This window comes from Colletotrichum spaethianum, assembly GCF_022836535.1.
Source record: "Colletotrichum spaethianum MAFF 239500 DNA, contig34, whole genome shotgun sequence".
Taxonomy (NCBI): domain Eukaryota; kingdom Fungi; phylum Ascomycota; class Sordariomycetes; order Glomerellales; family Glomerellaceae; genus Colletotrichum; species Colletotrichum spaethianum.
In genome coordinates, this window is record NW_026054804.1 from 166,680 (window position 1) to 283,503 (window position 116,824).

Consider the following 116,824-nt stretch of genomic DNA (forward strand, 5'->3'; position numbering starts at 1 on the left):
GCATAAGTCATGATCAGAGCCCTAGTAGGCTGCTAAGTGAGGTGACCGCTCCCAAAAATCCTGTATTATCACGATCAGGCCGTAAATCGTCACGAAAGGTTCTGTGTAGTTCGGCCGAAGATGCAAGGTTGTTGATTGATCAAATCAATCTCGCTCGCCCACGCTCTATCTAGTCCGTAACCCTGGTCAAGCCGGCTTATCTAATCGCAAGAGTGTAGAAGTCAAAGAAAAACAGCCATCACAATGTGGTCCTGATCACCCCACCCCATTCCAATTTCTATTATATCCGGACTTCTAGATGAGTTTTGATCGAAACGTAGTAGTGACAAGCCGACAAACTTGTAAACCATAAGTAGTAGAGCTGTTCGATGCTCTGTCGACTTTCCTTGACGAGAGAATAAGTAGTGGCGCAAAGACGAACGACGCTCTTAGGCACTATCGTTCTCTAAGTCTTGTGTCAGGTGGTTTTGTTCGTTGCTTAGAGACACTTCGCAAAAGGGGCTGAGAAAAGCCGCCCAAGTGGCTCAGAGACCGTCGATATCGTGCCGATTAGCCGAACTCCCACAACCAACAATCAGAGCTGTTAGCCTCTTAGGCTCACTCGTCTGAATTAGGCAGGTGCAATTGCTGCGCCTCAGGAACCATGCAGGGATCCACTGGGTGCAATTGGTTATGTATAAATTTGGTTAACTGCAAATAATTCAACCACCGGTCTCGGTAGACTTCACCTGTGCTGTGGCTAATGTTTCCTTTTTTTCGTGACTATCGTGGAAAGCATAAAAAGTGAAAATGGCACACTCGTACTTGGAGTACGCGCGACTTAAGGCGATCATAACGGCTCTCCGATTCTTTGATGGAGAAAAGCCAGCAACACCAAGCCCGGACGACTCTTTCAAGTACGTTTCCCGTGATAGCAAACGCGAGTTAAAGGTCAATGTTTGTAAGTTGGTCCTAATTTGATATGTTCTCCCGTGTTGCGACACGCATGGAACATGGAAACTAAAAGCCCCAAGACCGCTCCAAGATTGCTTCCAACCCAACCCCAGTCCTGGTGAACTGGAACGGTGGCGCATTCGTGTTTGATGGCCACGGCTCCGACGAGCCATTCTGCCGACACATCGCCGATAAAACGGCGTACGCCGTACTCGACGCTAGCTACGCGTTGGCGCCGGAGTACCCGTTCCCCTCAGCGCTAGAGGACGTGGAAGATCTGGTATTGAAGGTCTTTGAGCAGCCGGCCGAGTACGACGTGAGAAACGTTGTTCTCTCTGGATTCAGCTCGGGCGGAAATCTCGCGCTTGCCGCAGCTGCCAATCTGAAAAAGGAAGCCAAGCTGGGAATCAACTCTGTCCGAGGAGTCTCAGTCTTCTACCCGCCTACTAACATGGCGATTCCTCCCGCCGAAAAAAGGCATTTGGACGGATCTCTACCTGATATCCCCGCACTGCTCGGAGTCCTCATGAACACTTTTAGGTCTGCGTATCTGCCGCCTGGAGTAGACCCCGTCGACCCCCGCATCTCCGTCCTCGAAGCGGATCCGGTTGCGTTCCCCGAGAATATTCTGATCATCGCTGCCGAGAAGGATAGACTTGCACCGGAAGCCCGAGAACTGGCTGGCAAATTGGAGCATGCTGGTAAGAATGTTTTATTTAAGATTTTCGACGGCGTTAGGCATGGTTGGGATAAGACGAAGGATGAAGCTTCCAACGAAGCGAGAGTGCGAGATGAAGCTTACAGCTTAGTGGTCAACTTCTTGTCGTCGATGGTGGGCGTTGAAGATCCTGATAAAAGAACATAACTCTAGCTCATTCTGAGCAACACGCACAATGTTAGCTGGCTGTCCATCCACATTACTTACTTTCAGACTGTTCAGAGTGATGCACTATCGATCCAAAGATGTGGACCTAATGCAAGCAGGGGGTCCAACCTCGGCCATTACTAGCCTGGATAACAGCTATAAAATGAGCAATATCAACCAGGGCGGATAGGGAAGTATGATTTGGCAGCTTTTCGTCACCTTGTTGTCAGACCAACATTGTGCTCGCTGCATCCATCTTACTGTTTAATGTGCTTGATTGCACTCTGCCTTGCTAATACAATTCAAATATTCTTGGCCCGCTGACTTCCTACAGATGGGTGGATGCCTAAACTAAAATATCCATGACGAGGTGCGTAGTAAGCTAGCTTATGGAAAGCATGTGTCTGGACCTAGAGTACATTTAAATGTACACCATAACTTTGACTTGGAACTTGCACAACACGTTCGGCTTCTCAGATTCAGCACTGCGATCTTAACCTCCCCAAGGACCGCAAAACGCAAGTATGCCTTACCACAGTCTTCAACCCTCACCAATCACTCAATCACCCAAGCATCTGAGCCTTGTCTGACGATACAGGGGTCAAAGGGTGGGCTGCATTTTGTAACCATCCCAAGGACCTCGAGAGCTACCACCGCATCACGCCGCAATCAACACACAACGAGAACCCAAGCAATGCACTTGCACTTCTCCTGTTTTTCCCGGCAGCCCAATGTCTCTGCCATCTTCGTCCTTTGTGGTTGTCTCCCATTTCTAGGCAGTTCCTCGCCATTTTCAAAATTCGACAGGTGACGACCCTTGCAAAGTGATCTTACAACTGCGTGCCACCCACCTCCCAGGAGGTTTTACCACACTGTGGTCCGCATACAAAGCCCGCACAAAGATATCCCTGGCAAACACATGTACCACGCCGAGCATTCAGAAAGACACTACAGGAAGCCAGCCACATCATGAGCGTTGTGGTCATCGCAAACCTACCTCACGCCCACTACGCGTCTCACGACTTACCAATCAGTTCGGGCGGAAACTTCGTGGCTTTCCATTGCACTTTTAACCTCCCCCGAGCGCTGCAAAGTAAGGCGGACGTATCGCCTCCAACCCAGCGAAAGCGCCAAGAACCGGTAGGCTAATGCGGCTTACATGCCTAATAGGTAGCTAGCGTGTATCTATGCACGATAGCCTGCCCACCCTCCGTTACACGGTTGGTTACACTGCAATTTATCCCCCCCCCAAGGGGATGTTCTACGCTCTTCTTTGCCCACATGCAGCAACGACATATCCCATCAACAGTCTTCGACCCGCAGCCTGAAGAGAAACCCTCGTTCCGCGGTCTCCGAGGCGCCTTGCTCCACACACTACCAAACACATAGAATCGCATAGCTTCACTGAGACATCCTATAGAACCAGTTCAAGTTCACGGAATTTTACTTCTAGGTATCTATTAAGAGGAGCAATAGAAAAAGAGGGAGGTGATTACTCTCTAAAGAGCCCCTTCTGGGGGGCAAACTTAGTACACGGATCATACCAATCCGCCGTGCAAATCGGAAACAATAAACAACAGCCTCGGATCACATTGATCTGTCAAAGGCCACAAAACGTCCCCTTACAAGGTTTGCACCCGAGCTTGCCTCTCTAAATAGCTCGTTCATTACACACATATGGCACTATGTTCGATTTCATTTTTCTCTTCATTCCTTTCTCATCCTCTCGTATCGGGAATCAAAACTTTTGTTGCGTGACCGGCCGCTTATTCGGTCTTCTTCTTGCCAAATAGGCCACCCTTCTTCGGCACTCTCGCCAGCCAGTACAGACCCAAGGCGGCGAAAATGTTAATGATGATGTAGACCCAGGCAATGCCAAAGTTCCTCCAGCGGTCGGCGTAGTCGCTCTTGACGCTGGCCAGGAACACGTTGGTGTCCTGGACCGTGCAGAACTGGCAGTCGGTAGTAGCGTTGTTGTCCAAGAGATATCCACCTGCTTGCTGCATGTAACTGTTCATGAACTGGAAGCAGGTCTCCCCAGAAGGAGGATCGAAGTGCAGGAATTCATTGGAAGCACAGTAGACCTGAGTGTTGGCAACTGCCGTTGACAGCATGCCTGACACTATGTATGTGAATGGTGATACACGATACATGAAGATCCAGAAGCGGGGGATGGAGTCGGGGTTGGCGAGGACACCGCAGAAGATGAGGCAGAGCATGAAGAGCAAGTTGGCAATGTTACCACCAGCCTCCGCGGTCTCGAAACCGGCAATGATGAAGTCGGTAAAGGTCGAGGTGAAGAGCATGAAGACGAGGAGGTAGAGGAACATTAGCGCGCCACGCTCGGCGACCTGGTCGGCGGGGATGGCGTTCTGGTAGAGACCAACAGGGTAGTACCAGCAGAAGTACATGATGGCAGCCATTAGCGTGTTCCACGGGAGTTCGACAATGATCTGACTGAGCATGAAGACCTTCCATCCGTACACCTTGGACGGGCGCTCTCGCACCTCATACAGGGATCGCTGAATGACGAAATGGGGCATGGTTTGCTGGACAAGCTGGCCAAAAACGGTGAGCAGGTTGAAAATGGCGAACATCTGATTCTGAAGACCCTGTTGGGTGTTGGGAGCCTTGAAGAAGACGAAACCAATGAAAGCGGCGACGAGCGTGCAAAGGGCAGTCTTGGCGTAGATGTACGAAGGGGTTCTCCAGTATTGTTGGAAGACGCGGTGGGTAACCTCCTTGAGCTGGCCGAAGAAGGGGGCAGCAAATTCGTTGTAGCTGGTCTTGTCCACAGTGGGGGGCTGCTGCTCACCACGCTCGTCCTTGAGTCTCTGGAGTTCGGCCTGAACGTCCTGGTACTCCTTGGAGTTGCGCCACGCCTGGTGCCAGTCGATGTCGGTGTGGGAGCCCGGAGCGGCACCAATGACCTCCAACATCCATTCGGCGGGGTTGGCATCGTGGGGGCAGGGGAAGCCGCCGTTCTGCTCAAAGTAGGAAGTCATGACCTTGGAGTTCTCGCCAATGTCACCAAAGTAAACAGTGCGACCACCCTTGGCGAGGAAGAGAAGACGATCGAACCGCTGGAAGAGCATTGCGGAAGGCTGATGGATGGTGCAGAGAATGGCTTGCCCGCTCTTGGTCAACTTCTCCAAGAGGTCGAGAATGGCCCAGGAAGTTTGCGAGTCGAGACCAGAAGTAGGCTCATCGACGAAGAGCAGCAGGGGAGGCTTGGCGACAAGCTCGACACCAATAGTCAGACGCTTGCGCTGTTCGACATTGAGACCTTCACCTGGAACACCGACAACGGCGTCGGCGTACTCCTCCATATCAAGCAGCTTGATGACCTCCTCGACGTAATCGAGCTTCTCCTGCTTCGGGACATGGGCGGGCTGACGAAGAAGGGCGCTGAAGTTCAGTGCCTCGCGGACGGTTGTGGTCTGCAAGTGCAGATCCTGCTGCTGGACATAGCCGGTCTTGCGCTGGAAGGATGTGTCACGTTGCCAACCGTCGACCAACATCTCGCCAGTGATGACACCCATGGAAATACGGTCAGCCAAACAGTCCAGAAGCGTGGTCTTGCCGGCACCAGAGACACCCATAAGAGCAGTCAAGGTACCAGGCTTGACCCAACCGTCGACGTTATCCAGAATGCGTCTCGTTTCGTTCTTGATCTGGACTTCGTAGCAGACGTTGTTCCAGTGGAAGGTAGACTTCTGCTCCTCGATGAGACCATCGTTCTTCTCGTTGACGCGGTTGCGGTCGGCAGTGGTGACGGGTCCAACACGGATGTCTTCGGGATCATCGGTGTGCTTCTCGTTGAGGGCAGCAGGCTTGTGTCCACGACGGAATACGAGGACCTCACCCTTGGACTTCTTCTCCGAGACCAACTCGGCGGTGATCATGTACGTCATCAGGAAGAAGAGCATAAAGGCAATAAGGATCCCGAAATTGCGCCAGCGGTGGGCATACTCGTAACGGAAACCAGAGCCGACGTAGTTATCGCCGTTGACAAAGTCAAGACCGGCAACAGAGCCGACGGCGCTGCAGACACGCTGAGAAGAGGGCAGGTTCTCGTATCCAGGGATGTCGGGGTTGGGCACGAAACTGCTCCTCGAACAGGAGAAGTTGCGGTCGTGGAACTCATTGACAATGAGGGCCTCGAAGGCGTAGGCCAGGGGATCGAGGTAATTCAACCAACGGCACCAGCCCAGCATGTAGTCGATGGGAATGACAAAGCCGGTGAAAATGACAAGGTCCAAGATGAGAATGGCAGCGGGAACCATGGCTTGCGACAGGGTTCGGGACGACGAAGCAATGGTTCTAAAGATCATGGACATCGTAAGGACGGTGAAGAACGAGATCAGGAGGAAGAAGAAGAATGCTCCAGGCTCGCGGCGCAGGTTCGTCATGAAGTAGAGAACCAGGTTGAAGACGATGGTGTTCATAATCTTGTATGGCATGTCGCACAGCATGGACGCAACGGCTTCGGCAGACGGGTGGTACAGGGCGTAGCGAGCGTGCTTCTCGACAATTGGACGTTGGGCGTAGAGCGTGAGAATCTGGGAACGGTTAGCAGGGCTGGCGCATTGAAGGCAGAGTGGACGCATACCTCGAGGGCACTGGAGAAGGCGTTCATGAGCAGGGCGAAGAAGAGGAGGGCACCGCGCTGGAAGAAACTCTCGGTGGTCATTTGCAGGTTGTAGAAGACACTTCCGATGATGAGACCCATGCCGACGTTTCCGATGAGAGAACCGACAGTAATGCTGGGATCACCGATCAGGCGTCGGAATCCACGCCACAAGCAAAGCTGGATCTGTTGGAGATAGGACAGCGTGAAGGGAGACTTGGCGCGCTGTCCCTTGGCCTGCTGGGCCTTCTTCGAGGCACGGAAAGCCTCGGCATCAGGGCCGTTGAGGGGGTGAGACTGCTTGTACTCTTCGATCTCGGCCTGCAAGGCCTTATAGTTGGGGCTGTTCTTCCATGCCGTGGCGAACTCGTCGGGTGTGCGAGGGGCTCTGCCTTCCCAGCCCGGACGGACGTGACGCTCCTGGGGACTCGTCATGGAAGTGAGGAAATCGGGGGTAGTGGCACGAGCGGGGCAGTCGTAGCCAAGGTCGACAAAGTACTGCTTGGCATCGGTGGCCTTGCCGAAGAAGATCTGGCGACCCTCGTACAAGACGGCCACCTTATCGAACAGGTCGTAGGCGCTCTGGGGGCCTGGTAGATGGACACGCAGGCGGTGTTGTCAAAGAGCTCGGTTTGCAGACGGAGCGTCTTGCAGAACTCGATGGCGTTGGCGGAATCCAGACCACGGGTGCTGTTGTCCCAGCACTGGAGAGGGGCGCCAGAAAGGGCGGCCTCGGCGATGGTGACACGCTTGCGCTCACCACCGGAAACACCACGGATGTACTCGTTACCAACGCGGGTGTTGATGGTGTGAGAAATGCCGAAAAGGGCCATGACCACGTCCCTCAAGTGCTGGGCGAAGGTGTTCTTGTCGAGACCCTCGGGAAGCTGGCGGGGCTGACGAGCGCGAGCAGCAAAGGTCAAGGTGTCGCCGACAGACAGCTGGGGGAAATGGACATCCACCTCGGCCGTGTAGATAGCCTCACCACGATGATGGGTGTGCATCTCCTGGGCGGTCATTCCTGGGTTATGTCAGCACTGGAGAATTCACGTATCGTTAGACAAGGCGTGGGGGTTCCGTGTCCTGCAGGCCAGAGGTCACAACGCCGGCCACACATTGAACCCCACGCACCTCGCTTTAGAGCGTTTGCGCTGCTTACCCTGGTAATTGAAGTAGGAATCGTCATCAGTGTAGAGACCGTTGGTCTCACCAGCGATGGTCTTGAGGAAAGTCGAGCAACCGGAACCGGGGGGGCCCAGGACGACCAACATCTCGCCCTTGCGGACCAGACCATCGAAGTTGCGGAGAATATCGATTCTCGTCTTTCCACCGCCAGTGATCTTGCGTGCCAGACCGGCGACACTCAACCAGATGTTTCCGACATCCTTCTGGTAGTCGGTGGCCTGGCCGAAACCAAAGACATTCAGGTTCTGGAAAGCGACACCCGAGGTGCGGAACGACGCGCCGTTCTGCGAGACGAGATCGACAATGGCGCGGGCCCAGGCGCGGCCGTTGAAGTTGGGCGAGTTGGGGTTCAGAGGCGAGGTCTCGTCGGCGAAGAAGGGGTTCCCCCGACGGAGCCAGTGGCCGAGGCGTGGGAGTACTTGCGGGCGAGCGACTGCACCATGGAGTGGCGGCGCTCCATCTCGGAATCCTCATCGCCCTCGGCGGAGATCTTGTCGCTGTCCTGGGGGTCAAGGGCTTCTTGTGTGTCGAGTCGCTAGCCGCGACCTCGGTGACGGACGTCGCGGCGGTGTCGATGGTTTTTTGGCTTGCGGGAGCAATCTCCTCCTCCTCGTGGTGATTATTGCGGCCAGAGCTGATTGGGACGCCAGACGTCTGCGCCGTGCTGTCATAATTAGGGACGGAAGCCATCCCGGCGAAAGCCATGGTAGATCGTGGGGGCGGGTGTTGCCACGAACCCAAAGATTAGGAGTGTTGCGCTTGTCAGACGGGAAGCCGTTGGATCGCTGGGTGTACAAGGACCACCCGCTCGGCACAGCTCGTGTGTGTGAATGCCTGTTTCTCGCTCGAGCGTCGGTTCTCGAAGAGGCGGGCTACTCCAATCGTCTTCGGTATTAGTTACTAAGAGCCCAAAAAAGGGACTTGAAGTGGGGTATGATTAAAGGACCGACGCGAAAAGAAGAGATTGGGGGAGGACGAGACGGAGGAAGAGAAGGGGAGGGAGGAGGTTGAAGATAATGGACGGAAAGGGAAGGGTATATGAAGCAACCGGATGGAGTTGGTGGTCAGAGAAATAATAAAGATGATCCCGGTACTTCGGGGTTACCAGGATGCAGGTGCGGCGTGTGTCGAGGGGCAAGTCAGAAAAAAAATAAAAAAGATGGGACGAGATGGAGCTGGACCGGGCTGGGTTGCAGGGGCAGGCAAATGAGAGAGGGAGTGGTCCGAAGGCGGGACAGAAAGGACTAGGTGCTCGGAATAAACACAATAAAACAACAAAGCAAAGAAAGCAACGCAGATGCTAGCGTCCATACCTAGCTACGCAGGCAGTCCAGTCCTCTGCCCCAACTTGGCAAATACCAGAACCGAAACTTCGAATCATCCCCGAAGTAGATGCCCACCCTGTTGTGGCATAAGGTAGGTACTGGTAGGTATGGAGGAAGGTACAGCAAGGTACGTACCCGTCCTCTTGGCTGACCACAGAGCCAAGAGAAAGAGCAACGAGGTAGGCACGTCCGCACGAGGCATCGACTCAAGATACGCCGCCTGCAGCACGACAGCGGTACGTATATGCTGGGCCTCCCAGTGCAGTACCTACCGTACACGTACATATGGATGCCGACACGGTAAGCTACCTGGGTATAGCACTACCACATGGAAGACCAGAATAGGTAGTGTAAACGATGACGCGCCCGACGGGGCCCACTGAGTGCCCCGAACCCCTAGCTCCACTCCAGCGCCCCTCTGCCAATTGTTCACCCGCCAGGGAAAGGCCCTCCGCGCCACGAAAACGACGGGTCGCACCATGTGGGAGACGGCACAAGGGCCATGTGAGAATGCTGCACTTGCGGACTTTGGGTCAGAGATCATCACAGCAGCCTTGGCGTCACGAGCGAGAGTCCAAACTCCGCAACACCAGCGGGGGGGCAGAGGATGCAGTGCGCGCGCCCCGTGGGAATTGCACCACTGCCACGTGGAGTCGCTCGCGAGAAGGAGAGCCGAAACTCTGATAATCAGAGAGAGAGAGAGAGAGAGAGAGACGTGCGTTCAACGTCTGCCGATGGGAGCCAGGGACCGGCCTGCGAAGAGGGAGAATGTACGTGACGAACTCTGTTGACACGGTTCACCCGATATGCGGGGTGCATCTCCAGAGAAAAAGTCAGAAGATAATTAACCATAACCGCAATGGTCCGCCCCCAAGCTTTACACTACGTCTCTTCTCATCCCACCGGGGCGAGTGAGACGCTGAGATGTCTTTACTCCGGAGGGCATCGGGGGTTGCGAGAGAGCCATCACGTCCGCACGAGTACGGAGCACTAGCGTTCGTTATGATGGGCAGTACGTAGCCGTACCTTTTGGAAATAATCCTGCCGGTCTAAGCCGGATGTAGCACTGAGCTAATTACAGCAAAGAAACCACAGGGTCGTCGTCGCAGTGCTCCATCCCACCGACCCCGAAGAACACCACCCGTGGTCGGTGATCCAGCCCACCGTTCGATGAGCCGCAGCTTGCAAGGGCCCGGAACAACGCCCTGCGCAGCTCATTCGATCCTGTCGGCATCTTGTCAATTCCCGAGCCCACAAATCCCAGCAGCCCAAGGAATCCCATCTGGTAAGTGGTGCTGCTGTGCGAGGGAGGCAGAGAGCGCCCAACAGTCTTCGAACACTAGATACCCGTCGTACGTGCTGCAGCGTGGCCTCCCATATCAGACAGCAAGGCCGGCACAGTGAGTTGTAGGTGGAACACTGCCAAGCAACGCGGACCCGTGCATCATCTCACATCATCAGCCACACACAGCGCAGAGCACACAGCATGTTCATGGTGTATGTACGCATCGTGTATCGCAAAGCATGATTTGTGGGCGCCACTATGGGTTCGCTCATCAGCATCAGGCTCCGACGCTGCGTGTAAGACGGCCAACCCTGCCGACGTGAGCTCTTTCGTGGCAGTAACGTGTAACCATCTCGCCGCGCCCCGTCACTCACGAGCCTGTTCTGCTCCTGACATTGCGGAAGCACAATGTCTACGCCCCTGGGTTGCTCCCTCGACAAGCACCGTTTGGGCGGAATGGCGCATCCGACAACGACCCAACGGCGCGGCTCGGTACATGGCATTCCCAACATAGCAGAAGCCAGCCGTCGCGAATGAACGTCCCTCCAACAGGTGGGATGGCGTGTGAGACTGGCGGGCAGAACCCTGCTGTCGGGTGCAATCAAGTGTCCTATTGCCCAATAGGCATGTACCGGTATGCTACGGGGTACGTACTGCGTATCGTCGGTAGGTAGTACAGGAACGTGCTTCTCGTCGAACAGAGGCAAGTGCGTTTGGTTGGCTGGTGGCTTCGATTTACGGATTTTCACACGGGCTGGGCACGAGATGGACCACCCAAGACGAAGGGGGGAAGGAAGGACTTTGATTGTTACTTAGTACACGTATTCAGTTGCACACAGTCCACCCTTCCTCATCCATCCATCCATCCATCCTCCTCCAATCTGGCTCCAGAAAATTCCGCTGTCGTTGCCATGCCATGCCGTCGCCTATTGGATCGCTCCTCCCTCTCAATCAGAGTTCGCAAGGTTCACAAGTTCCCGCTCCCTCGGGCGGCCCCACCATCCTGGGTGGAGGTCAAATCCCTTCCCCCACCAAAGAAGCAGCAGGCACCCCCATCTGACCCAATGGGAAACTCGTCACGGACCCTCGAAGCTGGGAACCGATACGTACATCTCGCTTGACACCAAATAGGGGAGCACGCTATCAGACGCTAAGCCGCCACAAGCGAGCTGCCTGCCTGCCTCGGGCTCTTCGAGCACCCCGACAACCCGCATCTTTCATCCCCGATCGGATCCACATCTGCGCCTGCCGGTGCTGCTCCACGTCCCGTCCTCCCGTCACCGAAGGGGATGGATGAATCGAGAGAAACGAGCGTCTCTGCGTGGAATCGTTCCGAACGACGCCTTGTTAATGGCCCCTTGCACTTTGTCCGGCTTCGTCCCCAGCTAATCACAATCACGGCCGCCCCAACGCCAATCCGCCTGAGTCACAACCGACTTTCCAATCCTCGTCCGCCCTGTTCCTCCTCCGATTCTCGCTGGGGCAATCTTACACACGCCGGACCTTGGCCGGCCGCTGATGTGTACAGGACAGGACAGACACGCACTCTCCCACCTGATGGCAGGCCTCCGAGCCTGGGCTAAGACTTCGTGTCGTGTCCGTTGCCAGACAATGGTAGATCTTGCACACCCGACTGCTTGCAGCTACGGGCATCCGTATTGGCGAACGAGGAGCCGGGGGCTGACTTACTCGACCATACTGTGTGCTGTGCTGTGTAGGACAGAGGCTTCAGTTTCACCTCGCAGACACTAGCAATTCAACGACAGCGTAGTTCTTTTCGGGTTCTCGGGAAACCAGCACTGCGTGGCATGGCATGACACACTAGGTATACTGACCAAGTTGCACCAGTTTTCAACTTGGCGATCACCGCTGCCGATATACGACGATCTACGATAAATGCACAGCCCCTGACCATTTCCACCTGCTACCATGCCCACCAGCCCAATGGGTAGTCATGTTGTCCCTGATGACTGTGCACAGCTGGCACTGTGTCTCACACAGAAACTGGTTGTCTTGATCCGGCTGCTTCGTCCGAGATCTGTTTCCCCGTCCCGACTCTTGATCGACCCCGAGGCTCCGATACCGATGGAACTCGTCGGGCGGGTTGCTCTCAATGCCCCGACAATCACAGGGCATTCATCCCCGCCGTTATTGTTCGTCTGCTGAGTCACGCGATTTAGCAGGGCCGCCAAACCCCCAACAGCCGCCGTCACTGAGTCGCCAGTGAGAAAGAGGCCTTGGCGCACAGGCTCACCATTGCATCGGTGAATGACAGGGCCTTCCTTTCTCCGACTCCCTCGCCGTCTGCACTGTGCCTCGTCCCAGCCCACTCACAAACTTCGTCCTAATCACCGGTTGACGGCATGCATCCTCGAGAGCCAATTTCAATCAGGATTTTGCCGCGTTTCCACGACACCAGACGGCCAAGAAAGGCAACCAGGGAGCGACTTTGAGTTCACTGCACAAGGGACGGTTGTCAACGACCAAGATTCCACCATCGAAGACAAGCCCCGACCCTGACCTCGTCATTCGCCAACGCAGTCATTCGCCCCAGATCATGGGCATCATCACAAGGCAGTCCCCCGCGCGCAATAAGCGCCCTTCGTTCCGCGGTATCCCCAGTGCAGCCACCTGTTGAAACGTTTGTCGAACCGCTTCTTCATCATACAGCTGCTGGGTGATGATCAAGATCAACCACGACAGTCTTGGGTCACGATCGACCGAGGCTCTTGAAATGCGTTCCATTCCATCCTCCGCTTTGCCCAGGGACCGCTCGGTACCGTACCGGTATTCCGGATCTTTGTCGCCACAGGCCGCCATGCCTCCCTCAAGGTCGGCGCAGGCGCCAAACCTAGTGCAACATGGCACCAGTGTTACCATCTCGCCTGCAGCTGCTTCTAGTCGCCCGCCGCAAGGAACAACATGGAAGCATGGAAGCATGGGGCCAGGCCGCCCTGTGCTTCGGTCACTTCCGTTCGGTCGTCGCACTCGCAAAGCACTGTCAAGCATTGGCCTTCGAGATGCGGCCCTACCCTCAGATTGACGAAGGAAGCAACAGTATCCTATCCCGCGCTTTCGACGCGATCAGGGTTCACCGGCAAAAGTCATACTGACGCTGGCAGCCGATTTACTTTGACCTCGCATACCTATGGCTTTGCGGACGCTAGTCTGCACCCCGGCGGATCTGCCCTTCCCCAATACGAACCCGAACTCGAGGTCCAAAGCTTATGGAGCTTAATTAGCCAGCCAAGATGTCTCCAAGTTCACTATACCGCAATAGGCATCATGTCGAAAAGATCCCCACCAGTCATTTCACGTACCGCTGCGCAGCTAAGCGAAGCAAGCTGTACGATTACTAACGACCAACAACGATGCACCTTTCGTAAACTGCCATGGCCCAGCCAATCATTTCCCAGTGCCGTCCCTTGCCCCTCCGGATGGGCAAGCCACCGCCTAAGCCGTATCCATCCGTTTGCCAATGAGGTCCCATTTACACCAGACAATGCAGGAATACTGCATCTCTCACGAATCAAATCTACGTGAGTTGATTTATGTGGCAGGCAGAGCAGCAAAGCCTTATCGAGGGTTTTAGATGATCTCCTCACCGCACTTATTTTGTTTGAGCCTCTCTTCGATGTTCGTACCGAAATCTTCGAGGACAACTTGTCAAAGGCGTGTGCGCAAGTATATGGTATCAAAGAGTCTTGTCTCTCAGTTGTGGCTTACTGAATCGACCATCTGGCCATGACAATCAGGAGAGTGCTGTTCGTTTGCGTTCGTTTCAACTTTGTTTGCGCGGCTGGGGCCCCTCGTATCGGCCCTCGTATCAACATGTCGCGTAACTGATCACAAAACCGGCCGTGTACCTAAGCGGAGATGCCGGCGCCGGTTGTGATGTTCTCCTTCCGTGTGCCGGGGCCGCAGAAGACGAAGAAGCCGCGGTCGCAGCGTGATTGTCTCAATAGCATCAGTGAATCTGCCTGAGACAATAGAGCGGCCTAGGATTGGCAATGGCATAAGAAATGACATCCACAAGGCAGTTTGTTGAAAGCTTCTCATACCTAGGTAGTCTCCACTTCTACGTCCAATACCGGTAAGGAACTCGGGCATCTAGCTGATGCAAAACTATAGCTACATGTATCAGCAAATCCAGTTCTCTGGGCGAGTAGTGAACCTGCTTGTGGCCCCCGGTATCTTGCATCATTGAAAACTGCGAAGCAACTCGTTACTATCCGTGTCAACTGCTTGAGTCTAACCGGCGTTTGTTCCAGTGGGTAAGTCTGTTCCACATGACAATTGCCAAACTGACAGGAATCGTAACACGAAATGAGAACCCGACCGAACAGCGGAATACACCAATGCCCAGACCGCAAACGAGAACACATGAAAAAGTCCGCACAAACATGGGGATTACAAGAGGCCGGCTAGGATGTTGACCGTTTTGTGCCCTGCCAGTGGAACCCTTCAAAATAGGCATACTCGGCCTGAGTGCGACACTACACGCACCCTGCGATCTCGCGGAAGTTGCATCGGACTCAAGTATGAAACGGCGAGGCCATCCCAACGACAATGCGGGCTCCATCACTGGGTGAGTATTTTCCGACTCCGGATTCGTTTCACTCGTCAATAACGGTTCGAGTAGTGAGTAACGTATGCTTATCGGCTCGCTCCCAGTGGCCCGGCCTAGAATGGTCCTCCACGATCCCACATCTGCCTCGGCAAGAACTCACGCATCTTCATATGAAGTACATCAATCCATCATTCTATCTTTACTGATTTGACTCTCACTCGGACTCGAGAATTGCGCCGACTCTGCGTTCTTCCCCTCCACTACGCGCTTCGCCGATGCTCAAAGTTACCCGCTCCCCCGATTACCCCCGTGGCCAAGCACCGTCTCTACCTTGTCGTGAGCTGTCATGAGCTACATCCAGCATGTTCCACCTCCACTTCGAGATATGGTTCCATCCGGAATCGACTACATCGAATCCCGAACAACAATCAGACGACGTACTGCTCAACTGGGACTAACGCTTCCGTCAAAGGGTCCCGTCTCTCCCTCGGCCACGGCTGGAAAGATTCGCCGGCATCGAACAGGGTATGCACGGCGCGTCATTCCCGGCATGGCCTTAACACAAGCCCAATTAAGTTTCCGGTTTGTTTTGAAATGCAGATAACCGGTATCCAGGAGACTGACTTCACGTGAAGACTTTTCGGCATCGCAGTGTGAGGCCAAGGTTTCTGCAAAAATCACTCCTATCCCGTATTGCACACCACAGGCTTCGCTCAACAAACTCGCAAGATGAGTTTTTATTTTCCCGCATGAACCTTTTCGAGGTGTGAATGGATCGTGTCTCAGAACCAGTACAATGGATCATTGTGAGATTTCTACCCGGGCCAAAGATACGCACATGTTCCATCCGAACGACGCAGAGCCACGCCAATGTCGAGCTCTTCGGATGGGTCAATGCTCATGCTGTCCCGAAGCGGTAGCATGATCGCGTCAGGTGATGGCGCGCGGTGTCCGGGACCTTCGGTCTCTGGAATAACCTCGCAGCGAACATGTGTCGAGCGCCGTTGGGAGCCCGGTCTCCAACCCGACGAGAACGATAATGTTGGCTCTGTCATGCAAGCGCACTGCTGGCCCGCTCCGCGTCCGCGGGGCGAATCGTCGTGCTGGAACCAGTCTTGGCTACCGGCTGGGGAGCCGTTTGGCAAAGCTACTCATGCTTGAGTGATGCAAGAACCGTGTTATGCCCGAACTCCCCGGTTCGAAGTGGCGACTCGGTTCTCAACCTCAAGCCTGGTCACATGATCCAATCTCATCAGTGCCGATACTTGGTGTTACGGACAGTTTTCGAATCAGTTGATTCCTAAGATCCGGCTTGCGTTATATTATGCGAGCTGTTCCTCTTCTGATATGGTGCAGGGACAGTTATGCTGACGCTTCCATGACAAGGCCTTTTACCGTTCAATTCCATCAGCCGTTGCTAGTCTGCATGAGCCGACTTAGACCGTAAGGGTCAGAAGTGTTTGCCAAGAGACTTCCTATTCTTGACTTTTGACCTACAGTTTCGAGATTGACTTATATATCAAGCTAGTCTACCTTCATCTCCATGCTACCATCGACGTCATGTCCGAGTAGTACATCTGATTGTGGTACATATGTGGTTGCCGAAGCACTGCGATATCAATAGAGACACCGAATTTCTGAAATTTCTGCGTAGAAGCTACACAGGTACTCTTTCCCGAACGCATGTCTAGAACGGAGGGAGCTGCTTGGCAGCCTTCATCCGCTCCCAAGCCGTCTTGAATCCCTCCACGGTATCTATCTCCTCTATGAACCCAACTTCGCGAGACCGCGTCAAGTCAAACTCTCGGTCAAAGCCAACCTGAACGAGCATGAAATCCAGAAAACTCCAGTCAAAACTCTGAACAGCGTCCTTCTCCAGGCCGTGCTCGCTAGCCAGAGCGGCCCAGACCTCCTCGTGTCTTGTCACAAAGTCGGTAATCGGCGCCAAGCGAGGAGCCGGCCCCTGGCCCTTGAGTCCAAAGTACTTGCAGAGACGCGGCCACACCTGCGACCATGAGATAGTCTGCCCGTCCGCCGCGTTGAAGGCGCGGCCGTCACCGCATTTTGTGGGATTGACGGCCGCATGGATCTCCAGCTTGGACAGGATGTCTTGAAAGGTGTCACTGTGGGTTGTATAGTAGCTGTTGTCCGGCCCAGGGAACGGGACGCTGGCGCCGTCGCCGTGGACCGCCCGGTGGATCGTCAGGTAGATGCCGATTCCCTTGGCCAAGTTCATGGCATTCGATGTAGGGGCGAAGCCGATGATGGCGTCTGGACGAATCTCGGAAAAGGTCCACGACTTTCCCTCCGACAGCTTCTCGAGCGCGTCGTACTGGTTGTAGTAGAACACGTCATTGGCCCACGGCGATGGGATCCGAGGGAGATCTTCCTTCAAGGGGGGACAGATCTTGACTTCATTGGGGTGCGTGACGCCGTAACTGAATGTTCAGCCCTTGGTAACGTCGACGTGAATGTAACGGCAAGGAGTCCCTTACCTTTTGCCGCCTGTCTGCAGGATGACGACCTTGACATTCGGAGAGACCTTCTCGATCGCTTGCACTGCAACTGACAGCAAGCCCGTATTCAACTCTACCGTGTTTTCAGGACTTGTCCCCGTTGCGTATGCTACGTGCTGCTGAGTACCCCTATTTCGAGACCTGACTGGGATCGTGGGGATGTCACCGTACCTGTGTAAAAGACATGGGAGATGGTGTCTGCATCTGGGATTTTCTGCTTGAGCGACAGGGCAACTTCGTCCACGGACTTTGTGAAGTCGATTCCCGACGCAATGTGCAGGCGAGGATCGTTGGGTAACTGCGCCTTTTCCAACGTCAGAGGACGGTTTGTGGTACCGGTGATCCGTTTGAAAGTCGTTGGAGTAGGATAACTGCAAGCCTGGTTCAGGAGAGACCAGCCGGAGATTCCGGAGGCCCCGAGGATCAGCGCATGAGCCATGACAAGAGGAGAAATGTTTGATAGATTCTTGACTTCTAGTGCTCGGGGGCTATTCAATAGCAACAATTTATATGAACGACGACAATGGCAGGGTTGGCAGACCCTCTGGTCTCAGTCTGACTAAGATGCGGAATCTGGTTTCCGTCGATAACGTTATGGTTTGTCTGCAATCCGATCATTTTTCTTGAGTCCGTGGTATTATCAATCGTGCATCCACTGGAGAGCAGTTTAATGATCGCATACAGGTACTAACAGTTGTATGGACAATCGAGGCACATTAATTGAGGCTCTAGAAACCACAAGAGCTTACATGGGCTTTGCTCCTCACAGTTGGGCTTCAGGGATAATGTCACCATATTCACTTCTTAGCGAGTATAAAGATACTTGTAAAGAACATTACAAATCGAATCATTCCTTGGAGAAAGAGCAACTCACTGCTTTCTGTTGAGCCGCTCGCGAATTACCAAAACCCAACGACTGCCTTACGTAGAGGATCCTTGACGCCTTTGGTTGAAGTAAACAATGCTGTGAAGCTGCAGAAGCCCTTCCACAGGTCTGGTCAACGTCCTTGAACGTAGGAATAAAAGAAGAACATGCTGAATAAACCCAAGCCTGATGAAAATGCCTGACATGTCTGGCCAATCCTTTGAAAGGTTGACAATGCAATGGAGCTCCACCTTGGGCATGGCAGTGTCACACTGCATGCAACTATATCTATTGGCCCAAATTGTGGTTAGCTGGATTCCCGGAGGAGGTTTGACAATTCCCAGAAGCGAAGCCGCTACTACAGAGCATCTGCCAAACGAGCCCCGTCCTGGTCTTGGCTGTCCCTCGAGGGCTAAAGCCACTACGACCAGACGCCCAATTTTAAGCTTTATGTACTAGTGTCAGACATATTGGGCCTTGGTAGAGATAGGTATTTTGAGTAGAAGACCTCAGATAAGAATGGGTGAGAATGAGATCATGTGAACTAAGATATTTTCTAGTTGTAAGCCGTCAACAATAATACTTGTTTTCTTCTCAAGGTTGTAAAAAAGGTCGAGTTCAACACAAATGCTCGCTAAGAATGTATCCTGCGCTCATCAATTTCCTAGACAGGCAGGTCTTCGCCCACCAAAACATTACATGCAATAACTTGCATGTATTGAGAGCCAAGTAAACAAATTACTCTGCGGCGAGACAATTAAGTTGACCTTTCGAAGCTTTTCACGCTTCTTGGGCTGAGAATCCAACAACTAACGTGGATGGCTGCGACAATTTGCCTAGTCTTTCCTGCATGACTCCTCATAAGATGTCGGCAACTGGGTATGTTTCCCCTGATAAATGGGAACTAATTCTGAAGTAAGCGAATAGTGTCTTGGATTGACCCTTTGAAGTTGCGCGTATCGTTGGAACACAATGCCTGCATGGCGGTTGGTTGCGGCCTTATAAAACTCGTGCAAATACCCACTGCCTCCGTCTTGTTCTTCAGCTAAGAGTTGAGTGTGTGGTCAATAACAATGACAAAACTTCGAATAATAATAGCCATTTGGACTTGGGTAATGAACAACACTTGTATTTCGTCTCGAAGAGAAACTGAAACATCAGTCCTTCGCCCAACAACACTTTGGGGCAATATTCCTTGACGATGACACGGCTATTTCGGCTCATCTCTCACCAGAAAACCCGTAGTGTAAAGTCTTTTTCATTATAATGAATGAAGATAAGACTCATTGGGTTTGCCTTCTGAATCTTGCAGGTATTGATTTTAGCAATGGCTCGTTTCATGTGAGCATACCTTTCGGCTGTATTGGCAACAGCGCCACGCAGATACATACTCGAGATGACGCAACTTCCAACAACGGATACAGCGTTAACTGACTCGTTGCAATGTATAACAAGCGGGGTTTCAATGAATTTTTAATATGTAGAATAGCCGCTGCCTTGAAAGGCCAAGCAGCGGAAGCTGAAATACTCATTGCCAACGCGGTCTGGAGCTTTTACCAACGGCCGACTGATAGTAATAAAGCAGCCAGAGTAAATTGAGTATTTGGGTGACTTCATCGCATTCGAATCACCCAGTCTTCTCCCACTTCCTTGGGACGGTCGGCATTGTCATCATCTCCATCGTATCTCAACTGCCCGTACCACCTATTTCCCATCTTTTCATGGAACCTCTGTTTCTACCTGGTCAACCGATCACAGCTTCTTGGCATCTTAGTATCCATACAAGTTGACCTGCTCCGAAGTGGACGCCCGAATCCGTCGGTTCTCTCTGACGAGCAAGACACGGATCCACCACGCACAGCATATCGAGAGCAGTGAGAAGCCGGCTGAAGCACCAAAACCAATGGCATAGCGGGGCGAGTCGGTACTGGGCCACAGGTATGCGCCGTAGATGTAGCCAATCTGGAAATAGTATCAGCAACGTGGTATTGGGTGAATATAGCGTATTTGGAACATACCTGTCCTCCGACGTTCGTCATGGCGAGAACGACTGCCTTCTTCTCTTTGGTTTGCGACAGAGTTGATGAGGCCCAGCCAATGATAACCTATTGGAGCATCAGTTTCATGATCGAATGGCACCGGATAGGTGTGTGACAAGACTTACGCTATTCACCGAGTAGGCGCCCATAGCAAAGATAAAGCAGGCAATATATCTAGCCGCTGTGTTGAGCGTCGCGGAAGCCATGACAAATCCGACGACAGCGATGCCCAAGCCGGTGGTAATGTGCCATGTTCTCTCGTGAAGTCTACCGGAGCTCCAACCAAACAAGATGCCGGCAGCACCTGCGAAGATGAAGGGTGGGCAAGTCATCAAGAGAGTGACTGTGGTGTTAAAGCCGAGGGTTTTGACGACACTGTTCACTCATTTTAGCTTTTGTGTTTTTTAGACCATGAATGCTATGGTGATGCGGCTCAACTCACGTAGGGAAAAAGGAGTTGAACGAGCAAGCACTGAGATGAAAGTTCTGCATGAGACAGAACAACCAAGTGCGCTTGTCGCGGACGGCCTGCTTGAGGCCGTCCATGGCTGAGGCCTTGTTGTTGTCAGAGTCCGACAGCTTGTCCTTCTCCATGCGGGAGTGGGCAAGCTCGCGCTCCCGCTCGCTCAACCAACGCGTCGTCAGAGGCGTGTTGGGAAGGAGCCAGAAGCCAAAGATGGCGACGACACCGGTGGCGGCGCCTTCGACGATGAAGAGCCAGCGCCAGCCGGAGATGCCGCTAAGGCCGTCCATGCCGGCGAAGATGCCGGCTGCAATGAGAGAGGAGAGCCCGGTAGCGAGGATCTGGGCGCAGTAGAGAACAGCAATACGGGACGCGACCTCTGGGAGAAGTGTCAGCATGGCTTCGATGGAGGTTTGAAGGGGCGACTAGCGAACCTTTGCGGGTATAGAAGATTGAAAGCATGTAGGTGGCACCAGGGTAAAACTGATTCATATTAGTCGGAATTACAGCATACATGTCATACGTTGTTTGCCTTACAGGAGCTTCAGTGATGCCCAAGAAGAACCGGCATGCGACAAGACCTCCATAGTTCTGAACCAGAGCCGTGCAACCTATCATTCTGTGAGACTTTGACGCTATCTTGCACCGTAAAAGGAGATCATACCTGATACCACGGCCCATACAAGCATCCAGGCGCTCATGTACAAGCCAGGCTGAATTCTGGTAATCAACATGTTGGAAGGAATCTGCATTAGGACGTAGCCGACAAAGAGGCTGTGCAACTGTTAGTTTTCATTCTCCCATACGGGCTCGCGAAAAGATGCTCCATCTTGCGCTCGGTATGATGAGGACGGTGATTCAGAGTCTAGCCGACGCTCGCGGAAAATGAAGTTGAAAGAAAGTTCGGTGGCATGGGCTCTTACATCGAAACTGCAGTGTTGAACTGGGTGCCGGACATGCCCAAATCGTCCTCCAAATTATTGAGTCGAGCCTGAGCGATGGCATTGCGATCGACGTAGTCTGATTGGTCAGTTTAGGTGTCCTCAAGTGATGCGATGTCGAGCGGGGAGTCGTACTCAAGAAATACATGATGCAGAGTGTCGGCTGATGGGGAAAGGAGTGGTTAGTAATTTGCAAGGACGGGTTGCAGCTCTTGTCTTCAACTTACCATTATCCGCCAATCCAGCTTCCGCACAAGCTTAATCTCTTCAGGATCAGTCTTCTTCGCAGACCCGGTCCAGTCACGGTTCTCCTCATCCTGAGCAATGGGCTTCTCGTCGTGGAGCACGCTGTCAACATGGTTGATGGTATGCTCTCCGCGCTCCACCGATGGTGAACGCTTCTCGCTCGTTGTCATTTCGGAAGTTTTTGGTTGCTGTTTGTGCTCGAACCGAGTTGTGCGCTTTGCAAAAAGGGTTGGTGGTGTCCAAGAAGGATCGGCACGGTCAGGCTAACTATGCAGTGGAGAAAGTATGTGGTCCAAGAAAATAAGCATAAACCAGGATGGAACCTGCAGTATCAAACCGTGCAACAATGCAAAAACTCGAACACATCAATTTGCACAATCAGTAGGGTTCTGCTATTTATCATCATTTCCAGGGAACTCTATTCCTTTACCCCACGGAGAAGGCGTCAATTAGTGCTCCCCCAAATCCGGGGTAGCTGGATCTGCCGGGGCAACATTTGGGATCCGGCGCGTTGACCAAAGGTCTAGTGGGTGAAAAGGGTCAAACAATAGCATTTCAAGACGAGCTGGAGCCGCAGTCGGGGCAAGGAACGCGGGGTCCCCGGGGCCAGATTTGAGACCCGAGAGAAGAAAGAGGCGGTCGATGGAAAAGGGTGAGAGCAATGGGGCCGATGAGCCAAGCCTTACGGGGGATAAGCAGGCATACGGCAAGAGTCCAGACAAGAGTCATTCAAGCACCGCTACCATTAAGGAGGCCAGGGTTGGTCAGTCGCTGCAACTGGAGACCGCCCAGATTGGGGAAATGGGGTCATTGGAAACCCCGCGTGCCAAGACCCGAGGGAATGGAAACTGCTGGGGCTAGCATGGGGTTAGGGGCATTAGGACCTGTTGTGTTGGGTTCAGGAACGGGGGGAGGTGTCAGAGGGAGTGATCTGGTTCGTTCGGAAAACATGTCGTGTGGATCAGTCTTGCTTCCTGAGGAGGCCTGGGAGGCCCGATGCGACACAGAAGCGAGGATATCGGGTGAGAGGTGGATCTCTGGACATGGATGTTGTGAAGGCGGGGGGTCGATGCTGTGGTCATTGGTAAGATTCCAGCATGTTTCGGGCTTTGGAAAATGATCTTATTCCTACGTGATGCGATTTGGAAGATAGGAATATGGGTTTTGTCACTGACGACATTAGCACGTTACCAACTTGTTGAGCTGGTGATCGACAAGCCAAGCCTCACATTGATGACTTTGCTTAATCAGCGGGCGTACCTAGCCCCAGATACGACGGCCTGTAGAAACACAGAGCTTCTGGCATGCTGCTTATGTGAGCTCTGTGCATATGCGGACTACCCTATGAGTAGGTATCACGTTGAACATGGGCGGTATCGTGAACAGTGAGTTTAAGTGCCGGCCTCCAGCGATAGGGGAGCATTAACCACTGCCCTTGCAATGCTTGTTTATTGCACCAGGAACACATTCTTCAAGTTCAGGTCTAGCAGTCTAAGCATAAGGAAACTTCCCTTTCTGCGTCAAGGTTACCCATGCCGACAAGTATGTGACGAACGAGGAGGTGAGACTTGACCAGTGCGACCTCGGGTCTGAACTGGCGAACAATCAGGGTACTTTTGACTTGCACAAAGATATATGCTCCAATGCTATGCAGATGTTTTATCTAGACTGCAACTGAGTCCCCGGATTATACTTCAGGTTGTAAAGCTTTAGTGTATTAGGCTTGGGTATTGCACCAATTTAGCCCCATTTTCCCGCATAACATGTCGCCGATGTGGAAGTAGTGGACCCAGTGAAACTCACAGCCATCCACTGCTTCTCTAGAGAATTGTTCTAGAGATATTTCAGACTCGGTTCACAGCGAAGCTTCTGAGCACGTGCAATCCATCACATCGTCCTTACGCTCCGGCGCGCTGACGACACACTAATCCATCGGGTAGGGGGACCGCAAGGTGGTGAGCTGCGAGGTGCACATTCTTTCCCTGAGCGGAGCCCGAATATATGCTCGATGTTGAGTGGATTCTCTCTTCTTGAGAGAACCCAGTTGTACGATCGTACCTGGGTTAAAACGTGGGGTGAATCAAAGATGTATTTTCCGTGATTGTCTTTCTAACTACAAGACTTGGCTTTCGTGTACGAGATATATGATCTTGTACGTCCCTGAGTCAGTTCGGCATGAACATACTTTGATCCCATCATTGAATAACCGAGGGTTTCCAGTCTGTGCCCTCATCCATTGTATGTGTCCTTGAGTCGTGCATATCGTACGGTCAGGTAGTGTCGTTATTCCAACACTCGAGGTGATACCTTATAGAGACACTACGTCTATCGGAGTGCAAGCCTAAATAAATAAAAGCCCGTGCTTCTCAGGCGGTGGTATCGGGACGTAGGCAGATTATTTGGTAGGTACCAAAGTCTATTTGCTTGGTGTACTGTTGAGCATCAGTATTTAACTCGGCTTATCAAAGGAACGATTTTGGTCAAAGGAACGATTTTCGCTACATCTTGGGATACACTGAAAGATATTTAGACAGTTGATTCCTCTATTTGTTAATCGAGATCAGGGCGCATACCAGCACATACCGGTATCTGTGTATCTCTCCACGACAATGCCTACCCAACTTGTTCTTTCCTTTGTACCAGCCACAATGTCCATGCTGCCTTCTCAATTTTAGAAAAACCTTGGAAGGAAGATAAAGCTTATCTAGAAGATCCAAGGTGACTGGTTAGACGGTAAGTCTTTGCTTATTAGCCGTTGGCGGCAAAGTAGCCTGAGTGCGCATGACAGCAAGATTGGAAGCCCCGCCAATTGGAAGTGCAGCACTACAGCATGTTAGAGCTCTAAGTTAGAAGTTTCATCTAAATGGTGTGTGCTTACGGCACCGTCTTGCTGGAAACTTCCTCCGGGACAGCAAGATGAAGTGTAACCAGAGTTGGAGTTATCGGGTCTGAGACAACGCCACATGAGAGTTGGGTTATTGTTGCAGTAGGCAGCAGAAGTTAGACCGATCCAAATGCTCTGAAGTTGCCATGTTAGTTGGTCGATACGGCGGTTAACGCTCGGCGGTTCGGGGCTCTTACCAAGGCGAGGACTGCTGTGACGTCAAGGACCTTCATTGTTTCTCTTGTTGACGGCAATGACGAAATAAGTCAAGACTTGCAGTAAGAATTAACACTTGAAATTGGAGATGTAGTAGAGAAAACGCTGTTCTTATATCTTGGGGTGATTTTTTTCGAATAAGTAGTCACCCTAGGGTGGAGTGTCTATGTTCCTTGCTATGATGAATAAAGGTTTAGTGATCATCAAATTTTTCTGGTATTGCCCAGAAGGTTAATTATATGATATCTCTCAGGAGTTTCAAAATAGAGCAAGATCAAAATGCACATTGGTCTATGCAACAGAAACGGAATCTTCTACTCCGACTTATGAGGCAGCGGACGTGGTGCGAAGCGCCTTGTTTAACGACTGTAAGAGCGCCTTCGACGCACATCTGCGGCGAATTGCGCCCGTAAAATAGGAAAAGGTTCCAACATAGGTGCAGAGATTGTATTGGATACGGCTTTGACTGTGAAGGTGTGCGGGCGTTGTGCGGACATTGGCGCCAAGGAGTGGCATATATATGTTTTCCACTTAATGTCAATTACAGGGTCGCAAGGTGGACCGCTAATGGTGAGAAGGTAAACTGACTGTACTCTTGGCCGCTCGCTACCAGCTCTTAGAATTATAATCTCCCCGCAGCGTTGTAGATGAGTCCAGGTACGACCATGAATTTATCAGCTCAAAGAAGAGCATGTGGCACGAACTGAATCGCTCGTCGGCTACGAGCGTTCACGGATAAAATGTTATCGCATCAAGTCATAAATTTAACATTGTTCTCCTCGAGTCGCTCAAATGAGAACACGTGTAGCAGATCCGGTCCATGCTTGGTTCTCCATTTCTCATCCCGCATTCAAGTTAGTACCCTCAATCTAAAGCTGATCTTGAAACATAAAGAACATGCAATAAAGTTAGCTGAGAATCATGGTGTCTTTCTGTAAGGAAAGGGTCTTTTATATTATCACTATAGCTTTTCTGTCGAATTGAGGAAGAGAGGCAAAGACAGACATAGAACGGCGGCAAGGCCCCCGGATAGTTGTTCCATGATGCAGAAGTCGCCTTATGGAACATGCACGTTAATGATGTATTATACTCAGTAGTCCACTGCATGGAGCTTGGTCAGGAAGATCTGTCTGACTGGGTGATGACTTACGTAGTAAACTAGCAACATAAACCGGTCTTTCGGGGATCAATCTCCGCCCATTCCCCAACCAATATCATTCAGTTGTTCGCCGCCTCCTAAATGGACGAATATCCTGATTCTTTACGCCTGATATTTTGAGAATTGTTACAAATAAAGCTGATTGTCTTGCGTGTTGAAAAAATAAGCACCTAAATCTCTGTAATGCTTGTCTGTAGTTAATCCACACGAAGTCTCGCACTTTGAGGAGCAAAGCTTAGGATAGTCAACAAGGGTGCGTGGTTGATTCCAAGTTTTGTTTTGTTAAAGATAATTAAGTAATTAAAAACAGCTTAAAACTACACTAGTTTGGTGCGAACTGGTATGGAGACAGCAACTTTGTTCGTGAGGGTTCGCCCCAAATGGGATCAATGAGGGTGAACTCGCAGCTGTGGTGTGACTCGGTGTATTTCGGTGTGCTTCGGTGTAGTTGCCGAAACATCTGCCGGTTGAATGTTTAGCCCCGGAACTGAGCTCAAGCTCCTCAAGCGTTGCCGAACCCAATTGCCATGGGGAGCGGGCCACCCCACCTCGGCTTCGAGGATCAAGCTGGGGAAGTGAAGGGGATGAAGGGGAAGAGCTATTCTCCCCAAACTCTCAACTGGTACATCATTTAAGCTCCCCCCTGACCTCGGCGACATCGCTCATTTTTACCCGACTCTTTTTCGACCTGCTGCCGGCTGTTTTTTCTGGACGTTGTCTCTTTTTCTCTATTCAACAAGCTCAATCCTCCCTACAGCGTAATCATCTCGAGTCAATTGACGAGCGAAGCTCCAAAAACACACCGCAACCATGTCTGTTCCCAAAGGACTCTCGTCCGTGCTGAAGAAAGCACCCTCCGATGTCGTGATCCTCTCGTCGTTGCGAACAGCCATCTGTCGGTCGAACCGAGGACAGTTGAAAGACGCATACCCTGAAGAACTACTCTCGACCGTTCTTAAGGCCACGCTCGACGCCAACCCGAACCTTGACCCCGCCAAGATCGAAGATGTCGCCGTCGGCGTCGTCCTCTCAGAGCTCGGCGGCTCCAAGGCGGCGCGCATGGCCATGAACCACGTCGGCTACCCCAATGAAACCTCCCTGTACACCGTCAACCGCGCCTGCTCGTCATCGCTGCAGTCGATTTCGCTCATCGCGTCACAGATCCGGACCGAGACGATATCGGTGGGCATTGGTGCCGGAATGGAGAGCATGACTCGGAACTACGGCAGCCGTGCGATCCCCGTAGACGTGTGGCCCGCGTTGAAGGACTCGCCAGCCAAGGATGCGAGGGATTGCATCATGCCGATGGGCATCACCTCGGAGAACGTGGCGGAGCGCTACGGTGTCTCCAGGGCAGACCAGGATGCGTTTGCCGTGCGCAGTCATCAGAACGCCGCGAGAGCGAGGGAGGATGGCTCGTTCGCTCAGGAGATCGTCCCCGTCACAACAAGATACCAAGAGGTAGACAAGCAGGGCAACAAGGTTGGGGAAGAGCAGACCATCACAGTCGCCAAGGACGACGGTATCCGCGCCAACATTGGCATCGAGGCTCTACAGAAGCTGAAGCCGGCGTTCAAGCCGGATGGTGCCAGCACTGCAGGCAACTCGTCGCAAGTTTCCGACGGTGCCGCCGCCACACTGCTTATGCGCAGAAGCACCGCCACAGAGCTGGGTCTCACCGATAGCATCATCGGCAAGTTCATCGGAGCTACGACGGTGGGATGCGCGCCGGATGAGATGGGTATTGGCCCCGCTCTGGCGATCCCGAAGCTCCTCGGCCAGTTCGGCCTTGAGAACAAGGACGTGAACCGCTGGGAGATTAACGAGGCATTCGCTAGTCAAGCAATCTACTGCTTGAGGGCACTGGGTCTGGAGCAGGCTTATGAGGACGGCAAGGTGAACCCTGATGGTGGTGCAATTGCTTTGGGACACCCTCTTGGTGCTACTGGTGCGCGCATGACGAGCACTCTGTTGCACGGTCTGGGGAGATCTGGTGGTGAAGTTGGTGTTGTCAGCATGTGTGTCGGTACTGGTATGGGCATGGCCGGGCTGTTCGTGAGAGAGTAAAGATCAAGATTGTAATTATACCAATCAAGTCGCTTCGTTGACTAATCTTGGGCTATTTGAGGGTGTGCCTGGTAGGCATTTTGGTGCTTGCGCCACAGGATGCATCTCACCGTGCATGATGCAGCATGCTCGGCGTCCACCCTACGGCTATGATTGGTGTTTTTTACCGCTCATATGGTCGCGGAAGCCCACAGCAACAATCAGGCTGACACCATGCCCAAACCTGAACCTCTACAAACCTCTTCTTCGGACCCGATCCTACATGTCTTGTTGCAAAAGCGCATTGCCATAATCGCCTACCGCGAAAACTCTCTATCTCTGCGCTCCCCTGCGATGCAATGGAAGTGATAGGCGCGGTAGCAAGCTTTATCGCTATCGGCCAGGCTCTGATCGCTGGACGCCATGTCATCGATGTTCTTCGAGCAATCCCCGGCATCGGAAACGAGCTGGCCTGGCTCAACAACGAAGTCAGTATAGGCGCCAAGGTTCTTCTACTGGAACCAAAAACTGATCGCTATGGTCTTCCTTGTAGATTGAAACCCTTCGACTAGTGGTTGAAGAAGCAGATATGCGGGGAACGAGCACCGATCAATCCCTGCCTGAGACGCCGTTGCTGAAGAGAGCCAGGCTCCAGCTCGGTGAAATTGTCTCAGAGCTCGAGCAGGTCCACGAGAACTGTGTCCGAGCTGTCAAAGAGGATGGCAAGGTCAAGCCAAAGAAAACGAAGTGGTTTCTGCAACAAAATAGGCTATCTGAATGTCGCGAGAAGGCGCGTGATGCCCGCGCAAATCTCCTCGCTGCTTTACAAACATTGCAGCTCAGGGAAGCCAAAGAAACCAAGTATGAGGCGCAGGAGAAGAGACCGACGACATCATAACTGACATATTACAGACAGCTCGTCCTGCGCATCGAGAGCTTCGCGATTGAAACACACGGTGCAATGGCATTGATCTCTTCAAACCCGAAAGACTTCGAAGGACGCTCTCGCCACCTGCAAAGTCCACGGGTCTATGACATGAAAGCGCTAAACCAACCGCAGTATGAGAAGTCTGTTGGCCAAATGAACACCGACATACAACAGCTTGTTCTCTCGGGCAATCAATCGACGAAAACGACTGGGCTCTCATCCAAGGGTTCAGATAGTGTGATTATCAACGCTTCACTATCGGCGCTCGAAAGGTGCCCCCGGCCGTGCTGGTGTCGCTGTCATGGCTCGCGTCCTGTATCCTACAGATCCGCAGATTGGGTCCGAAATCTGATTGGGTCTTTTTCACTGACCTACGACCGACAATTTGCCTGCAGTGAGAGCGAAAAATGCGACTCGTCTACCTGCAGAGGCAGCGGGAAAGCATCTACTACTTTCAGCTATTCTTTTCCGGCATGGCTGTGCTCTCGCCTAATATATCTTCAGGCTTCAGTAAACGCTTCTAAAAGAATAAGCTTTTCGTTACGACCGGTTAGGATAATATCGCTTAATCATATTTTCTGGGGCTGCGTCGAACACCACTCGAGAAGAGAACTGAGCCAGCTGATGCAACATACCGGGATAATATACCCTGGTGATAGCGCCTCTAACGGGGACACAGCATTGCACGTGAGAGTTTATTCCCCAATGCTTTTGGTTTCCATGGTCATTATCGCTGACAACATTCTGTTTAATTTACGGTTCTAGTACGTTGTTTCTAGCGGAACAACAGATATCTTGTTGTATCTGGCACACTTTTGGGGAGACCAGCTGAACGATGATAGTTTTGACCAGTAAGTCTGATGTGCACAATCAGGTATAAACCAGGGATTTTCCTGAATAACATGTGGAAATCCTAGCAACTGGTTCTTCAAAGCAAACCGTTTGGTCGAAGACGAAGTTTCTCTGCCCTCAGAGAAGAAAGATGCATTACGCAATATGATTTCTCGCGGCGAAGCCAGAGTTGACGCCATACAGACGCCCTTGCACAGTGCTGTTAGACAAGGGGACATGTCTGAGATACAGCGAGCCGCCAAAAGTCAATCATGGGCCATGGACCAGCTTAATCACCGCGGCGAAACACCTTTACATGTAGCTGCCAGCTTGGGAAACATCGATGCTGTCAGGGAATTACTCAGGTTGGGTTGTGATGTTGATCAGAGAGACAGTTCCGGAGAAACTGTCCTCATCAGAGCCAGCGAAAAGGGCTATACCCTGATGGTACAATACTTACTCGATGCCGGTTGTAGCGTTGATGCGAAGAACAATCTCGGCCTCACAGCCCTGCACCGTGCTGCCGGGATGACAGGTGAAAGCTCTACGGAGATAATAAAATTACTGTTGCGGGCAGGAGCGTCACCGACGGCTGTCGATCCACATGGTCGTTCTGTTCTCCACTATCTTCTGGGAAGAGGTGTTAACAGAGATATCTTTAAAGAGAATCTGCGAATGCTTTTGGAAGCAGGTGCTGACTTAGAAGGACGCAACTATCTTGGATGGACGCCGCTGGAGGAAGCAATTCTACATCAGGAACAAGTTTGTCTTCAATACCTCATGGAAGCAGGCGCCAGAACAACACCTTCGAGTACTCTGGGCACTATTCTACATATGGCAGTGCATTGTGCGGATCATGGCATACTTTCATTTTTGGACAGCTTATCACTTTCCGAAATAAACACGGACATGGTCAATTGGGCAGGAAATACAGCATGGGATGAATTCATCTGGGTCTCTTACGCCAAGGGCTGGAAGCTGTCAGGTCTTCTAAGGCCGACAGCAGAAGAAAAGGAGGCATTCGTACGATTGTATATTGGGGTGAGAAACAGGAATCTGGAGAATGAAGTCGAAACCCTGCAGCGAATTCGTCAATATTTATTGCACGAGGATCAACGAGGGGCCGCAGCTGCGCTGGCCCCTCTGATCAAACAGAAGATGGAATGGGAACGATGGGATCTGGTACACACCTACAAGACGGTTGGGCTACAGATCCGAGAAGCGATGTGGGATGCAGCAATAGAGTCGGTGGACGAAAAAAGTGAGGTTTTACGGGAGGAGATGGGCAAGTCTCCATGGCAACACTCTTCTCGTTGGGATTGGTTACTCCACGACTACCCAGAAGAGACTGCGTCCGAGTCGGAGAATGGGTACGAAACAACCATAGGCTATTCTGAAGAAGAATACGAAGGAGAAGATGACGAAGATGAAGAAGAGGATGAGGAGGAGGAGTGGCAACTGTTCACAATTGAAGAGGAAGTTAACAGGCAGGGCCAAAATTAGAATGTATATGACAAACTACAGGGTTGAGTTAAAGCAAACAAGTGGTGTTTGATTATCTTAAGAATACATACAGAGACAAAAAGAAGAGTTTTGCAACTCTTTTTGAGCTGGTCTAGGATGGCAACGGGCTTTTGAGTGAAGGCTAGAGGAACTATGGAAAAATGGATGAAAAGTCAGACTTTCGTGGGTTGGCTGGGAATGAAGCGGAAGCTTATGGATACAATCACAACTTACAACACTACTCAACTCCTGAGCACATAAATAAAAGACGGAGCAACCAGCTGGCCGACTTGCAAAACCAAACAAAGGCAAATTTGACAGAGCCGTAATCGCAGGGTAATGGCGGGTCAACCAGACGAATGATACGGCAAAACTAGGCGCTTTAGCAAAGGAGACCTCATGGAATATTGGGTTTCGCGGAGTAGCCCTGCCGCTGCTTTCGGACGTCCCTGATTATCGGAGTTCTGTCCCTCCCGTTGCGCGTTGAAGCCCGGACTGGCTCGGCCAATCGGCCCCACTGGCGCCGCGACCGGAGACGCCGAAGTCAGCTGCGGCCAGCTCCCCACTTTTGAGCACCGATTCCCTGCACCTGGATTACCCCAGGGATCCGGGTCGTGGCCACTGAGGCCGGGGCACGCAAGGGCTACAGTAGCTTGATGCGACAGAACGGTGGCAGTGGCGACCTGGAGAGTTCGTCCGATCCTATGGGGGCTTAGCAGATCGTTCCGAAACACTTCCATCAGGACCGTTGACTTGAACCTAGCCAAGAATCCATTGGGAACGTGTACGTCGTACCGCCAACAAAGAGTTCATTTGCAGCATGCAAGCAAACAAGAGATGTCTAGTTTCCCGGGATAGAGACTCGTTGAACACAATGCCCTTGCCATTCGCCGCATCGGACCCGAGGAGCCGAATGCGAAAGGCGACTAATGGCGTCGCGTCATTGGTGGCTTGTTCCCCTCAGCTCCCGGTCTGTGGCTTGCTGACCCAGCAGGGCTGACAAGCTCACAAGGCACCCCGCGCAGTGACTGCGCCACGGTGAGAGTGACGAGTAGAGGTAGCTGAGCCGAGGGGCGCGGCAGGGCGCTCGCTGCTGTGCGCGGTGTGGATGTGGTGGATGTGACGGCGGGGAGATCCAATCCCCGTTAGGCGCGCTGCATGCATGTCGTGCCCCTCCTTGGCAATTTCCGCAAGCTCCGTTTCTGCTGCGTCTGACGGATAGCGTGAGCGCTCATGTCTGACGGCCTTTTAAGCTCCAGCTATCCCCTCTTCTTCAGCTGCGGTTCGTTTCATTTATCTGTCTGTCCGATCGATACAACGTTGTGTTATACATTCTCCAACATCTATCACAGTCTAATTCGACAACTTCCCTAGCCAACATGTCTGCGAACGATTACTACGGAGGTGGCGGCAGCGGCCACGGGCACAACCAGGGTCACGGCCAACATGGTTACAACCAGGGCGGAGGCTACGCACCTCAGCAGCCCAGTTATGCACAGGTACGCAAAGCCAGCCTTCGCAACTGTTGCAACAGCCAGGCCATCGCCATTATTCGGTCATACTGACGTCTCCAAAAGGGCCAACAGCAGCACGGTGGCTATCCCCCTCAGTCGCATTCCCCGTACCAGCAGGGAGGCGGCTACAACGCCCCTCCACAGCACGGATACGGCGGACCCCAGCAGCCAACATACGCTCAGGGCGGCTCGCAACATCAGCAGAGCTACGGCCACGACAACCGAGGCAGCTCTCCCTACCCTCCCCAGCAGCAGTACAACCAGCCCGGTCATGCGCCTCCCCACGGCGGACAGCCTCAGTACGGTGGCCAACCTCAGTACGGCGGCCAGCCTCAATACGGTGCGCCCGGTGGTCCCGGCGGCCCGGGTCAGGATGAGCGCGGTCTCGGTGCGACATTAGTCGGTGGCGGCGCTGCCGGATGGGCGGCACACAAGGCCGGTGGCGGTCTCCTCGGCACACTCGGCGGTGCGATTGCAGGAGCAGTTGGCGCGAACATGTTGGAGAACAAGTTTGAAAAGTGAGTTTTCTTCATCACGGTGATATCCGGACCAAGACTGACAAGAACGCAGGAAGCACAAGAAGGATAAGAAGCACAAGAAGGACAAGCACCGCAAGCGCAGCGGAAGCAGCAGCTCGAGCTCAAGCAGCGACTAAGAGTCTGACTGCACTATTGAGAACCTCGACCTGATATTAAATTAAACCCCTTCTGGTGCCCAATTTGGATGATACCCCGATTCAATCTCTGTCAAGCGCACCGGAAGAACGACTGCCGACGACTGCTTGGATGTTTTACGAACTGCATAAATAGAAATTAATGTCACTTGGTATGAATAAAAAAATCGTTTGAATAAGGCTCTCACGGATTGAAATTATCGTGTCGCATTACTTCTTCTATGGTATCTCTCACAAACACATGATATACAGTGATCTTACTCCATCTGCTTCAGGTCTTTGGCAACCTCGAACGTCGCGTCCGTCTTCGCGCGCACTTCCTCGACATCGACGCCGGGTGCGACCTCAGTCAACGTTAAGCCGCCGTTCTTGCGGTCAACTTGGAACACACACTGTGGCCGGCATTAGCAACACGTCCCTAACAACGTTTGGGGCGCAACTTACCAAGTCGGTGATGATGGTGCTGACGACGCGAGCGCCCGTCAGAGGCAGGCTGCAATCCTGCACGACCTTGGAGGAGCCGTCCTTGGCGACGTGCTCCGTCGCGACGACGATCTTGGTGTTGTCCGGGTTCGACACCAGGTCCATGGCGCCGCCCATGCCCTTGAACACCTTTCCGGGGATCATGTAGTTGGCCAGGTCGCCCGTGGCGCTGACCTGCAGCGCGCCGAGGATCGAGACGTCGACGTGGCCGCCGCGGATCATGCCAAAGGACTCGGTGCTGTCGAACGTGGAGGCGCCCGGGACGAGAGTCACGGTTTCCTTGCCGGCGTTGACGATGTCACTGTGGGAATGGGCTCTTAGTTGCTGGCCGACCGGTGTGGATGAGGATGTACTTACGCGTCAACTTCGTCCTTCGTCGGGTAAGGACCCATGCCCAAAATACCGTTCTCGGACTGGATCCAGACTTTACGCTCAGCAGGCAGGAAAGAGGGGGCCAGCGTTGGTATTCCTACGACTGTTAGAATATCTCCTTTCTCTTCACGCCGTTGCACTCGAGCAACTCACCAACACCGAGGTTCACATAGAACCCCTCTTTCAGCTCCTTTGCCGCACGCCTCGCAATGCGATCGCGGCGCTCCTGCGCGCTGTTCTTGGGCTTGGAGGCGTCCTCGCCGTCGGCTCCCTCCGATCTCGTCTTGAGGATCTCAATGTTCTTCTCGGCGGTGGAGGGGACGATGCGGTCGACGAAGATGCCGGGCAGGTCCACGTCGTTGGGGTCGATGGCACCAGCCTCGACAATGTTCTCCGCTTCGACAATGGTGACGGTGGCAGCCTTGGCCATAATGGGTCCGAAGGCCTTGGTGGTGTATCTGCGTTGAGCCGAGTTAGCGCGGTTCCGCAGTCAAAAGCAGTCAGACACGGAGGGTTCGGACGCACCTGAAGACACAGTTGCCGGCGGTGTCGACCTTCCATGCTCTCAGGATGGCAACGTCTCCGGTCAAGGCGGTTTCCATGAGATACGTCTTGCCGTTGAACTCTCTCGATTCTCTTTTGCGACCGCGCTCCTTCACCGCGCCGGAAGCGTCCAACCGTACGGGAATGTCACCGCTTTGCACCAACGAGTCTACAACAGTTAACGTGGCCCAATACTGCTTTGGATGATGTCACCTACGAGCTCCAGTGGGCGTAAAGAAGGCGGGAATGCCGGCGCCACCGGCGCGGATCCTCTCAGCGAGTGTTCCCTGCGGGCACAGCTCGATGGCGATCTCTCCCGTCAGGTACTTCTTTTCGAGAGCCTTGTTATTTCCGAGAAACGAAAGAATCAAACGATTCACCTGGCCGGCCTTGGTGAGGGTAGCCAGACCACCCTTGCCTTCTTGGCCGGCATTGTTTGACACTGCAGTCAGCGAGTGCAAGTTCTCGGGGCCTCTACGGTTGAGTGCACCAATGATCGTGTCTGTAAGAGACCATGTTAGTCAATTTCGATTCGCGCCAAAACCAGTCTCCCTGGGCTGCTCAGTGTTTACCTGCAACACCACAAAGTCCGAAGCCAGAACTCAAGATGGTTGATCCGCTCTTGATGTCGGCGACAGCCTCGTCCGCAGATGCGTACAGCTTCGATCCTCCCCTCTTTACGGCCGGCGCCTTCTGAGACCTGCGAATTGGCGTTGTGGTGATGCCGCGACAGCTTGCGACGCCGAGAACCTTTGCGCGGGGGAACCGTTGCGGTTGCGCGCAGACTGCAGGCAAAGCTGTGAAGGATGCCCGAATAAGCACCCGCGGGCGCAATTGGCGAGTAACTGAAGACATGTTCTACTTTGAAATTGTCACAAATCACAACCAAAGTGTTGAGCTCCTGCGACAAGGTCTGGGAACAGATAAGAACGAAGAAGATGAACACGAATCCGATTGTCAGTGACACCTTCGACTTCGGGTTAGGTGGGCGCGACGCATCTTTTCAACGGGTTTGTGGGCGGGCCTCATCGGTGGTTCTTTTGCACGCCGACGACATGATGACTGCGAACCAGCATGAACCCAGGTCCATTCTTCAAGAGGGTCACCTGGGTCCGTTCTCTGACGTCTTTGTAGGTACGGATGGCGGGGCACCGGGACTTGCGGGAACTAGGACGTTTTGTTGCAGTAGTTCTCGGCGGCCAGAACTGGACTCCGAACCAGCTTCCCGCCCCCAGGTTGACACACGGTAGACACCGGCCTCTCATTGGTGCGGACGGCTAGCGGCCAGCTTTGGTTGGGCAATCTGGGGATGGTGTAAGATACCACCCGCAGGCGACTCAAGCAACCCCGCAGATTTGGGGTCCGGGGAAGACGGGCTTCAAAACGGGAGAGGAACCCCCAAGTTTTTGCCTATGCTTGGCTCATTTCGACGAAAGGTCTCGTTGTTCTTGGTTGTAGTAGTCTTGCTTGTCACGCTGTCGCTTTGACAGAGTTCTTCTTGAGGTAGAAAGTGCCCAACTTGGTTCGAGCCCGCCATGACGACGAAAGACTTCGACATGGACCCCAAAGCCGAGCACGATGAGAATGAGTTGGCTGCTGACGTGGAGCGTCAGCGCCATCTCACAAAGACCCTGTTGTTCAAGGTCGACACCAGGTAAGCTCACATGAAGCCATTGATGATACTTTGGAGTGAGGGCACTAACACGACATGATTGACAGGGTCCTACCTCTGCTCGCACTCCTCTTTCTCTGTTCATTCCTCGACCGAACCAACGTCGGCAATGCAAAGATCATTGGCCTGGAGGAGGATCTTGGCATCGACAACAGCCAATACAACCAGGGCTTGGCCGTTTTCTATGCAACATACATCGCCAGGTACCATCCTCTTCAGCTGATCTTCAGCCTTTCAAGACCCCCCAAGGCCCATCATCCCATGTGTTTACCCCACACGTCCGGTCGCTAATGCACGCCCAGCGAGTTGCCAAGCAACCTCGTCCTGAAAAAGGTCTCACCCAGAATCTGGCTCCCGTTCCTCACTTGCGCGTGGGGCATCGTTACCATGTGCCTCGGCTTTGTCCGCAGCTACGGCAGCTTCGTCGCCGTTCGTGCGATCCTTGGCATGTGCGAGGGTGGACTGCTGCCGGGCATGGTGCTCTACCTCTCTGGGCTCTATACCCGCGGAGAGCTGGCGCTCCGGATCGGCATCTTTTACACGGCTGCATCCCTCTCCGGTGCGTTTGGAGGCCTTCTTGCGAGAGGTTTGTCGGCCATTGGCCCCAAGGGTGGCCTTGAGGGATGGAGATGGATCTTCATCATTGAGGGTCTCATCGTGAGTTTCTGTTGTTCAGATGCTCTGCCGTCAAGTTTCTGACATACTGTCGTAGACCGTCGTTTGCGGAATTATTGCCGCTATTGGTTTGCCCAACAACTTGGCGACCGCCAAGATACTGACCCCCGAAGAGCGCGAGTGGGCGTCGCTCAGACTCCAAACCAATATCGAGGGTCGATTCAAGTACGAATATCTCATTGAGCCACAGCGTATGAAAACAAGAGGCTGACACACTTGACAGTTCTGCTAGTGAAAGAGAGGAGAGATTCCGCTGGTCAGAAGTCGGGCGCGGCGTTCTCAACGTTCAAGTATGGCTCAGTGCGACCGCGTATTTTGCGATTCTGTCTGGCCTGTACTCTTTTGGTCTTTTCGTAAGTCTTGGTTGCCATGGATGCGTGCAGCCGAACACTGTTGGCTGACAGCACCACCTTAAAGCTCCCAACTATCATCAACGACATGCACATCGCATCCAACTCCAACCAGGTCCAGCTGTGGTCCGTTGTCCCATATGCCGTCGCAACCCCTGTCACAGGTAAGCACTCAATCACCAAGGCCCTATCGTGGCGTGACCCATCTAATACGACGAACAAGTTCTCGTGGCCTTCCTGTCGGATCGTCTTCGCCTTCGCGGTCTCCTCATGCTTTGCGTTCTTCCCATCTCCATAATTGGTTACGCTGTCATCGCCAACGTCACAGCGCCGCAAACGAGGTTCGCCATGACTTGCCTCATGGCCATCGGCATGTACAGCGCTGTTCCTTGCGTCTTGGTCTGGAACTCCAACAACTCGGCCGGCCACTACAAGCGAGCTACGACCTCTGCGCTGCAGCTTGCCATCGCCAACTGCGGAGGGTTCGTCGCGAGTAAGTCAAAGGCCTCATCCAGAAGAAAGCTTTCGCTAAACTGTGTCGCAGCCTTTATCTATCCCAGCAATGAAGGCCCATTTTACCACAAGGGCCACACTGTCATCTTGGGTTTGCTGTGTTATGCATGGGTAGCGTATGTCAACCATCACTAATGATCTAGCTCCCGCGTGCTGACATTTATGACAATAGAACTCTTCTGAATGTCCTCTGGTGCGCCAAGATCAACCGTGACAAGGCGGCAGGGAAGTACGATGAGTATGAGGGTACGGGCGATGATCGAGAGCCCGGTTTCAAGATGGTATTGTAAGCACCTAGCTGGGATCTACACGAATAGCAAATTATTAAAGAAAACGATGGATATGATGGATATGTTGAAGAGAGATGGTAGTGTCTCCTTTTCTCTCTCGTTCTGTTTGCAGGGATTCTTGGTTTCGGGTCGCGACTTGGAGGGTTTTCTTTTATTCCACGTAGACCTCCTTTTACGTCAAACTTCCATGTACATTGGCACTGAATCGGGCGGCGGCCAGGGACCACCGAGGGGTCCCTGGAGCGAGGGCTAGGGATCGCTGACAGGGCAACTGGGCTGCACTCATCGGATGGGACATCATTACACCGCCTTGATTGATTGATTGATTGATTGATTGATTTGTTCCTACACGGTTATGATGCCGCTTTTTATGCCAGCAGCTGACTTTTGCCCGCAACTGCGCCCAGTTGCAAAACCCTATATACGGGTAACTCTGTGATACCAACAATGACTTATAGCTGCATCCTCTAAGACGCGATCATCAGTATACGGTTTGATAAGACTAGTAATATTTCGAATATCAGCTTTACCACTCTTTTCAATAGACGTCCTACTGTGAGATTGACTTACCTAGAAATACTTTTGACAAGTTGAGGTGGTGCTACAAACCAGATTGTCACAATAGTCGTCCGAGTCGTCGCATGTGCCTCCTTCCTTTGTGCACTTGTCCTTATTCTTCTTCGTGCATGAGCTCTTCTTACACTTGGAGCCGGAGCCGGAATTTTTGCGGCCTAGAAGGAGGTCCATGGCGTCGCGGCTTCAACGTTAGCGGCTATATCCACAGAGTGAGGAACAGCGCTAACGGCAGTAGCCAAGTCGAAAAACAAGGCAGTAGTAAGATAGAACCGCATTGTTAGTATTATGAATAGGCCGGATACGTGTAAAACGTAGTACCTAAGTAAAAGTCGGTTGAGGTGCAGTTGGTCAAGGTGTTTTAAGGTTGAATGTCGAAATCATACTAAAAAGTAAAGAAGTAGGAGTCTATACACACAAGAGCTTTTATACACACTATTCCTCTGACTCTGTTTTACTAAATTCTAATTTTCGGTCAAATTATATGAATAAGTTTATTTGAGTTCTAAAACTCATTTCTACAAAGTTAGGTTCTCCTGGCGCAGATCACTTAGGGTAGGAGTCTATCACCTTGTATCATTAATGCATGGAGATAGTCTGCAGTTCATCTCGGTTCTTCCGCTAATAACCTTTCGGTCACATAACAACAGCAGCAGCTTACGTCAACATTGTTAAGGATTTGCCATATACGACTTTACCATGCTCTCAATGAGCACGATGTCACCGTCGGTAGTAAGCCCTACAGTGTATTGGTATGTCACTCAAGACGACGCCGTAAATTGCCGGCAGAAATTAGCGCCTTATATCTCGTTACATAGTACATCAACTCTTACTGACCAAAAATAGCAGCTCACCGGGTGTGGGCACTCAAATAATCCCGGGACGTCGATGACTGTCAGAGTGTTTTTGCTCTTCACATAGTGTCAGCCTATAAATAGAAAGAGAGAGAGATAGGCATCGAACAGCGTCAGGGCCGCTGATCTCGATCTTGAGGATATCCTGACTGAACACCCCAAGACCAACATCGTCGTCAGCTGCACTCATGCGGATGCCCATTGCCACATTGGCCTGGAATGAAGTTATCAGTGAGGAGAGAACTCAGCTGGCGGGGTTGAACAAAAGCAACGTCTCTGAGAATCTTGGTGAGGTCTTCATCGTAAAGGTTTGACAAGTGGCGCTTGAGTTGAAGAAGCTTGGCCTTATCTGTTTACTGTGCAAGCAACCTCATCACCCTGCTCGCGCGATCCTAGGGCGACTGGTGATCTGGACTTACCTGATACTCAGAGTGGCAGATTCCATTGCAATGAAACCATGTCCACAATGCCCAAAATTTCCCAGTCACCATCGCCAGTCTTCTGGTTCAAAGACTAGTGCTTTCTTGTAACTATCACATCATTGACGCTGCTTACTTGTGATTGAACGCATGCAATTAACCTCAACGAAGCAAAAACGACCAAAACGGAGACAGTACCATCTGAGTGCTGTGTCAAGTAAAGCAGCACTTCGTGGAGCAGCAGGAATAAGAACACTCGTCATATAGTGTATTTTACAACAACACGCCTTGGGTGACCCGGTTCTGAGCCCCGGTATTTACATTTCCTCCAGAGACGACAAGTACAACTCCTTCACTTCACTACAACTTTGACTCGCGTGCAGGTGCAAAGTTGGACCGCGATGCCCCGCCAATCGCCTCCGTGATGGTGTCGACCGACTTCAGGATCCACTCGCTGCCCTCGTCGCTCGCCAGCCACTGTGCGCCCTTGATGTCCTCCTGGTTATCAGCCTTGAACGTGCCATCCTCCAGGCCTTTCCTCAATCCGAAGACGTGCGATAGTACTTGTGGGCCGACGCCCGTTTGCGCTCTCAAACAAGAGATAGCGACGATGGACGTCAGCACTCTTCCTACGCTCGCCAGGCCCCCGCGCTCCTTGGGGTCCGATAACAACCCCGCGTAGTGGCTATTCAGGATGTGCACCGGCAGGTCGGGGTGCGACTGCGCCAGCTTCTCGTACAGCTTAACCTCGAAAGGCGCGTAGATCGAGTCCCAGAGCGCCTGACCGCGCGCGGTGATCTCGCCAATGTTCTGCGCGTTCGGTGCGCGCGTCGGCTTCGTCTCCAACTGAGCGGTCACCTCCTTGGGGAGGCCGGCGTAAAATGCGTTAAGGCAGTTGATGGTGCGCGGGATGCCGTTGAAGCTGATGCACTTGAGGCCGATCTCGCGGATGAACTCGGCCGTTTCGCGCTTGTCTGGACGGCCGGATGAAGATGCGACACTGTAGAGAGACTCGAGGGAGTCGGGAGAGTTTAGGGTGAACGTTGCTGCGGCCTGTGGCACGAGGCGTTAGTCACGGTTGCGCGAGGTGTTGTGGCGTCAACTCAATTCGAGTCAATCGGGCTCTACAATGGTGAGGAAGCTGGGCGCAAAAGGTTGCTTACCGAGATGGCCAGCCATGGCTTTGTACCAACGTTCTTTAATGTCGCATCGCGAGCGATCGACTGGTAAACGTCGCGGATGTGCGATGGCGCAGCGGTCTGGCCGGGACGCGCAAAGGGCGCATTGATGAGAGTCTTCAGCGACGGTGAGAGTTTCGACATGTTGTCCTCGGGTTTGTGATTACTACTGGACTTCTTCTGGTTCAATTGCTCCTCTGAAGGCGCGTCATCCATCGGAACAAGACCTGGTCACTTGAGTGGGATGCGGAAGTGGTTTTGTTTCCCCAATGGAAAGGGATCGGAGGGGTTCCGCAGTCGGAACACAGAAGAAGAGCCCCGTGCGAGGTCCTCGGAGTCAAAAAGAAGTGCCGACATGGTGAGTTCCATGTGACATCAGCGTGGGGAATCCTGGCTCGACTGCTCATCATTGCGCCGACCTGCCGAGTGCGCGGCGGGACTACTTTTAGAGGCCGAGGGATTGTGCGATATGCCTGAGGGACGGCGCGTATCACCGGTTCGGGGATGGATAAGGGGAGCAAGGGGGTCGATGAACGCAAAACAGCATTATTTATCAAAAGAGCACGTCCGCGGATCGTATTTCTCGAAACGGATTCTGAGGCTGCTTTTTGGACTCTTGTCGCAAATACCCACACTCAACATGGCTGGCGGTAACAAGCAAAAGGAACCTTTCTGGCTCGGGTATGTAGTAACGTCAAGCATTGTACACTGTGGCGCGCCTGTCGACTGACTTGTTGGCTGCAGAGGTGCCGCAGCATCAATGGCCGTCTGTTTTAGTAAGCTTCATGCTAGAGATCGGCCAAGTCTTAATGTTTGCCCACGATACTGACCACACAATGATAGCGCATCCACTGGATCAGACAAAATAGTATGTAAATCTTGCCCCTAGAACAAAAAGGAAACGATTACTGACCATCACAGTCGGATGCAGGTTTTAAAATCACGAGAGTCCATGTTTCGGGCCATGTACCGTTTCGCGGCACGAGACGGTATGCATATTCCGACATGTATGACGATCTTCCACTGACCCAAACAGGCTTTTTCTCCCTTTGGTCGGGGCTTTCGGCATCCATCTTTCGACAAACGACCTACTCCACTGCAAGATTCGGTCTCTATAACTACTTTGCGCAACAAGCTAAACAATGGACCGGCAAAGATAAGTTGACGACAGCGATGACGATATCATGCGCTGGGCTGGCGGGAGGTATGGCCGGGCTAGTGGGGAACCCTGCCGAGGTGAGTAATTGCTGGATACGTCCTCCTCTGCCGGCATGAGCTGACGAATTCTATCTAGGTTGTCCTCGTCCGAATGTGCGCCGATGGAGCTAAGAACGTCGGTGAACGTTTCGCGTACGCCAATGCGATCGAGGGGCTTTACAGAATAGGAAGGGAAGAAGGAATGGGCGCGTTCACTAGAGGCATCTCTGCCAACGTTGTTCGCAGCGTACTCATGAGTAAGTCGACAAATCTTGGAAAGGCCTGACACGTTCCAATTGAGGCTAACTGATAATGACAGATGTGGGACAAATCGCCACGTGAGTGCCAAAGGAGTGGACGACCACCAAGAGCGGTCTGAAGAAACAAGGAAGCTAAAGCACGAAACAGATACTCGACGGCAAAACGGATCCTCTTGCAAAAGACTGATATGAAAGACGATATCAAAACGCACGCCGTGGCCTCCCTCTTCGCCGGAACTGCAGCGACGACAGCCTGCGCGCCGGCCGATGTCCTGAAGAGCAGAATCCAGAGTGCCGCCGCGGGCGGCCCAGGGGCAAACGTGAGTAGTGACACAACCCACGTCCCAGGATTTGGCTATTAATGGTGCTGTAGTCTTTGCTTCGTATTGTGCAAAACGGTCTTCGCGAGGAGGGAGCGATATTTCTTATGAAGGGCTGGACCCCGGCGTGGTTGAGACTGACGTAAGCTGTGCTGAATAATGAGAATAACAATGTTGCTAATCTTTGCATACTGCAGGCCAAATACTGTCCTGACTTTTGTGTTTATGGAGCAGCTGCGACAACTGACCCAGTGGCAGTTCGCCGCTCCGGTTGAGACCATGAAGGCTTGATGTGTCTGTGCCTCCGAGGTAGGCATATCTCAACCGTCAAAACCCAAATTCTGTTAGATTAGGCCAGCTCAGCCAGTCAAAGTTATTCATATCCTCCCAGGACAAGCCTGCGAAGGAGGGGTCAAATTCATTACCGGGCTGATTAAGGACCTCGGCAATCTGGTCGTCGGACATGCTGGAGAATTGTAGGGTCTCGGGCCACAGTTGCGACTCCACGTAAGGTGGCTGTGATACCGGTGGTCCCATCGAGTTGATGGGAGGGGATGCTGCAACGGCCGAGGAGGGCGTCCCGAGTTGGCCGCTGCGAGGGACGGTCTGGTCGGGATGCATGTTCGCTTGAGGCTGCCCATCCGTAGCGGTGGCCGCCTTCTTGACGATGTGTCTTAGGTATTTCCCATATAGGGTCGACAGCCCATTCCTGTGCTTCGTAGCAGATCCAATACGTTCCAAGACATCCGCCGTTTCCTCAATGAGATTCCGAATGCTGGGTGCCAGATTCGAGCTTCCTGTGGCGTAGGCGCTCAGCGTCAGCGCGAAGCAGGCTGCAAACGAAACCATGATGGTAGTGTTATTGGGGATTGACTGGAGTTGCGACTCTCCTTGTATCACTGCGCGCATGACCGTCACAGCAGAGGAGAGTCCGGCAGTGCGGAAAAACTGTCGCACCTCCATTGGCGCTGTTGGGTGGTTGATGACGCCGCCGTAGGTTGAAAGTCGTGTGTGCGTGACGAGTATCTCAACGTACGGCGGGAGACGACGTTGGGGGCCTGTGCCAATGGAGAACCCCCACTCGGTAAGCCATTGGTCGAAGAATCTCTCAATGGCGCTTTCGATAGACTGGGCGATCAGCCCGCCATCTGTAGATATTCCTTGCGAGCCGTCGCATAGTGCGCGGACCGTGTTGAGGAGGCTGTCCAAGTCTCGGCGAAGAACAGCCATCGAAACAAGGTGGCCATCCATGGGGTCTGCGATGTTGGATCTGTGCCATTGATCGCAGTCTTTGATGACACGGGTCACAGGCACAGTATAAGGCCGACCGCGGGCCAGCGACATGCCTCGCTCGAGAACGAAGAGAGCAATCCAGCAGCGCTCACGGCGTCGCAGGAGACGCTGGCCGAGGTCAGAGGTATGCTCGATGTGGCTGAAGCCATCCATGGCAAGCGCTGTACGAGGGTCAAGACAGTCTCCGCGTGCTAGAGCAATGTGAGAGCCAGAGCCAAGGACTTCCATGGGTATCAGGAGCTTATGCAGAGACAAGTCAATGGCGATAGTAGCCGCCATATTCACGTACCAGCAAGTCTCGTCATCAGTGCTGTGCCGGCCAGGGAACATCCACGGGACGTTGACCATGAACGCAAGAACAATCTCTACGGACTTGTGCCGCTTGGCGATAACCCTGTGGGCAAGAGTCTTGCAGTGGTTGGACAATCTCTTGGACAAAGCGCCGGCGGATGGGAGAAAGAGGGCGGACGCGGCCATAATGGAGGTGCACAAGAAGGCAGACCGCGAACGGGTGAACGACGGAGTATAGATCTTCGGATCAAGACCCCAGCGGGTGTGAGCGAGCTTGCCATGGAAGCTGAAAAGTGAGTTAAGCGATACGCTCGTTGATGCCTGGCCGGTAGGTTGTCACTTACAAAGCGAAAAGAGATTCTGCTTCTTCCTCAGTCACGAGGCCCATGGCGATGGGATCAATGTCATCGCCGACGTCGAAATTGACGCGGACAGCGGTGAAAAAGGACTGCATCTCAGAGTCCTCGTCGGGCTGCTCGACGTGCTGCTTCTTGCGGCTGGCGCGAGGACCGGGCTGCTTCGGCGAGAGGCCGCTGATGGGCTTCGGCGAAAGCTGCAGGTTCGAGGCGCGTGCCAGCAGCTGGAGCGGGTTCTCGGCATCGTCGATGGCCAAACTCTCTTCATTGTGATGATGTAGACTCATGTACGTGTTGCTGTCTGGGGTGTTGTTCAAGTCATCATCATCGTCAGATGAGAGGTCGGGTTGGTCGGGGCTATCGAAATGCGACGAACCCCGCCTTAAGTGTGAGGAGGCGGTAGTTGACCGAGCAGTTCGAGAGCCCTCCAGGAGTGCCTGGAGATTGCCGATGGCCTTGTCATCTTCGGAGTTCTGCTCGCCGGTTCTTGCTCTCTTGATGGCCTGCTCTATTTGATATAGAGCTTTATCTAGACCCTTTCGCTTGCTATTGTGTGTAACCAATAATCAATATGGCTTCCGAGAGTGTGGGGGTTGTGCTACTGTGTTGGGGGGGTATGTCTCGGTTGTGGGTGCCAAAACCAACAGATCGGACGGCGCGGAGGGGGGGGATGGGTCGCCGTACTTTTTGATGCCCTTCTGCCTTCCAGCATGAAATGTAGGCCGAATGCACTCAGAATCGAGCTGAATGCACCTCTTGCATTTGTTCTCATGCGGAGAATAGTCGCACTTGATCTTACTTCGGCGGCAGACCAGACAGGCGGCCTGCTTTGGACGTAGCAATTGAGGATCCTCCATCCAGGTGAGGGGAAGGTCAGAGGAGCCGGGTGCACTATGGCGATCGCGGTGAAGGGCCCAAGCAAGCGGCAAACGGGGAGTTCAGAACACGCCTTTTGTTATTCTCGACGGTAGTGAGTGACTTTTGGTTACGTCGAGATGAGATCTTAATCCAATATCAGATATGGTCAGTTGACGATACGAACAAGCTGCCCCTAGAGCAGACAGCTCTGCTGAAGATGGAAGTGCTAAAACATTCAGACTCTCGGGTGACGAGATGTCGAATTACTTGAAGGGGCCTGGCGGCAGGGGAAGGTCCCCAGGTATGTGACTCGCGTGAAGCCGGAATCACTGGGGAAAGACGAATGAGGGCACGAATCAGCACTCGGCTACAGACCCGTCTGCCGATTGAAGGAGCTTAGTCATTGCAGACTCACTCTTGGCGGATGATTGAGATTACATAATTCTCTAGGTCACTGAAGCTGGGCATCCATCCTCACCTGTTTCTGCGCTGTGCTACAGTGTCTCTGATACTGATGAGCAGGAGTTCATTCATAGGGCCGGTCAACGCGCGCTTGGTGAACATAAGTTGAGGATTCCCACCGTGTTCTTCTGACAGTCGTCGATTTGGCAATGAGTATCCATGCATACACCAGAAACTTGACCGCAGCGAACCGGTGCGAGTTCAATCGGTTTGAAAAGCCCAAACCCAAAGCCTCCCCAGATGATCGAAAAGTGTCAGTGTCCAGTTGAGCATGCAGTACCGTTACCGGCATGTCTTGCAGCTGAAGTGCATGCGGATGGGACAATACCCGCCTAATCTGGAGGCTGAGTAACGGCCTCAGCCGTTAACCATGAATCTGTGTCTGGCCTCAATCACACACCACTCTAACTGGTATGAAGGCACCAGAGAGGATTAGTATGAAATCCCTTGAAGCCTTGATTTCATAATCATCCCTAAACCACCGACTCCCCTTTCGGAATATGTCTCCACCAGAGAGCAAGCTGCTCCCTCAGCTTACAGTGTTACGCGCTTGTGTTTGGCGCATTTTCTCCCCAAAACTCTCTCTCGCTTCCCGCAACCCTACACATCGCTCGTAAGAAGTTGAAGCCCTAGGCAACGAATCGTACCGGAACCGAGCCCCGCAATGGCCGGCTCGGTGTCCGTAGACCATGTCGTCCTCCGCAACGGCACGCCAAAGGAAGTAGCCCGTGTACTTTAAGCATATCCGTTCTAACACCATTGATTCGGTCGTTGTGACCTTTCACCTTCACGATGCTGCCGTCCAGGGTTCCATTTCACACAGCATCCTCTCCATATGTTTACCAATCGCCAACGATGCGCAGTCGATTATTCAAGGACTTAGGCAATCAGACAGTCTGTCCGAAAGGCACACAACCAATCAGGCGTTCATCAGGCCTTTCCGGCCATTGAAGGTAATGAACCCAGTATGGGATAGGGCTGGTGGCACTTGGGGTGTCGCAGGAGTAATTGCAGCGTCGATGAGATCAAGATGTTGTGCAATGATCTGGCCAAAAGGGCCTCACTCTACGGGTAAAGGTCGGAGAGGCGAATTACATAATTGAGCGCAATAATCAGCATCCTGATCGCCGATGCACCTCAGTCCAAGGACAACACAGATACAAAGCCACTTTTCTGTTACTACAAGCGGATACTGTTAGCTTGCTCAAAGGAAGAGTCGCAGAGCTTGAAGAAACTACGCGGAAGTGGACGAGCAATGTTCGGTCTCACTGCGAACTCACCCAACCTCTTACACAATGAACATTGTAGACTCCATCTTTTCCAATGAAGACCCCAAGAGCATGGAGATTGATGAGGACGCATGCATGCATAGGCTGCCGCCTCCAATTGAATTCAGGAACACTAAGGCGAAAGAAACCTGCTATCTCATCAGTTGATGATCCCAAGACACCGACGGAATGGCATCCGCATCAAGAAGCCACAGGGTTGAGCCTCAGTGATCCCAACAATACCATCCCAGCTACGATTTTGGACTAAAAGCTTTTCGAAAAATGGATGCACGCCAATGATACCCTGTTTTCAGAACCGAACTTTTGGCGGGCCAGCCTGAGCTATAACAAAGCAGCCTTAAGCTGTGGCTGAATCGCCCTGGCCGCAACTGCGTCTGTCTACGTACACACTGCGCCCCACGTTCCGACCACTGGTTCAGACTAAACCCACGTGATGATGATATGCATGGAGTCTGATTTATAATCAACCTCCTCCTGTCTGACATATAATCAATCTTCAGTTTGATCATTACGCGAGAGTTGATGAAGTTGCTGTAATTCGTCAATTGCCCCCTTGCAGGAATTTGTTTTATCAGCTCCCTCGAAATCGCTTAACCAGCGAAGCGATTAGGTCCACGCGTTGCTGCGTCTTCTGCTTAGACCCTTTAAATCCAACGCAACCTTCAAATACAAGCCATGGAATCACAAACAGGTTTCGGGGTCCGGCCAGGATTTAGAGAAGAGGAACGGCAAGTCGTTGTTAGGGTAAGTTAACCCAAGGACCTAATAACATCCCGCCTCTGCTGACACCTTGAGGAAAGGCCTGCGACATGTGCCGGAAGAAGAAGATCCGCTGTGACCCTACCACACAAGGGTGCGCTCAGTGCACCAAATATTCTACAGGTTGCCACTTTACGCCAATTGCAATGAAGAGGAGGCCTCGCAGACCAGCTGGGTTAGTCTGCTACTCTAGCTCACGAAGTTTGCCTCTATTAAACGTTCCGCAGCTTTAAATACATCGCACAGCTCGAGGAAAGACTATCAGAAGTTGAGACTTTGCTAGGAGATAGGGCTTTGAGGGAGCCACCTGTGTCTAAGAACAGTTCGCGTAAAGAGCAAACGACACGAGCAGTATCACGTGGCACAGCGGCATTGATCACATCGCCTAACGAAAGTAGCCTATGGATGCCAATGAGCGAATCACAACTTCCATCACCCTTAAAAATGAGCAACCTAGGGTTTCACCTCGAGGTTACACCCTGGGAACACGACCACGGCCAACCCGAATTGCCTACGCTTGGGGGTTATGTAACTGACCGTCTAGCTGGCAGTCCAAGGTCGCATCTCGCTGCAGAGCTACCGCCATTTGTTCGACCAGCGCGGCAGCAGCTTCCTACGAAGGCAGCCGCTCTAGAGCTGGTCAAGGAAACTTTCAGCAACTATAATAGGCACCTTCCACTTTTTGATGAAGAGGACTTCATGAGAGAGTTTCAACTCAAGTACTCGACTTCCAGCGCTGGAGACGCTGCTTGGTGGGCTTGTCTCAATGTCGTGCTGTCGATAGCTCATCGTCTCCGCGCCCTGCGCATATTGGACCCGACGCATGAGAATATCCTATCCTCTGGGTACATACAAAACGCCCTAGGTGTCGTCTCTGAGCTGAGCGTCTCTAACGGCAGCCTCTCTGCTGTCCAGGCTCTGGTGGGCATGGCTTGTATTCTTCAGGGAACACCGAATCCGGAGCCAGCCTCAGTCCTCGTAGCCGCTGCCCTACGCCTGGCACAAGCTATGAATCTGCACAGAGAATGTTCCAGCCTAGGCCTCACGGAACGACAAGCTGAGCAGCGGAGGCGTGTATTTTGGAAGATATATATTCTTGACAAGGATATCAGTCTACGGACGTGCAGACCCTTCAGCCAAGATGATGACGACATGGATGTCCGACTGCCATCAAATACAAGTTTTGAGCCATGTAACGTGGACCTTTTTAACTATCGCATAGGCCTTGCGGTTATTCAGGGGCAGGTGTACAAAAAGTTGTACTCGATCAAGGCTAGAAGACAAGCGGAAACACAAAGGGCGATTGCGGCACAAGAGCTGAGTTCTTTATTGTCGTACTGGAAGTCCAGTGCGCAGATGGAACCGCCAGAGGACTCATCCACGATGTTACCAGGATACCAAATCGCTGGCGAGATGGTCCACAAAGTGGTTCTTCGACTCACATACATTTATTGCCTGACAATGATTGATCGCCACTTGCCTCCGACGACACATTTTCTCTATAACCAGGAACTCAGCCGGCCTGAACTTTTGTTACCCTCAGGCAGTCTTTGCCTCGCCGAGTTACGCAAAGCGATCCGGCTCGTTGAAGCCATCCCTCAGGGAGACCACGCTTGTGTCTGGTAGATGATTCATTAAAACCACGGCCTCCCCGAATTCTTTCTGACTCAGTATAGGACTGTTCTTCACGCTTTCTTCGCCGCAGCTAGCAGCTTGCTCTATAATTTAACACAAAACCCTACATCGCCAAACGCAATTTCAGACCTTCATCTCGTCAAGCCGTTTCTGCGTCTACTGGAGAGGCTTGCCAGGGATCCAAGAGCACGCTCACTATCCGAAGAACTCGGGCGAATGCATAACACTTGCAACAGCTTAAACAATGAAGCAAAGAAGGCTGTTCAACTTTTCAGTTCAGGGTCTACGGCATCCGTGATGTAACTGTTTGAGCTTGATCATGTGGAAAATAAAACTGAATTGATTCTTTATCTCGTCCACGGTAACAGAACTTTTGCCTCTAGACAGGTTGCCTTGATCCCAAAAACGCTTTTACTTGGCTTCTAGCCGCAAGTCGGTTCTGCCGAATGTTCGAGATGGTTGGGCAGGCTTTCATGTGCCCTTGGCACTCAAAAGAACCGGGAAACTTTCTTAAGATTCAAAATATGCTGGGAAAAGAACACAGTGTCAGGGAATATTAGACAGGGTGTACAAGAAAGGAGTCTTTCAATCGCCATTCCGTTTCGGAACTTGATACATAAGTGGCCACTTCCTTGGTGTAGGCGTCAGCTTGACACCGTCACCCACAAAATACCCTCATATGCAAAAGACAAAAGATATGTGAAAAGCGAACGAAGCCTTCATAGAAACTTTTATGCCCAATAATAACAAGGGCCTGTCTTAATCTTGACCTAATTTCGCAGCAGTGGCTCATCTGTGGAAGACATTAAACCCCCTCCTGTTACAGTCAGATATCCGTCAGTGGTGTTTGCTGCTAACATGTAGCTGAGTTCGATACTTAATAACATTACCTAGTCCTTTGTTGGTAATCTTGCTGGTATCTGTTTGCACGGTTATCGGTCGTGCACTTTAGGCGTAGGTAGTTTGCACAATTTTACAACAGAAGGATAAACTAAGAGTCACCTACGAGAGAGTGAGTCACGAAGCTCATTGCTGAAGAGCTATTTGAGGTAATCTATCTATCTGGAATGTCGGTCCTGAGTCTAGGACCGCTTTTCGGCTATGAGCCCTTTCTGATCTTGACATAACCTTCCCTAGTTCTTCCGTTCCAAGGTGAGTCTTATGTATCCCCGTGTGGCCTGCATATATCCTGTCTTGTAACCGCGAGGTGTCCATGGGGCAACCCAGTTATGTTATGCTTTTTGGGTCGTAAAACTCCACCCATGATCCGCCACAGCCTATTTGGCTTCTTGGAGCTTCAGTACCTTCTTCACACTAGGACGCGCGAGCATGTTCTCAGACCACTTCTTGACATGCGGATAGTCGTCCTGGTTGAACTCTTCGTCTGGGATTCGTGGCGAGGCTGTGTTCTGCCACGTGAAGAACGCAATGTCCACGTAAGAGAGCCGGCTACCTAAGAACCAGATGTTGCCGTCCGCGTCAGGCTTTTGCTTCGCTAGGTGTCCTTCTAGTACGCCAGTAACGCGGTTGACCTCTTTGACGTAGCGCTCGCGCGCCTCGGGAAGTGGCTGATAAATGATAAACCACATCGCCTGTCCGTAATACGGTCCTTGGCCGGTGGTCTGGTAGAAGAGCCATTGACGAGCGTGGTAGGCTTCAGCTGTGCCCGGCACGAAGCTTAGCTTATGGTCCTTGTCGTATTTCTCTGTCAAGTACTCGATAATAGCGCCTGACTCCCACAGCGTGAGGTTTGTGTTTGGATCCTGGATAGACGGCAACCGCCCATTCGGGTTGATGGCGACGTACTTAGAGCTCTTAGTGTCGGTAAGCGGGATTGTTTCTGTCTCATATGACAGTCCTAGCTCCTCGCAAAGGAGGATGACCTTAGCAGCGTTGGGTCCGTGAACTCCCAACACTTTGATCGCCTTGATGTCCGCCATTTTGATAAAGATATGTTGAGTTGTCTGAAGTCAATTGTAGACGGAAAGCTGTGAAACTGGTTGATGATGAAAGATTCAGTAAGGATGAAGAGCGCAGAATGGACTTGGTTTCATAGACTTCTGATCTCCTATTTAAATACATCATCGCCTTCTTCCCGACAGTACAAAGCACATGGAACTTGACAATACTCTTCTTGAGAGCCACCTAACTCTTTTCCAATCATGAAAGGATAGCAAGCTGATAAATGTTGACATTCATTGGTCACAACATGCGTTGGTCATGCTGTATTCTAGTTCGGACCATCCGAAGGGTCCGGGTCCGTGATGACTTGCATCCCCAACAGGCCCTGCAGCAGGCCATCAGTTCTACCAATGCAAACCCGCGCTACGCCCCGAGACACCGCTACGCTAGGAATTCCACGTACCCCAGTTAGCGCAACGGAGTTTACTTACGATTGATTAGCTTACAAAAGTTAACCGCAAAACTCTCGCCGCTTCGAATCGCTTGACCAATTGAGTATTGCGGCTACCTGTCTCATTTTTGCCTCAATCAGAATATAAGTATATGTATAGGGCAGACGAACGCTTCCTGCTTTCTTACTCGACTACACCCAGTCTGGCTTCTCCGACACATCCCAAACCATGCCCGGAACATCTCCTGTCGTTCTTATCCTCGGTGCGGGGCCAAGAGTTGGCTTGTCAGTTGCGAGTGTCTTTGCTTCGAAAGGCTACAAGGTTGCAGTCGCAGCCCGGTCGCTGAAGGAGGCAGACAGCACAGACAATCAACTTAACATAAAAAGCGACTTCGCCAACCCCGATGAAGTTGTCAATGCCTTCGCAAAGGTTACGAAGGAGCTGGGAATCCCAAGCGTGGTCATTTACAACGGTAAGTCTTGACACCAGAAGACTCTGGCTGAACATCTTGCTAAAGGTTCGTAGCCGGAGCCGCAACATTCTCTCCTCCCAACGATCCGTTTGCGATCCCGTTGGATGCTTTCAAGCGAGACATGACTGTCAACACCACCAGTGTCTTTGTCGCTGCCCAACAAGCCGTGCTCGGCTTCGCAGAGCTCCCTGCCGATGCGCCCAGGACATTCTTGTTTACAGGGAACATCCTAAACGTTAGACCCCTCCCGCGGTTTCTAGAATCGGGCGCTGGCAAGTCAGCGTCTGCACACATGATGATGGCTGCTGCCTCTGAATACAAGGAGAAAGGATTCAAGTATGCCATCCCTACCGTCTTCTAACGATTGAGTAGATGTGCCTAACAATTTGTAGGTTTTATTATGTTGACGAACGGAAGGAGGACGGCTCGGCTGCTTTCAAGATCGATGGAGAGGCACATGCTAAGCTCTTCTGGGAGCTCGCAGAGACCAAGACGCAGGGTCCGTGGTTGCAGACCTTCGTCAAGGGCGTGGGATACAAGGACTTCGGCCCATATCGATTTTAGTGTTGTTAGCTGTTTTACTAATATCTTCTTTCTGCTGATAGTATCTTTATCAGTATGACATCATTGTGAAAAGAGTCTTGATATTAGAAGAAGCTTGTCAACTTGATATCGTGGTAGTTCGCCGCTGTACGAAGTGTGACAAAATAAGGCTCCCCAAAGCCCTCTTCCCCAGACTTTTGGTGAGAATCCTTGCGACAAGGTCTTCGATGCCAGTACTAGTGCTAGCGTGTTGAAAAGCTGCCTGCTTTTGCTGCCTCGAGTCTTAATAGTGAATCAAGCATATCTCTGGTATCTATGGAGCTTCCCTTTTGTGACTCCAACCAATGTAGAACATCTTCGTCTCACCCTGGCCTCACCAGATTATCGTGAAAGGAGCAAAAGCGGCGAGCCTGACCCAGCTTATCAGAGGCAGTTTTGTCATGAAGCGCTATGGTTGCACCAACTGCCTCACAGTCATGCACAAAACATCATCAATCTAGAGGTTGTTGATCCATCAGCCCGCATCAAACTTGACATGCTGCAGCAGTTTGCGCACGAAATTTCACACGCTCTCATCTGTAGTGGTGATTCCTCCTACACAGTGTTGCTGTTCAATAGCATAACCTGAACCATGGTTGACGAGAAGAGCCTTGAGGCACTGCATCGATGGAAGGCAACAACGCTGCCGGTTTTGCAAGGTATTCCCAGTCACATCACGGAGCTTCGGAGGCCGGCTTGTCACCACAATCCTAATCGGCAGCCACGAGAGCTGTCTAGTTCATTCCACTTGAAGCTCGTGATTCTGGCTGTTTCACTGGGACCTCGGTTCAAACAGACCTCTGTAGACAATGTTACGATACTTATCAAAGAGCTAGCAGAGATTACAGCACCGTACCACAAGAGCTGGGCCCATCTAAAATACCGAGTCTTGCATTATCGCGCTGATTGGAGGCCACGTCTTGTTCATCTCGCCCTTCTCTTGGAATCCCTAGAGAACATCCATGCCGAGTATCCAGCACTCCTAGATCATTTGCACGTAGACATGGCGAAGCAGTTGGTAGATCTTGCTCATGACCCGAAAAGAGAAAGTCATAGCCCGATTTAAGAAGATGCTTCACACCTGGGCCAAGTGTCTCGTCGAAGACTTTAGACATGGCATTAAAGAAACTCCGAGCAAACTTCAGTCTGGGTTTCCTAAAGAACGGTTCAAGACTGAGATAGATCTGGAATGGACGGATTTAGACTTAGACAAAATATCCAAATTGTTCATGCTAACTATGCAGGAAATGGTCCTTTGATCAACCGGGATTGAGGTAATAAATCAGGTCTGCTTCGTTTAGATGTGATGCTATATCGCCTCTTGTCTAGATTATACCGAGTCATACAAACTGTAACAAATCAAAAATTCTGATATTGTTGGGGCCAGACGGAAGCGTGACCTGCTGCAAAGTATTCTTTGAAACTTTAGAGGGCGCATTCACTTTGTAAGTTTACATCCCCCACCCAACCCGACAAGCTTCTTGGTCGCGCATGATAATGGTGGCCATATTTTTCTACTTACCATTGACCCCACGTTCAGGGTCAAGCCCGACCATTCGACTGCCCATGATGGCATGAGACCCGATGTTATCGACCCGTTATCGGTTAGCAGTGCCGATAAATCCTGTAAACTAAATCCTTCGTAAGGGTCTACGCTGACAGGGAGGTCTGATGCTACCGTACTACGTCATACATAGTTAGTGCAGCCGAAGCTTCATCTGAAGAAGCGACCATTCTTAGTTGCAATGTTACGTGTGGAGCCCTCCATACGGAACTCCGTTGTCAAGTCGGACCATCTAGCCATTTTCACTCCTTACGTCGACTTCAAGTGAGCCATCTACCACAGAGAGAGGCTAGATTGTTAAGTGGCGCACTTATTGATATATAACCCTATGGCTACTCAAAGCACCAACGGCAACTCGACCCAGTCCCAGGGTAGCGGGCCCAAGGTCGCAATCATCGGTGCGGGGTTGACCGGTCTGATCGCTGCGCATGGTCTCAGGCAGGTAACGCCACATATCGTACTCCGCATAATCATTCTGTCACTGACCAGAAATAGAAAGGCTTTGAGGTTGCGATCTTTGAGCGCGATGCCAGCATCGATTCACGTCCACGTGACTGGAGCATTCTCATTCACTGGGGCATGACGACTCTGAAAGAGATGCTACCGGAACATGTTCTGAAGAACTTTCCCAACAGCTTTTGCAATCCTCACCTGGAGTTCAACGAATGGGATGAAAGTGTTCCTGGCTATAGTGGCCTGACTGGCGAGGTCATATTCCGGAACCCAACTCCTGGCGCGAGGCGAATCAGTAGACTTCGCTTTAGAAAGATTCTGGCTGACGGAATCGACATTCAATGGGGAAAACATCTCGAACAAATGACCGCGGGCAGCAACTCTGTCGACCTCGTTTTCAGAGACGGTGAAAGATTCAACGCAGACTATGTCTTGGGGACGGACGGTGCGTCTTCCAAAGTTCGCGAATTGCTCATGGGTGTCGAAGCTGCCAAACCGGTGCCGTCTGGCTACTCAATTGCCAATTGCGTTTGCAAGTATGGCGATGCAGATAAAGTGAAAGCTATCGTGGACACGCACTCGGTTTGTGCACTGATGGTGGGCTCCAAGAACATGGCCGGCTGCGGCGGTAAGTAAAAATTCCTCATTGTTCGCATTATAATACGTGTCTGAACTCGGCCGATAGTCTGGTCTGTGGATGATCCTAGTGACTATTCCACCTGGGAAACGTTCTGGGTCAAGTTGTGGTGCGGCCATTCCGTCAGTCTCCAAGGCGAGGAAGCCATCAAGTATGCTACAAAAGACTTGGCGGGGATATGCGAGCCTTTCCGTTCAGCCTTAGAGTGGACTCCAAAGGACAGCCCGTGCTACCTCGACGAAATGAAATACTGGCTACCAAGCCCTTGGGACACATACGACGGTAGAGTCACACTTGCCGGAGATGCTGCTCATCCCATGTTACCTTGTGAGTCCTTCATGAGCAACCTCCATATCTCATGCCATTCAGTTGTCATTTGTTAACGATAAATCTTACAGTCCGAGGACAAGGACTACAGCATGCAATTATCGACGTCGACAAGTACATCACTGCGCTCACGCAGTTGAGAGCCGCCGGCAACACGATCAATCGGAATGAGACCATAACAGCATACGGAGCAGACGTGGTTGAAAGGGGTTCCACAGCAGTTGCGCAGGCGCTTAAAGAGGCCGAAAAAGCGTTGGATATGAACACCGTCGGCAACATGCTCATGGTCACTCAGGGCCATGGCAGATCCGTGTGAAGTCAATGGCTTATGTTTCGGGTGAGCAAATGGGTATTTGATCCTTCGGTTAAAACCTCCAGTTCGTTTTTACGGAACTGGCCATTGACTTAGCGCCGAAAACGAATTAGGAGACAAAATGTCTGTAGCCTCTTTTAACTGGTTGGAGCGTCGTTTATGTGACAGGCTCATGACCCCTTGAGGGAAGATTGCCGGCTTGACATTCGCTTAAGGTGTGCGTTGTCGTATGTGACGTGACTTGGTCGTCATCCTCAGCCATTCCCATCCCTTGCGATCTAACACACCTGTTATCCACACGCTTCAATGAATGACGATGTTTTTCGCTCAGATTAAAGTGACTGGTTCATAAAATGGCCAGCGCCCCACAAAGCGGTTGGCCTTTTCAGTCGAACCAACATACTGCCTATTCTACACGCCTTCAGAATGGCTGACGATCAATCCCAGACGCGTTCGCATACGCTAGCGGCGTCCGACTATGTTAATACGAACGGCGCCAAACTCAGCGAGGATCGATCGGTTTACGATTTAGGATGGAACAAGGACCCTGACCACGATGCTAGGCCCTGGATTCGTGGCATGCATAATGAGGACATTTGGGTTCTTGTGCGAAGACTCAACAAGGCAATTTGACCCTTGACGTTTAAAAAATCATTGGAGCTAATTATCAACAGTCTGTATATGAGGTCAAGAGGACAAGAGAAATACCCTATGGCGGTCTAGATCTCACCGTTGCAGAGGACTCAGAGAACTCTCCCAACAAACTCCGCAGCGAGATGGAAAGACTTTACATGGGGCTTGTAAGCATTTTTGGCCTAACCTTGTTACGATGGGAACTAATAAGATAAATCAGATGCTTGGGTTGTTCTCATTTGCAAAGACAGTGGCCCGGCTCCGTTCGTGGCGCGAGCCAAGAAGGACAGGTGCATTCTGCATTGTAAGCCTCCGCGCCAATGGAAAGCCCCTCTACTCTTCGTACATGATTCTGACAATACTAGGCTTACTTCGTGGCTTGGCTTTTAGACTACTTGACTCTGCTCTTCTTGGTTGTAGTTATCGCCTTGATTTTGTCGCCCAGAGCTCGTATCGCCCTCTTCCCGCCCGCACCACTGGCCATGGTCGACATCCGTGACGGCAGCCTTGCGAAGCCTATGGGTGGAACACTCGGCTCAACGGATGCCGCAACTGGCGCTCCGCAGAACCTGAAGGGCGAGAGTGTCGAGAATGAAGCTAGCAACTTCATCACCAGTGTCTCAGCTATCGCTACGAATTTGCTGACCGGCAAGGATCCTCACGGCGCTCCAAATGAAGTCGAGGGAGGGAGCAAACAAGGGTTCAAACCCCAGCTTGATGTAACAACTATGGCAGTTGTCAAGGACAAGGCCGAGGGGGTGGATAGACCGTCGCAAGACAAAACTAAGGCACCTATGGAGGAGAAAGTGTGGGAGCAAATGACGCCACTACTACACATGATCATCTTGATTTCCGACTTCTGGGAACGTCTATCAAAGTTGGTTCATCTTTTTCACCGTTTTGGTCGATACTGATTTTGTCAGCATTCTGGTGCCTACTCCTCCTTTTGACCAGCAGAACCACCAGAGACGACTTGCTGCCTACATTGTCCCTATAGCCGCGGCGTCAATTGTACTCTCTCAGGACATTGTCATCAGCGGCACGACGTTTGCTCTGGGTGTCGGTATCTTTGGCGATCCCTTACTGACTTGGTGCTATCATTACATGAATACCAATCGATGGACTGAGTCTATTCACCTCAACAAGTAACTCTTAAACCTATCCATAAACTAATGGCGGAGATAACTGACCTTGGTACAGCACATTGTTCAAAGGAGTGCCGACTAACAATCAGCTGGCGCTGACGCTTCTTCGGGTTGGCGAAGCCAATAGAGCCCCATTTCCACCACCAGCACAAGTCAAGCATGCTCCGCCAAACAAAGCCATTGATATTGATGAGGATGTTGTTGGTGCATCTATGGGTGATAATCCGTTGGGTGCATCGCAAGATCAACTCGAAAATGTTGCTGAGCGCGACGATGAGATGGCAGACCATGCTGGTGGCGAAGACACAGAAGTCCAGCAAGCTCTTGGGCATGGGAGTAAACGGGAGAAGATCTTTGGTCTCTTGAAGGGTGGCGCTAAGGAGGTTGCCAAAGCTACCAGCACGGTTGACAAAATCAGGGCCAAGGCTGGGTCTGAGAATGCAAAGACGCGCGTCGGAGCACTGCCGTCATCGAACGACGATGTGCAGACCATTGGACCCGTAGAATTCAGCGCCCGCTTCGAAGGGGAAAAGGGATTTGTTTACGTCAACGCGGCTGCCGGTTTCGTGGCGTTCAACAAGAATTCCATCACCGAGGAGAACCTTGATACAGTGTGGGCTGTCAACATTGACGGCATCACTCAACTCAGGAAGCATTCTGGTTATGGAATGAAAGCTAAGCTTGCTTCCGGATGGGCAACGGATGGACCGATTTACGATAGCCTGAGGATCGTTGATCAGGAGAACAAGCACTTTGTTGTGACGGCTCTTCCTTACAGGGACGCGCTTTTCAATCGACTATGCGCAATTGGCAAGCACACTAAGTGGGAGGTTTGGTAAACATGTTTTGTTAGCATGTGGGAGTCGCTTTATGCCGCAAACTAATTCGACTCTCACGTTTCAAGTCGTCGAAACGCACCAGTGCTTATGTTAAAGGCTAAGCATCAGTCCAATCTCACGTGTTCGTAGATTTAGTAGAGCACCAAGGAGCCAGCCCTTGTATCTGATTCTTGAAACATCATGTCGCATCGTAATAGTTTAACTAGAATACGCCTTTTTGATCTAAGAACATTCGCTGAGAGAAGGGTCGCTAGTTGCATGAGGATTGAATTGGACATTTTATATGCCACAAGCTGTTTACTATTACCCAAGAGGCGCATTTCAGCCAATCGGGTTTACTTATTGTTCGCAACTATGTCCCAGCCTTCACCCTATGCAAACCTAACACCATTTTTAAGTGTACCAATGTTGGTGATGCTGACTTCCATCTGGGTCCCAGGTGAAAGCCACCGCGGTGGGTTGAAACCGGCACCGACTCCTGCGAAAGTCCCCAGGTTAGTGGTGGTTTTTCAAGCGAACGTACGCCGTTGATATATCTTACCGCCTGGAGTTCCTGTCATAATGACCGTACCCTTTTTTAGCGTTGTCCCAGAGGAGAGATAAGAGATGATATAAGCACAGTCGAAGGCTAGATCATGAATTCCCTCTTTCTGCCTCACTTCACCATTGACTTTCGTCTGCAGTACAAGTGATTTGAGATCTCCGACAAGATCAGGTCGTACCAAACAGGGTCCCAGCGGTGCAAACGTGTCAAACCCCTTGGAGAAGCCCCATTGGGGTACGTTGCCCGCTAACGTAGGGTCGCGCTGCAGCTTTCTTGATGAGATGTCGTTGCCGCAGGTGTAAGCAGCGACATAATCCAGTGCTTCTGCCACCGAGACATCTTTGGCATTTTTTCCAATGACGATACACAGCTCGCCCTCGTAATCAGCCTGATCATCCTGACAGATCTTCGGAATGACTACGTCGGCGCCGTGATCAAAAACAGTTGTGTTTGGTTTGAAAAATAGGGATGGAAAAGGTGGCGGCTTCCGGCCAGCCTCTTTGACTGCGAAAGGTGTTAGCGAGTCATTGCAATCCGGTAGTCGTAGCTTACTATGAGTAGCATAGTTCAAGCCAATGCATCGTAGGATCGGTACGTCCTCTGGCGTCAACGGGCCAAGGAGCTTTTTCACCACCACAACTTCATCAGTAACCTTCGTTTTCCCAGATACGTCGTAGATGTCCGACCCGGCAATGACCTTTGCTTTCAACTTCGTTTCTTCCGTTGTATCTCCTAAGTCGAATTTATCATTCGGAAGGATGGGCTCTCCCCTAAGCACCCTTCCGTCAGTAGCAACAAACCGAATTAGTCTATTCCAGGCCACAGCCATTGCTATGAAATGAGACACGATAATGAGGAACTTGTCCGATTGAATTTTTGATAGCAAGCAAAGAGGCGACAACGCCAACTTTCTTGGTTTTGTTACAATGACCTTGCTGAGCTGATGCCGCCCCGCCTCTGCTTTGTCAAGAAACCACTTGCCGTCATGACAGCCGCGTGTGTTGGAACAGCCGCGGAGATAAAATGTAACTCCCCGAACTTATGTCTCCAACGGCACTTTGCTTTAGTGACACTAAGGTTAACCGTTGTGGTCCGTCTCCGACAGTTCCGAATTGGGAAACTTACGGCGCTACAGAGTGGGGAAGAGCGACGGAGGTCGGAGACCGGGGAGTTAAGACTGCTCGATGCGCAGGGGGCTCGAACAAGCTCAGCCGGTGGGCGGCAACGAATACGACAAACGCGGATCGCATCGTTCGGAATCAAACCGTTTGCGTATTTGCATAAGCCCGGAAAAGGTAAGAAGGTAGTCATTCCAGCTTTACTGGTCTTTCTTCCCACATTCCACTTTCTTTCCAGTTCAAGCGTCTGCAACATGCCTGCTGTTACACAGACGTGCGAGCCTGCCTCGCAGGGCCTGTTGATCACGTCTCACAACCCAGAGGCCGGGACTCTAGAGCCGATGGGGCAAGCCAGTGCGCAACACAATGAGAAGCAGAACGGACGCTCCAGCCACCAAAAATTATCCTCGACATCCTATCCGTCCAATAGTCTTAAGTTTCTTCACGCTGTAAATGCAAGCGAAAATGGAACAACGTCGAGAACGTCTCTGAAAGCAAATATTGCCCTTAACATATTGATTGTTGGGGCTGGCCTTGGCGGACTCGCAACGGCCGTCACGTTAGCAAAGAGCGGCCACAAAGTCACCGTTCTGGAACAAGCAATCCAACTATCCGAGGTAGATGCCCTTGGAATTGAGCGGTTTCTTTCAGATGCATTTGTTTTATCTTTCTTTTCAAGATAACTGACCAGTGTTGTTAGGTCGGAGCTGGTATCCAGATCCCTCCGAATTCGAGCAAGCTGCTTCAAAGATGGGGTGTCATGGACATCATGTCAGAGCAGGCTGTTCGGCCAGATGGCATCTCCATCCGTCGCTGGGAGAATGGCGAGCGGATCGGCTTCACCGACCTCTCAGAGTCCTTTGTTGATCTCTGCGGCGCTCCTTATTATGTTGCTCACCGTGCTCACCTTCACTCGGCTCTCTACCAGCGCGCGATAGACTTGGGGGTCACCGTCCATCTCGATAGTAAAGTATCCAAGTACGACCCTGAAATCCCTTGCGCTACTCTGGCCAGCGGTCAGAGTTATACAGCAGACCTAATTGTTGCCGCTGATGGTAAGTCAAAGAAGTTCCCATGATCGGCGTATGATCTTTATTAATCGCCCAAAAAAGGGGTCAAGTCTTCAGCGAGGAGCTTGCTTCCTTCAGGTCAGGTAGCCAATCCTAATTACACAGGGTTTGCTGTTTATCGAGCCACTTTAGACGTTAGCAAGATGAGAAAGATACCTGAGATTGCCTGGATTCTCGAAAAACCAGGTGTTCATATGTGGTAGGTTCTTATTTATCGGGTTATCCAAGTTAGCACAGTTCCCTGATACATGATTCAGGATTGGTGAAGACCGCCATGTCATGACTTACACGATTGCTGCTGGTCAATCTTTCAACATGGTACTCTCTCATAGAGATCACAGGGATCCTTCAATTTGGCAGCAGAAAACCCAAGCGGAGATACTTATTGAGATGAGAGCCGAGTTCCAGGGATGGGACTCACAGTGAGTAGCCCCCTTGACTTTTCCTATGACTGAATTAGTACTGAGTCGCTTGTGTTAGACTCACCAAAATCATTGAGTTGATCGACAATACGGTCAAGTGGCCTTTAATGGCAGGCGTCCCTCTGGAAAACTGGGTGGCAGAGTCTGGCCGTCTTGTGATTCTCGGGGATGCAGCACATGCTATGTTGCCCTACATGTCCCAGGGTGCAGCCATGGCAGTCGAGGATGGCGCTGCTCTGGCGGTGGCTCTTAACAACATCTCGAGTCGGGAGCAACTGGGCCTTGCGCTGGAGATTTTCCAAAAGGAACGAAAACAACGCACCTCCATGATGCAGGAGGCGAGCATGGTTAATGCTCTGCTGTTACACTTCAAAGATGGGCCTGAACAGCGAGCCAGAGATGCCGCAATGCGACCTGAAGTGGAGGGTCGCAAGTTTGCCACCAGTCCGAACCAGTGGTCTGATCCACTGACACAATCTTGGGCTTACGGCTATGACGCAGAGGACACGATGTTGGAAAAATGTAGGTGTGAGACAAGCCCCTTCATAGCCTGATTCAAAGCAATGAGAGCATTATTAGAAGCTGAAGATATAAACATAAGTCGCAATCAGCATATAGTTCCTTGGAACCGACAAATAAACATTTTCATGTCCTAGCAAACCAGTTTAATTACGACATCCTCAGCTTTAAATGTCATGAGATCTTCGCTTGTGGAGGTTGTACATAAGTGTTTCCCCTTAGAAATGAAGCCTAAATCCTTCTGAGCACGCTACTGAATAAAATAAACTTTAGGTCGTTAAGCGGCACCCAGATTACTGAGGTTTCTCGCATCTCTCAAGGCAATACGCTTAGGCTGGAACATGAAAACAAGTAATAACAACTCAATTTGTTTGGGAGGATAGTCGGACGTAATGATAGTTACGCTGTACAAGAGTCGCTTTCTTTCCTTCTCTCTCAAGCACGGAAATTCCATTTGTCCAAGAAGGCCTTCATGCAAGCTGCCGCTGTAGCGGCAGCATAGTCCTGCCACTTCTTATGCTTGTGACTATCAGCGTAGTCACAGACCCCCTTGATGATCACACATGAGAATTGTTCCCATGCCCCTGCGGCCTCCATTTCGAAGGCTATGACCCCTTCTTTCTCTGCGATTCTGTCTCGGTGCTCCCCTGATTTCATGACTTGATCTCCAGAAGCGACCAGGCCGAAGTGAACAATAGGTCGGACCACGAGCTGCTCGCTGGAAGCGACAGGCTTGAGTCGGACACGAGAAACTAGTCTGGTTTTGTCGCATTCGAGCTCCTCACAAGACAAGGTCCTGGCGTCTTCACAGACAGAGTTCTTGTTTTTCTCATCGTTACATACCGAGCAGCCGAAAGAACGACGGTGTTTGTGCTGGTAAGTTGCCTCGAAGAGTTGGTCTTCAGTGACACCTGGATAACGTATCTCATCTCCAAACTCGTCTGCCAGGATTTTAAGGTATTGATACGTTTTCTCATTTAGCAAATTTCGGTCGTGACGAGTCCGCAGTTTGGCAAGTTTAGATCGAATCACAGGAGGCGGTCTTCCCAGAATATCCATCATCCCAGTTTTTCTCAAGAAAACGTCGGCATATTGTCGTCCGAAGTCAAAAGGCACAACACCTTCGCTAATAATAACATCCCCTAGCACAATACCCGGGATGCCCTTTTCTGTAGCCGCTGGGACCCCGCCGCAGATGCCGACTAACAAGGCAAGTGCAATATCAGGGAAGCTAGCCTTGCAGCACGCTGCCGCCGTGGCTGCATAGCTCTTACCCATACCTGCCATATGAATGAGAACAACGTTATGGCGACCGATCTTACCCATTGAGTAGGAATTTATGTCTCCAGGGCCAACAAGGGTCGCTACGATATCATCATCCCAGTGGTCGTCAAAGAGAGCACGCACGGCATCTGCCTCCAATGTCAGGGCACATACAATAGCGACTGTAACGCTATAGCGACTATAACCACCTGCTGGAGAGGCAGTCTCGGATCTCGAGGAGTCTGGTTTTTGGGATGTTGCCGAAAGCTCGGTAGAAGTGGAGCTCACAAGCCTAAGTCGTCCTAAGTCGTCCCCAAAGCTTTGGTTTTCGACCAGTTTGTTGAATGAATTGGGATTGCTGTCAGAACTGAGGACTTGGTCTTGTGGGCGGTTTCGGAGCTGTATGTCATTTGATCGAAGTTGGTGGCCAGGATCGAATGTTTGAACATCAGATTCAGAACTGTTAATCCACGTGGGCGTCGTCAGTCTTATCTCAGCTTCCAACACTACAGGGATCATGCCTCACCTATGCCTAAAGTCCTCTCTTGTTGGTAGGTTCTGGCTATTTGACTTGTCCAAGACCTCAGTCACTAGTGGGGTTGACACTCTGCTTCTGATTTCTGAGGCAAGGTTTTGCTTCAACGATGCCAAGACTGTGGGACGAGGCAATTTCTTGAACTGGCCAACCGACATCATTGAGTCCTGAGTGATTTCCGGTATGTTGATTCGCCGAGACGATAAGAGCATGATTTTCAAGACAGATGTGTTTGAGTGAGACTGGAAATCGCGCACAAGACCATATAATTCCGTTGACAAACGATTGGCTGCGTCAGGGTCATGGTTGAGAGTTCCAAGATCTAGAACGATATGTGCCTGGGCGAGTTGAAATAAGATGAACCGCAAGACGTCGAGCCAGTCGCTGAGTGAGACCGCTGCTTGAAACCGCTCAATTACGCTGGCGAGAAATGAGATCGGCTTTGGCTTTGTGATCTTTTGTAAGGCCTGAATTGCAAGCTGCCGTAGAACTTGCTCTGGCTGCAGGTTCGCATATCCTTTGTTTTCCGCCGGCTTCATGAATGACTGGAGCACGAAAAGTGTTGGAGTATCAGTATACAGAAACATCGTGATTTCTAGACCAAATCGGTACAGCCTCTGTGTGGTCTGGTACTGCCCCTGAACGAGTAAAGTCCGGGAATCCCTGGAGGAGATCCAATCATCGAGAGGCTTTTGAGTCCAGACATCGTCCACACTACTCTTTGCGGGGTCTCGCGCTGCCCGGTTGGATTGAATGGCATTTGCACGACGAATCTGATCTTCCGGATCAATCAAATATGGCGTTGGCTCGGAGAAAGCAGGGACCTTCCATAGGAGAGAAGTGATGGGTATAATCGTATCGTCGCGGGCTTAATCGTTAATATCGAAAGAACTCGCCACCTTTCCGGGACCGAATTTTGCCTAATTCCAATGCTTACTATGAATTTGGTCGCGAAGAACCTCGAGAGCACCTTGGAAACCCGCTGGTTGCTGCTCAAGAATCACAAGCCCATCCATTCCCTGCAAGTCTTTTGTCGGGTTTGGCTTATCTCGAAAACTCTTACATAGTGCTATCTGACGGCTAATTTCTTGCTCAAGACAGTGCATGATGAAAACTCAACGCGGCGATGCCGATCGCGGTTGATGAAAGCCCTGGAAAGTTGGGGAGTGTCGAGGTGGAAGACATGCGCGGGCAAGAAGAGGTCTGGTTTTCCCTTCGATGTGCTGAACGAAAATTGTCTCGCAGCTCGATTACGAGGAAGTCTTGAAGAAGACAGGAAGAGGAGAACTAGGGCTGAAAACGTGGTGGCATTATAGAAGAGCTGCCTGATTGAGCGCCATCACACCCAGGTCCAAATTTCAAGCACCCCTGGGGTGTGCATAAATCAGGCTCCTCAAAAATAGTCGACAGGCATTGCGATCAATTGATTTTAGATTCTGCATATCGCCCAAGTCCTCCGAATCAATCGGTCCGGTTTCTTGGGTCGCGTTATCGACGATGGCGAGCCGCAAAACGCACCAGCTGCCCCGACGTCCCGCCGCGATAGCCCGGGAACGCTCGGACTCGGACCCGGACGAGCACTACGGTGGGCGCAAGCTTCGGCCTCCGCCTCTCAACAAGAAGCTCCCACATAAACGATTGCCATCGCAAAGCCCTCCAGCCACCGAACAGGGCGATGTCGAGAATCACAATGATGAAGGTCCGTCCGCAAGACGTCTCTAATAAATCAAGAGCTAACACCGGGACCTAGCAGTATCTTCTCGATCCCGGTCCCCATCGCCTGCACCGGCCAGATACCGCCCCATCGTCACGGTCGACTGGCGCAGCGAGCTCTGTCGCTTTCTTCATCTGTCGAACCAAACCTCCGACCACGAGATTTTCGACGCTCTCGAAGAAACGGAGGAGAAGCTGAGGGATGCAGAAAGACTCAAGTACCAGTACACGGCCGACCCGGGCCCCCCACGATCCCAGATCATGTACACCATAAACTGTCGAGACGATGAGAGAAGCAGGATATACCTAGACGAACCTTGGCCAGTCGAGAGTGGCCCTTATCATGCTCATCTCAGAGGTAGCCGACCAATTACCAACCTGGAGCTTTATCTTGAGCGCAACAAGAATATCAGTTTTCTTGTGTTCCGAGATTACGAATGCTGTTATCGCAAAACAAAATGGCAATTTACAAACGAAGCCGAGCAATCAACTGCTGTAGATCTTCAGCACTTTTTCAGCAGAGAGTACATCGACCTCGTTTCACTCGAATCGCAAACCGCGTTGACGGTATTGTCAGAAACTGCACTGGAAGGGTTACCTCATCCACCCTTTGACAGTGAGAATATTGGCAGTATTGCTTATCCGTACCTCTGGTGGTTCCATCGTCGCAACAAGATTGCCGCGGCGAAGGAGACAATGGATCTTGCCCTCCAGCAGCATATCGATATTGTTCAAGCATATATGGAAGATCGCTTACAACCAGAATGGGATACTGTTGACGAATTCACTGAAAAGGGGAAGATCACCGTGGACTTGTTAAGATATCTATTCGTAAGTCTTGCAAACGTTGTCTGACACCATTCTCGGGGACTCTGATGCCAACTGAGTATAGGTGCCAAACGACACTCTCATATCACAGGTTAAGGGAGAAAACATCTGCCAACTGAATGGCTTGACGGCCATAGGGTGGCTGCTAGTGGACAACGACACCACTGATGATGCTAGGTCTTTCAGGGCATCGATTCAAGTTGAATTCTGGGAGTTTGACGGTTCTTTCCATAACAAAACAACCAGGCAGGCACTGGAATACGTGCCTGTTGAATTACGGACCACGGAGTTCGACATCGTAAACCTTCCGATATACCCGGCCCGCTTTGCTGAGAAAAGCATCGTCGAAGGACTCCGAAGGCGTGGAGAGATGTTTTGGGCATGTCGCCATCAGAAATATGTCTCCTACGTCAAGGATACCCATGACATTGTACGATCTGCGGTATTTGTTGCCATGGCTATACCGCTACGTTACTGATTGATTCCAGAATACGTCAAGGTTCATGGTCGATTTAGAGACCTATAGGAAGATGCACCCACCTTCCCAGCCTCAACTAGAACAGAGGCCCATCAGGGAACGATCAAAACAAAGCGATCATTTGCTGGTGGATATGATGAGTGAAACGCCCCCCGCAAGAGACAGTTTTCTGATGTGTCTTCCCTCGACTCTGAAAGGATTCGATATGAATACAAAGACATGGAGTGAGTATCCTCATCAGGTTCGGTTTTGCCGGAATTTTTAAGTACTAAAGACATTAGGAACACTGGAGGTGGCTTTCATGCAAGAGGTGGTTTGGAATGTTGAAGCATTCGAAGACTTAGTCATCAACCCCGAAACCAAGGATCTGGTTAAAGCTGTGGTTACGAACCGATTAAAAGCCGAGGAAAACACAGACTTGATCCAGGGAAAGGGTAACGGACTGTTCATACTTCTGCACGGGTAAATATACCCAACACGCTTTGCTTGTCCTAATCAAATCAGAGATACTAATCTTCGATGCTTGTCAGGGGACCTGGCACCGGTAAAACGCTTACGGCGGAAAGGTGTGGAATTTCATACTAGTCACGACTCTAGGCTTGTTGCTGACTCTGTCCTTCAAGTGTAGCTGAGATAGCCGAAAAACCACTCTACAAAGTTACCTGTGGCGACGTTGGAACGAAACCTGAAGAAGTAGAAAAGGTGAGACTTGCTTTCACCATGTGTTGCGACTTACGCTAAGATCTACAGTATTTGGAAGTCGTAACGCTCCTTGGAAAGACATGGGGTTGTGGTGAGTTATGCTGTATTGCACAATCAACACCGGAAGCTAAGACCTTGTCAATTTAGTGGTTCTTCTGGATGAAGCGGACGTTTTCTTGGAGCAAAGATCACTCGCCAATCTTAAACGAAATGCACTCGTTTCAGGTATGATTGCTAAAGTACTTATCCGCTTAACCAGAAAATAAACTAATGAACGCTGGGTTTCACAGTATTTTTGAGGGTGCTGGAATACTATGATGGTAAATTCTCTCTTGTTCTGAAAGCAAGAAAGGGTGTATGTTAATCCAGTCACAGGAATTTTGATTCTAACGACCAATCGGGTTGGGACTTTCGACGAAGCTTTCAAGTCCAGGATTCAACTGAACTTGCGTTACGACAACCTGGATAAGGAGAGGCGACTAAAAATATGGAACAACTTCATAAACCGTCTTGAACTGAAGACCAAAGATACGGACAAGTCACCCTACGATTATGGGGTCAATTTGGAAAGCATCCGGCGTGAGCTCCCAAACCTTGCTGAGGAGAACCTTAACGGTCGAGAGATTCGAAATGCAATCTCAACGGCCCGACAACTCTCCTCATTCAAGTGCAAAGCTTTGGACTATGATCACTTAAAGAGTGTCATAAATGAGGCCAAGAAGTTTGAGAGTTATTTGATAAAGCTCCACCAGGGCCATTCTGCTGATGAGATCCAGTATGACCTGGAGGCAAGATAATGATGATCGGAAGTTTTCTTACCGGTACCTGGACCAATTAGATTGATCCAAAACCACAATTACGTATCTCATGACATGTATCGTTCCTACGCCGCAGCGTAAATTCCATTGGATACACGTGGTTGAATTTCAAATACTCCCCGGCAATTCCCCGACCAGCCTTGTCAGCACTGCCCCTCCTCTTAGGTCGCGGTATCTTCCTCCGTTACCTCAAACTTTTTTGATAAGCCTCAATAGAGAGTAACGTTGACTGATCGCCTCACATTTACTTGCTTCCTTCTTGGGCATCTATTTCTCAACACAATCAAGGCTGAACCGGTCCCGAACATAAACAGCCGGCTCTCTATCCCCCTTGCTTTTAGCAGGTAGCAGGGTCTGGCGGCTGGCTCATGGCTTCAACACGAGAGACTGAATTGCTGAGTGCTTTCCGCGCAAATCACGACCCAGGAAGAAGGAAAGAAATTCTTGAGGGGCTTTCCGCCGTCTTTATGCACCATACAATCTCGAGAGACGATACAGCTGGCGACTGCTCTCGACAGGACTGCCTCCTCGGAGAGTGGGGCCAGAAAACTCGATTGCAGCGACCGCATTTCTCTCGGACTGAGAAAGATGGTTCAGCAACTGCGATCTACAGACCATTTGGTGAAGGAACGGTACAGAGATACTTCTCTGATGACTTCCAGCACCCCGAATCACGCGCTTCCGTCGGCAATTTTGCACAATCATCTCACGAATCACATCGGATCTCAATACCAACAATTCCACATACGTACCAGGTGACCAACGACTTGTATGCTGAGGATGAAGATTACAGCCGATCGAGTTCTCCCGGTCACCGCCCTTCATCGGCCTATGAGAAGCCAAGGGTACCCCTTGTCGACGATTTCTACAACGAGCGGGGAGATGAAGAGTTCCGCAGACAGTCAAATGTTTTCTTTGGAGAGCCGCCTGCCTATCCAGCTCCCCCTTACGAGAAGCTGTCCCGACGAGAACCTGAGCCCCATTTTATAGCACTCAAGGCGAGGCAATCTCGAGAAGACAAAGAAAGAATTACAAAATCGCAAAGCAAACTTGAAGAGCGGCGTCTCAGCCACCATGACAACGAACACGGGGAAAGGGTGGGCGGGGGAGCTAACTTTGCACGCGCAGACGAGGTTTTCGCTGAGTTCATGCGCTCTGGTGCTGGCGGCGGAACGGACGACTTTGATGACATATTCCCTACATTTGGGGAGAACACCACCAGGGGCCTCCCACAATCCCGCTTCCCTTAGCTGTGTTGTGATGAAGCACGACTCTGAGGAACCCATCCAGTAGCCGCGTGTAGTATACATCGAATTGTTTACGTCTACCAGAATAGATCACCAGTAGAGAAATCATCCATCAACTCAGACATAGCATACGGCGCGCTAACCCCCGAGAAATCGTTGAAATTTGGTGGAAGATAATTCATCAAGTTGGAAAACGACTCGTCCATCCCGCCGTTGCTCGTCATATTCGTATTTTGATTCGCCCCATTCTCGTCAGTGACATTGGCTGAGCTGGACGACAGCATCCCTCCTCCACAGTTGGCGTCATCACGTCCTGGAACTACGAACCAACAATCAGTATGCGTCCAGGCTCTAGTACAACCTCTTAGACTTACTCATATGCAAGCTTTGGACCATAAAGATCAAGGTCGCGGTGAACTTTGCGCACTTTTCCACCATTGGGTTTTTGATGTCTAAACGCGCGATGCAGCTAACAGCACTTTTTAGAATTTCATCAAGCCTTGCTGCCGTTCCTACATAAGCTTGATCAAAGGGGCTAGAAACATAGCTATCCTCGATGAGCTTTATGGCGACAATCGTTAGGGAGGCATTGAAAGCTGTGGAGGAAGTCAGCAGTTGCTGTTTTGCAAGAAGGAATGCACTCACTGAAATATAGACTAAACCACCAAGCCCCAAGGAAAGAAAATGATGGTTGTGCATCGCTTGCCAGCTTGCAGGCCTCCACCAACCGAATAGTTGCTTCCGCGGCTCGAAGGCACATCGCTTTGCTCAGGTGCCAGGCCTGCTGTAGGGTGGCTGCTTCCTGTGGAGACTGAGCACTATTATCCAAGGCCTGTAAACAGCGGTCCAGAATAGGCCGCTGTAATAGGATCTGAAGGTTGTGATGCCTCAGTGTCAAGATCACTCGAAGCTTCAGCAGAATTAGCTTCGCATCAGGTTTGACCAACTCGCTTGGCTCAATCAACTGCATCGACAAAGGCAGGGAAGCTTGCCAATCGGCCAACTTTTGTCCGATGTGAATCACAGTCGATACTGTATTAGCAAGAGGAGTTGCTGTAGTAGACCCAATATTGCTCTCATATAGCTCGTCAATAACAGAGGCAGTGACTCCATAAAGGGTTCTAACCAGTTGACCATTAGCGAATGTCGGAAACGAAGTTGCTTGACTGATGGCATACATCGAAGCGTTCCAGAACAGCGTGCTGTCCTCCTCGTGGGACCATCTTGAGACGCCAGATACCCGAGGATACGAGATGAAATGCCTAGGCAGAGGCGTACGGATATAATGTTGCGGAATGATAGGGGGGCGGCCGAAGGTCATACTCAGCGTTCTGCAATCGTGTCAGAGAAGTGAGCGCGTAGGAACAGCTGAGTGCAAGTCAACAGACCTGTCTAATAAAATGCATCCATACCACGTGCGTATTCTGGTCTCACGTTCGAGTGGTTCGAATCTTTGAAGGGCTAACTCTGAGTGGAATCCCAACTCTAGCGCAGCCTTTACGGCAAGCCCATGGATAGCCCATGTCTGAACAGATCTCTGACTACCTTGCAGGTATTGTGACATCAAGAGCATAGCCTGTACTGTGTAAGAATTAGTATATGGCTTGTTACCAGCTTTAGCCTATGCCGCATGGTGTTGCAGCCTTCTTTTACATCACGGAAGATGTGTGAACAGCAATAATACCTGCTTCGACATTTGCTCCAGTCATCATCTCAGTCATCGAGAGGGACTTAGCCCGTCGGTAGTGAACCTCCGAGATAGCCTGTCTAGCGCCCAAACCAAGGTCGGACACGTTGGTGGTGCTAGTGGCGATCGCGAGAATCATGTTCAATAATGCAAGCCAAGAACGTCTTGCGTTGCGCATTCCGATGGAGCGAAAGTGCGCCAACGTCTTCCAGAAGCTCTCTTCATGTACGTAAGGAAAGAGGAGTCCTGTATCGCCGAAGAATTGGCGCACGAGACGGCTAACCTCATCTTCGTGTGGTAGGCGGCTTGCCTCGGAAGGCTTTTCTAGTTTCCTCGGATCGAACGAATCACTAACCGGTGACTGTGACCTAGAGACGGCAAGAATATGCTGTTTGGCATTTTGCCCTGGCGTAGAAGAAGTCACACCTCCTTCAGCTCGTTGAGCGCTATGGAGTAAACCATCCAATGTGCGGCGGATAATTCTTGTAAAAGCAATGTTGGAAGAGGGTCCTAAGCAGTGACACGATCAGCAAGTATTCCACGGGTGAAAGAAAGTATGCAGGTCGACTCAGGTGTCAACTGTATTGTCGTCGTACCAAAATATGCCCATGTCTCATCAGTGGTAAACTCAATGGTGCCCACACCATCGGTTGCGTCTGGAGTTATTCCTGTGATGCTTCCATCCTCGGCGTTCGAGGATCCCTCTGGTTGGGTGCTTTCAGAGTGATCGTCGGCGCGACAAGAATTGCTGCGCGGGAAGACGACGTGTTGCTTCTCATTGGAGAACGAGCTAGGCAAAAGTCGCCCAAGGCGACTTATTTCTTCTTCGACATCTGCCAAGCGGTGCTCCACTTGCTCGAGGTATCTAGCCGCATAGTCAGACACACCCTGAATGGACGATAAGACATCAAGAACCAACATACTGTTTCGGTACCAGCGCATTGCTTGCACCTGAGTTGGCAGCGTAGACACAGTCTATCCCTTGCTCAACGCAAGTGGAGCATTGTGGCCTAGCACCATCGCACTATTCATGCCAGTCGTATCAGTCTCCTGACATCATCCAGCTTTGAAAAGCCGGCTGACTGCTTCTCCCGAGGCGAGAACTTCCATATCCGACCCATACAGAGAACAAACAGGGGTCTGGCAACCTGGCACTCACCCTTGACTTCCGAACTCGACATGAACTGCATGCGATCGGGATGCGCTTCCGCTTCCGAGTTGTCGCGCCTGTTGACCCGGGGGTGCTGTTCTCCATCAGAAACTTTTTTGCCTGTCTACAGGTTGTGCGGACAAGACAGAGACTGGTAGTGGCGGGGATTTAGAGAGAAAGACGATCAAGTCCCCGGCGTAAAGTGAAAAGGAGGAAGCGGGGAATTAGGAGATTGGGCAAAACTTTGAAGGCGGTACAGCTAGCATGCAGAGGCTGTGCTCAATTAATTAGCGTGGTGATCACTGCGCTGGCCAGAGCCACTGCCTATGCCGTTTCGGTAAATGGCTTAACTCCCCGAAACGTATGAGCCCTTTGTAACCTCGCCAACCTGTCGACGAGATTGGTAAGTTTGCGTCCAATCTGTAACGGGATCGGAACTCGGTAAGCGGTAAGAACTGTGCGCGTCTTCATCAAGCCATAAACCGACCTTTACTACGTTGAATCGTCTCTGTCCACAAAATAGTACAGCTAGACTCTCTATTAATTCAGCCTTGAAATATCGAAGCGTTTTCATCCGCAAATCCCAACCGCAGCCATGTCTTCCACAACCGTTACCGAAACTCCCAACCACACCAAAACCATCGAAGATGAGACCTCGCAGATGTTGCGGGCCGCCGAGGCCAGCCACACGAAGCCTCTTTGGCTACAGATGAGCAGACTTAATCCACCTCTGCCCAACCCGCGATGCACGCCACATCTCTGGAGGTACTCGGAGATTCAGCCAACCCTTTTGCAAGCGGGTCAACTTGTTACCGAGCAACAGGCCGAGCGCAGGGTGTTAATGCTTGTCAATCCATCCAGGGGTGCGTTATGACTACCAAAGCTGAATTCTGAGGTGATCCTCTAACCAGAAATATCAGATGCACCTTTCACCACAGATACTTTGTACGCCGGGCTGCAGCTGGTTATGCCCAATGAGACGGCCAAAGCCCATCGGCATACCGCCTTTGCTATGCGCTTCATCATTGAAGGCAATGGCGGCTTCACTGCGGTTCATGGCAAGCGCATTCAGATGAATCGAGGAGATGTTATCTTAACCCCTACTTGGAACTGGCATGATCATGGAAAGGATGGAACCGGCCCGATGATCTGGCTCGATGCCTTAGATTTACCCAACTTTACCCATTTTCCTGTTCATTTTGTCGAGCACTTCTCGTCTCCGCGGTATCCCGCAGAGAATATCGATACGTCCCAGTCACCAATTGTCTTCCCTTGGGGCAGAATGAAGGCAGCGTTGGACTCCAAACAAGGCCATTATACTACGAGGAGATATTTGCACGCCGATGGATCTGAAGGTCTGTATCACATTATATATTGTCACATCCTCACATTGGCTGACTCTAGTGCACCTTTGTAGTCAGTAAGGTTCTAGGGGGCTGCGCAGCTCGCTTGGACCCTGGTACAAAATCGCCTCAAGTCCAGGAGACAGCATCATCCGTGTATCATGTGGTCGAGGGCTCTGGTCAGACTCAAATCGGAGATAAAGTCTTCGTTTGGAAGAAAGGAGACACATTTTGCATCCCTTCATGGTATCCTTACCAGCACTCAGCTGACGAAGGGCTTGATGCTGCTGCGTACTTGTACCGTTTTGACGACACACCAATGCTCAAGAGTTTGGGTTTCTATCGCTCGGCGGACATGGACGTAGAGAGCCTTGTGTCAGTTTAGCTGCAAGAATGATACTCGTTATAAATGCTTTGACCCCTGTTTTACACATACGTTACTCCATACATGCGTGGTGTTAAAGTGGTGTTGCCACTGACAAAATCATAGACTTTTGTTTTTCATGATTTTATTCTTGTTATAGGATAAAATAATCCAGCAGATTGTAAATATGGAACCGTTTGATCGCAGTATTGTCGGAACTCAGGTCTCATATCCGGATAACAAAGAAACAAGACGCTGGAATTCTTTTTAGTAGCAAACCACTCCTTTGTTGTCGCACTTCAGTCAGTAGTAGACGGCAATCATGCAATTTTCTATCTGAATCGGCCGTTTCCCTCTTGAAGGAGATGCAGAACTTCTAGCTTAAACTAGAACGGACGTCTTCCGAATGATCTTGTCACTAAAAAAGTAAATGGGAATAACCAGCAAGTAAGCAGCCCAAAGAATCCCCGCCATAGTACCAAATTGGGCGGCAGGGCCCACTTGCGCCATCCAGGTAGTGGCCGCGTAGGAAACGCCAAACGCAACAGAGTTCTTGATCAGATTAACCAGAACTCCGATATGGCTTGCACGCGACGGCATTGTGTCGACAGCATATGTGAGCAAGATATTGGCCGAGCAAGTCAATCCGGTGGTCAGCATTCCGTAGCCGACGCTGACTTGTGCCCACTTGTTTGGTGACTGGAGCCCATATCCAATCACCAAACACCCGGCGGGACTGATGAGGCCTCCAATGATCACAGCCGGAAGTCTCGTAGCGGGATCTGATATCCCGCCATTGAGTTGGGTAGCTCGGTTGAAAAGGTAATCGGCCAATGCTCCACCAACTGGTAGCCCAACCAAGAGGCCGACTAACGCCCCGACGCTGAGAAGCCCAATATCACGAGCGCCCCATAGCAATGGCGGTGGGCTGTAAACAACTGACAGTAATATGGATACAACGACAGTCCAGCCTATCGTAATCCCGAAGACCAGGGTCGTAACAAGCACCTGCGGGGCCACAAGAAGTTGTACTGGCCGTCCTATGTTGGAGGCAGCGAGTTTCCAATCCATGTCAACATATGCCATTGAAAACGATCGGAGTCTCCACTGCTTTCCCATTGAAGTGCCGCATGTAGCTCTTGGTTGTCGGTTACCGTTCTCGACTTCGTCATAAGTCGGACTTGAGGGCACGCCTTTAGGGCTGTCTTCGGTAGTTGGGCAGGGATCGATATGTGCGTCTTTGGGCGGCTCAATGCGTGTTTCCGGGAGCATGATGACTGAACCGAGAAAAGTGACAAATATCAGTATAGACAAGATGCGGAAATACCATCTCCAGTTATCGACCCCCTCGGCAACAACTCCTGCAATGATGGGACCAATTGCCGAGCCACCGGCCAGAAGTCCAACATATACAACCATTGCTCTGGCCAGTTGATGTTCCGGGAAGCTTTCGGCAACAAAACTTGGTCCCAATGCCTCGACGAGCCCGCCAGCGAGCCCACCAAGAATTCTTGACACCCTCAAGTCATTGAACGATGATGCTTCTGCTGACCACAGACAGAAGGCAAAGAAGAATATGAGAGATAGCAGAATCGTGTATCGTTTGCCGATGAGAGAGGAGGCGGGAAGGGCAAAGATATTCTGTAAATCTGTGTTAGCCACTGGTTTACGATTCGTTACTTGAGAGACAACAAGAATCTACAGGCTTGTCAATGTCTCACAAAACTGGAAGAACCTACCGAAAGACCCAAAGTCAAAAGAACATAGGTTGACAACTGAGATGCTTCATCTGAAGTGCAATCCAGTTCTTGCATGATGCGTGAAAACAGAGGAGGCACTCCCGCCGCAAAGGCATTCCCAAGAAGGTTATAGAAGCTGACGTTAAGAAGGATCCAGATCCTCCACCAAACCGGCCAAGACTATTGTGTTGACGAAAACGATCTGTTAGAACTCATGACGGGCGACTCCGAAGTTTTCGAGGCGGACATCATATCCGATAGTTTGGAAAGACTTACCATCACGGAAAACTCCATCGTGAGATCATTCGATGTGGACATAGCGGTTTGGTCTGAATATACGATATTTATTGACATAATTTGTGTAGCTTGATAACTAAAATGAATATTCTCGGATGTTCAGGCAAATCAAAGCTTAACACCGGCTCGAACCCGTCCTATCTATTCTCACCTCCCCCTGTAAAGACCATATCTGACAGAACTATAATAAGTTTAGAAACGAAGTATATCTCATGGGTTTTGCGTATAATCCGGGGAGATAAAACTGGGGTACGCGTCCGGGGAGAAGGTTCATAACCCCGGATGCTACCCCACGTCAGCCACGGCAGGTATCCACATTTGATGCTGGCCACTTTCCGCTGCTTCCTTGTTCTCGGGGTCCAGAGCGGGGAGAACGTATCACCAGTGACTCGATACAGATATAGCAGTCGAGAAACATATATTCGCGACCTGGCTTGCGTTGGACTGATAGTGTGACGGAGCTATCTACTATGCCACTTGTTTTGAATCAGGCGATGGACTCAATCGACTACATGCTTACTTCAATGAGAACAAAACTTGAGTGAGTCTTCCATATATGGCCAGCTTCTCGGGCAAAAGTTTGCTACATCGGAGAATGTTCAATAGATTCTCCTTATCTCTTCCCCTTCCCCCAAAGCTTGCCGAACTACTTTAGTACCTCCGAATTCCCACCATGATCCTAGAAGAGAAAGCTTTAGTGCAAACAAAGAATATGTGTGCTCAGAACTATGTCAGGGTAAAGTATGTAGAACGAGCGTATTGCCTTAAATACAAAGCTCTTCACAGTTCAATTACTTATCATCCAAAACCTCACTTAATGTAGTTATTGAGGAAGCCATCTTGTGCAAGCGCGGAGGCAAAGGTTGTCCAGTGTCAGTTTAGGCAGCAAGTATATAGGTCCTTTTGACGGTTTGGTTGTTTCCTTCTGACCGTGACATAAGATGAACTACAGAAGCTTCCTCAGCTATTTACCTAGGTTGGGCTAGTATACTTGTTGGAATAACAGCACCAGCTGGTTGTACGACACGCACGACTCAGGGACACACATCATGGCAGAGGGCACAGACTGGATATTCGGCTCTCGGTTATCCATTGAGGGGATCAAAAGTATATTCATGCCGAACTGACTCAGGGACGTACGAGATCATATATCTCGTGTACGAAAGCCAAGTCTTGTAGTTAGGAAGATAATCACGGAAAATATAACTTTGGTTCACCCTAACTTTTAACCCGAGTACGATCGTACAAACGGGTTCTCTCAGGAAGAGAGAATCCATTCAACAATACTATTGATTAAAGCCAGTGAGGATATTGTCTTCGGCATTACGCAGTACCATTGATGCCGGTTCTGTCTCAGTGAGCGCAACTAGAGGCTTTCTTACCACTATTCCGAGTCTCATCCGTCCACGAACATGAAGTACATAGCACCAATGTTTGAAATAAATTTTACGACCCCATAGCATTCATCTTTCAGCTGTAAGTTGCACTATCAAATTGTGCTATAACGTTTGATTAACTTGCATCGGATTGCTTATGTATGCATTCAGGATAAAATACTTCCCCCAGGACTTCACATTGGAGAACGGAGGCTAACGATAGACAAATGTTCCAGCGGGCAGTTTGATTCATAGGAACAAAAGTCCGATGCATGTTTCGGATTTTGCCGAGAGCAGTTCTTAATGATTTCTCCGGCTTCTCAATCAATTCTCTACCGAGTACAACTCCCTCACAATTCACGGTTGACCTCGAAGTAGCCATATTAGCGTTGCATGTACCCCAACACGAGAGCAGATGGTAAAGGGACGACCCTGTGTAAAGCAGGTGACCTTTGGGGAGGCGAGACTGTCGGACGCCATCATTGATGATACTTGTGTTTCACGGGGAGATTATTGCTTCTTGCAAAGTTCGTCGCCACTGAATTTGGGTTTTGTGCTGGACCAGACGCGAGCTTGATCTACTAAAAGAAGTCTATCGTAGTGCTGACCGAATGTCGAGGCTACAGAAAAGAAAGAAAAAAAGACAAAAGAGAAGAGCGATTGCTAGACCATTATTCTGGTCAGCAGTCTTCGTTGATGTTTGTCACGTAAGATGAACGTTCTCCTCCCTCAAGGATCTCCTGGTAGTAGCAAGCAACTTTGGCCACGGATGAAAATCTATGACGTTGGCATGAGATGGTTCTGACAAAGATATTGCAGATAGTCTGTAATTTGTTAACTGAATAGCATTTCGGAAAGGGTAGCCATCGCGTCATGAGATGAGACATCTTTCAACCATTTAAGCCAAGTGAATGGGCCGGCCACCTGCTTATGATCTGAACTGGAAGAACTTTTATGATTCTGGATGTTGATCGTACCAACAACTTTCAATTGGACATCAATGCCACCTAACTATGAACCAAAGTCGCCTCTGACTAGGTTATGCACCTCGCTTAATGACAATTAGACTCACAAAGTCACGAATGCGAAGCCCAGGATGCTCGGCTAATACAAGCAAACTTCGTCTCATAAACTTTATTTCAGATATCTTCATTAGATCCGGCTTGACCCAGATCCCCAAATGCTCATCTTTGGATCGATTCCCCACGTTGTGGTCCCTCTTCGTTGATCTCGCCGGAGTCCCAACATTGATCTGCTAGATAAGCCAACAAGTGACGGCAGCCCGGGACGAAGCTAATTAGGCGGGGTCCATCCGGTTTGAATATGATCGGCTAGCTTTGAGCAACTTTTTTTGCCTGCTACGCATGTAATTACCCATTCCTCATTATGCTGACCCTCTTCGTCATTATAAAAGACTTCCATGTGGATCCGGTGGCCTGGCAAAGTCCTCGGGACTGACTTTATACTTTTAAGCTGCAGCCAAAGGAATTTGCGGAGGACCAGTCACGTATATAAAACCTGCAGCCCTCTTCTGCGGAGATGTGGGAAGCATTTGTAAACAACTTTGTGGCAAACCGTCATTTGCCCAAAATGTCGATGCTGCTGTGTCCCAACATGAATGCCACTGTAGATGCAGCTGACGACAGCTTACTCTTCGCTACCATGATTCAGCGATGGCCCGTAGCTGCAATCGCCCTGTTCACTTGCACTGTTGCTTTCCTCTGGCATGCTGTGTTCAAGAGCGACCCCTGGGTAACATTTCCCTTAGTTGGAGCAGAATATGGAGGGCAAGAGAGCCGAAGGAAGACGTTCATGAACGGGGAAGCCTGGAACCTGTACTTGAGTGGATATCAAAAAGTAAGTTGACAATATCCGCAGGTTATTTCACGGTGAAAAAGTGGCCTTAGTTACCTACAGTTCAAAGAACAACCGTTTCGGATTACTACAACTAGGGGTAAGTGACTGTAAAGTGAGAGACGAATCCGAGGCCGCAGCTGAAATCCGGGAGTAGAATCGGAAACTATCGTTGTATCCCCCAGATATCTCAATGAGCTCAAAAGGCTTCCAGACGATGTGCTAAGCTCTAACATGGCTGTTGCAGAGGTAAGCTATAATCTATGGATACAAAAAACAGTATAGGATTAACTGGCCTCATAGTCAATGCAAGCGAAATATACTGGACTTGAAGCTGATGTTGGCTTATTACTTCCTCACACAGTCAAGACCGTTTTAACACCTTCTCTCAGTAGGTTGTGTCTTCTTTGGCCATGCTTTCTTTTGCTGATAAATGTTTAGATCGGCTGAACCCTATCATTTTTGAAGAGGTTACTGAGTCCATCCGGGCCGAGCTTCCCCAGTCTGGAGAATGGACTGCAGTTAACATGACAGAAAAGTTGATGAGAATAGTAGCTAAAACTTCAGGTCGCATCTTCATTGGCCCCGAACTTTGTCGCAGCGAAGACTACATAGAAGCTGTCGTAAATTACACCGTCCATTGCATCAATGCAGTACACGAAGTTGACGCTATTCCACTATATTTACGCCCCTTTCTAGCATCGAGGGGCCCTGCGGTCAGGAAACTTAACGAATGTTACGATAATGCAAACAAAATTCTACGGCCGGTTATCAAGGCAAGGCAGGAGGCTGCTGGAAACCCCGATTATCAGAAGCCAGATGACATGTTGCAGTGGATGATGGACTCAGAGATGTTTGTTCAGATAGACGACAGGGGGCTTGCCAAATATCAACTGACCATAAGCTTCGCTGCTATTCTCACTACGAGCATCACTATAACGAACGCGTAAGTATTCTCTTTGATTGAACACAGCTTTCCCATGGCATGTTTTATACTAAACACTGTACCTGAAGTATCTACACACTAGCAGCCATGCCCGAATTGGCACCGATTCTCCGTGAAGATGTGTTACAAGCCCTGTCTGCGACCAACGGTGTCATCACAGTCGGTGCAATGCAGAACATGAAAAAGGTCGATAGCTTCATAAAGGAGACTTTAAGATTCTACACACTATCACCCTGTATGTCTCCCGAATGGTTTAACTTGTTCTTCGCTGACAATACCTACAGCGTCCTTTATGCGGAAAGTTCTGAAAACCTTCACCCTGTCCAGTGGCCAAGTGGTTCCCGCAGGCTCCGTCATTGAACTATCTGCCATCGGCATTTATACCGATGAAGACTACTTCCAAGATGCAGAGAAGTTTGACGCTTTACGCTTCTACCGGATGCGTCAAACAAAGGCGGAACAGCAAACAGGATCTAAGAAGGCCGAAGTGGTCGCCAACTCCCAAGCCGTCAGCGTAGGCCTGACCAGCTTGACCTTTGGGTACGGACGCCACGCGTGTCCTGGCTGATTTTTCGCTGTCAATGAGATGAAGATGATCATGGCGACGCTGTTAGCGAATTACGAAATGCAGAACGCACAAGGCATCAAAGAGAGGTATCCTAATTTGATGGCCGGATCGATGGTGGGTATCTTTCTTCGAGAAAAGGCGCATGAGGACCGGACTGGCTGACTGTGTTTGCAGAAGTATCCTGATCCCAACAGAATGATCCTATTGAGGAAGTTGTAAGGGGCGCTAGGTGGCGGTTTGTGGCACACTACACGGTCGGAAATACAACCTAGGTGTGGAAAGTATATCAAACAGTATGAAAATGAGAGCCAACTTGTTGAATCGACTGCTAAGTGGGCTCAAACATGTTGTTATGAGAGCGACAGCATGGGGTGCAGCTTCATCGACGTTGAGCAGTAAACATAAACTTGCTTGACGAGGATCTCATGCTCAACATGATACAAGAAGGTTAGGGAAATGCTGGATTACAATTGTAAGCTCGGGGGGAAGGTGGTCCAGTAATGAGATTGCGTGTAAGTGGGTTGATTCGGTTGTTGTTGTTGAATGTGGTCGCAAACCTTTACTCGTATTCGGGGGCTTAGTTGACTGCTTTCGCGGTAATTCATCTAAGTTCTCGTCACAACATTTGTTTTCTACATGTTCCAACTTGTCTCAGACCCTGAGAGCCATACTGGGCACATCGGTTGCCATGCAGTCTCGGCCGACATTGGCCTCACCCCAACAGGTTTCGGATTTCAAATACAACATCCAATTGTAACAGCGTCGACCACCAATATTGAGATCAGAAGTCTTGCTTGGACATTTATGTATCTGACGGTCAGATTTAAGGGCTTGTTTTCCTTATGAGTAGTATTCTTGCATGCTAGACATAGGTTTGAAACGGTGGTATTTTTAAGCGATGGGAAAATCTCTAAAGCGTAAGCTCATCTCAGTAAAACCTACGTCGCGCAGCAAAATAACAGCAAAATAACCCACCGCATATTCAGTGGGTTGCAGACAGCGGCCCTTGTGACACGTGGTAGCCCCAGATAAGAGCAACCCCCCACGTTTCTCATCATTCGAATTTTTCTTACGTTTGGCTTCCGCTATGGCAGAGTTTTGCCGGGGACCCTCTCTCATGGCTTATCTCGGGTAACCGCTAACGTTAAGAAGAAGCGGGAGCTAACGAGCCCCGAAGCGGGGCCCGACCGTGTACGTTAAGCGGTCCCGAGATGCGGGGCCCCGGAGGTCGTGAGTCGTGACCGGCGTAATCACCGTGACCGTGTACGTTAGGAACAGCCGGGTTGCAATGAAAATTGTGCGCCAGGCGCAAACCTACCAGTCCACTAGATAACTCACTTTCTTCTACTTAAAAGAAGCATATCTGCCGCCTGACAGGTTAATTTAGTCTATAAGTAGGATGCCCCCTTCTCGAAGGGTTGTTTTTACTTTTTCTTCCTCTTTCATCTGGTATTCATCTTCAAGATAGACACCTTGAACAATCTCGACAACCGTACTTTCACCTACAACAGGCTTTGACAAACCCCTCAACTTCATTTACACTCACATCACTTTACCAGCCATGTTTAAATCAATACTCAAGATCGGGATCGAGAATCATTACTCGTCCAAGATCTATACCAGCGGCTCCCGCATCACAGGCGTCGTAGCCGTCTGTCCAGACACCGATCTCTCTTTTCATTGCATTCAGATCGTTCTCGTTGGCACCGCTTGCACAAGAGTCGACATGCTACCAGTCCCCAAGACAACCAACGATGTCTTTCTCAATCTGGATATGCCTATCACCAAGACATCCTACCCTCCAGGGCAGATCTTCATTGCCAGACAGAAACACGAAATTCCCTTCGACTTCACAGTGCCCCATATGCTTCACAAAGACTCTTGCGACACCATTTCAGGAGAGCATTCCCACGACCAGCATATGCGACTTCCCCCAACCATGGGAAGCTGGGAGAAGGACGACATGTCTCCAACCATGGCTAGAATCGAGTACAAGATAGTCGCCAGGGTGCTCCGCAAGCGTTCTTCCCTCTACAAAGGCACAATCGAGACCAGTCAGCTTATCAAGGTCCTCCCGGCATTTCCTGAAGATCCACCCTTGAGCATCAACAGTCGTGACGCGCGATATACCCTTTATAGTACCAAGGCGGTCCGGCGAAATCTACTCTCGGTCAAGAAGGATCGCATCATGATCAAAGCTTCCCAACCTCAGGCTCTTCATGTAAGCATTGGTGGATATCAACTCCCAAGCTCGCAATCCTCGGTTATACTGGACTTCATCTTCGAAGCATCTTCCGCCTTTTCTTTCCCGCCAGAAGTAACTCTCGGTCAAGTAAAGCTAGAAGCTCAGACGTGGTTCACTGGTACACCCATGAAAGTGGTTCCTGATCTGGGCAACCCGCGCGATATGGCAGGTCTCCGCCACGAGCTCAGGTACTCCACGAACGTCAAGCTCTCAACGACCGACACAGGAGTCATTCTATGGCACAAGGATGTCAGTGGGGAGGAACAGGGTTTGAGCACGTGGCGGTCGAAGACCAAGATCCCAATCCGGCTCCCTACCGCACACAAGATGTTCCTTCCGACATTCTACAACTGCTTCATCGCCCGGAGCTACATCCTCCACATGAGCTTCAACTCCAGTGGGTCAAAGACAAACCTATCCGTTCCCCTGCAGATTGCGTCGCAGTCGCTATACCCAAAGGCATCGGAGCCAGAGATTGAGGATCTGCCATCTTTTGAAGCATCTCTGACGTGGGGCTGACTCGGCATGATGCATGCTTCTTTTGGGTGATGAGTTGTTTGGATTGCTTTACTGCTGTGGTTTCGGTTTGAGCATGTTTTTTTTCATGATTTACGATTCGAGAAATGGTGGATTTCTGTGGAAGGTTATAACGGGTTATTAATTATTATACCGAACAGGGTGCTCGGTGAGTTCTGCTTCTAACTAGATGCGTTCGTATCGTTGAGGATTTTAGTATTGCTTCCTTAGTTAAAAGTGCGCCTTTCGTCAACAAATATGCTACTATTTCCCAACTTGAAACCATTGATCAAACGCGCCTGAAGGATCCCACTTTTTCTTTAGCTCTCTCAATCTTGACAGACTCGACCCATAAATTGCTTCGGCTGTCTCATCGCCATGAGCAAAGTTGACATACGTCGGATTCTTTGTCGCCGGCGAAGAGTAACTCCAGATGTCCCTTACTTTGCTCCCGAAATCCTGCGCCTCTGCATCCAACGCAGCGTCCGTGTACCACGGGATGACGATAGCCTGTGCGAAAGCGTCCCTCCTCAATGCCTCCTGCAGAGCTGCTGACCCCTTGGGGGCGCTCTGGGCCTTCGTCAGATTGTACCGTTCGATGAGGACAGCCGAGTTCGGCCCCTTCGCCTGGAACTCTGTATATAAGTTCCAGATCGCCGGCCAGGTCTCGGGCTTCATATGATTGATGGTCGTGCTAAACGCAGGCTTTCGGTCACCGCGCGTGCAAAAGTTGTCGTTCGCTGCGTTCCAGGCATCGTATGCGGCCACGCTGCTGCTGTTGGAGATCGGGCCGAGCGCGTACAGCGGGGCGAAGGCGGCGCGGCCGGCCTCTTCGGTCCCCTTTCTAAGGAAGCCGGTGACGAGAACGGCGGGTGCGTTGGACGGAGGCCCGGAGTTTGTGAGGACAAGATAGACAACCTGCTCGGGCTTCAGCGGCAGGTCTTGGATTGCCTGCGCGACTTGCTGGAGCTTTTCGGGCGCGAAGAACAGGTTCATGATCCATGCGGTGCGGTCTTGGGTTGACGTGGGCCAGGCTTTGACTGTGGCTGATGTGACGATACCAAAGTTGGGCCCAGCACCTCGAAGAGCCCAAAAAAGGTCTGGGCGGGAGGTAGGCGAGACAGTAAGGATATCTCCGCTTGCCACCACGACGCGCAGCGAGAGTGCGTTGTCGACTCCGAAGCCAACTTCACCCATGAGATTCCCTACAAGAGCGTGAGCCGGGTATCGATATAGAGCCGAGACATGGAGTTTGACATACCATAGCCACCGCCAAGGATGGCACCGAGGGCACCCACACAATTGCAGTTGCCGGTCTGGACCAAAACACCGGCAGCATCGGCCGCCTGGATCGCTTCACTGATGATCGCGCCACCGCCGATGGTTGCCTCTGTCTTGCTCTTGCTGAAAGTCACGGCGTTCAGACCAGCGAGATTGATGAGAACGCCATTCTTGCCAAGATTGAACGTCTTTCCCCAACCGTTACCGCCATTCTGAGCGGTGAAGGGGATGCTGCGCTTCGCGCAGTACTTGACCTGTAGCTCAGCGTCAGCAAAGGGGTTTTAAATGAGACTGGCCTCAGTAGAGCGGCTTACAACGGTGGCAACGTCCTTCTCTGTGGTCACGTTCACCACGATGGCCGGAGTCGGCGCGTTGAACATACTCCATCTCGCTCGAAGGTCAACGGTCACCGAGGTCGATGGTGATACGAGTGCCTTGAGATCGTCGGCGACGGCGGGTGCCCTCAGAGTGAGGGCAGAGACCGCTACGGCGAGCAGCTGCAGAGACAGGAGCAACTTCATCGTGCCTGAGGGATGGACAAGGACCTAAACGAAGGGAGTCACCAGTCTTGCCAACAGGCGGTATGCAATTATATGTAATGTCACGATGGCGCCATTGATGCTACCACCACCTGCAAGCCGTATGCAGTGCAATGGTACAGGATCAGGTTCACGAGTCATGGATCACATTAGGCAAGAAACCAACAGCCTATCTACCAAGTTAGATGGTGTTCCCAACAGGGGTTCATGAGCACTATTTAGTATGCCATGGGGCTGGACGGTGAAATACTGGGGAAAACGTTCAGAAGATGTGCCCTTGTTCGAGGAAGCGACAAGAAACCAGGTGACAAGTGGGAGAGGAGACGGAAGCAGGGGGACGGATATGTTACATCGTTCAAAGACGTCCAGGTAGCTGTAGTCTGGCACAACTGCCTATCGAGGAAGTGATGCCCTATCCCTGTATACTTATATGCGAAGCCCGTATACTCTAGCCGACCCAAAGACCGGGGTGTTACGGGAGATGTACATTATCCGCTGACTATGTATTAGAAACATCCTCAAAGCCCTGCAGAAATACTGCGATGTTTCCCTGCGCTGCGTCCCGAATAGTCTCCCGGAAATTGACAACCACATAGCCCAGCCCTGGCGGAACTAAGGAAAATTGTGGATAGGCAAGAAGCACCAGTAAAACTTCGACTTTGCACTTGTGCTAGTGGTCAATAAGACGGTCATGTGCCACGACGAGTGATGGTTAGGAGATGTTTGGACTCTGGAATTGGAGGATCTGTAGTATTCTGGTTGTACAAAGCGGCTTTTTGAGGCTGTGCCGTGTGCCAGCAAATAGACATTACGGGAAACGCGGGATATTGGATTTCTACAGGAAGTTAATGCCAACACCGACTTGCAATCCCTTGGTGCCCTGCTCGCCGCGTCTCAGTACCAACGGAAGACTAAAGTTAAGTTCGAAACGGGCCACGGGATGAGCGTAGACAAGGCCGACACCGGCGGCAGTTGATGGCAGACCGCTAGTCAGGTCGTTCAAGGCTCTCCAGGCACTGCTGGCAACGCCGCCAGCATCGAGGCTGGTTGATGAATTATCACCCTTGCCCTTGTTCTTCATTGCGACAAGTCTGCCACCGTTGGCAAAGACTTGGAAGCGGAGCGCAGAGTCGGGGCCCTTGTATGGCAGAGGGAAAAGCATGTTCACGCTACCGGCCGCGAAAACATCTCCGCCAACGGAGTCCTGTCCGTCGTGGGGTCCAAGACCACCATAGTGGAAACCGCGGACATCGGTGGGCCCACCGAGCTGGAACCGGTCATTGATGCGGCTGGGCTGGGCCTTGCCGCCGGAGGAAAATCCAAGAGGGAGAGGGTAGAGCATACCGAATCGGAAGCCTCCCCCTATGGATACGCCAGAGGGTCCCTCGACGCCGGGGATGGGGACGGGCACGGCGCCACCAACTTCCAGCTCGTTCTTGGAAAAGGCGACGTCGCCTCCAAGAGGGCCGACACCGGCCAGCTCGAAGACGGACTTCAGAACGTAACCACTCTGCGGCAATTGCGGGTTGTCTCTCTGATCGCGTTGGTATGTGTGCTTGATGGAGCTCTTGACGGAGTCTCCCGCATCAGCGCGGACGGTCGGGCTGGCGCCTTCGCGCAGACCAGTAACTTGACGCCAGATGCCCGAATACTCGACGGAGTGCATGTCCTTGGGACTCGAGAGCCAAGAGAAGCGCATATTTCCACCCTTCAGGACCTCCTCGTGAGCTGCCCATGATTTGTCGGTCGCCGACGCCAATCCTTCCAGTGCAATTCTCGTATCGGGGTTGCTCTGTACCGGCGCGCTCAACGTAGCGCTGTAGGCGGAACGGGTTCTCGTGCCGGCACTGGCGTTGACGGTCAGTTGCTCGGCGCCGCCAAAGATGTTGCGCCAGAGCAGCGAGGTGTATGCAGAGCCCTCGCTGTTTCCGACATCGGTTCCGGCGTTGAACTTGTAGCGGGAAAGCTCCTTGACAACAACGTCGACGTCGACATCGGTTGGGGTGGACGAAGGATCGGTCTGGTTCGAGCTGTTCAGGTGGACCTTGGGATCGGGGTGGAAGATGCCTGTTCAGGTCAGCCCAAGCTCTCTGTTGGATCTCAGAGTAGCCCATACCCAGTCTTTCAAGTTTTCCTCTGGCGTCGCCCAGGCGAGCAGCTACCTCACCGAGGGTGGAGTTACTGTTGACCTCCTCAGCCAGAAGCGGCTGGAAGATGGGGTCGAGGAATCCTCGTCTCGTGTTCGTGGCGCCGTGAACCTGGAGACGGTTGATGGTCATGGGTTGGGAGTTTTGTTCCGCCAGCTACTGCGAGTGTTAGCGGAAGCGTCGAGGACGTCGGAAGGGTCACAGCTTGCCAATGCTTGTAGCCTTCTGATCTTGGCCTCTTCCTGCAGCTTCTCGAACTCGGCCGAGGACTCGGCCTCCTTTCGCAGCTCATCCGGACCGGCCTGAAGCTTGCCAATCGGGTTGGAGGCCTGAGTGTTCAAAATATTCTGATTAGGTGTTGGGAACAACAGCAGAGTCAATTGCAGGATGTACTCACGGAACCTCCGCTCAAACTCGTTTGCGACGCCATTGGAGCTCCTGTGTAAGCTGTGAAGTACACTCAAGGCGCGAGTTGGGAGGAAAATGGCACGAGCCGACAGGCTTCGGTTGAATTCGAGATGCAGCACGGAGCGCGCAGAGGAACGGATCGGGACGACGATGGAACCTGGTCCCAATCGAGGCTGGTGCACGAAGCTCTCTGCCTGGCTCGTGGAAATGTGGGGGCCAGCAGCTCCAGCCACACGGATCACTGGAAGCTCTGGCCGGACGCCCAGGTCCCCTCCTGATGAAGAGCACTGTGGCGTGTGGCTAGTGTAGGTGGCAGTGACATAATGATGTGGAGTCATTTCCTGCTTATGTCCGACGTCCGACGGTACGTACCTCTGTTCTCTCTCTCTTTGACGCACCTTGACTTCGACAACGCATTGGCGCTTGCTACAGCCTCGCCGCATTCCCCAACTTGTCCTTCTCCCACTGTGTGTTTGTGTTTGTTGCGGTCGCACTTCATCCTCTCAACCCGCCAACTCAAACCAGCAAGGCCAGCCCACCCACCGAACAAACAGAATCCTTCACAGGCAGAGCTGCGGTCCTTCGTTCATCAACTCAACGTTCTGTGCACCTTTTGACACTCGTTCTTTTTGCTCACACGATTTCATCCACTGCCACGTTCGCTTTGACGATTACGTCGTTCGCCGCCAAACCGGGAACCGCAGGACTTTGTCAAAACTCCCTCCGACCTCAAGAAAGAAAAAAAAATCATGGCAGCCAGCAAGGCCGCGCAGAAGAGGGTACGCTAATTCAAACACTTGCTGCTCTTTGGATTCACCACTGACCCGTGTGTAGTTGACGCGCGAGTACAAGACCATCGCCGAGAACCCTCCACCATACATTGAAGCCCACCCCTCCGACTCCAACATCCTCGAGTATGTCCGTCGTATCCGTTGCGTCTTCACAAACTGACATGCCATAGGTGGCACTACATCATCACGGGCCCTGAGAACACACCGTATCATGACGGCCAATACTGGGGCACACTCGTTTTCCCTCCGAATTACCCCTTCGCGCCTCCGGCCATCCGAATGCACACCCCCTCCGGCCGCTTTCAGCCATCGACCCGACTATGTCTCTCCATCTCCGACTTCCACCCGAAATCATTCAACCCCGCCTGGGAGGTCTCGACCATCCTGATAGGCCTGCTCTCCTTCATGACGAGCGAAGAGATGACCACCGGTTCCGTCTCGAGCACCGAGACAGAGCGCAAGATGCTGGCGGCGCGGACAAGATGGTGGAACTCAACGGGCGGTGGCTCCCACGCAAAGTCGAATCCGGCACAAAAGGGCAACGTCAAGGCCGGCGACGGCGGCGCCAAGTTCCGGTCCGAATGGCCCGAAGTCGACAAGGCCAACTGGGAATGGATGAAGGAGAACAAGATCGACATGGCAACAGGGAACAAGACCGGCGGCGCAGCAGGGGCCTCGTGCGGACCCCAACTCGGCATCGGTAATGGCAGCGGCCACCAGGCTCAGGCCGTCGTCGATGCCGTCGTGCAGCAGCGGGACGCCGGCCGAGGCTGGCTGAACCAGAATAAGCTCCTCGTCGCTGGCGGTGTCATCTTCTTCTATGTCCTGCTTGCGAGAGTTTTGGGTGCCAGCGACCTAGATTAAGGGTAGAGGTGGACGAGATTCGGCCAGAGATGGTCGCGAGAAGAAGCGGGTAATACTCTGTGTGTGCGTGTGTGTGTATGGGATAATACGGCTGAGCATGGCGTTTTTGGGCTTTTTCCGGCAACGGATCAGAGTGATACACCAATGAGTCTTACTAATATAGAGGACTGAGACGGCCGATGGGGTTGGCAAAACTCGTATGACGAATGTATTCTAGATCCAACAAACAGGTCGGCTCTTGGAAGTGGCGTTGGGACAAGCTCTCGACTTGATGTTTTGGTGAACTCTTTGTGATACGGCGGCAGCATTGTGCCAATAGCTTATCCGAAGGACCACCGCATCGTTCTGGCATGACGGTGACGAGACGTGTTGACGGTTTGGGAGACGACGGCTAACGTGCTGCTTCGACAGCTGTCAACTAGAGGACCGCCGCTTAATCGGAGGGCACCAAGGTTGGATCTGCATCTATGAATCTTTGCCGTCGCATCGCACAGACGGGCTTCTTTTAATAAGCCGATCTCGAAACTGGATTGCATTCGTCCGCGGTACGGCGTTGACGATCAAGCTGCTTCGGAGCGTGTACTCGTAAGCAGGATTTGTCGCTCGTGTAACGCCGCAGCAGAAAAGACGAGCCGGAACGCCACATCGGAAAGTGGACAATGAGCGGCCAGAACGGATGGGCCGAGAGGGCCACGCCGGTATCATCTCGAGGAAGAAACATCAGATCTGATTGACGACACATGGAGCCACCGGTCGGTGAATATGGCAGCAGAGCCTTCGGATTGTGCCCAGCCAGCCAACAGCACGAGGCAAGGAAGGCGGAGCGACATGACATGAGCTTCGGCCGTTGCGTGGGCTTGGCAGAGAAACAGGTACAGTGCAGGGCCCAGCATTCGGACAGACCTGTTGCATTGCTAGGTCGAAACGTGTGACGCCGGCAGAAGTCACGGTGAGGGAGCAAGAGACCGGACAAACCATTCGTTGGGGGACTTGAGAGTTCAGACGGATCACAGGGAAAGCCGTGTGATACTGGCTCGTGGAGAAAGCGGTGGGAGGCGGTGTGGACAATCAGCTGTCGAGGTTCACACCAAACTGCCGATCGGCGTCGGCAGTGTCGGCGGCGTCGTCAACGCCGGTTGTCGATGAGTGAAGAACGCAACCTTGGCGGGCTGCAATATCACTGTGTTGGTATCATCATCTCGATACTGCGTTGTGCTCTCTTTGTTTTGGCGGTGCTCGTCTTTGCAACCTGCCTTCTACCATAGTACCATGTAGGCGTCTCATCCGTGGCACGTCGTTGCATCGTCGTCCGTGCGCCAACCTATTTTGAAAAAGCAAGGATCGGGCTCTTGACGATCAAAATGTCCTCCCTGGTTGGTGTTGGCGATGCAGCACTTGGACCGGGGGGCTCTCTGTAACAGGACAGTGGTGCCACCTTCATGCGTTGAGTCAAGAACCTCAGCAACATAACCCGTGGTGGTCACGATTCTACCGAACCAAACTTCATACCCACAAAAGGAACTTCATCACGTTCCCATTCTTGTTCCGTCGCGAGTTGTCGAGAAACTGCAGAGGTAGGCTGAAGTTCACGACACAGTGGTTTTGTGGGTTTGTTTGCAAGCTCCTCCGGCCAAGCATTGCGCGGTCATGATGCGACCATAGGCAACTGAACATTGGCAGAGCTTACCCAACACAACGAAGGCCCTTGGAAGAGGAAACCCTTTATAACAATGGCCTTCGGCGCGCTCCGAGAACGAACTACTGACGAGGGGAGGTCTCTATTAGGTTCCCTAATCCCAAAGCAGCCTCGAGGACGCTAAGAGCCAACGTCTACCTGAATCCAGCACCCGGCAACAGCTTCATGCCAGGGGCACATCCACAAGGGAGCAAAGGGGAAGAATCTCATGACGCGGAATACATAAACGACAAGCAACGGCACCTCTGTTGCGCGCGCGAGAATGCCGATCAAACCGTCGCATGCTGCATTCCAACCCCAGACCGGGTCGGCTCCCCACCACCCTCTCTCCCCTCCTCAACCCTCCGTGCCTCCGTTCCCCCAAAAGAACCCCAAACCCTACAAGGCGCATCGGTATCAAACATGATATTCGGTGCAAATCATTCTGTACCTCGTACCAGTGGCATTTTAACCTCGTCGACGAATTAGCCTCGTCCTCATACCCCGGCCCGCTCAACCCTACCTGTAACCCTCACCATCCATCAACTGTCGACCCATCCTCAATGCAACTGCCGAAATATGGCAGCGCCACAGACCATTGGCTATTAGAGAAGAAGATACAAGGTTAAACACCCTCGTTCCTGGTCTCGCGGCGATGAATGTTTGTCGAGCAGAAACATGACACACCCGAGCTTCGGGTGACATGAAGCCATGAGAGAGAGGTCTGGCCCCATGCCGCCTACGGTATGTGGAGGTGGGCACACACCACACGCGCACCTTGGCGCAGAGACAGGACAGTACCTAACAGAACACCTCTCGAAGTCTGCGGTGGTGTTGATCGTCGCAGCGAGCGTCCTGCCACAGATGGTTGCTTTTGATGGGACGATGCAATGTGCCCTCCCAGGATACGTCTTCTGTTCGAGAATAACACGAGATGTGATAGGGTAAGTGGGCTGCACGTCTGATCCCCCCATGGCCTGTTGCTGTCCGCCTCAAACCTAGCCTGTCAATCCCATTGTCATTGACTCCCTTTCCCCCTTCTCTCCGCTGCTGCCCCAAGCTCCAGTCTATTTCGATTTGTCTCTCGGCGCAAACGCAGACGGTGTTCCGGTCCCGTCGTGACTGCACTTCTTCCTCTTGCTCTCAGCTCTGGATCACGTACAGGGGGGGCATGCCTGGTCTGGTATAAGGCTGCAGTGGCACCCGGCGGGAAGACGTCTTGCCCCTGGTCTTGGGACTGTGGGATTGCGGTGCAGCTCTAATCCATCACGGCAAGGAAACGACAAAACATGGCGACGAACAACCGCTGGCAGCTCCAGGGTGAGCAGGCTGGCCCGAAGCGTTCGGCCACCGTGTCGGTATCGGAGTTCAATGACGAGTTGGATGATTTGGAGAAGAGCGAGACGCTGGTCGTCGGTACAACAAACTTGTATGTGAATGGGCAGTTGAGGTTGATTCCTGTAAGTCTTGCGAGCCGCCGTGAGAAGGACCATCACTGAACCCTTTTAGATGCCCACGCCCGACCCCAAGGGTGAGTCTTGCCATCACTCTCGTGGATCCCGGAACAGGATGAGTATTGACGTTACCACATAGACCCTTTGAACCTCCCCGCATGGCGAAAATGGACCGCAATCGGCGCGCTCTGTTTCTGTAGGACCTCGTTCCCAACCGTAAGCTTGGCCTACTGGCTAACGTCTCATCAGTTGGTGCCCTCGCCCTGTCAGCGGAAGTTGTCATTGGCGGTCTTCTCCCCGTCTTCATCCTCGAGTACTCGGGCGTCGACCCGCACATCCTCAACAACATTGACTTCAAATCCCAGAGCGGCGGCAGCGGCCTCAACATCAACCCTTTGTCCGTCGTCCCCCCGGGTGTGAAGCCTGCCTCGCTCGAGGAGGTCAGTCTGTTGGCCACGATACCTCTCCTGGCGAACGGCATCGCGAGCTACTTCCTCGTCCCAACCTCCATCTGGATCGGCCGTCGTCCCGTCCTCATCTTCGCCGCGACGAGCGCATGGGCTGGCGGGCTCTTTGCTGCCTTCAGCACAAGCCTCCATCAGCACTTGGCTGCGAGAGTGGTCATGGGCTTGGGGGCCGGCGCGGTGGAGGCACTGATCCCGCTCATTGTTCAGGACATGGTCTTTATTCACCAGAGGAACAAGGCCATGTCGGCTGTGGTGTCCAGTCAGGGAATCATCATCATTGGTCTTGGTGTTTTGGCGCCCTGGGTCTCATCCAACTATACGTGGAGGTGGATGTACTACATCACCTCTGGTCTGGGCGTGTTGGCATGGGCCATCCTCATTGCTTTCTTGCCCGAGACCCGATGGAATCGGTCCCAACAGGAGCTCAGTATGTATCATCTACTCCTCAGAAGACCCAGCTAACACTTTCCAGGTGGTCAAACCACTTATCCTGTTATGCCCGGCAAGAACCGACCTGAGCTCGACTACGTCAACTTTACCCCGCGCACTCTCTGGACCAACATCGGCGTCTTCCAGAACGGGTTCGAGTTCAAGCGTGCTGCCAAGTCCATGTTCGACGCCCTCCGATCGACCTACTTCCCTGCCGTCATCTGGGCTGTCCTCGTCAATAGCTCCGGCATCGTCATCAACCAAGCCTCCCAACAGATCACGCCTTTTGCGCTGCTTGCTCAGGGCTGGGAGTTCCAGTGGACCGGTCTCACAGTGCTGCCATTCTTTGCCGCGTCGGCTCTTGTCTACGTCTTTGGCGGCCCCGTGGCTGACAAACTCTCCAACGCGGTGACGAGGTGGCAAGGTGGGAGCCGAGAACCGGAGCACCACCTCGTCAACATGATTCTTCCACTCGTCTCTGGCGTTGCGGGCTGTTTTCTCTTTGGAACGGCCGGTGAGGAGAACTTGCACTGGGCCGTTCTCCTCGTTGGATCGTTCCTGATCGTCTTCGCCTTCTTGACGATGATGACCATCCTCAGCGTCTTCATCGTTGAGAGCTATCCCCAGTGGGCAGGGTACGTTGATGCATCGCAGCTCATTCAATGTTCTTGTACTGACTAAATGGTAGACCCGTGCTTGTAAATGTCTCCTCGCTGCGCATCGTCATTGCCTTCTTCGTCGCCTCCAAGGCCACCGTCTGGATCGCCGAGAAAGGCGCAATTGGGACGTTTGCTCTGTACGCCGAGGCCCTCATTCTCTTGTCTCTTGGGCTGCCAGTGCTCTACTTCTGGGGCAAGAGGCTGCGGCAATGGACCGCGGGAAGCGTCAAGAGCAAGCAGAACAAGCGAAGCGAGAAGGAGAAGGCGCTTGATGACGCAGCCTCCGTCTAATCACATAGAGGATGACAATGATAACGAACTTGACGAGAAAGACCAAATGTTGGTGTCTTCTCAATAGCGTCCACTGGCTATGGACGAACAATACACTTTGTTCAATAGATAATAACAGAGATCCAGTCGCTACCGACGCGCAGACCAAACCGGGAGATATACTTGCACGAACAGCCACCGCATACGTAGTGCTGTCTTGGAAATGCTTGAGAGAGAGCATAAAATTGCTAAGATTCCCACCGAAGCTCTCTGCGAACAACCAATGTCCGTTGACCGGTATCCCGGTTACCATGGTTGAGACATGGCAAACGAAGCGGAACTTAACACTGGCCAGCCACATTTTCCAAACTCTGATTATGACCGTTAAAGGCTAATTGGACGTTAAGAGCACGAGATAGTGGTGGATGGAGAAACTCCGAGGCCCAGCAGTCCAACTGACAAACATACGGGCATGCCACAAGCTGTCGATACTTGGGTGTGGGGCTTGTGGCATGAGACGCACCTTGTATCGATCAGCTTCAGCGCCATGAGCCAAATGACTTCCAAATTTGAGTCAATTGGGGATGCATGATTGCTCGCCGACAAGACTTTGGCTTGTCAAAGATCAACTTGGGGCCAGAAGGAGTAAATTTCGACGTGTTGTTGTGGGATCTTATGAGAGCCTGCAATATCGTGCAAGGATTGATTTTGTTTCCTGCCTCAAAACTCGTGGTGTTCATCCACCAAGCCTAAAAGTTTCGACACAGACGTTTTCAGCTCTCCATCAGGACGAACTTTCGGCTCTTCCATAAGAAGATACACTCTCCGGCTGCCTCTCAACACGCCCCAGGTTCAGCGGCTGCTCAAAAGTCAACGTGCTGATGGGTGGATGGCTCAAACTTGGAGGGTGCGTCAGAACGTTCCGAGATGAGTGCGATTGTCTGCAGTCAATGCCATTTGCAAACTTTTGATTTGGTTTGATTTGGATTTTCGCGACCATAAGACTTTATCCACGTAGCCAAGACCTGAATCGGTCGCGCGGCAGTCTTATTGACAGTAGCCGACGTCTGGGTGTTCTTTGCACTCGTATGAACGTGCCTCAGTGTACCTGATAAAATCCCCCGGTCTTCGTCTAACACCCCGGAGGGTGATGCTAACGAGGCCTTGGTGAGGAAGGCTGAATGCTGCACCGGTGTCTTTTACTGGCTTCCGCTGGCTTGATTAGTTAATTAGGACGAAAAACAGTCGCAACAAGCAGCACAAACGTGAAATAATATAGACCGTTGATTGAGCGGAGTGTGACTTGAACCAAAACAGGCTGTCACATCCGAATGCTTTGAGTTCAAGGGCATGACAAGTTCTTAGCATGCAGCTGCCCAACCTCTGGACTGATATCTTCGACATCACACAATGCGTCCTTCTTGCCACCCAATGCCAAATCCATGGTCCTGCGCAACAGCTCAACCTCAATTGTTGCCAGCGTTTCACCATCGATGGTCCCCAAAACCTCTTTAACCAGCTCGTCGTACTCCGCCGGCAACGCCAACACGGCTGGAAGCTGAGGAGCGTCAAAGAACGACATGTGCGTAGTCCCTTCAATGACCACTATAAGAGATGGGCCGCGTAGATGAGACCAGATTTCGTTCCAACCGGAAATGTAATCAAACGTCGTCGGTGTGCTTACCAGCACCAAGGGCCTGTCAGTACCTTCCGTCGTAACGGGTCCCCATAAGGAACCATCAAAGTTCAATCCGCCGAGAACGCGGTCGTCAGCACGGAGTGAGGCGGCCGCTGTGGCGCCTCCGAGAGAGTGCCCGGCGACAAATATTCGGTCCGCGTCGACAGAGGCCTGCGTCCCCTTCAGGAGTGGCCCTGCTACCGACGCATCTAATAGCTGGTCGATGATGAAGGACACATCTTTCTGACGAGTCTGCCGGTCCCACAATATTTAGATTCCATGTTCAACTTTCGGACGAGACGGGGAAGCAGCTTACATCTAGAAGACTCAGAATGTAGCCCATATCACTATTAGTTGCGTTCTCTGCATATCTTACGCTGCCATCCGGGAACTCGACCATGGCGGAATCATATGTGTGATCCAGTGTGACGACGATGTAGCCATAACTGGCAAGGGACCGCGCCAGAATACCGTGTCCCAGTCGGTAACCTGTTCGACCATGCGAGAACAGGACGAGTGGATACTTGTCAGCTTTCGTACCGCATGCCGTTCTGACACTACAAAACTCAAACTCCGTCCCCAAGAACAGGGTGCTGGGTAGCCCAAACATCGCCGTAGCCAATTGGCCATAGAACGCCGCCGTTTCGGGGGGCATATAGGGGACTGTCTCGACTGAACAGCTGGTATTCTTCTTGAGAGGGACATGGACAGATACCATCAACCGTCGCTTCTCGGGTTGGTTCTTGGGGGCGTGGGGATCCCATCGTGCGGCGTCTTCAAAGGCTTGCACCCTTAGGGCAACTGGGTGTGGTCCGGGAGGACCGGGAATGACGACTGCCGCAGCTACTGAAGCTAGACCCACGAAAAATGACAACAGCATCTCTGCGATGTACGGTGGGAATTGGACAAGCCAGGAGGACACAAGGAACAGCAAAACCGTAAGCTCTTTAGGCTACGTATATAAAGAATTCAAAAAGCATCAAAGACTGTCAGATGACGAAGATAGGAATTTGTCTGCCTCTTATACAACTGCTCTATCATTACCGACTACACCCGAATCGTTGTCGGGCAAAACAAAATCCTTCTCGTGTATGCAGTCGCCAGGCGTAGAGATCTTGGCACGGGCTGTAAGATTCCATCAGCCAATCAAACAGTGTCCGGCGCCGTTTTCAACATCGAAAACCACAAGAAGATATTTGAGAGAGGCAAGGCAGACTCATCCCAAAAAATGGCCTGGGGCTTCGTACCGGGCGGCTTCTCCCAACACTGACTTTGGTCATGGTTCTAAAAGGCCGCTTCATTTGCCACTCAAGGCAGTCTGATCAGACAATTGAAACCTTTGGTTTCATATCGCAATTCATAATAGGAGATTCTCCTCGAGCACGCCGAGACAGTGAGATGTAAGACGCAGCTGACATTGTGACGTCAGCAGGTCTTGGTCCCCCCAACTCCTATTCAATACTACCTCAGTTTTCATGACTTCCTATTGAATCATGTTCCAGAATGAGCAGAGGGAGGAACCGATTTGGAGTAAGATTTTAGGCTTAGACTGTTGCAGTATAGAAGTGCGAGAACCTGAAGCCAGGCTACTACTAGCACTGGCATTACTCAAATGCATAACTCGTCTCAACAAATCGATCTTTATTTGTCAATTAGCCTAGTGCATGATGTGATGTAGGAAAATCGGTATATACCATCAGTGTACCTTCAATCCAACAGTCTCCTTCAGATTAGCTTCGGGATCTACAAAGGCTCTCTTCTTCAGCATTCTACCTCCGCTGGAGTATCGGTACACTAACCCGTCCGGTTGACAATGATAATGGCGGAGGGCCGCAGGGGTCATCTGCAGCTTGTGCTGGGGATGGGGGTTGGCATTGCTTATATGACCGTGCCGTATTCCCGTTTCTGTCCATGGCGCTGGTGTTTCCACCGTAGTTGGCAAATGCCAAGAGCGAGACCAAACTCACCTCTTCTGCTTTTGAGTTTGACTCTCTGCTTACATCCATTGTGACAACAATCACTAATACCCCAGTAACTACTTGGCATCAGTGATTACATGATAAATCAATTTGAGATTTTAAATTGAAGTATTTCTTAGCGAACGAAGGGGTGCTGTTAATGCAGTACAGGAAGTTCGAGTCAATTAGGTAAACAACCAGAAAACGACATGAAACTTATCGTACCGTACGATGTCTTCATGATATCACTCGGTGGTGGATTGCTCATGTCAGTGAGGCGTAACCAAGGACAACACGGGTTGCCTTTGAACAAACCTTGAAATACTTTTCCCAACTCCAGTCCGTACCAAGTCTAGACCACGGTCCCGGGAATTTATCACCACAGAATCATTGAGGACTATCGCTAGCTCAGATGTCCTCAGGCTAAAGCAGCAACTACTCAGTTTCAGATATGAAGGGGGAAATCTGAGGCCGATTTGGGATTGTATTCAATTGACTCAAATTGATGAAATAATTAATCTTTCAACTGACGCCTATTAAGAAGATTCGGCAAAGCAACGGAAACGGGTGTGACCACCTAGTCAGGGGAGTACTTCAACAGGTTGGTCATGTGCTCCCCAAATCTGCCGGAAATGGCCGGCCGTACGGCCCCACCTCCGGCAACAGATAGGGGGTCCACCGGGCCGAGGACCATGCAATTTCGGAGCTGACTGGGCCCCAGTAGAAGGTGGTGAAGGGTCTGATTAATGAGTGGCCCGGTCGGTGTCTCGGACGAAACAAGTGGGAATTGAAATTCCTGACGTCGACACCAAAACAACGCTGATGTAATCAGACAAGGGGAGCGGGAGTTACGTACCTCGAAGCTTCCAGCTGCTAAAGACCAGACCAAAGACCCGACCAAACCGAAAGGAGCTCGACGGTGATTAGCGTACCGGCTGCCCTGTGGCTTGGGATATTTCGGTTGCCCAGCACGGGCGCAGTTGGGGTTGCAGCTCCCGCTAGCAGAGGCAAATTCGATGCGCGCCCGGGCGCGAGTGATCAAAGACCCTGGGCTAAGGTGGAAAAGTGATGATGATTGTTTGTTTGTGTGCGTCAAAGACAGACCCGAGCAATGCAAACAAACCAACAAACGGCCCTTCGTTGCCATTGATTCTTTGGCAAAAGTGTCTTGCAGCCGACGACATGTCCGTCTACTCGTCTTTGCTGCACGTTTTCTTGCCAGCGGTCATGTATGTCATGCGAGAGAAGGTCGAGGGCAACAATTACACTAAAGCAGGGTCGACGTTCCGACCTGGCCTGGTCTCTCCTCCCTGGTCCGCACCTTCCTTCCCTTCTCGATCGACAGCTTCCCTCCCCCCCCGGTACGTACCGACGCCTTGGTTTGCAGCTTGCCAGTTCTCGGGATAGTTTAGACCAATGAGACGCCAGAGCCAACAAGCTTGGGTCACCTCAGGGGAGGTACGTACCGGGCAGAAGCAGCGCAACGCAGCGCAACGCACCGCACCGCGCCATCCATTCTTTCATTCAACTGCCTTTTCTTTTTTGCGGGGGTAAAATTTGTGACGCAGCCCCGTTTTTTGTCATCATCGGATTTTCCTGCTCATGACGGAGCCCCGATTTTTTATTTTCGTTTTTGGTTTTTTTTTTTTCGTTCGATCCAAGCGCTGCACCTAGTCCACTACTGACTGACTGCCCTGCCCAGCCGCCCGCAACGAGGCAAGGTCAGGCAGGAGCAGCAGTAATTAATCAGAACGCATCGAGCACTTGCAGGTCTCTCTCTACCCATCCGTCCGTCCTTCTGTTCGCAGTCTGGCCCCAGCGGAGAGGCATCGGTGGCCACAACCAACGGCGCAAAGCAGCTGGAACCGCAACAACAAGCAGTAGTGGCGGAAGCTTGCCTCTTGCCCTTTCTTTCCTTTCTCCCTCTTCGATCTCGCGTCACCAAACGGATAGAGAGAAAGACAGAATCAAACCAGAAGGACAGAGAGAGTGGCTCCATCACACTCCCTCTACCCTCCATCCACGTCCCTTTTCCACGCTCGCTTCACCGCGTCCAGGGACAAGACAACTCCTCCACTCCACTGCCTCCTCTCTTTTCCCCTCCTCCCTTTTCTACATACAACCTCACAGGCTCATACTCCGCTCCTCCTCCTGTTGCGCCTCTCATCAACGTCACCCTCCGACACTCTCTCTTTTTGACTACTCTCCTTCATCGCTTCTTGCTGCTGCTCTCCATCCTCTCTCGAGCTTCTCCCTGTGGCACGCATCGGCACCTGCAGACCCTCTCTATCATGCGCCACCCCTGCCGACGAGAGGCTCCCATCCTGCACGAAAAGAGTCACTAGGCTTGGTAGCCCCCCATCCGAGGCCCGGACCTACGATTCGCGACTTGACGACTTGCGACTTCTCTCACACGACGGGCGACTGTTCTTCTAGAATTATCCACTTTACCAAAACCCACTTTGGTGCTACTCCTATCGCCGAACGAACAAACGACCGCAGCTGCTGAGAACCGACCCCGGCTCCCACCACCTGTTGGCCACCCCCCAGTCGTCCTAGTCCTGGGTCCTTCCCGCCCAGCCAGCAGTCCAAGTCAGAGTACGGTTCTTCTGCAAAGTGGGCTCAACACCCGCTCAACACCACCACCACTCATCCTCCCGCCTGCCCCCAAGTCGACAATGGCTCCCAACGGCAATCCGAAGGCGAGGAACGGTGTTGGTGTCGCCCACGGAAAGCCCAGCGCTGCTAGGCGCGTGGTCCCTGCCATTCCGCTTCCCTTGGATCGTCGCGTCAAGGCCAATGCCGCCGCGAAGCAGGCCGCAGCTGCTGCCCAAGCCGCCGCTGTTGCATCCTTTCCTCGACCCGTCTTGACCAACGGCTCTTCTCTCAAGATCCAGAACGACGCCGACTCGATACCTCCGACCCCCAAGACCGCCGAGCCCGAGATTGCTACCCGTGACGAGGACAAGCCCGCCGCCGACGACAGCGCCACCGCCCCTCTTGCTACCGATCAGGAAGGCGACGATGTGAAGGACCGCGAGGGTAAGTGCAAATTCTCCCCGCGCCAAATCCTCTCAACACAAAGCAGGGTTCTAACATGGTCACATAGCTACCGACTCCCAGGTGTCTTCTGCCGCTATTCCTACTCCCTCCACGACCGACGAGTCCGAATCCACCGACAAGGCCGCCGACCGAGACCTTCCGCCGCCTGTCGAGGATACTCTTCGAGGTACGTCCGCCCTCAGCTGCCACGCCCCGGAGAGCCCCTTCTTACTTGCTACAGAAAACAACCGCATCACCTCCCCGCCCGCGGCCCGGCCTGTGAAAAAGGGTAAGAACCCTCGGCGCTTGGGTGCTGTGTTGCGCCAAACAGGTTGCTCACAAGTCACAGACAATGTTCCCCAGCTCCCACCGACTTTCCGACCTCCTCCTGTTATCCCTCCGACCCGATATAACATGCCGCCTGCTGTTCACAACGGCGCTCGCCCCTCTGCTGTCGTCATCAACGGCACATCTCACCGAGGTCCTCGATCGGTCCACAATGGGCCTCCTCACATGCATGGTGCGCGCCCGAGCAACGGCAGTCTTCAGTTCGGCGGATTTGGCTCCAACTCGTCTTCTCCGGTCCCTCCCCACTCAGGAGGCTTCATGCCCCCTCCGGGCATGCCTCACCCTGACGCGCGTGCGTTTCCCGGCGCTACGAACGGCTACCACCACCAGATGCCTTACGGCACCGAGTTCGTGCCTGGTACTGCCCTGGATGGGTTTGGTCGACCGCTCCCAGGCTACGCCGGCATGGAGCAATACGCCCCTCACATCAACGGCTACGGTCCTTCAACCCCTCACAGCTTTCAGGGATCTCACTCTTCGGCACACGCGGACGAGCCTGGTGCCTACAACCACTACCCCGCGCCTGGCGTCCCCAACGGCAACGCCCAAGTCGATGACGCTCGCCCTCACCCGCCGCACGCTGGAGCTTTCGGTGTTCCGCCTCAGCGGATGATGCCTGGTCCTATCCCGCCCCCGCACATGATGCACCCTGGACCCGAGCATCAGGGGTTGGATGATATGGCCGCCTACCTACGATCGCAATTCAGAGACACTGTCTTCGCCGACTGCACCCTCGAGCTGCGATACCTCGACGACCGCGCCCCTCCTGTCCGGCTTCCCGGACACCGTCTCATTCTTGCCAGAAGCCAGGCAGTCCGAAACGTCCTCGAGTCTGACGGTTTCGAGTCGAGCCCGCCAGGCGCTAACCGCACCATCCTACTCCAGTCGGACGACAGACACCTCCGCTCCGATGCCTTCTGGATGGCAGTGCAGCATCTTTATGCCTTCCCGCTCCTGGATCTGCCCGAGCCGACCGCCAATGCCGCCTTTACCTTGGCTGGCAGCGCCGATGACCGCTTCGACTTTGCTCTGGGATACGCGGCGGCAGGTCACCTCCTCGGGTGGCAACCCATTGTCATCCGGGGCCTGGAGATTGCCTCGCACTCCCTCAGCTGGTCCACCATCGAGCGAGCCCTCGAATTCGCCCTCGGCGACGTGCCCAGTCGCGCTTCAGCCGACAGACACACCCAGTTTGTGTATGGCGAGCCCGTCCAGATCTTGATGAATGGCATCATCTCATTCCTTATCAACAACTTCCCGCCGGACTTCACCCTGGACACGTCTGTCGCGGATCCCGAGCACTTCGCCCGCATCCCCTATGTGTCTGCGTCCCCTCCTGCTCGCGAGGGAACGCCAACGATTGCTCGTGGAACGGCCAACCAGCAGGACCGCCGATCGCGACCCATGCACATCCAATTCGGTGATTTGGCTCTGGGCTCCGACTCCCCATCCAAGGAGTCAAACTCGACGGCGCAGTCTTCTCAGCAGAGGAGCATTCGATCTACCCTGTCGATGATTCTCATCAATCTGCCCTTTGCTTACCTGAAGCCCGCTCTCGAGTCAAGTGGCTACGGCAACGTCAACGGATGGGCCAGCATTGAGGCGCGCCACCAGATCATGCGAGCTGTCGTTAACGAGCGGGAGGCTAGACGTTCTAGGGCCGTTGATGCAGTCAGAGCTGGTGCGGTTCCGCATGCGGAGTCGATCCTCTACGGCTTGCAGAGCGTCGAGCCGCGCCATAGCGAAGAGTGGCATGGACTCGGCTGGCGTGAGGATGTGGTGTCGTACGTCAACGGCGACGCGCCATCTCTCGGCCGGCAATGGGCGCCGCTGATGGTGCAGCCGAATGGCGTCGGCCACGTGGGGAACCTGAGCCAGCCGGCCTACCCTTGAAGGCGCTCCCAACGGCTTGGCCAGGATTACGATGTTACGACACGGGAACTAAAAAAAAAGAAAAGGAGAGCCAAAACTTGGACGGCCCAGGGCGGACTCGGTTCGTCCGCATTTGCATCATGACCTACAAAAAGCAGCAATACCATTTTCTTTTCTCTCAGGTCCGGGACGACAGATTGGGCATTGCGCGAGGTGTTGGCAGTCCTTTGGCAAAGGGGCCCCGAAAACAATCAAAAGCTCAGGAAGAGTGCGTGGGCGGCTTCGCCTTGCGATCTGGCTGGTACGGGCACTTGCCCTGGTCTCCTTTTGTATGTACGCGTGCGATTGTTTTTTTAATAGTCGTAGCAGCTACCTATCTACGTTGGCTGGACCTGGTCGATTCTGCGGAATGGCGGGCGCCACGGGTGGGTAGTCGGAGGTTATCACAGGCAGGGGCGTCTTGGTGTAGCTAAGGATGGATTTTTCAACCTACCTTGCCGACTATGTGCGATGAGGACACATGAGGACACGAGAGGATGCGGAAGAGAGAGAGAGAGAGAGACGCATGTCACAGCGGCTGGTTGTGGGGAGGAAGGATACCCAGGAGGATGAGGAGTGCAGCTGCGTCGCGGTTGGGGCTGCTTCCAAGGTTCGTGGCGGCAGCAATGATTGTGTCCTCAGCAACAGAAAGGCTTGCTGGCTGATAATTGTGTGTATCGAGCGAACAAGAGACACTTAAAAAAAAAAGGTGACGATGGTTCTGTTCTGGGTGTTTGTGGCCGAGTGACATGAAGCGATGTTATTCTCGAAGGCCTTGTAGCCATCCAGCCCAGGCTCGCCCGTGGCCGATTTCAAGCTTGTGATTGGCGTCGGGGTAAAGTGAAGGGCAAAGTGAAGGGCAGGGCGAGCAGAAGCACGAGAGAGGAAATAGGAGAAAAAGGAGATGATGTCCAGCTCACTCCAGCACCGCATCTCTCACGTGCATCTCATGTGTGCATCTCATGTGAGTGTCTGTCTGTCTGTCTGTCTGTCTGCATACGATGAGATGTTCATGTTTATTTTGCACAACGCACGGGATGACCGTCCTGATGGAGCAGAAACGGCCGAAGCCCGACGCATAACTGCAGCTCGTTATAACAACAATTTCATGGCAGACGCGTCGTGGAAGAAAACTTGACGAGGTTTTACTGTGGGCTGGCCGGTGTGTTGTGCATAAAGACTCATTAAACTCGTGGTGGCATTCCCTCTGCAAGTGACGAGTGTGGGGGAGTCCCTTGTTGCGGGGGGTGGGACGCTATTTGGGCATGGTGGATGCGCATGGGCCAATGAGCGATGGGTATTCCCGTTTTTGTTTCTTTGCCCCGGACGAGCAGGGATGCGGGCTCCAACTGCCCGAGAGCCGAGGCATGTGCTTGCCCCCTCGAAGTGCTGGCGTCGGCGCTGGGTGCAGGTGCTAATTACCTACCATTGCCGGTGGTGAGTGGGCTGGTTGCTGGTCCTGGTCCTGGCACTCAGTGAGTGGCCGCCCAAGGAAAAGCTGCCCGTGACACTTGCGCGCCCAAGCTGCTGGGGTCCGTCGGCATCCGTCCGTCCCCTCTCTTCTCTCTCTCTTCGCTCTCGCACCCAAAGGTCGGTCCTTCGGGGGCGTCCTTGTCCACATTCCACCACACCACCACCACCACTTTGTCTCGCAGCTAGGCAATTGCCACGGCTTTTTACTTTGTACACTACGTTTAATTCTTTGCTTTTTCCTACATCACCTTCGACAGCCGTTCTTCTCCCAACCTAATTACGTCTCGACTGCTGCCGCGCCCAGCAAGGTCCCTTATGTGAGTCTCCCGAGCTATCCCTCGTCGTTGAGGTCATCGCTGTATCTGCGAATTGGCCCAATGTTCCCAACGCTGGCACGTGCTAACGGAGCTTCCTCAGTTCGGACCAGCCGCCCTCACTCCGTCCCCCCAAACCCGGGACCACACGACCCTACTCATCCGACGACGCACCGTCGACGTCTATCCCATCACGAAGACTGTCTCTAACCCCTCGATCCCGCCGCTGCCATGGCCTCTGCCGCGGCCTCATCGTCGCGGCCAGGCCCGCCCGGCGTCTCCCGTGCCCCCCAGACCTCGAGTCCCCGACCCTCCGGCGGCGGCCCCTCGCGAGCGCCGGCTTCGTCGCGCAATAGCGTCACCGACCCCATCCTCCGCAACACTCTGCGATACACAATCTCCGCCAAGGAGTATGCCACGCTGCACAAATACGTGCTGTCGCGCTCGCGCCTTCTAAAGAGGGCCGCCCCGAGCGTCACTGCCGTTGAGCGCATCGTCGACGGCGATAAGCCCGCCGCGGTGAGGCAAGGGGCTAACAACCCTCCACCGGGTGCTGGCGGCAGGGCTGTCGATGATTACAATGCGCGCGCAGTGCGTCACTCGTTGCGTGTGTTTCTTGGCACCGCCATGGCTATGAAGGGTTGGGCTCTCATCTCGACCAAGTTCCTGGGCGGGAAGCCAGAGTGAGTGCCCCTGTGAATGGACGTCTCAACCAAACTCAGCATGCTGACGCGACCACGCAGCCCCCATGCCAAAAAGCAACCTTTTCACAAGTCGCCGACTCTGCGCCTCTCCCTCTCCCTGTCCACCATCCTCCTCCTTTACCGCATTCTCTTCCGGTTTCTTAACCGCCTACGCGCGCACCTGCTCGATCCCTCAGCAGCGCCGTTCCGCCGAAGAAACCCGCGCACGACCGCGACGCTGACGTCCCCCTACGCGCCGGCCATAGGTGCCTCCATGGCCGGCATGTTCCTCGGCGTCTACCCCGCCCAGCAGCTGCGCGTGACCATCGCCATCTACACTTTGTTCAGGGCGCTCGAGTTCGGGTGGAACCTGTGTGAAGAAGAGGGCATGATTTGGGGCTTCAAGAATGGGGGCAAAGTCAAGAGAGAGAGGCCCTGGTGGTGGGGCAGCTGGCTCATCCAACCCTTTGCCTTTGGACAGCTGTTGCATGCCGTGGTCTTTGACAGGGATTGCTTCCCGGAAGTGAGTGACGCCGTCGAGAGGCTTTGGCATCCAAGTACTGACCTGTGACCAGTCGTATGGAGACTTCATCTTCAAGCATTCGTCAGCCTACATCCATCCCAGACCGAAAGATTACCCGTCTCATCTCAAGTGGCCCAAGGCCATGGAGATTGTCGATAATCTTGCCCAGATGGCAAAGCTGAATTGGCCGTAAGTCATGAGCTTCCGTGTAGACTGGGCTTTCCTAACAGCCACAGGCCCTTTGTCTCGCCAACTCTCTTCCCCAACAAGGAGACGCTCCCGCCGACACTCGTCGGTGTCGCCCCCTCACCTCGTCCGCCCATCCCATCATCACCTCGCTGTCGTGCGCGACCCTGCACCCTTCGGACCCATCATGTCTCCGCACCTACCTCAACTTCTGGCTCGGGTCCTTCCCCGGCCTCACGCGCTTCTTCCTCATCATCTACTCGGTCATGACGTTCGTTCCGCGCTTCCGATCGCTGTACCACTCGCCGGTCACAACGTTGCAGCGCGTGCTTACCAACTCGTTGCGCATGAGCACCTTCCTGACCGGCGCCATCTCCACCGCCTGGGCGAGCATCTGCTTCTTCCAACAGTGGTTCCCTCGCACTTTCCTGCCGACCCAGAGGTTCTTCTTTGGCGGTTTCCTGGCCGGCCTCTGGGCCTGGGTTGAGCGCAAGAACGGGCGCGGTGTGTTCCTCTACTCTGCGCGCGTGAGCGTCGATTCGCTGTGGAAGGTGGGCGTCAAGAGGAGGTGGTGGAAGGCCATGAAGGGCGGCGACGTGTGGGTGTTTGTCATGGCGCTCATGCTTACCGGTGTCGTGTACGAGAGGGACGCGAGGGCTGTCAAGGAGGGCAGCTGGAGGAAGGGCATCAGCTGGGTCCGGGGCGAGGGGTTCAAGGACTGGAGCATCGAAGAGGACATTGAGGAGGAGAACGCGGAGAAGACGGACTAGAGGGCGGTTGCCGAGAGTACGCAAGGGACGACAACGCCGGCGAACACGGCTCAGATGACGAGATTCATCTACCCGTGTTTGGTCGACGGAAACGCGCATACTTGAGTGTCCGACGGCTGACGACCTGCTGTTGAGGCCTCTTGTTGGGTCTGCAGGATGTAAGCTCTTCATGGCGACTGATGTTGTTGTAAAGTACCATTCATGTTGTACGAGCGGTGACGACTACATGCTTAGTAAATGTTTTTAATACCACGTATTGCAGCGCTTTGCCCATCCTGCCGACCACTGTATGTTTTCACATTCTAACCTTTGGTAGCTATCGATCGTTACTGTCGACTTTAGAACATCTCATGCTCGCCCCGGCGGGATTGCATGTCCTCTCCCGTATCAGAAAGAAAAGCCATGATCATAACGAATGATTAGCTAATGACTAGCCGAAGTCTATATGGATCCGTTTACAAGCTCCCACCCAATGCATAGCCAAGGGCCGTGCCCAAGCGTGGTTGACGGCTCCGACGCCACCACCATGTTGTAAACCCAACCTTGCAGCACTCACGCAGCTCACACGGCGGTCGACGATACACGCTCGTGAACCGAGAAAGAGCCGTATTTCCCTATTCCTTTGCCCCTTTCACTGTCGGACCCGGTGATGACGGTCCCGAGGGCGCTCTGCTCGGACATTGGCACGTAGTCGCCAAACAGCTGGTCCATCTGCTCGAGCGTGCGCCCCGACGTTTCGGGATAGAAGAAGTAGTAGCACAGCGCGGCGATGACGTTGAAGACGACAAAGACGTAGAAGAACTTGAAGCCGAGGGCCGTCAGCGCCTGCGGCGAAAAGGACACGAGGACGAGGTTGATGGTCCAGTTGGTGAAGGTGGTGAGCGCGTTGCCGAGGGCGCGGATCTCGAGGGGGAAGATCTCGGCCGGGTAGACCCAGCTGATGATGCCGAGGGGCGTGAAGAAGAAGCCAAAGACAAAGTTCATGGCGACCATGCTGCGGAGCTGGTCGGCGTTGGAGCGGTCGAGGAACTGGAACTGGATGGCGTTGACGAGGAGGGCGGCGGCGAGGCCGACGGCCGAGGCGATGAGCGGGCGCACGCGGCCGATGCGGTCGAGCATCCAGAGGCCCACGGTGTTGTAGAGGATGCCGAGGGCGCCGTTGATGCCGATGATCATGAGGGAGGTCTGGGTGCCGATGCCGAGGAGCTCGTAGATGCGCGGGCCAAAGTAGCTGATGACGTTGACGCCCGAGAGGGGCGAGAAGGCCTGGACGCCGCAGCCCAGCAGCAGGCGCTTGCGCCACGAGGGCTTGGTGAGCAGGGCCTTCCACAGGTAGCCGTTGTCGCGCAGCGCCGACTGGGCGCGCACGGCGTGGCAGATCTCGTTGTACTCGACGTCAATGAGCTTCTCGTCGACGCCGACGCGCAGCTTGTCGAGGCTGCGGCGCGCCTCAGCGTGGCGGCCCTTTTCGACGAGCCAGCGCGGGGACTCCTCGAGGAAGTAGATGCCTGTCGCGATGACGACGCCGGGCACGCACTGGAACGCCAGCGGGAACCTCCCTGTGTACCCGTTAGCACACTATCTCACGCCAGAGATATACAAGCAACCCAAAGAGACGACGGGGAGCCACTTACATGAAAAGTCGTTCTTGACAAAGGAGCACCCGTACCCCAACCACTGGGCCACCAGGAACCCCCAGCTCAGCATCCACTGCAGCAGCCCCGACAGCTTGCCCCTCTGCCTGGCCTCGGCCAGCTCCGACGCGTACATGGGGATGGTGGAGGTCAGCACGCCGACGGCGACGCCGCCGACGAAGCGGCCGGCGATGAGGGCGGCGAGGTTCTCGGAGCCGGCCTGCAGCGCGGAGCCGGCGATGGAGATGAGGGAGCCGAGAAAGACGGTGTTGCGGCGGCCGAGGCGGTCGGAGCAGATCATGTTGATGACGGTGCCGAGGATGGCGCCGCCCTGGAAGGAGGAGACGATGGCGGCGGCAACGGCGTCGGAGGGGTCGTGGAAGTAGGCCTTGAATGTGCCGAGGGCAATGGTGGACGTGATGATGCCCGAGTCGAAGCCGAAGAGGAAGCCGCCGGTGGCGAGGAAGGCGGCCGACCACACGGTGACATGGCGGCCCATGGTCGCGGCTCACAGGTCGGGGTCCGAAGGGACTCTGGCGATGAGATGGAAGTGGCAAGTCGTCGTCGCCGTCGTCGGTATCGTCGTCTGGTTCTTGGTCAAAGTGTGCGTTGGAACCAAAGCTCCCAGAGAGTGAGTGATTCGAGTATAAGTGCCGATGCTGCGTCGGTCTCCGGTTGTCATCCCTCTATCGAAGAGTCGCCGGCTTTGTTCGTCTTGGCAACGGCTGTCTTGTTTTTCTTCTCTCCCACACGCATATACACACCCGCGCGCTCGACGAGGGAAACAGAGAATAGCAGAGAACAAGGGGGGACAAGAGGAAGGGGGGGAGGAGATGGGGAATTCGGATGCATTTCTAGAAGGGCCTGTGCGAAGAATCTGCGTAGCGTGTACGGCAAAAAGAAGCCTTTGAGCTTACAAGGCGGGAACATGATGACGGCGGGAATTGGCGGACGGGAGCTTATTGCGTAAGTCGTCCAGTCTTTTCCATCTTCCTTTCCCTCATCTTGGGTGGTTTGGGGGGTGGGAGGGGAGGGAGGGGAGTGAGAGCGTGTAAGTGAAGGCCATGAAACTTTTCTCACCTCGGTTGGCGACAGGATTTCTTCCCAACGTGCTGCATATACCCACCGCTCGACTTTTGGGCCCGCGTTGAGCTCTCTCTGCTTGCGCCGGGTCCCATCGCCGGCACACCAACACCACACGCACAACGTGTAGCAGGACAAGGTTAGAGTTCCCGGCGCGCGAATGTTGAAGCAAACACAATTTCACAAACAGAGAGGGAGAGAAAAAGGGACAGACGCCCTACCGCACGACGCAAGTCCGTTTCCCGCCTTCCTACCGGGTCCCCGCCGCTTGAAACCGTCACCAAAACGCAAACCCATTTTGCGATGGTTTGTTTCTTTTCATTCTTTTTTTTTTCATGTGCTTCTCGTCGAACCTTTCCTGGAACCCCGCCACCGCCGCTGTGCCTCTCACTTTAAAAAAACTCACATGCCTCTCTCGGCTAGGTTCTTTCAACAAAGGTTAAGGTTCCTCCCGGCCAGACAGTCTCGTTTGGGAGCCGAGCCTGGCGCGCGGGTGGGCTGTACGTGTCGCTGCTTGGCAAGCTCTCAAGCTCTCTCGTTCTCGTCTTCGCCTCTCCAAGAGCTTTTTTGTTCTTGCTCCCGCGGCCTCCTGTGGAAACGTTTCCGTTTCCTTGTCAAAGAGGCAACCTCGAGATCCGACGCATGGCCACGGGCGATGCTTTCAGACGATGACGCACTTTTCTGTTCGGCTCTCCCTCTTCGAGCTATGCTTGTTCCCCCGTTCACAGACCACGTCCCGAATTAGATGAGCATCCGCGCACTGACGATCAAAGATCGCGCATGCATGACTCTTGTCGCAAGTCATAGCTTCGGGCTGGCTGGGGTCTTGCTCGTTCCAATCGTCGATTTCTATGTGCCAACGATTATATGTACAGCCGGAAGGGGATGGCGGATACTCCCACCGCACCTCTCTCTCTCTCTCTTCCCCCAAGCCGCAGAGTAGAGCCTCACCTTACCTCACCCCACCCCCCCATGTAGGTATGTCTACGCGCTGGGTTCCGCCCACTGGTAGTCGAAGCCCTGGGGCACGCCAAAGTTGGGCGTGCCGTCGGCGTTGGCCGTGACGGGCTGGACCATGACGTAGCGGTTGTCGTCGCAGGCGCCGTTGGCGTTGCCCGTGGCGTGGAAGGTGATGTACGTCTCCGTCTCGTCGGGGCTGCGGAAGAAGCTGTTGTGGCCCGTGCCAAAGTTGCCGTTGGCCGCCGTCAGCCGGCAGCCGTCGCTCTTTGTCCAGGCCGAGGGCGACGCCGGGTCCGTCGCGCCGTCCCACTCGAGCAGCGCGACGCAGTAGTCGGGCGTCCAGCAGTAGTTGGCCGAGTAGGCAATGTACGTCTTGCCGCCAAAGTAGAGCCCGTACTGGCCCTCCTGCACCGGCACCTCGCTCTGCTCCCACGGCTGGTCCGGCTGCGAGATGATGGTGATGTTGGGCGAAGCCGAGACGTAGTCATCGTTGAGCTTGCGGACGCACGTGGACTGGTTGGGCACCCCCGTCATGCACGAGTAGACAAAGTAGTTGCCCCACCCGTTGAAGCGGACGACGGTGCCGTCGAGCGACCAGTCGTCGGTGACCCGGCCGGCGTAGGACCAGTCATCCCAGGGGGAGGCGCCGCCTGGGGGGTTCACGGTGTCAGTTACGGGCTCACGTCCCCCCGGCTGCCGAAAACGGAGGAGGCCGACTCACCCTGCAGGACATGCATCCTCTGGCCGTCGAGGTTGCCGTCGTTGCCGGCGGTGTAGTAGAGGTACCACCGTCCGTCAAAGTAGTGGATCTCGGGGGCCCAGACGCTGCAGCATCGCGTCGGGTCCGAGTCCGAGTAGATGACCTTGGGCGTGGCCGTCTTGAGGCCCTCGATGCTCGTGGCGCGCGCGAGCTGGAGGTTCGTCCACTCGGTCGAGATGAAGTAGTAGTACCCGTCGAACCACGAGATCTGGGGGTCGCCGCCGCCGGGGTTTCGGATTGGGTTCGTGTATGCGGCCGCCGAGCTGACGAGGCCGAAGAGCCCCAGGGAGGCGGAGACGATCTTGGATAGGAACATGGCGACCCTGCTCAGGAAGCTGTGCCTTGCTGATGCTGATGCTGATGCTGCTGCTGCTGCTGCTGTGGCCGAGTGATGCACTCCTTTCTCCTACGGGGTCCTCGTGGACTTATATAGTTGTGCCATCGCCGCGCATCACGTTGTAATGCGGCTGCCGACATCACCGCCTTCCCGAATGTTCATGGGGTAGATCCGCTGCGAACCCAGAGTCCGGCACGCGGTAAAGACGTCCAAGGCGATCTTGATGGGTCCGGCCGTGACGCTCATGCTTGATTGTGACTGGAGCGCTTTCCGCCCAGCAATTGCCATTGAAGTCGCTCGAGTCAAGCCGGGCATCAGGAATCATATGGCCACAAACCCGTGAGCATCCCCATCAATCGCCAAAGCTCGGAGCTCGGTTTCGGGCGAGAAGAGCACTGAGGATGCGGAGATGCCAAGACCAGCTAAACGGCGATGGCACCCGATATCGACGTCGACTACCGGTACCTGCCTGCGAGAGGTTACACCGGATTGGCGCGCGAAGGGAGCGATGGCAGGTGGTGATGGCGGGGTAAAAGACCAAGGCCAAGACGTTAGACTAACTTACATGCCAAGACCTCTCTCATTGAGTCCTCCCTCGTCCGGGGGTTCGATGATCCGGCAGCCACCGGAGCAAGCCGCCGTTATCTTAATAAGTGGGGTTGATCTGGTCATGTTTGCATACCTAGGTTTTGGCAATGAGACGTACCGGTTCTGCAGAGGGCCTGGCTGGTTCTGCACGTGTCGTGGCACATTTTTTGCCGAACCCGTCCCCCTTGTCAATCGTGACGATGACGGTTTGCGTGGCATCCACTTTCGAGTTTCTCCGTAGCACGCGATGATGGTGTTGCCCCGCGCCACTCGCACATCGGGCCCCGGACTCCCAACGCAGTGTTGCTGCACGACTAATCCACTATGGCTCGGTTGCTTTGAGCTGTGTACGACAACTCTGACGTCAGTGCTCGGCTGCAGTGTTACCATGGCAGTGATTCCTACTGTTGTATTTCGATCTTGATATGCTTGCGGGTTTGCACGTGGTAGTGGATGTGAACATCCAAGCAAACCCATTCTGTGCCGGCAACGATGGGCAGAGCCGTGACTTTTGGCCATTGTTCCCTGACTGCGTTTTTCTATCTCATGGCATAGTCGGCGTCTCCGTTTCTTCACCCACGAGGCCTTTCTTCCTTTCTCCCGGATGATCTCCAATGAACCAAGTCTAGTGAAGTTTGATTCTCGACTCCACAGCGTCAGCCCAATCATACATTTAAAGTCAAACGGGATCGACTGTGTTGTTCAATCGTGCTATAACACGGAAAGGTCATGATTTTGGTTTTGGGTGGATTCATCGCTACCCCTATCCGAATTTGAGTGCAACTGACATGTGCTAGTTGTTTGAGAGAACTGGACCAGTGTTAGCATAGCCACTCCCATGCCCGGACTACCGGTAGGTATTCGATCAAAGCCCTACCATAAATTCGGTTCTAGAGGGTATTGGTTCCTTCGTTCTCATGCCACAAGCCCCTACTCGTGGGTCTTGCTACGCCAGCACATTTAGATTGTATTGAATAGCTGACTGCTGGAAGAGGCTAATCGAAGGCAGCAGATAGATGGGGAGCGCAGCCCGGTCAGCCACATCCTGTGAAGTGGGGTCAAGCCCTCAGCCACAACGAGTGGCAAATCCCACTTCACCTTGCCGCTGGCCACGCAGTTAGATCTCCCATCTCCATACCGAACACCTCAATACAAACACCAGCAATATCACCACATTGACGTGGTCGTTGCTGTCGGATCGTACGAGTATCAACGCTTGCGAGACCGACACGAACATCACGGCGTGGGTCCTGGATGCTTATGAATCTTCGCAGGTAGTTCGTAACTTATGAAGTTTTTATAATTGCTCAGAAGCCAGCAGCATGTTCTTCATTTAGGATGCCGGACCTTTACAGGACACAAGCTCACTATCTGCGGTGGCAAATCTGCGGATTAATCGAGAATGAAAAAAGACACCAGCTCTTCAAGCTTGCTGAAATGGAACAATTTTGAACATAATGATACGACTGGGCAGTAGAGAAAGTATTGCCCAAATAGAGCCCAGGCTTTTACAGATGGAAAGATGGCAGTAATGATTACAGTAACATATGTGCCAATGCTGCTAGGTGCGTTCGCAGCGATCAAGACTTCAAACTTGTTTCCGCTACGAGCTATTGGAAACACTTTCTGTGTTGCGCACTCGGCAGCTTGGTAATACTTTCACGCAGTCTCCTTCCTGATGGCCCGAATCACTAGATGATACTGTGGGAATATGGATCGCATTCATACTTCTGTCAGACTCGGAAAAATGGGGACAATTCATCCCAACCACAAGGGCCGTTCATCCAAACCACCCGGTCAGGTCGTAGATCACGGTATCAGACCTGGCCCTTCAGCACGTCAATCATGACTAGCGTCCCGAGATAAAATATGGCCTAATTAGATAGGTATAGCGACTAAACTGCCCCCACGACGATTTCCGTCCCTCACTTTAGATACCGAATGCAAGCCGAGAATATAGCGAAGTTGGAAACCCCCTAGATCAGAAAGGAATTTTTGAGCTCATGCTCACAAATCGCTTATGCAGACAGTGTTTGCACCCATCAGCGGCCAACGTCATCGCTCCTCGGCCGTGTGTCCTGCAGATGATGTTCTCATGAAGGCTCCTTGACTCAGTGCCCTGGTATCGGAAAACAGTTCAACATCGTCTGAGAATCGATCGAGCAACAATCGAGAATGCTGTGACGTTACGGCGATAGTCCCAGGAACCGTGTCTGCGAAAAGCAAGATGGAATCAAATTTGGAACTCAATTGCTTCGATTGATTTCTCGATTGATTTCTACCCACTGGAAGCGTGTCCGCTGAACGTGTATCCGCCTCAATTTCCACCAAGCATCCAGAATTCAAGATTCTTATCCATGGTAGAAAATCTTGGTTCTGGTAGTTGATGCATCCTCGACTTTGTGGACAAGGGGGGGGGGGGGGGGGCGGAGTTGAAACTTAGTCGAACCCCTCTCCATGCCGTTTGAGTCGTCCTCGTGACCGATGATTGGCCGAGGGAGACTTCCAAAGCACGGAGTGGTCTCCGAAAGTAGTCCACAGTATCCAACCAACGATGACGGTCTCCCGTCTGCATGTCAAACTGATGATCCACTAGGGGACGACCGACATGAAGGGGTTCAAATCGTTCAAAGGGTCCAGACCCTATCATCTATGAGACGGCTCCCCCCGGA

The 116,824-nt window shown here is 52.4% G+C and overlaps 36 protein-coding genes across 36 annotated transcripts; 24 read left to right on the forward strand and 12 right to left on the reverse strand.

Moving 5' to 3' along the window:
* Positions 1 to 789: 789 nt before the first annotated feature.
* On the forward strand, positions 790 to 1,798 carry ColSpa_10244 (esterase; the record flags this gene model as incomplete). The annotated part of the gene is made up of 2 exons (XM_049276456.1): positions 790 to 940; positions 1,014 to 1,798. The coding sequence occupies 2 exons, from the start codon at positions 790 to 792 to the stop codon at positions 1,796 to 1,798; spliced, it is 936 nt and encodes a 311-aa protein (XP_049132413.1).
* A 1,766-nt stretch (positions 1,799 to 3,564) lies between these two features.
* Positions 3,565 to 8,318, reverse strand: ColSpa_10245 (ZEB2-regulated ABC transporter 1; the record flags this gene model as incomplete). Its single annotated transcript, XM_049276457.1, is given in 5 exon segments — positions 3,565 to 6,360; positions 6,411 to 7,010; positions 7,034 to 7,449; positions 7,588 to 8,031; positions 8,048 to 8,318. The coding sequence occupies 5 exon segments, from the start codon at positions 8,316 to 8,318 to the stop codon at positions 3,565 to 3,567; spliced, it is 4,527 nt and encodes a 1,508-aa protein (XP_049132414.1).
* Positions 8,319 to 9,005: 687 nt separating this feature from the next.
* Positions 9,006 to 9,321, forward strand: ColSpa_10246 (uncharacterized protein; the record flags this gene model as incomplete). Its single annotated transcript, XM_049276458.1, is given in 3 exon segments — positions 9,006 to 9,029; positions 9,096 to 9,238; positions 9,258 to 9,321. The coding sequence occupies 3 exon segments, from the start codon at positions 9,006 to 9,008 to the stop codon at positions 9,319 to 9,321; spliced, it is 231 nt and encodes a 76-aa protein (XP_049132415.1).
* Positions 9,322 to 13,084: 3,763 nt separating this feature from the next.
* Positions 13,085 to 13,336, forward strand: ColSpa_10247 (uncharacterized protein; the record flags this gene model as incomplete). Its single annotated transcript, XM_049276459.1, has 1 exon — positions 13,085 to 13,336. One exon carries the CDS (start codon positions 13,085 to 13,087, stop codon positions 13,334 to 13,336), a length of 252 nt encoding a protein of 83 aa, XP_049132416.1.
* Positions 13,337 to 16,480: 3,144 nt separating this feature from the next.
* On the reverse strand, positions 16,481 to 17,748 carry ColSpa_10248 (short chain dehydrogenase sol3; the record flags this gene model as incomplete). Its single annotated transcript, XM_049276460.1, has 3 exons — positions 16,481 to 17,231; positions 17,289 to 17,418; positions 17,481 to 17,748. The coding sequence occupies 3 exons, from the start codon at positions 17,746 to 17,748 to the stop codon at positions 16,481 to 16,483; spliced, it is 1,149 nt and encodes a 382-aa protein (XP_049132417.1).
* A 2,196-nt stretch (positions 17,749 to 19,944) lies between these two features.
* On the reverse strand, positions 19,945 to 22,033 carry ColSpa_10249 (putative transporter; the record flags this gene model as incomplete). The annotated part of the gene is made up of 7 exons (XM_049276461.1): positions 19,945 to 20,136; positions 20,193 to 20,279; positions 20,339 to 20,588; positions 20,656 to 21,055; positions 21,341 to 21,450; positions 21,600 to 21,667; positions 21,845 to 22,033. 7 exons carry the CDS (start codon positions 22,031 to 22,033, stop codon positions 19,945 to 19,947), a joined length of 1,296 nt encoding a protein of 431 aa, XP_049132418.1.
* Positions 22,034 to 26,932: 4,899 nt separating this feature from the next.
* ColSpa_10250 (3-ketoacyl-CoA thiolase, peroxisomal) lies at positions 26,933 to 28,189 on the forward strand (the record flags this gene model as incomplete). The annotated part of the gene is made up of 1 exon (XM_049276462.1): positions 26,933 to 28,189. One exon carries the CDS (start codon positions 26,933 to 26,935, stop codon positions 28,187 to 28,189), a length of 1,257 nt encoding a protein of 418 aa, XP_049132419.1.
* A 338-nt stretch (positions 28,190 to 28,527) lies between these two features.
* Positions 28,528 to 29,066, forward strand: ColSpa_10251 (uncharacterized protein; the record flags this gene model as incomplete). The annotated part of the gene is made up of 2 exons (XM_049276463.1): positions 28,528 to 28,656; positions 28,722 to 29,066. 2 exons carry the CDS (start codon positions 28,528 to 28,530, stop codon positions 29,064 to 29,066), a joined length of 474 nt encoding a protein of 157 aa, XP_049132420.1.
* Positions 29,067 to 30,836: 1,770 nt separating this feature from the next.
* Positions 30,837 to 31,430, forward strand: ColSpa_10252 (uncharacterized protein; the record flags this gene model as incomplete). The annotated part of the gene is made up of 1 exon (XM_049276464.1): positions 30,837 to 31,430. One exon carries the CDS (start codon positions 30,837 to 30,839, stop codon positions 31,428 to 31,430), a length of 594 nt encoding a protein of 197 aa, XP_049132421.1.
* Positions 31,431 to 32,809: 1,379 nt separating this feature from the next.
* On the forward strand, positions 32,810 to 33,599 carry ColSpa_10253 (uncharacterized protein; the record flags this gene model as incomplete). The annotated part of the gene is made up of 3 exons (XM_049276465.1): positions 32,810 to 32,929; positions 33,008 to 33,462; positions 33,515 to 33,599. The coding sequence occupies 3 exons, from the start codon at positions 32,810 to 32,812 to the stop codon at positions 33,597 to 33,599; spliced, it is 660 nt and encodes a 219-aa protein (XP_049132422.1).
* Positions 33,600 to 33,874: 275 nt separating this feature from the next.
* ColSpa_10254 (sucrose non-fermenting protein kinase 1) lies at positions 33,875 to 35,870 on the reverse strand (the record flags this gene model as incomplete). The annotated part of the gene is made up of 7 exons (XM_049276466.1): positions 33,875 to 34,009; positions 34,062 to 34,401; positions 34,458 to 34,569; positions 34,626 to 34,930; positions 34,998 to 35,184; positions 35,233 to 35,517; positions 35,588 to 35,870. 7 exons carry the CDS (start codon positions 35,868 to 35,870, stop codon positions 33,875 to 33,877), a joined length of 1,647 nt encoding a protein of 548 aa, XP_049132423.1.
* A 680-nt stretch (positions 35,871 to 36,550) lies between these two features.
* On the forward strand, positions 36,551 to 38,515 carry ColSpa_10255 (putative transporter; the record flags this gene model as incomplete). The annotated part of the gene is made up of 9 exons (XM_049276467.1): positions 36,551 to 36,669; positions 36,735 to 36,890; positions 36,990 to 37,344; positions 37,400 to 37,527; positions 37,586 to 37,715; positions 37,780 to 37,876; positions 37,936 to 38,205; positions 38,257 to 38,341; positions 38,398 to 38,515. 9 exons carry the CDS (start codon positions 36,551 to 36,553, stop codon positions 38,513 to 38,515), a joined length of 1,458 nt encoding a protein of 485 aa, XP_049132424.1.
* A 2,206-nt stretch (positions 38,516 to 40,721) lies between these two features.
* On the reverse strand, positions 40,722 to 41,683 carry ColSpa_10256 (dol-P-Man:Man(5)GlcNAc(2)-PP-Dol alpha-1,3-mannosyltransferase; the record flags this gene model as incomplete). The annotated part of the gene is made up of 2 exons (XM_049276468.1): positions 40,722 to 41,414; positions 41,525 to 41,683. The coding sequence occupies 2 exons, from the start codon at positions 41,681 to 41,683 to the stop codon at positions 40,722 to 40,724; spliced, it is 852 nt and encodes a 283-aa protein (XP_049132425.1).
* Positions 41,684 to 42,179: 496 nt separating this feature from the next.
* Positions 42,180 to 43,607, forward strand: ColSpa_10257 (mitochondrial dicarboxylate transporter; the record flags this gene model as incomplete). Its single annotated transcript, XM_049276469.1, has 7 exons — positions 42,180 to 42,220; positions 42,461 to 42,528; positions 42,576 to 42,775; positions 42,834 to 42,993; positions 43,135 to 43,316; positions 43,370 to 43,458; positions 43,514 to 43,607. 7 exons carry the CDS (start codon positions 42,180 to 42,182, stop codon positions 43,605 to 43,607), a joined length of 834 nt encoding a protein of 277 aa, XP_049132426.1.
* Positions 43,608 to 43,643: 36 nt separating this feature from the next.
* On the reverse strand, positions 43,644 to 45,543 carry ColSpa_10258 (satratoxin biosynthesis SC3 cluster transcription factor SAT20; the record flags this gene model as incomplete). The annotated part of the gene is made up of 2 exons (XM_049276470.1): positions 43,644 to 45,186; positions 45,245 to 45,543. The coding sequence occupies 2 exons, from the start codon at positions 45,541 to 45,543 to the stop codon at positions 43,644 to 43,646; spliced, it is 1,842 nt and encodes a 613-aa protein (XP_049132427.1).
* Positions 45,544 to 51,536: 5,993 nt separating this feature from the next.
* Positions 51,537 to 52,199, reverse strand: ColSpa_10259 (glutathione S-transferase-like protein tpcF; the record flags this gene model as incomplete). The annotated part of the gene is made up of 1 exon (XM_049276471.1): positions 51,537 to 52,199. One exon carries the CDS (start codon positions 52,197 to 52,199, stop codon positions 51,537 to 51,539), a length of 663 nt encoding a protein of 220 aa, XP_049132428.1.
* A 642-nt stretch (positions 52,200 to 52,841) lies between these two features.
* ColSpa_10260 (glucose 1-dehydrogenase) lies at positions 52,842 to 53,649 on the forward strand (the record flags this gene model as incomplete). Its single annotated transcript, XM_049276472.1, has 3 exons — positions 52,842 to 53,085; positions 53,139 to 53,421; positions 53,478 to 53,649. The coding sequence occupies 3 exons, from the start codon at positions 52,842 to 52,844 to the stop codon at positions 53,647 to 53,649; spliced, it is 699 nt and encodes a 232-aa protein (XP_049132429.1).
* Positions 53,650 to 55,559: 1,910 nt separating this feature from the next.
* ColSpa_10261 (FAD-dependent monooxygenase cctM) lies at positions 55,560 to 56,964 on the forward strand (the record flags this gene model as incomplete). The annotated part of the gene is made up of 4 exons (XM_049276473.1): positions 55,560 to 55,673; positions 55,727 to 56,312; positions 56,370 to 56,648; positions 56,720 to 56,964. The coding sequence occupies 4 exons, from the start codon at positions 55,560 to 55,562 to the stop codon at positions 56,962 to 56,964; spliced, it is 1,224 nt and encodes a 407-aa protein (XP_049132430.1).
* Positions 56,965 to 57,387: 423 nt separating this feature from the next.
* ColSpa_10262 (uncharacterized protein) lies at positions 57,388 to 57,594 on the forward strand (the record flags this gene model as incomplete). Its single annotated transcript, XM_049276474.1, has 1 exon — positions 57,388 to 57,594. The coding sequence occupies one exon, from the start codon at positions 57,388 to 57,390 to the stop codon at positions 57,592 to 57,594; it is 207 nt and encodes a 68-aa protein (XP_049132431.1).
* A 482-nt stretch (positions 57,595 to 58,076) lies between these two features.
* Positions 58,077 to 59,578, forward strand: ColSpa_10263 (uncharacterized protein; the record flags this gene model as incomplete). The annotated part of the gene is made up of 3 exons (XM_049276475.1): positions 58,077 to 58,402; positions 58,473 to 58,657; positions 58,887 to 59,578. The coding sequence occupies 3 exons, from the start codon at positions 58,077 to 58,079 to the stop codon at positions 59,576 to 59,578; spliced, it is 1,203 nt and encodes a 400-aa protein (XP_049132432.1).
* Positions 59,579 to 62,009: 2,431 nt separating this feature from the next.
* On the forward strand, positions 62,010 to 62,329 carry ColSpa_10264 (uncharacterized protein; the record flags this gene model as incomplete). Its single annotated transcript, XM_049276476.1, is given in 2 exon segments — positions 62,010 to 62,295; positions 62,310 to 62,329. 2 exon segments carry the CDS (start codon positions 62,010 to 62,012, stop codon positions 62,327 to 62,329), a joined length of 306 nt encoding a protein of 101 aa, XP_049132433.1.
* A 296-nt stretch (positions 62,330 to 62,625) lies between these two features.
* ColSpa_10265 (FAD-dependent monooxygenase OpS4) lies at positions 62,626 to 63,286 on the forward strand (the record flags this gene model as incomplete). The annotated part of the gene is made up of 2 exons (XM_049276477.1): positions 62,626 to 62,732; positions 62,791 to 63,286. The coding sequence occupies 2 exons, from the start codon at positions 62,626 to 62,628 to the stop codon at positions 63,284 to 63,286; spliced, it is 603 nt and encodes a 200-aa protein (XP_049132434.1).
* Positions 63,287 to 66,546: 3,260 nt separating this feature from the next.
* Positions 66,547 to 68,068, forward strand: ColSpa_10266 (uncharacterized protein; the record flags this gene model as incomplete). The annotated part of the gene is made up of 3 exons (XM_049276478.1): positions 66,547 to 66,748; positions 66,803 to 67,593; positions 67,682 to 68,068. The coding sequence occupies 3 exons, from the start codon at positions 66,547 to 66,549 to the stop codon at positions 68,066 to 68,068; spliced, it is 1,380 nt and encodes a 459-aa protein (XP_049132435.1).
* Positions 68,069 to 74,267: 6,199 nt separating this feature from the next.
* Positions 74,268 to 74,546, forward strand: ColSpa_10267 (gentisate 1,2-dioxygenase; the record flags this gene model as incomplete). Its single annotated transcript, XM_049276479.1, has 1 exon — positions 74,268 to 74,546. The coding sequence occupies one exon, from the start codon at positions 74,268 to 74,270 to the stop codon at positions 74,544 to 74,546; it is 279 nt and encodes a 92-aa protein (XP_049132436.1).
* Positions 74,547 to 80,381: 5,835 nt separating this feature from the next.
* Positions 80,382 to 80,684, forward strand: ColSpa_10268 (uncharacterized protein; the record flags this gene model as incomplete). Its single annotated transcript, XM_049276480.1, has 2 exons — positions 80,382 to 80,648; positions 80,670 to 80,684. The coding sequence occupies 2 exons, from the start codon at positions 80,382 to 80,384 to the stop codon at positions 80,682 to 80,684; spliced, it is 282 nt and encodes a 93-aa protein (XP_049132437.1).
* Positions 80,685 to 81,678: 994 nt separating this feature from the next.
* On the forward strand, positions 81,679 to 82,159 carry ColSpa_10269 (cytochrome P450 monooxygenase ATR2; the record flags this gene model as incomplete). The annotated part of the gene is made up of 2 exons (XM_049276481.1): positions 81,679 to 81,826; positions 81,876 to 82,159. 2 exons carry the CDS (start codon positions 81,679 to 81,681, stop codon positions 82,157 to 82,159), a joined length of 432 nt encoding a protein of 143 aa, XP_049132438.1.
* A 1,561-nt stretch (positions 82,160 to 83,720) lies between these two features.
* Positions 83,721 to 84,923, forward strand: ColSpa_10270 (uncharacterized protein; the record flags this gene model as incomplete). The annotated part of the gene is made up of 1 exon (XM_049276482.1): positions 83,721 to 84,923. The coding sequence occupies one exon, from the start codon at positions 83,721 to 83,723 to the stop codon at positions 84,921 to 84,923; it is 1,203 nt and encodes a 400-aa protein (XP_049132439.1).
* A 261-nt stretch (positions 84,924 to 85,184) lies between these two features.
* Positions 85,185 to 86,722, reverse strand: ColSpa_10271 (FAD-linked oxidoreductase azaL; the record flags this gene model as incomplete). The annotated part of the gene is made up of 3 exons (XM_049276483.1): positions 85,185 to 86,125; positions 86,182 to 86,455; positions 86,516 to 86,722. The coding sequence occupies 3 exons, from the start codon at positions 86,720 to 86,722 to the stop codon at positions 85,185 to 85,187; spliced, it is 1,422 nt and encodes a 473-aa protein (XP_049132440.1).
* An 853-nt stretch (positions 86,723 to 87,575) lies between these two features.
* On the reverse strand, positions 87,576 to 89,633 carry ColSpa_10272 (sarcosine/dimethylglycine N-methyltransferase; the record flags this gene model as incomplete). The annotated part of the gene is made up of 3 exons (XM_049276484.1): positions 87,576 to 88,807; positions 88,857 to 88,998; positions 89,076 to 89,633. The coding sequence occupies 3 exons, from the start codon at positions 89,631 to 89,633 to the stop codon at positions 87,576 to 87,578; spliced, it is 1,932 nt and encodes a 643-aa protein (XP_049132441.1).
* A 411-nt stretch (positions 89,634 to 90,044) lies between these two features.
* On the forward strand, positions 90,045 to 90,950 carry ColSpa_10273 (ubiquitin-conjugating enzyme E2 8; the record flags this gene model as incomplete). The annotated part of the gene is made up of 3 exons (XM_049276485.1): positions 90,045 to 90,074; positions 90,130 to 90,209; positions 90,257 to 90,950. 3 exons carry the CDS (start codon positions 90,045 to 90,047, stop codon positions 90,948 to 90,950), a joined length of 804 nt encoding a protein of 267 aa, XP_049132442.1.
* A 2,964-nt stretch (positions 90,951 to 93,914) lies between these two features.
* On the forward strand, positions 93,915 to 95,925 carry ColSpa_10274 (putative MFS-type transporter; the record flags this gene model as incomplete). Its single annotated transcript, XM_049276486.1, has 5 exons — positions 93,915 to 94,085; positions 94,135 to 94,156; positions 94,329 to 94,973; positions 95,019 to 95,610; positions 95,664 to 95,925. The coding sequence occupies 5 exons, from the start codon at positions 93,915 to 93,917 to the stop codon at positions 95,923 to 95,925; spliced, it is 1,692 nt and encodes a 563-aa protein (XP_049132443.1).
* Positions 95,926 to 97,246: 1,321 nt separating this feature from the next.
* Positions 97,247 to 98,462, reverse strand: ColSpa_10275 (putative 1-alkyl-2-acetylglycerophosphocholine esterase; the record flags this gene model as incomplete). Its single annotated transcript, XM_049276487.1, has 3 exons — positions 97,247 to 97,798; positions 97,959 to 98,071; positions 98,123 to 98,462. 3 exons carry the CDS (start codon positions 98,460 to 98,462, stop codon positions 97,247 to 97,249), a joined length of 1,005 nt encoding a protein of 334 aa, XP_049132444.1.
* Positions 98,463 to 102,218: 3,756 nt separating this feature from the next.
* Positions 102,219 to 104,823, forward strand: ColSpa_10276 (uncharacterized protein; the record flags this gene model as incomplete). The annotated part of the gene is made up of 4 exons (XM_049276488.1): positions 102,219 to 102,582; positions 102,650 to 102,769; positions 102,824 to 102,871; positions 102,932 to 104,823. 4 exons carry the CDS (start codon positions 102,219 to 102,221, stop codon positions 104,821 to 104,823), a joined length of 2,424 nt encoding a protein of 807 aa, XP_049132445.1.
* Positions 104,824 to 106,859: 2,036 nt separating this feature from the next.
* On the forward strand, positions 106,860 to 108,790 carry ColSpa_10277 (uncharacterized protein; the record flags this gene model as incomplete). Its single annotated transcript, XM_049276489.1, has 3 exons — positions 106,860 to 107,311; positions 107,372 to 107,834; positions 108,071 to 108,790. 3 exons carry the CDS (start codon positions 106,860 to 106,862, stop codon positions 108,788 to 108,790), a joined length of 1,635 nt encoding a protein of 544 aa, XP_049132446.1.
* A 561-nt stretch (positions 108,791 to 109,351) lies between these two features.
* On the reverse strand, positions 109,352 to 110,923 carry ColSpa_10278 (high-affinity glucose transporter; the record flags this gene model as incomplete). Its single annotated transcript, XM_049276490.1, has 2 exons — positions 109,352 to 110,349; positions 110,425 to 110,923. 2 exons carry the CDS (start codon positions 110,921 to 110,923, stop codon positions 109,352 to 109,354), a joined length of 1,497 nt encoding a protein of 498 aa, XP_049132447.1.
* A 1,568-nt stretch (positions 110,924 to 112,491) lies between these two features.
* Positions 112,492 to 113,543, reverse strand: ColSpa_10279 (extracellular exo-alpha-(1->5)-L-arabinofuranosidase; the record flags this gene model as incomplete). Its single annotated transcript, XM_049276491.1, has 2 exons — positions 112,492 to 113,117; positions 113,189 to 113,543. 2 exons carry the CDS (start codon positions 113,541 to 113,543, stop codon positions 112,492 to 112,494), a joined length of 981 nt encoding a protein of 326 aa, XP_049132448.1.
* Positions 113,544 to 116,824: the final 3,281 nt, after the last annotated feature.